At 40.1% G+C, this 122,500-nt stretch overlaps 3 protein-coding genes, 1 long non-coding RNA gene and 1 other non-coding gene across 6 annotated transcripts in view; 3 read left to right on the top strand and 2 right to left on the bottom strand.

Annotated features, from left to right (window-relative positions):
* LOC123766248 (uncharacterized) overlaps nt 1-30,286 on the bottom strand; it is a 123,203-nt gene extending 92,917 nt beyond the window's left edge. The window contains exons 1-2 of the mRNA XM_045755289.2: nt 30,138-30,286; nt 24,925-24,983 (exon numbers count right to left, since the gene is read on the bottom strand). The gene's annotated coding sequence lies outside the window, so the exon portion shown is untranslated. The remainder of the gene's footprint in view (nt 1-24,924; nt 24,984-30,137) is intronic.
* A 12,859-nt stretch (nt 30,287-43,145) lies between these two features.
* Nucleotides 43,146-81,933, top strand: LOC123766247 (transducin beta-like protein 3). Its single transcript, XM_045755286.2, is given in 16 exon segments — nt 43,146-43,406; nt 45,094-45,145; nt 50,425-50,617; nt 50,817-50,991; nt 51,674-51,850; nt 54,132-54,304; nt 57,781-57,980; nt 60,457-60,653; nt 61,746-61,858; nt 62,796-63,001; nt 65,331-65,489; nt 71,449-71,723; nt 72,689-72,932; nt 75,266-75,295; nt 75,297-75,454; nt 81,036-81,933. Coding segments are annotated over 16 exon segments (3,114 nt in total). The 5' UTR covers nt 43,146-43,377; the 3' UTR covers nt 81,769-81,933.
* A 147-nt stretch (nt 81,934-82,080) lies between these two features.
* LOC123766341 (uncharacterized) lies at nt 82,081-93,832 on the bottom strand. Its single transcript, XR_011227873.1, has 3 exons — nt 93,735-93,832; nt 90,099-90,364; nt 82,081-84,961 (listed from the first exon to the last, which is right to left on the bottom strand). It is a non-coding gene; the product is annotated as an uncharacterized protein (transcript).
* Nucleotides 93,833-94,518: 686 nt separating this feature from the next.
* Nucleotides 94,519-109,490, top strand: LOC138362689 (uncharacterized). Of its 2 annotated transcripts, none has more exons than XR_011227874.1 (6): nt 94,519-94,621; nt 97,770-97,907; nt 98,356-98,551; nt 102,773-103,082; nt 105,741-105,837; nt 106,243-109,490. It is a non-coding gene; the product is annotated as an uncharacterized lncRNA (long non-coding RNA). The 2 variants fall into 2 exon arrangements; XR_011227875.1 differs by having other exon boundaries at nt 106,253-109,490.
* A 3,868-nt stretch (nt 109,491-113,358) lies between these two features.
* LOC123766240 (uncharacterized) overlaps nt 113,359-122,500 on the top strand; it is a 208,907-nt gene continuing 199,765 nt past the window's right edge. Inside the window, exon 1 of the mRNA XM_069321141.1 lies at nt 113,359-113,490. The gene's annotated coding sequence lies outside the window, so the exon portion shown is untranslated. The remainder of the gene's footprint in view (nt 113,491-122,500) is intronic.

The raw sequence follows: 122,500 nt of genomic DNA on the forward strand, positions 1-122,500 counted from the left end.
GAGAGAGAGAGAGAGAGAGAGAGAGAGAGAGAGAGAGAGAGAGAGAGAGAGAGAGAGAGAGAGAGAGAGAGAGAGAGAGAGAGAGAGAGAGAGAGAGATGGGGGGGGGGGGGGAATGTGCCGGTTGTCCAAACATGTTGTCTAATATATACCTCATTATTATGTACCGTGTATGGTGCTTCCTGGAGGGTGCTCCCTTTATTGTCTCTTACCTGGTCTCCACTGTATGGTGCCTCTTGTATGGTAGTACAATGTATAGTATGGTTAAATAAGGAAACATTAGTTGAAACTTATGAAAATTTGTCCTTCACAAGATGCGTGATAGATGCCTGGTTGATGGGGTTCTGGGAGTTCTTCGACTCCCCAAGCCCGGCCCGAGGTCAGGCTTGACTTGTAAGAGCTTGGTCCACCAGACTGTTGCTTGGAGCGGCCCGCAAGGCCCACATACCTACCACAGCCCGGTTGATCAGGCACTCCTTGAAGACAACGATCTTGTTTTCTCTTGAAGATGTTAACGGTTGTTCCGGCAATATTTCTTATGCTCGCTGGGAGGGTGTTGAACAACCGTGGACCTCTGATGTTTATACAGTGTTCTCTGGTCGTCTATGGCACCGCTGCTTTTCACTGGTTCTATTTTTTATTTTCTTCCATATCGTTATCTGCAGTATATTGTTATTTTACTGTGTAGATTTGATACCCGGCCCTCCAGTATTTTCCACGTGTATATTATTTGATATTTCTCTCGTCTCCTTTCTAGCGAGTACATTTGGAGAGCTTTGAGACTATCCCAATAATTTAGATGCTTTATCGCCTCTATATATGCTGTATATGTTCTCTGTACTCCCTCTATTTCAGCATTTGCTTTTGTCTCTATTTGAATTTATCTCTATTTGCTTTCCTACTATGGGCATATTTGATTATGTTTGTACCCTGTATTATGTTTAATTTTACCGTACCTGAGTACCTGGAATTTATCACTGTTAAAATCATGTTATTTTCTGCTGCCCAGTCGAAAACTTTATTAATATCGGCCTGTAGTTTTTCAATGTCTACAATGTTTTTCATGCTGATTCTTATGCCATCCACAAAGGATGATACGAAGCTGTGACTTGTATTTTTGTCTATATCTGATATGAGAATAAGGAAAAGCAGTGGTGCATGACCCTAAGGTATAGAGCTTTTAACTGTGCTTGGACTCGATTTTATGTGGTTGACTGTTACTCTTTGTATTCTGTTAGACAGAAAACTGAGAATCCACCGTCCTACTTTACCAGTTATTCCCATTGACCTAATTTTGTGTGCTATCACTCCATGGTCACATTTATCGAATGCCTTTTCGAAGTTCGTGTATACAACATTTGCATTCTGCTTTTCTTCTAATGCCTCAGTGACTTTGTCGTAGTGGTTAAATAGCTGTAAGAGGCAAGATCTTCCCACTCTAAATCCATGCTGGCCTGGGTTGTGAAGGCCATTGGTCGCTATGAAACTGGTGATCTGACTCCTGATCACTCTCTCAAATACCTTTATTATGTGGGACGTTAGTGCAACTGGTCTATGATACTTTGCCAATGCTTTGCTCCCTCCTTTGTTTAGAGGGGCTCTGTCTGTTGATACTCTTCTGGTATCTCGTACACTGGTATCGCGTATCTGGATGTTGCATTTAAATGTGTTGCAACAACACGGAGTTGCCTGTCTGCTTGTATTACTGAGGTGAGTTACGCACCAGCCTAGAGTCTAAGGCCTCACTATCACTTTACAATAGCAACACATTTCCATTTTTAGTCAACTAATTTGTGATTTTCGTCTTCTGATTAGAGATTCTTTGTTAATTTGAGATTTATGTCCACTAATGTGCGACGTTTGTTCACTAATTTGGGATTTTTTACTTGTAAATAATTAGAGATTTGTATCGATTATTTTAGGATTTTGTCACACTGAGTCCTGGTGAGTGTGAGTCATTACACTACACGCGCCCAACACTCCTGTCGGGTAGTGAGTGTATGTAGGTCTCAGTGAGACCCTCCAACACTGTTGACAGTCACTGGCTGAGTGGTTATAACACTGGACTGTCGGGGGCATGGACACACTGGCTGACCCGGTTCGAATCCTTCGAGTCAGTTTTTAGTGTGTGTGTGTGTATAATATATATATATATATATATATATATATATATATATATATATATATATATATATATATATATATATATATATATATATATATATATATATATATATATATATATATATATATATATATATATATATAGGGGGGGCACCACCACTGGTGCAATTATAGGGACCCACAGCCTCAGAGAAGGGAACACAGAGCATTCAGGGAAAAACTTTAAACTTTGCAAAAAATTAACATTAAGAGGACTATATATATATATATATATATATATATATATATATATATATATATATATATATATATATATATGTGTATCTTCATATGTAACTAAGACAGCCCATGTGTAGACAAAAAAGCCACAGCTTTGCTGGAGGCAGCAACAACCCCCAGTGATCGTGCACGCCTCACAGCTGTGCAGGATCCCCATGCAGGGGACTTCCTTTTGGCAATCTCTATGTTTGCGACAGGCACACGTCTTGATCCGCAGGAGCTCCGTATTGCAGTCGCTCTCCGTCTTGCTGCCCCTATCCACACTGTTCATAAGTGTATTTGCGGCGAGGCAGATGCAGACGAATATGGATTGTATGGCCTGCACTGTGGAAAATCTGGCGTTTGGCACTCAAGATACGACGAAGTCATTGATATCATTAAGAGGAGCCTAACTCTGTCGAGTGTCCAGCAGAGAGAGAGAGAGCCTCGCAGTGTACTGAACCGCAATGTATTGAATCGTATCTCTGTTAGCTTTGCTGGCCAACCAGATGGAATCATACTGCGCCCCTAGAAAAATGGCAAACAATTGGCATGGGACTATACTTGCGTATCCACCCTAGTTTCTGACAGCATTTTTTAATCATTTTAACCACTATTTGAACAATGCACAATTATTATCATTTTATACAATTATTTTGCATACACATAATATTTTGTATATAATTTTATAGAACTCCATATTACCAAAAGGGGCGAGTTGTGAATTTCAATAAAATTATGCGTTCACTAAAGGGTTTCCGTGATTTGAAATATTCTGTTGCGAGGTTTATTACGCCAAATAAAACATTTAAAAACTGATTTACCGTTTTTTGTTTTGCTAATTAATTATATAAAGCGTACAGAATAATTAGACAACTTGTATAACGTGTAATGACTACCCAACCACTTTGACAGGACGGTATAGCGACGGTCTCGCTTCATGCAGGTCGGCGTTCAATTCTCTACCGTCCAAGTGGTGGGGCACCATTCCTTTCCCCCGTCCCATCCCAAATCCTTATCCTGACCCATTCCAAGTGCTATAACGTCGTAATGGCTTGGCGCTTTCTCTTATAATTATAAAACATTATCCAAGAAAACCAGTAACTCAAATTCTTTAACTAAATATATACTAGCAAACTTGTTCTAGTGTTTAAATAGTTTAAAAAGTTATATTCTGGGAACCTTAAAGTATATTTAAGATTGTCAGTATAGATTAAGATTGTTACCTAACCTAACTGAACCTAAACTAACTGAACACAACCTAACTTAACTGAAGTAAACCTCTACCTAACTTAACTGCACTAAGCCTATGAACCAATTCTAATGAACAAATCCACAAGGGCCGTGATGAGGGTTCGAACCTGGTCTACCTCTTCGCCCTTACTTCAATACACATCCCTCATCATGGCACTTGTGGATCTGTTCATTTGATGTATCAGGCTATTGTCATTTTTGTGTGTATTGAAGCAAGGGCGAAAAGGGAGAACAGGTCGTTGACAGAGCCCGGGTGCATGGGGGAATTGTGTAAAACTGATTGGAATTGTATCTCGGAGAGGCTGTGGGATCCGTGTGAGGGCAGTAGCAATCCCGGTTGCAATTCTTTTGACCATGTCGTGACGCAATCGGCTAAGGCGCGTCTGGGATCATCCCAGACGTAGGTTCGAACCCTCATCACGGCCCTTGTGGATTTGTTCATTTGATGTATCACGCTATTGTGATTTCTGTGTGTAGTGAACCAGTTCTAATCTAAGAAGGCTGTGGATCTAGCCCGTCCTCTCGAGCGTTCACAACGTCTATATACTGATGTATACTAAATTGCCCAAATCTAACCTAGCCGAGGTAGAAAACGGGACATCACGTCAATTTTGCTAAACGATATGATTTTTAGTACATCAGATTTTGGCCTTAGGGGATTTATACGTCAAAATGCGATGTACTATTCGAGAGAACGGGTATCTACCCGTTCTAGGGCGGTTATCAACCCGTCCTAGGGCGGGTACAGGGACAAAGAGCCACCCACAGAATGTGGCGGTGAGGGAAGTGCGGCTCTATGATAGCATACACTTTGATAAATTATTAGGTGAAATACCGGTAGGCTTTTTGGGTTAAGTTTTTGCTACATTCTAGCGGAAATTCCACCATGGTAGGCCCCAGGTGCCACCCTGGTGAATGTGCCTCTCTGGTTGATGTTCTTTCCTGACGGGTGGATCTTCCAGAGTTAATATTTATTCTAGGATGATCTTCCCATTTTTTTTCTTCAGGGATATTCCTGCGCAGGCCCTAAGCCCTGGCTGGTCCACTAAGTGTTGCTTGTTTCTGTTTTACTTGGGCGGAGTATGAGTATTTATGACTCGTATAGTCGCTTCAGTAAGATTTTGCCCTATGTGTTTAACAACTTCTTTTGGTCTGTTGAATCTAAGTCGAAATATTATTTGGTTTGTAACTGTGCACTGCGTTAGATAATGTTCCAGTGGTTTGTCAGGCATTTCTCTCCTTGGTAAATGTTATTTCCTGACTGTTCTTTCTTGGTGGATGTTCTTTTGTGGATACTCTTTCCTGGTGGATGTTCTTTTGTGGATACTCTTTCCTGGTGGCTGTTCTTTTGTGGATACTCTTTCCTGGTGGATGTTCTTTTGTGGATACTCTTTCCTGGTGGATGTTCTTTTGTGGATACTCTTTCTTGGTGGCTGTTCTTTTGTGGATACTCTTTCTTGGTGGCTGTTCTTTTGTGGATACTCTTTCTTGCTGGATGTTCTTTTGTGGATACTCTTTCTTGGTGGATGTTTTCAATGGTGTATGGTCTTGTCTGGTGAATGTTCTTCTTTGGTGGATGTTCCTCCGTGGTGGATATTTTATTTTGTGTATGTTCTTATTTCTGGATGTTCTTCCCTGGTGGAAGCTTTCTCCCCTGGTGGATGTTCATCCATAGTGAATGTTCTTCCTGGTATATATTCTTCCCTGTCTTGACATGTGTTCTTCCTTGTGATGTGTTCCTCCTTGTGATGTGTTCCTCCTTGTGATGTGTTCCTCCTTGTGATGTGTTCCTCCTTGTGATGTGTTCCTCCTTGTGATGTGTTCCTCCACCAAGGTTGACCCTTGGTGGAGGGTGACCCTTGGTGGAGGGTGACCCTTGGTGGAGGGTGACCCTTGGTGGAGGGTGACCCTTGGTGGAGGGTGACCCTTGGTGAAGGGTGACCCTTGGTGGAGGGTGACCCTTGGTGGAGGGTGATCCTTGGTGGAGGATGACCCTTGGTGGAGGATGACCCTTGGTGGAGGGTGACCCTTGGTGGAGGGTGACCCTTGGTGGAGGGTGATCCTTGGTGGAGGGTGACCCTTGGTGGAGGGTGACCCTTGGTGGAGGGTGATCCTTGGTGGAGGGTGACCCTTGGTGGAGGGTGATCCTTGGTGGAGGGTGACCCTTGGTGGAGGGTGATCCTTGGTGGAGGATGACCCTTGGTGGAGGGTGACCCTTGGTGGAGGGTGACCCTTGGTGGAGGGTGATCCTTGGTGGAGGGTGACCCTTGGTGGAGGGTGATCCTTGGTGGAGGATGACCCTTGGTGGAGGGTGATCCTTGGTGGAGGATGACCCTTGGTGGAGGGTGACCCTTGGTGGAGGGTGACCCTTGGTGGAGGGTGATCCTTGGTGGAGGGTGACCCTTGGTGGAGGATGACCCTTGGTGGAGGGTGACCCCAGGTAAATCGTGACCTCAGCGCTGCCGCTAACAAGGATGACCCCCAAACCTCATCAGTACCCCCCGACGGAGAGTGACCCCATGCGAAGAACGACCCCAGACGGAGGATGACCCCCAAGCGCAGAGAGATGCCAGTGCGGACCCCTGGCGTAGGGTGACCCCAGGCAAAAGGCGACCGTAGGCGGAGGCCGAGGGGTCGCCGGCGTAGCGGTCACGTCCCATTGTGCTGTCCACCCACACCTTATGGGGACCAGCTGCTGGGAATTATTCCATTAGGTCCAACTCTCCGGCATTGTCTCGGGGCCTCCTCTCGCCATCGCTCTAATTTATTATGCCAATTTCCTTAGTTTTTGCAATTATATCTATTTTTTCTCGAGTGATTTTCATATTTATTACTGCAATTTAATGCGTTTTTCGAATTATATATATATGTATTGCGCTCTCTAGTTGTGTTGATTATACACTATTAAGATTCCTGAGGCTTACCTCTACCCGAGTGTTTAAGTCATGCGGGCTTAACGAGCTGGTGTGTTGGCCTCTGTCTGCCTTGCAAATAAAGGATTAGTTTGTTTTATGTCTGTGGTATGCAACAAGCTACAGTTTTACTCGGAAGCAGAAGCATTCTTTCTAATATGTCTCTCTCTCTCTCTCTCTCTCTCTCTCTCTCTCTCTCTCTCTCTCTCTCTCTCTCTCTCTCTCTCTCTCTCTCTCTCTCTCTCTCTCTCTCTCTCACACACACACACACTACACACAGGCTGCAGAAGCAAGGAGACGCAAAAAAAGGGGTTGGGGATGTGGGAGCCACAGGACTCGGCTCAGTATCTCCAGTAACCTCCGAAGGGAGTGGGAATCCCCCCACCAGCAGGCCAGTACCCGCAAGGAGAAATGTAACAGAAGCCTTCCACCATCCAACCCCACAGCCATCCCCCACCAATCACCTGCACCTCCCCAGACAGTAAAGTCCCTATTCAGACCATGCCCCCCCCCCCCCATGCTCCCCGGCCCTAGCCCCCCCCCCCCATGTTCTCCCAATGCCCTTCTTCTTCCCCAAATCCTTCCCCCACCCCAGGCCCTCCCTGTTCCTGCACCCCATACCCTCTCTTGTTTCTCCAGTCCATACCCTTTGGGGACACCCCTTTGGACATACACCCCTTTGGGGAGCCGGTCGGCCGAGCGGACAGCACGCTGGACTTGTGATCCTGTGGTCCCGGGTTCGATTCTGGACGCCGGCGAGAAACAATGGGCAGAGTTTCTTTCACCCTATGCCCCTGTTACCTAGCAGTAAAATAGGTACCTGGGTGTTAGTCAGCTGTCACGGGCTGCTTCCTGGGGGTGGAGGCCTGGTCGAGGACCGGGTCGCGGGGACACTAAAAGCCCCGAAATCATCTCAAGATAACATCAAGATAACCCTTCCAAGTTCCCCTACCCCAAGATCTCCTTCCTACCCCACCCACTCCCCAGGCTCCCCTTCCCTCCCGAACCCCTGACTTCCCTGCCAACCCACCCCAGACTCCCCCAGCATTCCCCAACCCGTGATCTCTCTCCCCACCAAATGCACCCCCCCTGTGCTCCCCCATCCCATGCCCTAATTAACCCCCAACCCAGACCCTCTCAGCCACACCACCTAAGTCTCTCCTAACAACCTGTACCAGATCATCCCAGCCCCCCTTACACCCCAGATCCCCCTTCCTAAACCGCCACCTTCCACCCCTGACACCCCTATGGCCCCCAACTCCAGTGGAATCAACAGACACTGAGGATGGACAGAAGAGAGTCAGCTTCAAAGTAATGCACTCAAATACAAAAGGGATTACAAGCATGGCAAGTGAACTTAGGGAAAGAGCACAAGTGAACCTGGATGTAATTGGACTCATGGAAACAAAACTCATAGGAATCATAATGAATGTGGTGTTTCCCCAGAGACTACACTGTAATAAGGAAAGAGAGGGAAGGAAGGGGAGGAGGCGGAGTGGCTCTACTGATGAGAAAGGAATGGAGTTTCGAGGAGATGGTTATTCCAGGCTGCGAAGGGTTCAGAGATTTCATAACAGGCACTATGACGATGGGAGGACCAAGAATAGTATTAGCAGTGATATATAACCCACCAACAAATGACAGAAGACCCAGCGAAGAGTATGACAGAAACAACATGGCACCTAACACTATAATTGAGAGAGGAGCCGCTGCTGCCTGTAGAAATTGATCCCATCTGCTCATTATGGGGGACTTTAATCACGGAAGGATAGACTGAGAAAAGAAGTATCAAATCCAAACAACTGATTAACTTAACAAATAATAAGAAAACACGACTGGCCGTGTTTGTGAGAATTTACGTTTGTGAGAATATCATTGTAACACTGATTAGTTAAAGCACTGCAAGCATTTTGACGCTGCGATCTATGAATTGTATATATATATATATATATATATATATATATATATATATATATATATATATATATATATATATATATATATATATATATATATATATATATATGTATATATATATATATACATATATATATATATATATATATATATATATATATATATATATACATATATATATATATATATATATATATATATACATATATATATATATATATATATATATATATATATATATATATATATACATATATATATATATATATATATATATATATATATATATATATATATATATATATATATATATATATATATATATACACAACGTCTAGCGTTATTCACTGAACACACGGAAACATCAAAATAGTGATATAATGAGTGACTCTTGGCCACAACAAAAATTCATGAAGCACAGCATTAAAAAGTGTCACTCACTGGATTTACACTACAAAATATGATATCTAAACCATACATGGCGTTGTTGCATGTGATAGTGGTTGTGTGTGGTAGAGTGTGTGGTCCTGGGACGTGAGGTAGGTAGAGAGCGTGTGGTAGTGGTTTTGGGAGGAGGGGATCAGGAGAGTTAATTGTATTTTGATGTGTGCATAACATGCGCTCGCTCGCGTGTGTGTGTGTGCTCACCTAGTTGTGCTTGCGGGGGTTGAGCTTTGGCTCTTTGGTCCCGCCTCTCAACTGTCAATCAACTGGTGTACAGATTCCCGAGCCTACTAGGCTCTATAATATCTACATTTGAAACTGTGTATGGAGTCAGCCTCCACCACATCACTGCCTAATGCATTCCATCTGTTAACTACTCTGACACTGAAAAAGTTCTTTCTAACGTCCCTATGGCTAATTTTGGTATTAAGTTTCTACCTGTGTCCCCTTGTTCGTGTACCACCAGTGTTAAACAGTTTATCTTTATCTACCCTGTCAATTCCTCTGAGAATTTTGTAGGTAGTGATCATGTCTCTCCTTACTCTTCTGTCTTCCAGTGTCTTGAGGTGCATTTCCCGCAGCTTTTCCTCGTAACTCATGCCTCTTAGTTCTGGGACTAGCCTTGTGGCATACCTCTGAACTTTTTCCAGATTCGTCTTGTGCCTGACAAGGTACGGGCTCCATGCTGGGGCCGCATACTCCAGGATTAGTCTTACATATGTGGTATACAAGGTTCTGACCTGTAGTTCAATGCCTCCTGTCTATACCCCTTCTTGTATATCGGGAGTACGTTAGCTGTTTTCCAAATTTCTGGCAGTTCTCCTGTTGCCAGTGATTTGTTATACACTATGGAGAGTGGCAGGCACAGTGCTTCTGCTCCTTCCGTTAGTATCCAAGGGAAGATTCCATCTGGGTCTATAGCCTTTGTCACATCCAACACTAGTAAAAGCTTCCTTACTTCCCCACTGGTAATCTCAAACTCTTCCAGTGGTTCCTGGTTAACTATTGTGTGTGTGTGTGTGTGTGTGTGTGTGTGTATGTGTGTGTGTGTGTGTGTGTGTGTGTGTGTGTGTGTGTGTGTGTGTGTGTGTGTGTGTGTGTGTGTGTGTGTGTGTGTGTGTGTGTGTACTCTCCTAATTGTATTCACCTAATTGTGATTGCGGGGGTTGAGCTTTGGCTCTTTGGTCCCGCCTCTCAACCGTCAATCAACAAGTGTACAGGTTCCTGAGCCTATTGGGCTCTATCATATCTGCACTTGAAACTGTGTATGGAGTCAGCCTCCACCACATCACTTCCTAATGCATTCCATTTGTCAACCACTTTGACACTAAAAAAGTTCTTTCTAATATCTCTGTGGCTCATTTGGGCACTCAGTTTCCACCTGTGTCTCCTAGTGCGTGTGCCCCTTGTGTTAAATAGCCTGTCTTTATCTACCCTATCAATTCCCTTGAGAATCTTGTATGTGGTGATCATGTCCCCCCTAACTCTTCTGTCTTCCAGCGAAGTGAGGTTTAATTCCCGTAGCCTCTCCTCCTAGCTCATACCTCTCAGCTCGGGTACTAGTCCGGTGGCAAACCTTTGAACCTTTTCCAGTTTGGTCTTATCCTTGACTAGATATGGACTCCATACTGGGGCTGCATACTCCAGGATTGGCTTGACATATGTGGTATACAAAGTTCTGAATGATTCCTTACACAAGTTTCTGAATGCCGTTCTTATTTTGGCCAACCTGGCATATGCCGCTGATGTTATTCTCTTGATATGAGCTGCAGGGGACAGGTCTGGCGTGATATCAACCCCCAAGTCTTTTTCTCTCTCTGACTCATTGTCAGAGAAAAAGTGTGTGTGTGTGTGTGTGTGTGTGTGTGTGTGTGTGTGTGTGTGTGTGTGTGTGTGTGTGTGTGTGTGTGTGTGTGTGTGTGTGTGTGTGTGTGTGTGTGTGTGTGTGTGTGTGTGTGTGTGTGTGTGTGTGTGTGTGTGTGTGTGTGTGTGTGTGTGTGTCCCACGGCAATCTGATCTGGAGCGAAAGACACCAAATTTAATGGAATATATAGCAATGTAATGTCGTTAAGCTGCAGCAGAATTCATCGCACCCAGGAAACAGTCAATAAGAAAAGCAGGATTACTGTGTGGTTGAGCAGGAAGTGCAGGGAGTCAGATGCAGCAAGTCTTACCATGCCACAGGCTCTCTGTAGTGCACCTGGGTTCCTTCTCGACATATAATCGGAAATCCTGAATTCGAATCCCGGCCGAGACAGAAATGGGTGCAAGCTTTGGGGTTAATCTTTGACACTCGTTTGTCTTGGTCGCACCACTTTAATAAGACTATCAAAATCCTCAGATTAGGCAAAATTATAATTAATTTTGTCAATAAAGATGTTAATAATAATAATTACCTCCGAGTTGAATGCTCCAAGATCCTTAACCTCCTTAAGGTGTTGTCCCCATACTTCTTGGGGAGCGGATAGGCGCACGCTCCTCTATTTGCACTCTTCTCTCGTCCTGTCTAAACTCGATTATGGTTGCCCTGCCTACTCTTCTGCTTCTCCTTCTACTCTTCGCCGTCTTGATGCTTTGCACCATACTGGGTTGCGCCTCAGTTCTGGTGCCTTTCGTTCAACTCCTGCCCTCAGCTTGTACGCTGACACTGGCTTTGTCTCTCCAGGATCGCCGTGATCGCTAGTCTTCGCTATCTTGCTCGGTCCTTACAGCATCCTCACTCTCGCCTGTGTCGTGCTTTGACTTTTACCCCTCCTGTAGTTCCTGTTCCCCTTCACCACCTTCCTCTTTCTGTCCGTTTGTCTCCCTTACAATATTCTCTTTCGGTTCGTATTACCAATGTTTCTCCTCGTATTGTTCAGTCCCTGCCCCCGTGGAGGGTTCCCTTCCCAAATTTTGTACTTCCCTGACCCGCATCACTAAACTTTTGCCCCTCCTACGGTTCTGAAACACCTTTTTCTTGAGCACTTTTCTTCACACTCCCGCTCCGTTCCCATCTTCACCGATGGGTCTAAGTCTGCTGACGGTGTGGGCTACTCTGTTGTTTTTCCTGACCACCCTTATATGTGTCGCCTTCCTCCGGAGGCTAGCATCTTCACAACAGAACTTTATGCTATTCTTTATAATCTTCGTCCCATGCTTTCTCGTTGTCAATCCTCCTTTGTGGTGGTAGTTGACTCTCGTAGTGCCCTCATGGCTTTGGGGTCCTTTAATCCAGTCCACCCGGTGGTCATCGAGATTCACCATTGGCTGTTTATTATCTCCAGCAAATTTAAGTCGGTAGAGTTTTGCTGGGTTCCCAGCCATGTTGGTGTCTCTTTAAATGAGCGTGGGATGCCGCCGCTAAGGAAGCTATCCGCACTTGTCCCATCTCCCGTAAAGGTATTCCTTATTCCGACTTTTACCCAGTTATTTATTCCTCCATCCTTGCCCGTTGGCAGGGTTCTTGGTCTTTTGTTACTGGTAACAAACTGCGTACTCTTAAGAGTCGTGTGTCCTGTGGCCTTTATCCTACCACCGTAACCGGCGGTGGGAAACGGCTCTGGCTAGGTTACGTATTGGCCATACACGTTTAACTCACGGTCACTTAATGGAGGGGCGCCCTGCTTCTTATTGTCCAAATTGCATTGTTCCTCTTACCGTCGTGCACATTCTTGTTGAATGTCCTGACTACCAGGACGAGCGTGTGTCTTGCTTTCCGACCGTCTCTCGCGGTCAATTGTCCCTCGATAGAATTCTTGGTGAATCGGATACTTTTGATATCGTTCGCCTTATGCGTTTCTGTTCTCGTATTGGCATCCTTGGTGATATTCAGCGCCCTCTGATTCCTCCGCACATTTGGTGTTACTACATAGCCTTCCGGTTTGGTGCCTTCTGTTGATAATTAGTTACTTCCTTTCCCCTTTTGCCTCTGTTCATCTAGCAGTAAATAGGGACCAGTGAGTTAGTCAAGTTCGACTTTTGGGGGTCCTCGATACCATCCAAACGTCTATACATACACAAGCTGCCTGTCCCCCAGACAAAATTAATTAATTATAACACCAATTATTCCTTATGAGGCTCATACACTCCCTACACTAACGAAAATGAATGCCAACAAATATATATTTTGTATTTGGTTAAAATAATTAATGTAATAGTGTGGCATGGGTTATATTATTTTGGCCTGGGTAAATATTGGTTAGGAAGTAAGGTTGTTTATGGAATATATTACCGGGTAACATGATAGAAGTGGCATCGCTCGACTGATCCCAGCGAAGGTTAGATATCCATATTAATCAGTTCAGCTGGGTATAAATAGAAGTTCTCCCGCACGGGTCAACAAGCCTTGTTTATCCTACAGGTATAAACGTAGCAGTCAATAGTCAAGAGTCGTAGGGGCAGACGACCCTTGACCACTCTCACCAGCCTTATGGACAGTCCCTTCCCTTACTTCATCTTACGCCTTCCCATACTAGTTTTACCCTGGAACACTACCGTCAATTAGTTTACAACCAGGTCCCCCAATTACTACTGGGTGAACAAGGCCGAACAGTCTCCCGCTCCAGGAACTGAACCGGGTCGCAAACGACAAGGTGGGCAATCTTGAGGTTATCTTGAGAGGATTTCGGGGCTTTTTAGTGTCCCCGCGGCCCGGTCCTCGACCAAACCTCCACCCCCAGGAAGCAGCCCGTGACAGCTGACTAACTCCCAGGTACCTATTTACTGCTAGGTAACAGGGGCATTCAGGGTGAAAGAAACTTTGCCCATTTGTTTCTGCCTCGTGCGGGAATCGAACCCGCGCCACAGAATTACGAGTCCTGCGCGCTATCCACCAGGCTACGAGGCCCCTAGCGCCCTAGCAAGCAAGGACAGCTTTTAACATTGAAAAGTGTATACGAGGGCCAATAACAAGAAGACTAGTATGTGAGGCATAAGGAGCTAACCCTCACTTCCCTGTAGCCACTGTTAGGTAAACACCACCTCCACCAGCTTACACACAACCGTTCTTCATCAGAATATTCCAATTCATCATCAACACCAAACACTTCCCCACCAGCACTGCTACCACCACAAAACCTCCTTCTAATACATTTCCTGCCTTCGAACACCACTACAACCACCTTGATCCATTCAATCACCAGAATATACCACCTCACCCAATACCATCCACTATCCACCGGACATCTACACTATTACTCCTACGTATATGTGTGTGTATATGTATATGTATGTGTATAAAGTATATATGGAAGCTAATCAGAATTACATTTCGCCTTTGTAAATGCACATTAATGAAACTATGTAAAAGACACATCGAACACTTTATGTAGGGCATACGTAAATCTGTGTATCTATGTATTTACGTATGTAGGTTAGCTTAGCATTTTAAAAGCACCGAATCACCTTCTGTGGTTGATTGTTCAATAAATTCCTGAACTATATGTTTAACACATCTCTAACCCTGTCCATGGAGGACAGAAGAAAATGTATATATGCTGGTTAGCATTGTAAATGTATGGCCACGTCTGTGGTAGAAAAAAAAACTCCTTCCCTCTAGTGGTGCCATCACCTCCTCCCTCCTTCTTCCCGTCCCCTCCAAGTATACCCCTCACCACTACCCCCAGCTTAACAACCCCCTCCCTCACCCCTACCACAACAACCAACACCTCCCTCACCCCTACCACAACAACAACCAACACCTCCCTCACCCCTACCACAACAACCAACACCTCCCCCTCACCCCCTACCACAACAACCAACACCTCCCTCACCCCTACCACAACACCATCCTCAATCCTCACCCCTACCATCACCCTCAATTACTGATACAACAACATTTGTTTTAAGAATACCTTGTATCTGTCCCTGGCGTTATTATTCTCAGTGTGGCTGCCTCATTACAGTTGCACTCATTGTTTCCCATGATCTATGGGCCAATTAGTTTGATTTCTATTGTGAAAAATGTTTGAATTGATGATCGTAAATGTCATTCGTATACATCATGAAAATCGTAGATTAATCACATATTCAGAGCATGGCTTCACTAAGACCCGCTCACGTATAACGAATGTACCCCCATTCTTACCCATCATATTCTAATGAGTTGATTGTGGAAGAGTTTACGATTAATTAAGAAGGTAGAGGAGCATGGAACTGAAGGGAATATCATCACCTGGTCACGGCATGGATATTTTGAAGGATGTTGACTTTCAACATTAAAGGAAATAAGTCCATGTGTGTAAACACATGGACTTGTTGACAGTCTCCGTGGTGTAGTGGTAAGACACTCGCCTGGCGTTCCGCGAGCGCTATGTCATGGGTTCGTATCCTGGCCGGGGAGGATTTACTGGGCGCAATTCCTTAACTGTAGCCTCTGTTTAACTCAACAGTAAAATGTGTACTTGGTTGTAACAACGATTCTTCGCGGCGGGGATCGTATTCCAGGGACCTGCCCGAAACGCTACGCGTACTAGTGGCTGTACAAGAATGTAACAACTCTTGTATATATCTCAAAAAAAAAAAAAAAAAAAACTAAGGTAAACCGAGTGCCCCAGGAAATGATCTGTGACCTTAGGGGTTTACTATATATATAAACGACACACATGAATGAACAGGAACGTTAAAATAGCCCGAGAAATCAATTCAGACGAAGATTCCAAATCGTTACAGGCTGACTTCGATGGTCTTTGCAAACGGACGAAAGATTGGCAAATGCTATTTAGTACTGACCAATGTTCTAGTCATAGAAAACGATACTAAATTTAATATACATCAGATAAACAAGTGAAACTGCCAAAACTGAAGACGAAAATGATATTCATTAGTAAGGATCTTAAGCAAAGAAATCAATGAATAACTACCAAAAAAGGTAGATTTTCACACCGGGATTCATATCAGGAAGCGTTAGTAATATAACAATTTTATACACCGGTTAGACATATATATGAATGAGTTGGAGTGAATATAAATAGCGGCTGCCTCGTATGGGACAATAGGCCTTCTGTAGTGCCCTTTATTCTGATGGTCTTATGATAGTCTCCAGCAGTCTCCAGATGGTCTTATGATAGTCTCCAGCAGTCTCCAGATGGTCTTATGATAGTCTCCAGCAGTCTCCAGATGGTCTTATGATAGTCTCCAGCAGTCTCCAGATGGTCTTATGATAGTCTCCAGCAGTCTCCAGATGGTCTTATGATAGTCTCCAGCAGTCTCCAGATGGTCTTATGATAGTCTCCAGCAGTCTCCAGATGGTCTTATGATAGTCTCCAGCCTCCCAGTAAGGGAGCCGGTCGGCCGAGCGGACAGCACGCTGGACTTGTGATCCTGTGGTCCCGGGTTCGATCCCGGGTGCCGGCGAGAAACAATGGGCAGAGTTTCTTTCATCCTATGCCCCTGTTACCTAGCAGTAAAATAGGTACCTGGGTGTTAGTCAGGTGTCACGGGCTGCTTCCTGGGGGTGGAGGCCTGGTCGAGGACCGGGCTGCGGGGACACTAAAGCCCCGAAATCATCTCAAGATAACCTCAAGATCTAAAGATAACCTTGTCTTGCTCACAATAGGCCATATTTAAAACATCTAGAACAGTTTCGGACACCGGACGTTAGAATAGGAATACATTGTCCAGAAAGTATGTAGTGAAGGATGAGAAAGTATAATAACCTGTAAAGTATAATAAATCAGATAATAACCTGCTTTAATACCACATATTAGGAAATCTTTAATTAAAACTCTCTAGTAAAGTGAAGATTAAGGAGCGACATGACTGAAGTAATCAAATGTATGAAGAGCATATAAAGAAGATCATAAAAAGATGCTAAAAATATATATATATACACAAAACAGAACAATAAACACCGTAAACATATTTTATGTTTATATTAAAACATCAATTAAGTTACTACTGGTTCTGTAGCGGTGTTGTAAGTTACAGGCACAAGTTAGCGAGCCACAACACCCCAGGGGAGGTGAATTTCAACATTAAAGGACACCCAGCCACTTTGACTGGACGGTACAGCGACAGTCTCGCTTCATGCAGGTCGGCGTTCAATCCCCGACCGTCCAAGTGGTTGGGCACCATTCCTTTCCCCGCGTCCCATCCTAAATCCTGACCACTTCCAAGTGCTATAAAGTCGTAAGGTTTTGGCGCTTTCCCCTGATAATTAAAAAAATTAAAGGACGCGAGGATAGTTGTTCCAATAGGGTTTCTTGTCCTCTTATTCATTATCTAAAACCTATTCTTATGGCATCAAGAAAATAATGACAAATTGATCTAAAACTGGTAGCGTAAGTTTTAGATATGTTTATTTACTGCCGGGTGAGTAACTTACCCGGGAGTAAGGCGACTGTTGTTGCTCCCAACCTGGGGATGGTCAGTGGTTGACACAGGCCTATGGTAACCTGTGAATTTTTTTCCTATTTGGCCTCCATGATAGCTCAGTGGAAGAACTTCCGCCCACATAGTGGGTCGGCGGTTCGATTCTCCTAGCTAGTGCCTAAGATATATATATATATATATATATATATATATATATATATATATATATATATATATATATATATATATATATGATGCCGTACACTGTACCCCTTGAGTGAGAGCTCGGAATGTGTGTGTGACAGAGAGAGAGAGAGAGAGAGAGAGAGAGAGAGAGAGAGAGAGAGAGAGAGAGAGAGAGAGAGAGAGAGAGAGAGAGAGAGACAGAGAGAGTGAGAGAGAGAGAAAGAGCGGAAGAGGAAAATAGAAAGGGTGGAGGAAGATGGGGAGGGGGCGGGGGGAGGAGGAAGATAGGGAGTGGGGGGGGGGTAGGTTGATCTGGGAGTCATGAATGGAGGTGGCCCTGGTCCGCTTAGTGAAAGGTGCAGTGTACTTTCTCTTGCTAAACCACCCGCCACCCAGCACACGCACTCACACACACACACACACACACACACACACACACACACACACACACACACACACACACATACAATTTAGTAGAGGTAATTAAGTGGAAAATCTTGGCAAGGCATTTGAGGAAATAATCAACAAGAGGGTAAATCTAAAACAGCATGTCTGGTTTTTTTAATTAGGTGGATATAGAGTACTTTGAATAAACATGTCCTAGAGTACAATTAACAATTGTTTGCTAGTTATCATTACTTGACGATGATGAAAACACTGTAAGATGGAAAAGAGACCCATACCACAGCCAGCATTACTTAAAAATTCAGAGGATTCCTCAAGAGAATACCATGAAAACTGGAATTCAGAGACACAACAGCGCAGGAATTATGGACCTTAAGCAAGGCAATGGACGGAAACAGAGCAGGACTTCATATTACCTTTAATAGACAAAAGTACAGCACCAGCCTATAGTTCAAAAGACAGTGCCTGGAGGCTAAAAAAATAAAGAGGACCAAGAGAGAACGGAAGAAATAGACTGAGAATAGAGCAGAGGGAAACCACAAAATCTATAAGAGAGAGAAAGGCGTGAGTATGTAGGAGCCAGATGAGAATCAGAAAAATTGTGTGAGAATGACTCAGCACACAACCAAAAACACCGACCCAAGGCTTGTACATGGCCACATAAGGTGGAAGACATATGTTAATGAATAAGTAATCAGACGAGTCTATCGAGAGGCAGCGTGCCCAGAAATCTACAAATAGGTCTGTGAAGCACTAAACGTCATAGTCGAGGTCTCTAGGAGGTCTTTATATTTGAAACAGAACTCTGTATGAACCAAGAAAGGCAGACACTGCTCAGGTAAATGCTGAGTGAATTAGAAGCGGCTCCACAGAGGGTAAGGAAACCAACAGAGGAGCTGAATGTGACAGAGATAATAGACCAGGACCAGATCTCACCGAACATATTGGCAATGACAGCTGGTACACTTAAGAAACATCTTTCTGCACTCTTTAACTATATCGTTGAAAAGAGTGAATTACCAAATGTGTGGAAAGCAGCTAATGTGATATTAATATACATGAAAGATTTGACAATATCCACTGAATTACAGGCCAGTATCACTAACAGTTATGCTGTGCAAGGTGATGCAGAGTACCCAAATAGGTCTGTGAAGCAGAACACGAAGACTCGTGAAATATTTAAAAAGAATGTACTTTCTTTTCTAAACACTAGAATGGGTTCAGTGATGGCAAATCATAACTGTGAAACCAAATATAATCTATTACAAGATGATGATAATAAAAAAGATAACAAAATATGTGCAGAGTGTTCCTAAATCTTCAAAATCTGTTTGATTCCATCTCACACAAGATGCTCTTATATCGAACTGGCACGAAATAGGATCAATCACATCCATACTTACAGATAACGCGAAGCTACTTCGGTTGGAGTTAGAAAGATAGATTAAGATATATGTGTGTGTGTGTGTGTGTGTGTGTGTGTGTGTGTGTGTGTGTGTGTGTGTGTGTGTGTGTGTGTGTGTGTGTGTGTGTGTGTGTGTGTGTAGTGCTTGTTGTAAGCAAGTGCAATGGAAGACTTTGTGGAAGTTGTATATACTCACAGCTTCCAGGACTGGTACGGCAGTGAACTAACACGGCAACAGATATGAATAAATACATCAGATAAAGTACTATAGACATGAAACTGGGTCCAAGAGCTAGACATGTCTCCCTGTAAACACAGTTATGTACACATTTAAATGAGAAAACCTTCGACCATGTGGCACATAGATTATATTGGAGAATTACAGAAATGTTGGAGTAAGATGGAGGCGCCGAGCAGGATGAGAGTGAGAGTTGACTTCACACCATCAAGAGTTCACCCCAAGCAACGGTGTCAGGCGCTCTTGAGTGTGTTGTACGTGAGCACGTGTAATAGTGCCCCAAGGCACGGTGTCAGGCGCACTTGAGTGTGTATTGTACGTGACCATATTGTTGATCATGCTACACAATTACACAAATCAACAATCAAGAAAATTGCAAAATTATAGCTAGAAAACCTAAACAAAATGCCGATGACGTAAAAAAAACGGCTAATAGATTTCAATGCAGAGAAGTGTCGTATAATGAAGGTGAGAGAGCGCAATAATAGACTTCATGGGGCATACTGGTTGGAGAACACCATAAAAATTAAGTTTCATTAATTCCATAACATCATTGACCAATTTTTGTTTGCATTTCACTTATATGAATGAAAAAACTGTAAAAAATTATTTGCAACGATCGATTAGAGTTTAAAAAAGCAGCGATGGTGTGCCGTCTTCTTTGAAAAAATACACCAAGTTAGCTGTCAGTAATATATAGATAAAAATAATGAGAGCTTATCGCTCACGCACGATGAAGAAAAACGGGACAAACACAAACTACTTTCAAGCGGGTAAAGGTGTATGAAACTACTCCAGCTGCAGGCAGAGTGGGAGGACACGTCCAGCATAACAAACTACCTTCATAAAAGGAAAGGAGAGATGCAAGGAAGTATTTCTTCTCAACTGGAGTTGTGGACGGGAGGGGGGGGGGGCGGACCGCTGAGCCTCTTGGTGTTGTTTGAGATTCAGTTATTGGGAATACAGAGTTCCAAGCAGCACGGGCTACGGTGAGCCCGTCGTACTCACCTGGCACACGAGATGTGCCTCACCCTGCTGCTCTGCAGAACGTATATGAATTTTGCAGCTAGATAAGACGGGACACTACGAGCTTAAACTCTCATGTTAACCACCTTGAGGTTACCTTGAGGTGCTTCCGGGGCTTAGTGTCCCCGCGGCCCGGTCGTCGACCAGGCCTCCTGGTTGCTGGACTGATCAACCAGGCTGTTAGACGCGGCTGCTCGCAGCCTGACGTATGAGTCACAGCCTGGTTGATCAGGTATCCTTTGGAGGTGCTTATCCAGTTCTCTCTTGAACTCTCTCATACCACAGATAGGTATGCGTGCGCAAGTACGCACGCGCGCGCGCGCACACGCACACACACACACACACACACACACACACACACACACACACACACACACACACACACACACACACACACACACAACTGGAATGCTTCACAATACATAAAAGCGTACATCTCCATATTTTAGCATTGCAATAGTTTCCTTCTATACCTCTTAACCCAAACTCCGCCAAAAAACGAACTTGTGGCAACAATCATTACTGTAAGAAAATGGTGTTCTCAGAGATGGTCAGAAGTATCGCAGACACACAAAAAATAAGAGCTGCCTCAGCAGGGTGCAAGCAGACTGAATGAGGAGAGAGTTGGAGGGGCGGAGGCGACCTCAGTCAAGACCATCTACGTAACACACACACATTCTCTCTCATATGCACTCCACTGCCCCTAGGTCCTCTACCCCACAAACTATTCCACTTCCCCCCCCCCCCCACACGCACACACACTCCACTCCCCCAACACATGCATGCACGCGCACACACTCCCAGGCAGGGCGAGACGTATGGGCAAGTCTCCTTACACTCATAGCCTCTGTTCACCTAGCAGTAATTAAGAACCTTGGGTGTTAGTCGACTGTTGTGGGTCGCATCCTGGGGATATGGTCACATGCTATATATATATCCGAGGTATACTCGTATTTCCCACAAACGCCGCAAGGCACAGCACGAGGAAATCAGAAATATTACAGGAACAACCGTGGACATCTTCAAGAGGAAACTAGATTGTTTCCTTCAATGAGTGCCGGACCAACCGGGCTGTGGTGGGTATGTGGGCCTGCGGGCCGCTCCGAGCAACAGCCTGGTGGACCAAACTCTCACAAGTCAAGTCTGGCCTCGGGCCGGACTTGGGAAGTAGAAGAACTCCCAGAACCCCATCAACCAGGTATCAACCAGGTATCAACCAGGAAATTAGCCGCAAGGCTGCACATGAAACTGCCGCAAGGCAAAGAAACTAGCGCCGCAAGGCCACTGCAACGGGCCGGAAGGTCCCAAAGTCCAAAAATGGGTTAACCTCCGAAGTCAAAGAGTGAGTTAACGCCCAAACAAAGTAACTACTCCCCTTTCCCCCCCACACACGTCCACACATCCACTCCACTCCCTCACACACGCACTCCACTTCACCACACATACACTCCACCCACCCCACAAACACACGCACTCACCCCGCCCCTGCCCCATACGTGCACTCCATTTAGCTCACATGCCACATGGTTTTCCCTTTAATTTCCCATAATTCATAATAACATCATTCAATATATCTCTGAAATTGTAAAGTTTTGACAAGTGTTTCACGGTGAGAGGTCAATTAGTCAGCGTTGTATGTCCCATGATGACCCAGGGTGACTCATGGAGACCCAGAGTGACCCAGGGGTGAAACATGGTGACTCGGTGTGACCCATCTTGAGGTTATCTTGAGATGATTTCGGGGCTTTAGTGTCCCCGCGGCCCGGTCCTCGACCAGGCCTCCACCCCCAGGAAGCAGCCCGTGACAGCTGACTAACACCCAGGTACCTATTTACTGCTAGGTAACAGGGGCATAGGGTGAAAGAAACTTGGCCCATTTGTTTCTGCCTCGTGCGGGAATCGAACCCGCGCCGCAGAATTACGAGTCCTGCGCGCTATCCACCAGGCTACGAGGCCCCATGGTGACACAGTGTGATCCAAGGTGACCATGGTTGCCTATGGGGACTCAGTGTGACCCATGGAGACCCATTATGACCCATGGTGACCCAGGGGGACCCCATGATGACCCAGGGTGACCCAGGGTGACTCATGGTGACCCAGGGTGACCCAGTGGGCCCATTGTGTCCAAATTGTGACCCACTGTGACCTCTGGTGACCCAGTGTGACCTCTGGTGACCCATGGTGACCAAGGGTAACCCAGGGTGACCCATTGTGACCAGGTAAGAACCATCTATGACCTTACTTAATGACTCAAGACACCTAAATATAGGTGGATGTTGCAGTGCTCTGCTCTTCATTTCTTGCTGCCGTTTGTGTATGATCTTTCATTCATCTTTGTACTAGGATTTATAATCATCACCCACCTGTGATCCCAGCATCACTCACCTGTGATCCCAGCATCACTCACCTGTGATCCCAGCATCACTCACCTGTGATCCCAGCATCACTCACCTGTGATCCCAGCATCACCCACCTGTGATCCCAGCATCACTCACCTGTGATCCCAGCATCACTCACCTGTGATCCCAGCATCACCCACCTGTGATCCCAGCATCACTCACCTGTGATCCCAGCATCACTCACCTGTGATCCCAGTATCACTCACCTGTGATCCCAGCATCACCCACCTGTGATCCCAGCATCACTCACCTGTGATCCCAGTATCACTCACCTGTGATCCCAGCATCACTCACCTGTGATCCCAGCATCACCCACCTGTGATCCCAGCATCACCCACCTGTGATCCCAGCATCACTCACCTGTGATCCCAGCATCACTCACCTGTGATCCCAGCATCACCCACCTGTGATCCCAGCATCACTCACCTGTGATCCCAGCATCACTCACCTGTGATCCCAGCATCACCCACCTGTGATCCCAGCATCACTCACCTGTGATCCCAGCATCACTCACCTGTGATCCCAGTATCACTCACCTGTGATCCCAGCATCACCCACCTGTGATCCCAGCATCACTCACCTGTGATCCCAGCATCACTCACCTGTGATCCCAGCATCACCCACCTGTGATCCCAGCATCACTCACCTGTGATCCCAGCATCACTCACCTGTGATCCCAGCATCACCCACCTGTGATCCCAGCATCACCCACCTGTGATCCCAGCATCACTCACCTGTGATCCCAGCATCACTCACCTGTGATCCCAGCATCACCCACCTGTGATCCCAGCATCACTCACCTGTGATCCCAGCATCACTCACCTGTGATCCCAGCATCACCCACCTGTGATCCCAGCATCACTCACCTGTGATCCCAGCATCACTCACCTGTGATCCCAGTATCACTCACCTGTGATCCCAGCATCACTCACCTGTGATCCCAGCATCACCCACCTGTGATCCCAGCATCACTCACCTGTGATCCCAGCATCACCCACCTGTGATCCCAGCATCACTCACCTGTGATCCCAGAATCACTCACCTGTGATCCCAGCATCACCCACCTGTGATCCCAGCATCACTCACCTGTGATCCCAGTATCACTCACCTGCGATCCCAGCATCACCCACCTGTGATCTGATTATCACACAAGAGTAATTCTTACAGTGGAATTCTCAGAGTGCATTTTTGGAGTGTAGTATATTTGTGTATGTATATATATATATATATATATATATATTATATATATATGTTGTACCTAGTAGCCAGAACGCAATTCTTGGCCTACTATGCAAGACCCGATTTGCCTAATAACCCAAGTTTTCCTGAATTTCAATATTTTTCTCATTTTTTCGTTATGAAATGATAAAGCTATTCGTTTCATTATGTATGAGCAATTTTTTTTTTAAATTTGAGTTAAAACTGACGTAGATATATGACCGAACCTAACCAACCCTACCTAACCTAACCTAACCTATTTTAACCACACCTAAACTAACATAATTAAATCAATAATAATTGTAATTTATACAATTATTAAATTACATATTATTGATTAAATCAATAATATGTAATTTATAGAAAATAACAAAAATCACTCGGCCTATTAGGCAAATCGGGCCTTGCATAGTAGGCCGAGAAGTGCGTTCTGGCTACTAGATACGACATATATATATATATATATATATATATATATATATATATATATATATATATATATATATATATATATATGGTGCAATGTACATGTGCACACCTAGAGTGTATAAGTCATGTAAACACATTTAATAGTGTATATTCTTACCTCTCGTGTGTGGTACTCTTGTACATAACAGTAATAGTAGTACTGCATAACAATAGTACCATACATCTATACACACATGGGGGTGCAACACACACCTGGGGTGCAACACACCTGTACACACCTGGGGTACAACACACGCCTGGGAAGCAACACACTCGTACACGCCTGGGAAGCAACACACCCGTACACACCTAGGGTGCAGCACACCTGTACACACCTAGGGTGCAGCACACCTGTACACACCTGGGGTGCAGTACTCACCTCTAGTGCCCTGGGCTTGCCAGACGTACGAGCACCTGCACATTAGCTCCCGCCCACATCTGTCAACACAAACACCTCATTTAGCTTTTGCCATGGTATATAGTGTTCTTTCTCAGTGGTGATCTCCACTCACAACTCATCACCCTAGTGTTGTGAGGTCACAAATTGTGTTGTGTGGTGTGGTCACAACATGAGGGGGTTACGTGATGAGCTCACAACATAACGGGGTTGTGCTGTGTGATCACAACACAAGGGGTTGAGATGTGTTGAGCTCACGACAAGGGGGATGGGGGGTATGTTGTGTGGTGTGGGTGGACGGAGTGTAAGAGGGCATGATGGGTAGGTGGTGAGTATGTGGATGTTATGTGGTTGTGTGTGAGTGATGTAGGTGGGTATGAGTGAGTTGGTGGAGTTGTGCGTGTGGGGGTGCTCAGGTGGAGGATAGGGAGACTAGGCTGTGTGGCTGGCTAGTTGGTGGTATAGCTAGGGTGGTTGTGGGTGGTTGGCGGAGTAGGGTATGGGGTAAAGGGGGTGGGATTGATGGCCAGTTAGATGTGATTGTGGGTGTTCGTAAGGTTCGTTAGGAATGGGATTTTGGAATGATGTGGTTGGCTATGTTTAAGTGGGAGTTATGGGTGTGAATAGGATTTTTTTTTACTGTTATTATTATTTTCTACCGCAGACGTGGCCACACATTTACAATGCTAACCAGCATATATACATTTTCTTGTGTGTGTGTGTGTGTGTGTGTGTGTGTGTGTGTGTGTGTGTGTGTGTGTGTGTGTGTGTTCCGAGTGGGTGCTTCTGGGAAGCATATATAATCTTTATCGATACAATTTATATATAATAATTTATTACGTAAAAATATACGGATAATCCAACCCATCCTCCTGAAATGATAGTACATAGAGTAACTTTTTGGTGGAAAATCCCAATGTGTATTTTACCGCTACTAGACCATGATTTGTAATTTTAATTTCATAGGTTCCGGAAAATATAACACTAAAATACGAACTTAAATACTCCCAAGCCCAGTATAGCCTAATATATGTACTATATTAGGCTATGAGAGGTGAGGTTAGGTTTTATATTTATGTTGCAGTTAAAACAAAAGTTTCCGCTTTGTCCAAATTTAACAATACAAAAGTCAAGTAACTCCCTGGCGGTCCATCACTGCACATTGGTACTTTCCGTCAAATAGTTACTGTAAGTACTTTTATTATAGGAGGATGGGCTGGGACAATAATAAATAAAATATAAATAAAATAATATATACAAAATGAATACATTAAAAAAATAATGGTTATTATGTAAATAATGATTAATAAAGCTATAGGTAATAATACTGTCTTTGTCACATCTATAATGCTAATGAAAATAATTACATCACAATATATAATTCTGATCGTATAAATTTATTGCGCATAATCCTTATACATCATTGTCATATATAATGTTTATTATGAAAAAATTAGAAGGAGTCATAAGGAGGATTCGAACCTATACTCGAAGTACTCCCATGCAAACGCCTTAGACCTCTACACCACGACATGGTAAAGACAATGTAACCTGGGATTCATCTGAATCCTCTACGTGTTGAGGCTTCCAACTTGAAACCTAATTTCAGGGTTAAAGGAGACAATCCGGGCATGAGAGAGAGTAACTCCTGGCATGACAGAAGGGTATTCTCGGCATGGCAGGTTACTCCAGGCATGGTAGATCCACTCTAGGCATGAAAGAGGGGCACACTGGGCATGAAAAGTGGCACTTCGAGCATAACAGAAGGGCACTCCAGGAATAACAGAGAGACACTCCTGGCATGACAGAGGGACACACTGTCATGCTCGGAGAATGAGAGAAGGGCACACCGGGGAAGAGGGTAGAATTGCCATGCCATGACCACACTAGAAATTACGGAAGGAAACACTGGGCATGTCAGAGAATAACACTGGGCATGTCACAGAATAACACCGGGCATGTCAGCGAATAACACCGGGCATGTCAGAGAATAACACCGGGCATGTCAGAGAATAACACTGGGCATGTCAGAGAATAACACTGGCCATGTCACAGAATAACACCGGGCATGTCAGCGAATAACACCGGGCATGTCAGAGAATAACACTGGGCATGTCAGAGAATAACACTGGGCATGTCAGAGAATAACACTGGGCATTTCACAGAATAACACTGGGCATGTCAGCGAATAACACCGTGCATGTCAGAGAATAACACTGGGCATGTCACAGAATAACACCGGGCATGTCAGAGAATAACACTGGGCATGTCAGAGAATAACACTGGCCATGTCACAGAATAACACCGGGCATGTCAGCGAATAACACCGGGCATGTCAGAGAATAACACTGGGCATGTCAGCGAATAACACCGGGCATGTCAGAGAATAACACTGGGCATGTCAGAGAATAACACTGGCCATGTCACAGAATAACACCGGGCATGTCAGCGAATAACACCGGGCATGACAGAGAATAACACTGGGCATGTCAGAGAATAACACTGGGCATTTCACAGAATAACACTGGGCATGTCAGAGAATAACATCGGGCATGTCAGAGAATAACACCGGGCATGTCAGAGAATAACACCGGGCATGTCAGAGAATAACACCGGGCATGTCAGAGAATAACACCGGGCATGTCAGGAAATAACACTGGGCATGTCAGCGAATAACACTGGCCATGTCAGAGAATAACACTGGGCATGTCAGAGAATAACATCGGGCATGTTAGAGAATAACACTGGGCATGTCAGTGAATAACACCGGGCATGTCAGTGAATAACAATGGGCATGTCAGTGAATAACAATGGGCATGTCAGTGAATAACACCGGGCATGTCAGAGAATAACACTGGGCATGTTAAAGAATAACACTGGGCATGTCAGCGAATAACACTGGGCATGTCAGCGAATAACACTGGGCATGTTAAAGAATAACACCGGGCATGTCAGAGAACAACATTGGGCATGTCAGGGAATAACACTGGGCATGTCAGAGAACAACATTGGGCATGTCAGGGAATAACACCGGGCATGTCAGTGAATAACACTGGGCATGTCAGAGAATAACACCGGGCATGTCAGAGAACAACATTGGGCATGTCAGAGAATAACACTGGGCATGTCAGAGAACAACATTGGGCATGTCAGGGAATAACACCGGGCATGTCAGTGAATAACACTGTGCATGTCAGAGAATAACACCGTGCATGTCAGGGAATAACACTGGGCATGTCGTGGAATAACACTGGGCATGTCAGGATATAACACCGGGCATGTTAGTGAATAACACTGGGCATGTCAAAGAATAACACCGGGCATGTCAGAGAATAACACCGGGCATGTCAAAGAATAACACCGTGCATGTCAGGGAATAACACTGGGCATGTCGTGGAATAACACTGAGCATGTCAGAGAATAACACCGGGCATGTCAGCGAATAACACTGGGCATGTCAGAGAATAACACCGGGCATGTCAGCGAATAACACTGGGCATGTCAGCGAATAACACCGGGCATGTCAGGGAATAACACTGGGCATGTCAGAGAGTAACACCAGGTATGTCATTAGGTAACCGGGTATGTAAGATAGGAATACTGGGCATGACTGTGGTGGAAAATGGGCATGACACAAAGGAACATTGAACATGACAATGAGGAATGCCTGGCATACCAAAAAGATACACTGGGCATGATGGCTGAACTCCTTGCATGACACATGGACACGACACAGGGGGCACACTCTACAGAACACTGTTGTTGACTGACCATAACTGAGGGATACACCGGACATGACAGAGCGGCACACTGGGACTAACAGAGGGCTTCAGAGGGCATGACAAGAGCATTTCGGTCAGTACAGAGGGACTGGCCAGGCATGTCAGGCGGGTGCTTTGCTTGACAGGTCATATCGAGCATGGCGGAGAGGAAGAACGGGCAGGCCTGACATGACAGGTCACACCAAGCTCGAAACGTCACAAAGGGCATGACAGGCTACGCTGAGCATACAGATGGGCAAGTCTTGCATGACGTCACACCGGGCATTACAGAGGAGGGCCTGGTATGACACGATACACCTAGCGGGACAGATTTGACCTGTCACACCGGGCATGACAGAGGAGCAGGCCGGGTGGGGCAGGCTGGGCAGGACAGCGGAGGGCACCAGCAGATGGGCACACGTGCCTGTGGGCGCTCCACATACCGGGACATAATACGAGAGGACGGGGCGGGCCAGCCTACTCTACGCCACTCCGCTCCACACACACACACACACACACACACACACACACACACACACACACACACACACACACACACACACACACACACACACGGAGGATAAACTGTTTAGCATGGGTGGTACGCGAACAAGGGGACACAGGTGGAAACTGAGTACCCAAATGAGCCACAGGGACGTTAGGAAGAACTTTTTCAGTGTCAAGAGTAGTTAACAGATGGAATGCATTAGGCAGTGATGTGGTGGAGGCTGATTCCATACACAGTTTCAAATGTAGATACAATAGAGCCCAGTAGGCTCAGGAATCTGTACACCAGTTGATTGACAGTTGAGAGGCGGGACCAAAGAGCCAGAGCTCAACCTCCCGTAAGCACAACTAGGTGAGTACACACACACACACACACACACACACACACACACACACACACACACACACACACACACACACACACACACACACACACACACACACACACACACACACACACCGCTCCACCTGGCGGCCTGCATCAGGATGGGCAGGCCTCTGGTAGGCTGTTGATGGGGGAGGTAGGAGGGTGTCGCCCTCGAGGCCTGCCGTCACCCGCCGCCGTAGACACCCGCTCAGGAGATTTCAACGTTTAAGTAAGTAGTGATGAAAGCCGTGAACCCAGCCTCCTGCTGCCTCCAGGATCCCAACTGCCTCCTGATGCTTCCTGCCAGCCTCCCTCATCCCACAAGCACGTACTGTTGCTATCCGCCCTATGCAACATCATATGAGCCTACGTCAGCAGCAGAAACAGAATGAGAGGCTGAGTGTGGTGGGCGGGTATGAGAGTCCCGCCACACAGCAGCAGAGCCTGGGCCGGGGTGGCTGGCTGCAGGGGCTGTTGGTGCTGTTCCTACAGCTGCCGACACCCCCACGGAGTGAGCGTGAGTGCCGGGGACCGCAGCTGTGGTTCTGGAGGCGACTCACCTGCCTAGCGAGGCTCTGACGATCACTCTTGAGCTTCTCGGGGCGCCGCTGCACCTCAGGTATACACATGTTACCCCAAAGGGGCACAGGTCGCGCGCTTCTCGCCACACTCACCACCTTCACTGGAGCGCCTCTCCGCGCTCCGCCGCCATTACCAAGGTACTAGCGGAGGGGCGGTGGTGGGGGTGGGGCACCAGACTGGCTTGGGGGATGGGGGAGGGGCGGGCATTGGGGATTGAGAGATCCCTGGGAGATGGTAGGAGAGGAGCTGTGAGATGGGATGGGGATAGGAGGGGGATTCTTGCTCCTTGGTAGGGGATTACTGGGGGATAGTGGGAGCTGGGATGAGGGCTAGGGTAGAGGAAAGGAGGGGGAGGGGGGAGCACCGCCGCAGGCCACCGCTTTGGACCCGTCCACTCCAACCAGCGGACCCGCATTCCTGCCCCCTCTCTCTCTCTCTCTCTCTCTCTCTCTCTCTCTCTCTCTCTCTCTCTCTCTCTCTCTCTCTCTCTCTCTCTCATTTTTTAAACTAAGACTAGGGTTCATAAGGGCTGTCAAATGAAGTACCTAGTGAAACTGCAAGCAAGAGATGTTATCCTTCCTCAGCTCATCTGAAGCCTGCTCCTAGAAACTCATTATTTCATGTGAATGTATTTTGAAACTATCACATAGGGAACTACCATAAAGGAACAATCATGTAAGGAACCTGATGAAACTCCAAGCAAGAGTTGTAATCCTACGTCAGCTAAGTTGAAACCTATTCCCTCTCTCCCCCCCCCCCCCTCTCTCTCTCTCTCTCTCTCTCTCTCTCTCTCTCTCTCTCTCTCTCTCTCTCTCTCTCTCTCTCTCCTCTGAATGAGAATTAATAATTAGAGTTCCACAAAGCATACAATGATATGAACCATAATGAGGTACTCAAAATACACACACTAACCACATTTCACATGGCCACGTCAGATCACTATAACCAAAAAACAGTTTCCCACTCATAATCAAACACATAAAAGCACTAATTAAAAATAAATATATACACAAGTCGTACATGTAGAGAAACGAATACAGAATAAACATGATTTGAGTAGATACATATGCAAATATACATGCATACATATACTTTCGTATATGCATACTAATGCCAGGAATGCACACATATACACTGGACGTGGTGCAGAGAATGGTATGCGCATGGCTGGGTGCGCATGGCTAGGTCTGGCCAGTAACTGGGTGGGAGACCGCGTGGACACATGCAGCCTCGCCCTTGGCTAGACAACAGTTGGGTTGGTCACCGCGCTCTCTCATTGACCAACATCCTCAATGGAGGCCTCCTCATTCCTCCTCTGGATTTGTATAGATACAAATTTATTGATGATTCATTCACGAGTTGTACATAAACATACACACAGTGACGCACATACATACACTACAATAACTATAAGGTGGAATGTGAATTTAAGTTAAAAAAGAGAGGGAAACTAAACATCATAAATACAGTTAACTAAAAATGCTACAGGAGAGAAAATAATAATATTGAGGAAATAGAGAAGCGAGTAGAGAGAGAGAGAGAGAGAGAGAGAGAGAGAGAGAGAGAGAGAGAGAGAGAGAGAGAGAGAGAGAGAGAGAGAGAGAGAGAGAGAGAGAGAGAGAGAGAGAGAGGAGAGAGAGAACGTTTCCTGCGATATAAATATGAACTATTATCACGCCTCGTGTACTGCTATTTAAAATAATTACCCTATGAGAAACCTCACGACTGTGTTTTACTACAACAATAAAAATACAAATGTTTATTCAAAGGAATGAGTGTACAAAGAACATAAAAGCAACGTACAAGTGTATTGTACATTAATGTACAATAAATGTACAACTAAACCTAACTGCAATAACATCAACCAAGTAATTTAGTTTATTTCATTTATTATGTACCCCATACCCATCCTGTGAGTGGGTTAAGTAGGCTGCAGCTAATTCAGTCTTACAGCATTTAACCTGCCACAACTACAGCTAACTTCATCAACTGCACCCAAGGTATAAATGTACAGTTTGTGGCCATCGTCGAGGATCGCGTGAGAACCACCTCATCTCTGGACGCAGGGCAAGACCTGATGACAGTTATGTGACGAGAATCATGACACGAGAATTCACTTGATGCATGACACTCCCTCCCTCGGCCCTCAACCCCCCTCCCCCTGCATGCCCCCGACCTCAAGAGTTCTCTTGATCCATGACATTTTTTCCTTCAGCGCTCAAGCCCTGCCCCTCTCCTCTCCTAACTATTGTAGTGTATGTATTTACTAACCCAGCTTCGGTGAGAGTATTATCAGACGATACATTGATAATGATAATAATAATACAAATCTGCAATGGTAATAATATTGTATTTATAAAAAAAATATAGCATAGAATTTGATTGCATTATTTACATTGTAGATATTTGTATTTAGTATAAAGCCACTAATCATATGTAGTTTTTCGGACAAACCTTAAGATTAATATGTGTGCTTAGTTATTTACATTCTATGGCAATACCTTATTCTAAGATATGAAAGTTTACATATATAGCAAACTGACAGAGGGAGTATGCTACAAGGCTGACACAGCAGCAGTAGAGGAAGTTACTGACCTGCATAATGTGATCAATGCTGCGTCACAAACCCAAACTCTAGTAATGGGCGACTTTAACCACGAGACAATAGACTGGGTAAATCTAACACCGCAAACAGGAGATAAATTTCTAGACCAGGTGCAGGACTTATTTCTCACACAACATGTGACAGAGCCCACTCGAGGTAACATCATTCTGGACCTTGTGCTTACATCAGAAGAGGGGTATGATCGATCGTTGATCAAGTCAAATCAAATCAAATGTTTATTCAGGTAAAAGTACATACATAGAGGATTAGTTACAAAACATAATATTGGATTTATAGATAGAGCTAGTACATACAATACCTAAAGCCACTAGTACGCATAGCGTTTCGGGCAAAGTAGGGGAAATAAAGTTCGGGCAAATAAAGTAGGGGAAAAGCCCGCCCCATCGTGTGATCACAATATTCTAAGATGGAATACTATTACAGAAACTCACGCGAATGTCCAGGATGATGGATGATATCTTTCTAGATTACCATCGAGGAGACTATCAAGGAATGAGAGAGACCAGTAAAACCTTACCAGTAAAATCCCAGAGACCCAAACACACGTTGCTACATATCACACCGGCAGCTATCCTAACTCTCTACTCCTTTCACCAGTCAGCCCGACAGACATTATATCAATAATTCAATCTCTTAAAACCAAAGTTGGAAACATTAATGAAATACCATCTATGGTATATAAGAGTGCTGCCCCTGCTCTTGCACTACCCATAGCTCTGCTATTCAACAAATCTCTAGTGTCATGCTTTTCCTCATATTCTTAAGAAAGTAAGAGTAACGCCAGTTCATAAAGGAGGCGAGACAGCTGACATAAACAATTACAGACCAATATCAAATCTACATATACAGTACTTTCAAGAATATTTGAAATAATTATTTACAAAGAGCTCTATTCCTACCTTGTAAAACTCGACATATTAAGTCCCTGCCAGTTTGGCTCCCGTTCCCGAAAGAGTACCAATGATGCCATTATTAATCTGCTTAATATAATCTAGCAATTGGCCTCTTCATTGACCTGAGAAAGGCCTTTGATACTGTAAACCATAACTACCTCTTACTTAAACTTTGCTACTATAGTATCCGAGGCCTTGTTCTGAACTATATTCGTTCCTATCTCAGTGACAGACACCAGTATGTAGCCATCAATAACATAACCTCATCCACTCAACCATTAACAGTAGGAGTGCTACAGGGTAGCGCTCTTAGGACCTCTCCTATTTCTTATATACATCAATGATTTGCCAAATGTTTCTAACATTCTGAAACCTATACTATTTGCTGACGATGCTACCTTCATCTATTCTGACCCCAACCCCCACGCACTAAATAATAATGTAAATAATGAATTAAAAGAAGTCCACTCAGGGATGTCAACCAACGAACTCGCACTAAACATAGAATAAGACCTACTACATTTTATTTGGTAGTAAATTATCAAATCAAATCCAACTTCAGATAAACAATGTTAACATTAGCAATAAAACTGAGAGAAAGTTCCTTGGCCTATACATAGAAAAAGAGACTCAGCTTTAGCACCCACATGCAACACAGCCAAAAAAGTCTAAAAAACGATCGGTATACTCTAAAATCGGATATTATGTTCTTCACTGCTCTCCTCTCATTATACTACACATTAATCTAACTCTATCCTACATACGGTATCAGTGCACGGGGTTCAACCACTGCATATTACCTCAAGCCCATCATCACTCAGAAAAATCTGCTATCAGAACAATAACACACTCTGTCTTCAGACAACAAACAGCCACTCTATTTAAGTCCCTTAACATGCTAAACATACAGTCACTCCACACATTCTCATGTGCTATTTACATGTACAAAACCTTGTTCATACATGCTAATCTTGATCTGAAACCTTTCCTTGATAGGTGTAATAGAACCCGTGAGCACCATACCAGAAATAAATATCTTTGATACCCTCAGTCAAGCTAAATCTGTGCAAACACTCCATGCAAATAAAAGAACCCAGTCTATGGAACTCACTCCTTAGTGAATTCAAAAATTTTCCAACCTCAGCCTTATTCAAAAGTAAAACCAAAAAGTACCTAATTTCATCCTCATAGTTCCCTACCTTGTGCTTCAAACTCACACTGTATCTTGTACACTTCCCCAATATTAGTACTCAAGACATATGTCGTCAACAGTGTAATCACCTCTGTCAATTTATATTGTAGTTATATGTTGATAGAACTCTTTGTCACAATGTAACTTTTTATCTTACTTGATATGTTAGATTTAGGACTTGCCCGAAACGCTATGCCTGTTAGTAGTTTTTCAAGAATGTCAAAATACTAATCTTATGTAATCTCACAAACCCATTGTACCTTCTTGTAAATAAAATTTATTATTATGATTATTATTAGTATTAAATGAAATAAGTTAGTCCTAAAGGGAGGGCAAGGCGTACGTGGCGGGTTTGGCATACCTTGTTACCCTGTGGTTACTTTGTGATGGTTTCAGGGCTTAGCGTCCCCACGGCCTGGTCCTCGAATAGGCTTCCTGGTTGCTGGACTGGTCAACCAGGCTGTTGGACTCGGCTGCTCGCAGCCTGACGTATGAATCACAGCCTGGCTGATCAGGTATACTTAGGAGATTATCAATTTTTCTCTTGAACACTGTGAGGGGTCTGCCAGTTATGCCCCTTATGTGTAGCGGAAGCGTGTTGAACAGTATTGGGCCTCTGATGTTGATAAAGTTCTCTCTCAGAGGACCTGTTGCACCTCTGCTTTTCAGTGGGATATTCTGCACATCCTGCAGAAATGGGACCTTCACATGAAACCCTCTGGTCTCATGTGGTGTTATTTATATGCCAAACTCTCTGTTTATGAGTGAACAACGATTTACACACGACTCACAACTGTTGACGTTTGAACACTTCTCGGACAATTGCTTCGCTGACGACTTATGTTCGAAAAACAATGTTGACAATGCTTCACGCATGTACTACAAATACAAATAATCGCCAACAGAACCTAATCACCTAACCTAACCAATGCCTAAATATGCACAATATGCTAATATATAATATTATTAATTTATATTTGAGAAAATTCCTATTTTGAATGAACAGCATGTTAAAATTGATGAATGTGTCTTTTGGGTCGACCGCTGGATAGAATGGACTTGGTCTGAGGACGGGTTGCAGACAAAGTTCATTCCATCCAGCGGTCGACCCCAAAGACCCATTCGTCAATTTTAACATGCTGTTCATTCAAAAATGATTTTTTTCAAATGTAAACTAATATTGTTATTTTTTAGCATCTTGAGCATATTTAGGCACTGGTTAGTTTAGGTTAGGTGTTTAGGTTCTGTTAGCGATTATTTGTATTTGTTGTATGTGGGTGAAGCATTTACAGCGTTGTGGTTCGAACAAAAGTCGTCAGCGAAGCACTTGTTCCGGAAGTGTTCAGACGTCATCAGTTGTGAGTCGTGTGTAAACCGTTTTTCATTCATAAATAGGAGGTTTGGCCTGTGCATGGAAAGGACTTTGGGTCTTTATTTGGAGGACGGGCTGGATTAAAGAGAGCGGGCTGCGGATTGGTAGTTCGACCTTGGGGAAACCGCGATACAAAGTATATGTATATACAATTATTTTCCTATTCCCGAGAAAACGAATACTTATACCCGGATATTTCTTACTGTTAAGAATTACCCCTGAAGCAAGTTACATCCTCAGCGATCAGTGATCGCCGAATCAAGGAGTCTCTCTTACTTTTAATGTCTTCATTCAACCCGTCCTTACACTAGGCTGGTTAAAGCAGCGGCCGTCCTCCGCATTTATCAATTTTAACATACTGTGTATTAAAAATCGTTTTGTTCTCATATATAAATTAATATTATTATACATTAAAATTCTATTCATAGTTAGGCGTTGCTAATTTAGGTTATTAGGTTCCGTTGGCGATTATTTGTACTTGTAGTACGTGGGTGAAACATTTATAGAATTGTGGTTCGAACATAGGAAGTCACCGAAGCACTGTTCATGAAATGTTCGAATGTCATGAGTTGTGAGTCGTGTGTAAATCGCTTTTCATTCATGAACAGGGTTTGGCGGCAGGATTAACGAGCTTGGGCCGTTGTGTATGAGGACGGGCTGCTTCACTACTCTAACTTCTCCTTTTTGCCTGGCCCTTAACATTTTAGAATTGATTTATATTGTCAAAATGAGACCCGAGTTGAACAACTCAAGAGTCCTCGACCCCTTTGTCCATCAGCCCGTCCTTATAAACAAAGGCGCAAGCTTGTTAATCCTGCCTCCAAACACCTTGATTACAACCCGCCCTCAGACCTTGTCCATTCCATCCAGCGATCGACCCCAAAGACGCATTCATAAATTTTAACATGCTGTTCATTCAAAATGATAATTTTCTCAGATATAAATTAATATTATAATATATTAGCATATTGTGCATATATAGGCAAGGATAAGTTAGGTGCATATATAGGCATTCGTCCAACCCGTCCTCGACTCAAGTCCATTACATCCAGCGGTCGACCCCACAGACGCATTCATAAATTTTAACATGCTGTTCATTCAAAACGGGAATTTTCTCAAGTATAAATTAATATTATAATATATTAGCATATTGTGCATATATAGGCATAGGTTAGGTTAGGTTAGGTGTTTAGGTTCTGTTGGCGATTATTTGCATTTGTAGTACGTAGGTGAAGCATTTATAGCGTTGTGGTTCGAACAAAATTCGTCAGTGAAGCACTTGTTCCGGATATATTCGAACGTCAGCAGTTGTGAGTTGTGTGTAAACTGCTTTTCATTCATAAACAGGGGGTTTGGCGGGTGCATGGAATCACTTTTGGATCTTTGTTTGGAGGACGGGCTGTGCACTCACAACTGATGACGTTCGAACACTTCCGGAACAAGTGCTTCACTGACGAATTTTGTTCGAACCACAACGCTGTAAATGCTTCATCCACGTAATACAAATACAAATAATTGCCAACAGAACCTAAACACCTAACCTAACCTAACCAGTGCCTAAATATGTACAATATGGTAATATAAAATAATATTAATTTATATCTGATAAAATTCCTGTTTTGAATTAACTGAATGTTAAAATTGAGGAATGCGTCTTTGGGGTCGACCGCCGGATGGAATAGACTTGGTCTGAGGACGGGTTGTTCCCTGACGTCCTCTGTTCGAACTACAATTCTATGAATGCTTCACCGCACATACTTAAAATACAATTAATCGCCAACAGAACCTTAACACCTAATTTACCCTTATCTATACATAGAATTTTAATGTATAATAATATTAATTTATATATGAGAACAAAGCAATTTTGAGAACATAATTTTAATGTATTAAAGCAATTTTAATGTATAATAATATAATAAGCAATTTTGAGAACACAGCATGTTAAAATTGATGAATGCGTCTGGGGAGGATGGCCGCTGCTTTAACCAGCCTAGTGTGAGGACGGGTTGGTGTCCATACATTAATTCATTTTCTACAAGTATAGAATGTTAGGTCTTATATTGTATATTGTGTTATCTTTATTTCTTAATCGTGTAATAATATTGCATTAATATTATTGACTGTATTAATAGATGGCAGTATATCTTTAAACTTTTTTAAGAATGTTAGTCATTTTTTCTTAGTAATTGGTTTTTTAAGCATAGATGATGGAAAATTGCTTCAAAACATGTGAAAAATTTATTAAATTAAAATTATCTATGTACATCTTTTTTCTCATATTGCTGACAGGTATGATAAGCTGCAAAACTTGCAGCTAAGAGAAGAAATGTTGACATTTACATACTACAGAGTCTATCACAGATTAAGAAAGTAATTAGAAACAGAGCAATGCAAAAGATGTACAGTGACCACAACACAGCAGTTGCAACATCAGGATCTGCGAGTTGGTACAAGAATTCAACCAACTACGAACCACTTAGTTTGATGAAAGGGAGCAGTAGAACAACAGAAGTACACTTACATCGCATCAGGCTTGGATACCCATGTGCATGGGAAATAGGCTTACAGGTTCCGGAAGATGAGAGGAAATGTCATCACTGTGGAGAAATGCCCGACAGACCATTGGTACATTATCTAACCCAGTGCAGAATTACAAACTCATTAAGATTTCAACTTAGATTCAATAGAGCAGAAGTTGTTAAACACATGGTACAAAATCTTTCTGAAACGACCATACGAGTCATAAATACTCATTCTTCGCCCAAGTAAAACAGAAGAAACAACACTTAGTGGGCCAGCCAGAGGCTTAGGGCCCGCGCAGGAATATCCCTGCAAAAAAAAAGTATGGTATAATTTTTATTCTGTCGTTATACTTGTTACTATACTTGAGATAATCTCTTAACCTTGAAAATTTCATTCTGTAACAACGAGAGTGTCTTTCTACTGTACTTAATTTCTAAATTTCCATCGCTTTATCCCTGCTAATCTAGGCCTCCTGATGGTGGAAAGCAGTTTGATCGAGAGCACTCGACCACCTCTGGTAAGACAGTACCATCCCCCCCCCCAGCATCCAGTATTACTGTGCTAGGCTTCCTGCGGTTTTATAGATATGGTCAGCATATCAACCCTCGCTAGTTATAATGACAGCAGGAGGCCTGATAAAGCTACACCTCGTTATTTCGACCGTCTTTCATATCAAAATATGAATTCCTAATTAGAAATCGTTCCAAGCAATAAGGTTGTTTGTGTGTTATAACGTTCCCTTATGAAGAGGTTAATTTTCGTAGTTCCTTTGAGTATTTGGCTGTAGTTGAGTTATCGATGGCTTGCTATAAGGACATTGACCACAGCACACTGAGTAGATGAAATTCTCAACTTGCATCGGCTCGGGATGGCTGTATATCAAAAGATAATTTATTTATGGCTACATTAATACAAAAAATTAATGGCTTGAATTCTATTGCCAAAATAGCAAATGTAATGACATAGAGAATTGGGCGGGGCTTTCTGAAGACTTGTTCCTAAATATCATAAGGCTATCCCAACAAGCCGGCAAGTACATAAGAAAATGATTGGGAATTATGGTTCTTATCGTCTCTTGAAGCTCTATCACAAATCATTGTAGCCTAACAACAGCATCTTGTCTTGCAATTCCCAGAGGCACAGTTGTTGGACGTTTGTCTTTCTCTCCCCTCACTCTTACACAAACTATATATATATATATATATATATATATATATATATATATATATATATATATATATATATAATGAAGGTGAAAACATGGGGGGGATACATAAGGGATAAACATAGGGGCTGCAGAAGGCTTATTGGCCCATACGAGGCATCTCCTATCTAAACACAAAGATTAATCCAGTGTAATTGGCCTGTTATGTTGGACATTGTCTTCTGTGTTGGCATCGATATGTTCTTGTCTTGTCCTTACTCTCATGGTTATTTACTCTACCCACCATGAGAGTAAGGACAAGACAAGAACATATCGATGCCAACACAGAAGACAATGTCCAACATAACAGGCCAATTACACTGGATTAATCTTTGTGTTTAGATAGGAGATGCCTCGTATGGGCCAATAAGCCTTCTGCAGCCCCTATGTTTATCCCTTATGTATCCCCTCATGTTTTCACCTTCATTGTATTATCACCTGACCTAATGCGGGTATAAAATCAACTAATATATATATATATATATATATATATATATATATATATATATATATATATATATAGTCGTGTACCGTGTTGCTGATGATCGTGTACTGTGTTGCAGATGATCGTGTACTGTGTTGCAGATGATCGTGTACTGTGTTGCAGATGATCGTGTACTGTGTTGCAGATGATCGTGTACTGTGTTGCAGATGATCGTGTACTGTGTTGCAGATGATCGTGTACTGTGTTGCTGACAGTCGTGTACTGTTTCTGATGGTCCTTCCTGGAGAGCTAAACCTGAAGAAATGTTTGGAGGGCTGAACAAATACTAAACTAAACCGTGAGGATCATCCTTGGATGCCCGATACAATTCAGCTACTCAACATGAAGAAGGAACTCCATCTTGATCTGAAACTTTACTTTAATAGGTGTAATAGAATCCATGAACACCACACCAGAAATAAATATATCTCTGATATCCCCAGAGTCAGAATAAATCTGTGCAAACACTCCATGCAAATAAAAGAACCCAGTTTATGGAACTCACTCCCTAATGAATTAAAAAATTGTCCAACCTCAGCCTTATTCAAAAGGAAAACCAAAAAGTTTTACCTACCTAATTTCATCCTCATAGTTTCCTACCTTGTGCTTCAAACACATTGTATCTTGTAAGACCCACTTCCACAATATTAGTAGATAAGACATATATCTTCACCAGTGTAATCACTTCTGTCAATTTATATCGTAGTTATATGTTGATATAAATTTTCCTGCAATGTACCTTTTCATCTTGTTATATTAGATTAAGGCTAGATTAAATCTTTTGTAATCTCACATTCCCATTGTACCTTCGTGTAAATAAATATTATTATTATTATTATTATTATTATTATTATTATTATTATTGTTATTATTATTATTATATTCTATGCGTCAGTGATCATATCACTTTAATTAATGGTTTATTTGATATTAAGATGCATTAGGCACCTTAAACCCTGCACAGTTGCCGTCAAGCCTTCTTTATTGAATGTAAACAATTCATTCTCTCAAAAGGAAAGATTAAAATTGCAACTGAATTCAGAATGTATCAAATTCATATTATTCACCAAGAGAGATTACAGAGGCACTTTCCTTCACCGTGGGAGAACACCCATTGTGAAACTACTATCCCTTCCATCCCACCCGAAAAGATAATTAAAGAGTAGTTCAATCTTCGACTGGAAACAAAGTGCTATGCCTCAGGCCACGTAATTGATGCTTTGCTCACAGAGCCCTCTCTATCTCAAACCATTTATGGTTACCTACACCACTCCACCAATACTGGCTGAAGTGCAGTTGTTTTAGATTCAGCAACTCGTAACAAAAAGTTCCAAGTAGCACGGGCTGTGGTGAGCCCGTAGTGAACTTCAAATCAAATCAAATCAAATATTTATTCAGGTCAGGGTACATACATACAAGATGAGTTACAAACATAATGTTGGATTTCTAGATAAAGCTAGTACATACAATGCCAAAAGGCACTAATACGCACAGCGTTTTGGGTAAGGTGTGGGAAAAACACACACTAAAATTTAATACTAATTGAGATTAAAGCGTAAATTGAGTTAAAAAACAGAAAGGAGGGGGGGGGGGAGGTAAACATGGCAGAAATCAGTAGTTATAAAAGTTAGTCAACAAACAGTATTGTTTGACTTACCTGGCACGGGATAGGGGCTGTGGATGGAAGTGAAGTTGTCATGACAACGAGAAATGGCTCTTAGTGGTGTCCGTATAAATAACTGTATGGACTTTCACACCTCACCGAATTTCTTGCCATACTAACTCCTTGCATTTAAACGTTTACATATGTATCCAGAATTGACGCATTAGTTATATAATCGACTTTCTATTATATATGATGGCATTCAACTTCTCAAGACATAACTGGACCATACTTGTGTTTGAAACAAGGCACAGATATAATCATATAATTAACGATGGTTAGTCTCATTCTTATGGATTCCATCTCACATTGACCTCTGTATATGTGATGGAACTGATGAGTTAGCCAAAGTATATACTCTTAAATAGGACCTTGGATTGCCTATGAGCAGTAATACCGAGTACGGTAACATAATGTAATAGATCAGTTTAACCTACACTATCTATTCCTACTGCAGGAAGATTCACATTTGCAGTACATAATGTTTAGTTTCCTCATTTAACGCGCTCATAACTTTTCTCATCTTTCACTTTTAGCTCTTATAACTATTCAAAGTTAATTTAGACTGCTTGATAATTACGCAGATCGTGCTTCCAAAAATGTATTGTTGTGTTGATTTAGGGGCGACGACAAAAATATATTGATATAAGAATGAAAATAAAATAAAAGTAGGCTTGTAGTGTAACCCTTAGAGTTGTTTTTATTTTTATTGTCTATCACAGACATGCCCACACATTTACAATGCTAAACAGCATATATACATTTTCTTCTGTCCTCCACGGACAGGGTTAGAGATCTGTTAAACATATGGTTCAGTGATTTATTGATCAACCACAGAAGGTAATTGTAGTACTTTATATCTTTCGACTGCTGCTTCGGATACACATTATATTCTGTAGACTGTTTTACTTTTCGTTGTTGTATGAGAAAATTATACAAATTATTTGATTTAAATATATTTTCATTTTACATTTATTTAAATAAAGCTTCTTAGTCAATTAAAGAATTTCATAAACACTGATAATTGTGGGGGAGGTGGAGGTCGGAGGAGCCAGGGTGTAAACAACGTGTTGAGCCACATGCGGGGACCCATGGTCTCTCTCTCTCTCTCTTCAAGCTTCACTTTTCATAAAGGTGACCAGTCATTCTCTTCTGCTTGTATGTGGCGAAGCCGTCAACATCGTAGCTTTCTACTTGAGAACTCTTTAATAAGGGTGTTGGCAGGCCTGGAGAGGCCTTTACCAGGAAGGAGCTTGTGATGACATCGAAAGCACTGATCAAGACGGGGTTAGTATATGTTTTATTCTTCAGAGTTGTGGGTATATTTTCCTGCACTATTATTTAATGATACTGGAGGCGGCTGGAAATGGCAAATGGCATCTTGTCAGATCGTACCAAAAACCATAATGAAGTATGATTTGAAGGTTAATACTCAAAGCCTGCTAACTTAAGTAAGGTCTTACTTAAGTTTATATGTTACTTAGATATTTAAAATGTTTGAATAGTATTAATGTCATTATGCCATGTTACATTCTCCAGATAACTGAGCTAGTACTCTGTAGAGCTTTACACTACCATTTTGTTTACATATAATAATAATAAAATCTGTACGAGCCATGATGACGATTCGAACCTATGTGGTGGGTGTTTGCCCTCGTCAGCTCAGTTTTTTTGTATTTATATATACGGGAGTTTTTACATTCTTGTACAGCCACTAGCATGTGTAGTGTTTCGAGCAAGTCCTTAATCCTATGTTCCCTAGAATACAACTCGGCCAAATTGTTTAACAACCAGGTACTCATTTTACTGTTGAGTTAAACAGTTAAGGATTTGCACGCAGTAAATCCTCCCAGGCGAGGATACAAACCAGGACCCTCGGGAAACTCTTGTGAGCTCAATAGAACTCCAGGTTGCAATCCCGTTACCATGTCATGGCCTAGTTAGCTAAGGTGTGTGTGTGGGAACACCCACACCATAGGTTAAAACCCTCGTCATGGCTCCTACGAATTTTCTCAATGACACATCATGTTAGTGTAATTACTCTCTCTGTAGTAATAATAATATGAAAAATATATGCTGGTTATATTACATTGTATAATTACATGATATAGTATTGCTATTTTTTTATTAAGGCTGCTTATACTGTATATGACAGGACAATCAACTCTGTTCATATAAAGCATTGTTTTCATTGTACGCTGATAATTTGCTTGAGTATTAGATTTTCAGTCTCTTGCAGCTTGGGCAATTCCCTAATATGATTGCTGGTTACCAAAGGTTAAACTTGCATAACCTTTCAGACCAGACAAAGACGCAATGACTGGTCAATGACTGGTCAAAGAGGACAAAGACGCACACACATTAGCAATTGATGATGCAACCTGTCCTCAAGGAGATCCCCTCAAGGGAATGGATTGGGAACAACTACACAATTTCTGCTATTATCCACTCTATCCATTGTTAGGTTTCTTTACGATTGGTTACGTTAATACGATGTATTACTCACGATAATGTAAAATATGGAATTTGAACTGTTTTAGTGTGCCTGCGAATGCTGTTTACAGAAACAAAGTACTTCAAAGAAAATGTTTTCAGCATACACTTAATACTTTAAACCAACACTTTCTATTACATTAAAGTTATAACTTGAGAATAATCTCTGTTTACGACAAAGATTCATTTGCTAGTTTGCATGTAGACTATTACTGGAACCATAATATACTTTCAAACTATCACAAATATCTAGATACCTATCCAAGTGGTTTGAAGAGGGTGTGGTTTCTCATGGTAATGGATCTGCTCTGAGGACAGGCTGGATGACAATACAAGTATGGTTACAAAATGTTATAGTTTTAAACCTGTGCAGCTTATAGTTTTGGTTAATCAAAGTGTGGCTTAAAGATGCTTCAGTGTACGGTACAATGCTAATTTCTTGCTTGTAAACTTGAAGACTGATTGATTTTGTTTTTTATAGGTTTGCTGTTGAAGCCAAATACAATGCCTACTTCACAGGTCAACGTGTACAGGTGAGGATTTAACACTTATGTTCCAGTATCTGCTCGCGCACTACGCTGTGGGGTGAAGAATGCATGAGTGGGGCAGTTGAGGCATGACATATGAATGTTTTTAATTTTTTCAAATTTACACTTTTCAATGCTGTTTGCCATACATTATTTTTGTTTACATATAAATGTTCACAGATTATTTCCTTATAAAAAAGGATTTCATGATAAATGAGGCTAAGCTATGTGTCAATTTCTTTTTGGAACAGTTTTCAGCTACTTCTTTATTTAAAAACCAATATATCTGTGGAGAGCCCCTCTGGCGCCCTGGAGCTATACCAGGCTGATATGTATATATTAGACGGTAGCATCCGTCAGTTCGATTGGAGTTCTAGCCTATCGGGGACCATGAGTCAGAACCTGGCCCCCTCAGAGAGGCATGAGGAGCAATGGCCTATAGGAACCCCCATGTGGTTGGAAGCATTCTGTGTCTGCCATCTACCTGGTTAGGCGCCCAGAAAGGTAGGTGTCCCAAAACAGACACCACCTGGTTAAAATTGCTACTGAAAATCGAACTATCAAGCAGAACTCCACAATCTGAAAATGAGCAAACAAGTATGACATCACAAATGCTGCCGCGCCGCTCTCTGCACAGCTGCCCCCTCCTCAGGAGAGGGAAGGGGGTGCCCCAGACCCCTCGCGCTATCCAATCGCAGTTTTGAGGTTGATGTGTTGCGTGGCGGTCGTTCGACTTTGGCTCCTATCTTTGAGCAATGCTGTGCCTTTACAGTGTTCTGCTGTGTGGTGGTGTGTGAGCCAGGAGTAATTCATGGTGTACTGGGGCTGCATGCTCCTAGGGCCATCTTCCCTAGGTGTTCTGTAAGTACTGCCCTTGCGGCTTGGGTTTCTCTTCCACAAGTTGTTTGGGAACTACCTCCGTAGGGATATTTTGCTGCTCAGTGATTGCCCGCCCCTGGGGTTAGCTATGGTTTTCATTGCCGCTGTTTGACCTTGGGTAGGAGGTAGTTTCGTCGCTAGTAGTATGTCCACAGATTCCACAGCAAGGTACTGTACAGCTTGTCATCTATTACACAGCTGCCAGTTCTGTTCCTCCTGGGGACGCGGGGGTTTTCTTTTTCAATTTTTTTTTTATTCCCTGGTGGGGGGTCTGCCCCTTGGTTATTGTCCACCCTCTGTTATTCTGGTGGTCCACCCACTAGGTCCCAATGATTGTACACATCGCAGGGGGTTTAGCTTTAATTGATCTCTTGGTAGTGTGGGCCAACTGGTTAGCAGTACCTTGCCTGGGCTTCCCTTAGCAGTCAGCCTAAGGGCCCTGGAAAACCCCATTGAGGCTCATTGGTCCAATGGATGTATCCTCTGGGTCCCATCTCGCTTTGTGCGAGTTTGAAGGTTGCACTGTCCCCTTATCCTCCGGGCCTTGCGTTGGTACCTGTGTTGCCGGCTTCGTCTTCAGGGTTCATTGCCTTGGCGAACCCTCGCTTGATGTTTTCACAGACGCATCATCTCTTGGCCGAGATTTTGTGACCAGTGCTCACCAGGCTGGCCATGGGCAATTGGGTCCATCCTTTCGTCGGGCTCACAGCACGGTGCGGGAGTTCGCTGCAGTTTGGTTTTCGCTTTGGAGGGTTCGGGTCGCTCGGGGTTTGACCATTCGGCTCCATTCAGACTGTTCCCCGGCGGTTCATTGCCTGAACTGTGTGGATTCTCTTCGGTCCATGCCTCTTTGGGGCTGGTTGCTTCGAGTGGCTCGTCTGCTGGTTTCTCGGGGTTTGCCTCTCCGTGCGGTTCATATCCAGGGAGTGTCCCACGTCTTGGCGGATGGCCTATTTTGGCTCATTCCTTTGTCCACAGAATGGACAATCAACGCCGACTCCTTCCGTTGGCTATGCAGGACGTATGGACTCCTGGACGTGGACCTCTTCGCGTTGGCATGGTCTCGGCATCTCCCGATCAATGTGGCACCCTTTCCCAATTGCAAGGCTGTTGCGGTGGATGCCTTTCGGCAGAACTGGTCAAGATGGGGTTACCTGTACCTCTTTCCCCCTGTCCAGCTGTTGCTTCAGGTTCTGGCTTGGTTGGAGTCCTACCAAGGGAGAGTAGTCCTCGTGGCCTCTTGGTGGCCGGCCCAGCCTTGGTTCCAGGCGCTGGAACGACTTGCTTGGTGTGTGAACCCAGAGCGTTTTCCGCGGCTCCACTTCTTCCATCAGGTTGGTTTGGTCAGGTACACGGCTGGTTCGTTCTTTTCTCGTTCTCTTCGTGTCTGGTCGCTTTGACATGGGTTTGTGTGGTGATCAGGTGGCTTCTTTGATGGTGTCCCACCTGAGAGCTTCCTCTCGCCAACAGTATAAAGTTTTCTGGCATTTTTTCTGCCATTTTCTCTCTGTTTGTAGGTTGTCTTTTATTTCAGATCGGGTTGTCTTGTCCTTTCTGTCTTGGCTTTTTCAGAACCATCATTTGATGCCTAATACTGTCGCCTCATATTGTACGGTGCTGGCGGAGCCGCTTCAGCTTGCGTTTGGGGTGCATATCTATTCTGCCCTGTTCCGTAAGCTTTCTCATGCTTTGTTTCACCTCGGGCCTGTTCATGCGCCGCCTGAGCCGTCCTGGTCCTAGGACAGGGTGCTCTCCCATCTTTCCTCTCCTCGGTTTGTGTTGGCCTCTTCGGTTCAAAATTGTTTTTCCAAGGCTCTCTTTCTGTTGGCATTGGCGTCTGGGGGTCGGGGAGCTGCATGCTCTCCTCCGGCGCAGGGGTTTTTGCTCTTATGGTCCTGGTGGTAGGTTTGTTTGATTGCAGTCTTCTCCTTCTTTTCTGGGGAAGAATGAGATGGCTGCTTTCCGGAGGGGTCCTTGGGTCATTGATGCTTGGTTGGAAAGGCCGGGGGTTCATCATGTGTTGTGTCCGGTTGTGACTACCTTTATCTACGCGGTTCGGCTTTGGTGGCTGGGGATGCGCTTTGGGTTGATCCGATTTCTCGCATTCCCTGTTCCAGGGCTCGGGTTTCCCAGGTCGTCCACAGGGTTATTAACCCTTCCACTGCTCAGGGGTCCTGAGGACATTTACACCCCTGTGCACAAGAAAAAAAAAATTCTAAAAAATTATTTCATCTTAAAATGTTAATTTGTGTTCCCTGAGCACGGGGAAAAAAAATCGTAGGTGACATATTTTGGGCGCAATTGACCGAGGAAGTCTGGCAAAAAGTGGGCGTTGACAGAGCGGTCGTCAGAGCCGGTCAGCGTCACCCGCGCTGACAGGTGGGAGTTGCCACAAAGATATTATCACTTAATTATTTCTATGTCTCTGATTTTTTCTTAGTTTTTTTGCAGTAATATTATTCAATAGTGTGTATTGTAATATATTTATATAATAAAAGTGGTGAATAATCGCTATACAGTACTGAAAAGTATGGTGTGCATATTAGTAATTCAATTATTATGTTCATAAAACAATAAACAAATAATTTTGCTGCTATTACTCTATACACAGGTTTTATATATAAGTATCTGCATGTTTTGTTCACCATAATGAACCACTAAGTTGGTATTGAGAGTCGAAAAGCAACAAGGAGTTACCACCACACACCAGCCAGCCACTCATTGCCACTCCCTCAACAATGCCTCACTCGCCCACTTTTTCCTCCCACCGTCCTGTTTTATATTTTATTCACAATATACAGACGTTATATATAAGAATCTACATGTTTTGTTCACAACTGTACAACTAAGCTGATATAGTTAGTTCAAGCACTAAGAGTCGTCGCTATACACACAGTTAGCTGGCGGCTCCCTCACTCATTCAAGGTCACACGCACTAAACTTTCTCCCCCCAACAATACCGTTTGTGGTGTTATTAGACTATATACAGACGTTATATATAAGTATGTATATGTTTTGTTCACCACAACTGTACAGATAAGCTGATATAGTTAGTTCAGGCACTAAGAGTCGTCGCTATACACACAGCTGGTGGCTCCCTCACTCATTCAAGGTCACACGCACTAAACTTTTTCCCCCAACAATACTGTTTGCAGTGTTATTACACTATATACATATATTATATATAAGTATCTACATGTTGTATGCACCATAACTGTACACCTAAGCTTGTAGAGTGCCCAAAGAGCATAGTGGCCACCCTCTGCACATCTAGACAAATCATGCAGACGACGTCACCTCTGTCACCCAAATGGCTCCTCCCAGCATAATCCTTTTGCTGTTATTACACTAATACACACATTATATATAAGTATTTACATTTGTGTTCACCATAGAGAACCACTAAGCTGGTATGGTGAATGCAGACAATAACAGGTGACCACACAGTCAGTAAACGATGCAATCTCCCTTCGTCCCTCAGCATCACTCCTCCCACAGCGCTAATTATTACAACAATCCTGCTATTATCACAACCCTGGTTATTTATATCACAGTCAGGGGTCATCTGTAATATTGTCATCGCTAAATAATAGCAATTATATATTTTGACATTTTTCGGTGATGCTGTGGTCACAAGCTGAACAGCAATGCTGTTCGCTCATGCTGCGTGCGCCAGCCTTGGTTGCTCCAACAGTACTGTGGCTCTCACACCTGAGAATATTGCCCACGATTTAAAAAAAAAAGCCAGTTTACAAGAGCCCTGAGGAAGTTAATGTGAACCCCGTGTAGCCGCGGGCCATTTGAATAGTGCCGAACATCCTATGGCGTATATGTTCGCCATGCGCACTGTGGGACATGTTACTCATGGCATATATATACACCATGCGCAGTTTAAGGGTTAAGTCTAGCAAGCCTGCAGTCTATCCTTGTGCCCATTACGTTAGGAAGTTTGCTGCATTGGCTGCCGTGTTTGGCAACATGTCTTGGGCTGATATTCGGGTGCAAAGATTTTGAAGGTCGAACAGGATCCTGGCCGCCTGTTATTTGGTTAACATTCCTGCTCCTGGGCATTTCTGTGTTGCTTTGGGTCACAGGTTGCAGCCAGTTGTCTCGACTTCGCGTTAAGGAGTTTGTGACAGCCGCCTCCTGAGTAAGTCCCTCTTTTTCCTTATCTTTAATTATGTAGCCCCAGGGAGCCGTAGGGGCTACCCACAGAAAACCAGTGTTGAACGTAGTGAAATGCCATTTTATCTCCAGGAAGCCTTATGGGCTCAGCCAGAAAATGGCTTTTCATTACTGTATATTCAATGCTGGTGTTTTTATATCTCCTTCATTCATTTTTGTCACAACAGTAGTACAGTATATTAGTATAATATATATTAATAATGGCTTCCTTGTTTTGCTAGGTAACAAATGATGGAGAAGCATTGTTGTGTGAGTGTGGGGACAGTGTGGGGGTGGTGTCACTCACCACAGGTCAGATCATGGGCCGCATTCGTTGTGAGGAAGATCAAGTTACGTCCATAGCCCTGGCTCCAAATAACTCGTCTGTTGTTGTAGCTCTTAAGTCTACATCTGTCCAGCAGTATCAATGGCCAAGTAAGTTTTCATTTAAGTTTAAGCTAGCAGCTTTGAATTAGTAACTGAAAATAAATAATTATAATTTCTTAGAATAAAATTATATTTTCCTTTTGAATATGCTAAAATAATTTAATAACAGTACTGTACTGTACTATATTAAATTTTGTACTTCATATATTTTTTTTATTGTTGTTTTAACACATCTTGGTATTTTTAGGCATGGAATTACAGCGAAGTTTTAAATCCTTTCACCGTGGACCTGTTACTGTAATGAACTGGGACACGACATCCACATTACTTATCACTGGGGCAGCAGACTCCTCTGCTCGAATATGGGACCTTCATAAGAAATACTGCACTCATAGTCTCAAAGGTGCCTCTGGGGTATTTGGGTAAGTGAATACTGTATGCATTCAGTGTTTTTATTCAGCTTTACTTTCTATGGCATGGGACTGAGCTTTTGAAATGGAATACATGTAAATGTTTTCACTTCTAAATACATTTGTTAAAATACCATTGAGAGGTAGTCAACTTCTCTAATCATTTGTCAGACACTTTTCTGCTGTTCACTTTTAAGTACAGTATAGGTATGCAGTGTTAAATTTATCTTTGCACAGCATAAAATGTAAATTTTGTTTTCCAAAGTACTGTACTGTTGGTTGTTTCACAACTACACCTTACATGAATTTGTTTAATATTATTATTTCTGTGCACAGCTAAATAATTTTTGTTAGGTATCAGGACCCGGATTCATAAAGAATTTACGCAAGCACTTACGAACCTGTACGTCTATTCTCAATATTTGGTGACTTTATTTACAATTATTAAACAGTTAATGAGCCCCAAAGCACCAGGAGGCTGTTTATAACAATAACAACAGTTGATGGGGATGTTTTCATGCTTGTAAACTGTTTAATAAATGTAACAAAAGCCGTCAGATATTGAGGAAAGAAGTTCACGTTCGTATGTACAGTACTTGCATAACTGCTGCATGAATCCAGGTCTCAGGCCCTTGGATACAGAAGTTGGTGTGAATGGAAAAATAACATTCAAATAATTAATTTTGTTTTTCAGTGCAGCAATATTTGAGCGTGATCTGAGCAAAACACCAAGGGTATATGGTGCAGCTGCTAATAATATTCATGTGTGGACCCTAGAGGCTGGTTCTTCAAAGCACGATGCCCGTCTGGAAGGTCACCACTCTGCTGTCACTTCACTGGAAATTACACAAGATAATGCACACCTTGTCAGGTATGTTTTCTACATATTTTAGATTAAAGATAATCATACAGGCAGCCCTTGATTTGCATGTTATTAGAGAATATAGATTCAGTGGTATGTGGGTAAATACTTTTATACAAAGTTTTGAAGTGTGCAGTTAAATTTTGATGGTACAGTATGCAGGTTTATATTGGATAATTCAATGATCAACTAGTCCCACTGATTTGCATTCTTGACAATGTGGTGAGCTGTCCCTTATAATTTTTATTGTTTTTATTAACTTTATTACTCAATTTTTTGTCGAACAGAACAGAGTAACAGTCAACCATATAAAATGAGTTCAAGTGCAGTTAAAAGCTCTGTACCTCAGGGTACAGTCCTTGCACCACTGCTTTTCCTTGTTCTCATATCAGATGTAGACAAAAATACAAGTCACAGCTTCGTGTCATCCTTTGCAAATGAGACAAAAATCAGCATGAAAATTACCTCTGCTGAAGACACTGAAAAACTACAAGCAGATATTAATCAATTTTTTGACTGGGCAGCAGAAAATAACATGATGTTTAACAGTGATAAATTCCAGGTACAGTACTGTGCTCAGGTGCAGTAAAAATGAGATCCTTATCCATTGCACTGCACCAAACGACAATTGCTGTTTTGAGAGTTGTCCATTTTTTTTAGTTGGGCTATATTTTAATGTTTTTTAATGTTTTCATCACTTTGTGTTTTAAAATGAAAATAGTTGAGTTTGGAAACATTTTGACATTAATTTTACCTGAACATTTATAAAAACAACAAAAATGTCTCCTTAACAATTGCACTATGAAGTTTTTGCCAAAAACAGGTGCGCAGTGCAGGGGTTAAACATAATACAGAGTACAAAACAATCAAATCTGCCCATAGTAGGAAAGCAGCATGTAAATGATTTGGGAATAATGATGTCTGACAACCAAACATTTAGGGAGCATAACCAAGCAAATATTGCATCAGCCAGAAAAGTGATAGGATGGATTATGAGAACTTTCAAATCCAAGGATTCCATGACAATGGTTGTAATATTCAAATCACTTGTGCCATCCCATCTTGAGTACTGCTCAGTACTCACTTTTCCCTTCAGAGCAGGAAAGATTGCTGAAATAGAGGGAATACAGACAACATATACGGCATACATAGACGCGATAAAGCACCTAAATTATTGGAATCGTCTCAAAGCTCTCCAAATGTACTCACTAGAAAGGAGATGAGAGATATCAAATAATATACGTGTGGAAAATACTGGAGGGCCAGGTCTCAAATGTACACTGTAAAATAACAACATACTGGAGTGAACAGTATGGAAGAAAATGCAGAATAGAACAAGTAAAAAGCAGGGGTCCTTGGTTGTTCAACATACTCCCAGCAAGTATACGAAATATTGCCGGAACAACCGTGAACATCTTCAAGAGGAAACCAGAAAGTTTTCTTCAATAAGTGCCAGACAAACCGGGCTGTGGTGGATATGTGGGCCTGCGGGCCGCTCCAAGTAACAACCTGGTGGACCAAACTCTCACAAGTCAAGCCTGGCCTCGGGCCGGGCTTGGGGAGTAGAACAACCCCCAGAACCTCATCAAGCAGGTATTACATTTGCACATTATTTGCATTTTTGTATCCCTAATATTCCAGTATACAGTACTATACTTTTTAACTTTATACAATAGTTGTACTGGCTTAGTGCTTCCTTGTGATAAAAGGTAATTTAATTTTCTGAACAAGACTATGCACAGTTATGGCAAGCCTCACCTTTTCTGACCCAAGGACTCAAATCACTCACCAAGCTTTGACCCCCACCATGCTGTTCATCTTTGCAAATGGTTTTGTCATGGAAATTAGGGAAGGGACATAATGGCAAGTTAAATGTAAGCCACCACTGAAGTTGGTATTGCTTGAGTTATGAAAGTCAGCACCTAGAGTTTCATTTCAGTATTTTACAATGAATTGGTGTTAAAAATAATTTTTTTTTTTGTAGGGTGTTTCACCCTATTTTATAGTTTTTAAGTTTCTTATATTGGTCTGTTTGAAATATGCTCATCATTTGATGGTTAACAATATACTTTTCCAAATTATTTTACCCTCAAAATAAGGTATGTGCATGTTCTATCATTTACACTAATATAAACAGTCTTTTATGTATAAAATTTTGATAAATAGTATAGATTGAATGCAGCAGAAGTTCTTTTGTAATGGATAAAGGTCCAGAGCAAATCCTTCTATTTAATCCAGACTCCACTATATTTGCTTGAATTGATAACTTTATTTAAATGTGCCATTTCAGTTGTGGGTTGGATCGTGTTATCATCTTATGGGACCTAGCTACCCTGACCAGCAAAAAAGTTGTCCCGGTATTTGAATCTATCTCTGGTTTTGTGCTACAGCCTCCGGGTTGTGTGTTTCCTGGAGCTCAGGCAGGCAACGATCACATATATGCTCTTGTTCTTGGGGATAAAGGTTAGTACAGATTTACTTTATATTTTAATTCCTTTACAATTCTAATATTGTTATTGTTATAGAACATTTATAATTCCCTAGCAAAATGGCAAATATAAATAATTTAAGTGTGATAATGAAAGAAGAAACAAAATTAATTTACAAAATAACCTTGATTATTTTTTATAAAATTTAAGTAGGAACAGATGACTTAAATTATGGGGTTGAAATATGTATGGGAAAATGCAGGCAACCCATCCACCACTATGAGGTGCTAAGAGCCTCATTTTCCATGTTGGTAAAAAAGTGCAAAATTCTTTATTTTTATTGTGTGATTATAAATCATAAGTTACCATGCTACTACTATAGTATGACTTCTGATATAGAGGGGTGGGGGAGATTGGCCTAAAGACCCATCTTCTCAAATTACTCCCAGTGAAAGGCAAACTCAACAATGGATCTAAGGCCTACACTTGTCCAGTCTCTAGAAAACGCATGGGCTCATATGGACGTGTGTTGTTAAGGGAGTTGAATCAGGATCGGTGAAACTGGAAGAGGCAAATGGTGGATGTGCTAGGTTTATAAAGACATAAAATTCCAACAAAGTGAGAATTAATATTGAAATGGCGTAAGAATTATAAGAGAAGGAGTTATATGAAATAAGAAAAAATGGAAGGATTATGCCTGTTAATGAATGAATGGTGGTATTAGGAAATAAATAACATCTCGTGGAGTAGTTCAAAGTGCTATCATCTGAAATTTTACTTTGAAAATTTATTGTGGGTTTTGTGATTGCATATGCTGTGTGTAATGAAAAGAAGTAACATTTTGGGGTTAATTTAATATGATATGGCATGATATCAATTACACTGAGTGATTTGAATTGCAAAGTAGCAATGGAACTTGAGAATGGTGTTAGCGGTGTACTTGCTGTCCTGTGAACAAATGACAGGCTGTAGAATAGATACATGCAGTGAAATACAAATTTTGTATGAATAATCCATATTGTGATCTATACCTCTCAGCCACCTCTTTAGTCAAGAACCTACTAGTCCCATGGAGAGGATTATGCTTAGTCATGACAAGGCTTGACATTTGCACAGGCTCATGATGCTATTCCTTGGGCCAATTGGATCCTGTCTTGTATATACTGTACAGTATATCCAAGACCTGATTTTCTGAGCAAGGCCCCACTCGGTAGCTCCTATAACCTTGGCACTGGACCACTCTGGTCACCGTTAATATGACAGGCCCCGAGTGACTGAGCCTCTAATCTCATTCACCACAGATATACTACCTGCCGTAACACCCAAAAACATCTCGAGCCACTTGACACCCCCCTCCAAATAATCCTTAGCTTTTTTAAAACATTCAAGAAATATTCCGAACTAGTGAAACATTTGTTACCCAACTACACTGGCTACCACTAGGTGGCAATGTTTGTAGACTACAAGGATTTAGTGTCTGAGCTGGAGCTTTGACGCTGGAGTTCATAATTATTATTTTCCCCCTTATGATTTGTTTGTGTTGTCACGAGTTGGTGACCGAGTGTTGAACTTCACTGCCAACTTTTTTTGTTAGTAAAGTGTAAAAGTAACGTGCCTTTTGCTTTTCTACAGTTCCTTGTTGTTTGGGCATGAGGTTTGATAAGTACACACTGAGGGCTCATCTCTCACAGTTGTCTACCTTGAGGGTTACCTAGCGTTGTTTGTTTTGAGTTTTCCTGTGTCAGGGAGGTATTTACCTTGTATCTTTGACATAATTTTTGCTTGACTGTGTTAGTGGCTCGGTATGCAATTTATCACCAACCAGTAGAAAGCAAGGTGGTTAATTAAGCCTATCTAAACTCTCTCCTTAAATGAAGTGAGATTGGAGAAATAAAATGCTTATTATAATAAAATCATAAATAACATTTATATATACATTTTTTATATACAATATTAAGTTGTATATCCATTAGAGGTGAGAGAAAGGAATGTTGTTTTGATTTCTGATGGTGTTTACTACTAATCTGCCAATCACTGCCAACTGTCCAACATAAAATATTTACAATTTTGTATACAATTTAACGACCAGTTTGTTTTATGATTAATTGTTGGAGGCAGGTAGTGGTTTTGGATAGCATGAGCTGCCTCTTTCATCTACTTTTACTTAGATATTTACACATAATAATGTGAAATATGAGAAAAATAGAATTTGAGAATATATATAAAAAATGGGTAAATTACAGGTCTATCAGTGTTCATGTTGGGTGATGTCAGAAACTCCCTCCTCTCCAGCCTTTCAAAAACTAGCCTCAGTAAACTGGTTTTTAAGTTTTCCGATCAACTTGAATCCTCTATCAGGTCCCAATCAGCAGGTTGATTCTATCTTCAGCATGTAATGCTTACTTTATGGGAACCCAAATTCAAAAGGGTCAGAAATAGAGCTTTGAGTAAATATGACAAACAACTTTCTCATAAACGACATTGGGTTGTCTCCCCTCAGCCTCCCCCTTTCTTATGCTCACAGCATGTTATGTCTCTCGGGAAGAATTTGATGAGTTGTGAGTTTGGGAATCATATTGTGGCGATGGCATTACCATTGGAATTTTTTGTGGGAGCCCTGTCGGCTCCCTGAAGCTATCATACACTGATCAGTGCCATATTACTAGATGCCAGCAGTTTCAGAGTTCTGTTGGCCTTCTGGGGATCACGAGCCAGCACATGGGGTCCCCTCAGAGAGGTTCAGGGAATGAAAATCCTGAAAGTGGCCTATGAAAACTTTACATTTATAGCTTAATCATACTTGCCACCACTAGGGAAGCATCCAGAAAGATAGACGAATTAAAACAAACTACTGCATGGTTTAAAAACGAAACCGCAGCCTCAAAATTGCTATCCCCAAAATTGCAAAATTGCTAAGGTCTACCCCCCAAATCATGAAAACAAACCATCAAAATTTTGTGAAACTAGTGCCACCTAGTTTTCCCCCCTCATTTGGGGGTCAGGAGGAGGGCATACTGGGTCAGCCAGCTCGTCCCACCCTCAGTACATATTATATGATGCATGCCCTGGTTTCCATGCCACTTTGGCTCTAGTCTCCCATTTTTTTGAGTGGTGCTTTTTGCCTTTAAGGCTGGTTTTTACATGAGAGTTTTCCATGAGCCAAGAGTTTAGTGTACTTAGAGCTGCATGTGCCCAGGTTTTCCTTCCCTGTGCACTCTTTGTACTGCCATTGCAAAGTCAGGGTTGCCTTCCATGAGTAGTTCGGGGTATGTTTCCTTTAGGGGGCCTCCTTGGTAAGGATAGTCTTGAATATTGCTTAGGTGTCTTGATAAACATTTTTGCTATCAGATTTTATGAAAATAATACTACAGTATCCTAATTTCCTTTCATATGGAAACATCTGGTGATTTATTTATATTCTGCTGTATATAAATTAATTACACTAGTGCATAATTTCAATGTTGTTAATGAGTCTTACCTACTGTAGTTACCCCCTATTATGTCTTTCAGGAGTTCCTGCAGTGTGGCAGGTAGATGCTGGGCGAGAGGTGTGGAAGGCTACAGAGCCAGTGCTAACACCACCTGATAAAGATGGAGTTACATTAATTAATCAAGTGACTTATTCCCCATCTCTTGATTCCATTATTATGACTACTTATGACCATTCAATAATCTTCGCAAAGACTTCTTCTATGGATATATGGAAACAGGTACCTTTACATTCTCCTTCCATTTTTAAATCGGATAAGCAATTAAATATTCCCACAGGTATTCCTTATAGCTTAAAATTAATTTTAAATTGGCTATGGCTGGGCAATATCTGGAGAATGCCTTTGTGCATTGGCTTAAATCTTTGAAGATTTGTGTATGGCAGTGCAAGGTAACTCCATAGTTATTGACCTATGTAGACTTTAAAAGACATCTAAAATATTAATAAGTACTCTCTTAATTGTGCTTGCGAGGGTTGGTCTTTGACTCTTGGATCCTGCTTCTCAACTGTCAACTGGTGTACTAGATGAAGCTGTTATGAAATTTTTACACAGATGCCGTAACCCTTAAATGACACAGCTGTTAATAAAAACACTTTGCTGTTCGGTGCGTGACCGCCGCAGACTTCCACGTCATGCTCCCGGCGTTTTGGGCGAGCGTGCGGCATCACTGAAATGTGTATACTCGTTTCCATTTTCTCATCTTAATTCATGTGTTACGTCGTTCGTTTTTGTATCATTATGTTCGCAGTAGAATTCCCTACGGGAGTATATGCATATAAGGTCCAAAATCCCGGCGTGACTCCCCCACAGAAAACCTAAAGCCGGCCAACTGTTACCCGTGAACGAGCACCAATTGACAGTGTGTGTTTACTTGTTCAGTTTGATAACATCAATTTTCGTGTTACATCTTTCATTTTGGTATCAAATTATTCACAATCTACAGGTGCGCATTTTAAACTATTCTCATAATAATAGAACAATAAATGGAATTTTTACACATATTTTAAATTTTGGGCGCTCATCACCAAAAAAATTTATATATCTTTCCAGTGTTCTGACATCAATTTTCGTGTTACGTCTGTCATTTTGGTATCAAAGTGTTCGCAATCTAAAGCTGCACATTTTAAAACTAGCCCCATAATAATAGAACAAGAAATGGAATTTTAACAAATATTTTAAATTTTGAACCACAAAAGTATATACTGTATAATCTTTCCAGTGTTCTGACCTCAATTATCAGGCTACATCGTCATTATTGTATTATATTGTGCACAATATAAAGGCGCTGATTTTGAAACCACTCCAAAGTTGATCGGATAAAATTTAAATTTTTTACACATATTTTAATAATGGACGCAAGCACGAGTCCACCACTCGGACTCAAAAAGAAAAATACTGGACGCATATCACACCCATAGTGCACGGTAGTATTAAAAGTCCTAAACCCTTAAATGGCGCAGTTGTTTAAAAGTCCTACGTTGAGGTGAACATGGTTAAAAATAGTTAACAAATCAATTTGGAAAAAATTGCATATGGCTATTGTGGTACAGGAGGTAATCAGAGATAACAATTTAAGCAGTGTATGGGTAAATGCCAAGGATAGTTTTAGTAACCTCAGTTGCGAACAATATTCTAGGAAGGTTTGAATTGATAGATGCAGTTACATATATTTCTGGCCACCCCATCAGTAACATACCTCTGCTTATGCACTTGCCAAAAGAAAACAGACTTGTTCACTCATTGAAAGACTACCCACTGACAATTGCAAAACCACCTTGTCCCTTCTTTGGGGATCAGATATCAATCCGATAATAAGGCAAACTGCTCACAATAGCAATGAGAGAATTACAAAATGCTCAACCTCCCTTCAAAGTGTTTTAAAGAGTGCCGAACTATGAAAACAAAATTGAGAACAAGCTAATTAGTACAATGAATGATGACTCCCCACCACTGCCAGGTGGTGGCCACTACAAGCTGAAGTGAAGAGCCACCTACACACTCTAGCCTCGCATGAAAAAAAATTCATAAGTGTTTATATATTGTTCACATTGCTTCTCTGTCACTCCAACCAGAGTAATGTTCTCTGATGGGTTCCATTCCTCCTTTCAAAAGACCCCTTTCGAATCAACTCTGTCCAGGATAGTGCTTTGGAATTTGGTTCCCAAGTGAGACTTGTTGAGAAGAAGGCTGAAAGCTTGCATGTATGTGTGTTTGGTGCTGGTTTGCACTGAGAGTTAAAATAATATTACACATATGAGCATTTACCTGTATTAGTAGGTTTTCTATACACATTGAACTTATAAGATGTTACAACTTTATTAATCTTTGTATCCAAAAATGGTATCAACTCCTCCTGATCAATTTCATCAATAAACTTAATAAATGGGACAATTTTATGTTTTAGTTAGGAAATCATTGAGTTTCTATGTCTAATTTCTGAAAAATAATTCAGAAATTTGTCACAGACACAAAATATCAACACATCTGTACTATTTTCAAATTTCTTGGTGAAATATTATTAAATATCATAGTTTCAAAGAACTTTATCCTACAAATTACTCACTTTTTAAGTATTGTATGTACATGTGCTATATGCATACCTTCACCTGTATATGCTGTACTTATTTATTTCACTATTTAAATAGTGTGTAATTATGATCAGCAGAATTATAACCATATTGAATTAATATTTCAGCTTGCTGGGTATAATGATCAAATTCTAGATGCCATTTTTGTGGGTGCTGGAGATACTCATCTTGTGGTGGCTACAAACAACATTCAGTTGCGTATTTACAACTGTCAAAACTTGAGCTGTCGCCTGGTACAGGGGCACACTGCCCTTGTATTATCACTGTCTAGGCATCCATCGCAGCCACAGATCTTTGCCTCCAGGTAAGTTTTACTTCAAGTATATACAGTAATGTCAGTCTCTTTTCTTATGGTGAATGTGTATTCCATTTTTGTCTTCATTAGGATAAGGAGATGTGCTATGTTTTACCACCACATTTCATGAGGAAGAGTGCCACACTGTAAGACCATTTTATTGTGAGATCACTTCACTGTAAGAACAATTTACTGAAGTAACACTTGATTACTTGGATTCCTTCCGGTAATGATGCTAACATAACTCGCCAAAGTCTATCAATATTCTTAATGCCTTCTAGTACAATTGTCAATCATTGGTTACATAATATACTGCACAGTATTTTCATAAAAACAATCTAGTCCCTAAGGCTAATTTTTTATTTAACGAAGTTGGCAGTAGTCAAAGGAATAGGACATAATTCCTGCCAGAATGATTATGAAAATGGGATTGTAGCTAATCAATTAGATGCCTGCACTCACGCATCACAGATTTATCATGTGATAGATAATAACCTACTCTTGCCAACCTGTCACATGCACTGATTGCTGATCAAATGCATGGATCACTGGGTGATTGTGAGGGTTCAAAACTTTGAGACGTGTGGATGGCCACACTTCTCTGAGTAGTGAGACGCCACACTTGCCCACTGATCCGTACACTTCCCAGCAATCAGTGCATGTGACAATTTGGCAAGAGTGGTTATCACAGGATTAATATGTGATGTGTGAGTGCAGGCTAGCTGGCTTGTCTTTCACCTAAGAAACCTTTAGTTAGTCTCAACATCCAGACTCTTGTTCATGTCTGTGCCATTTTTATAATCGCATAGTGTGTTGCTTATTATATATAAATTTATATACCTTGCAATTGCATAGTTCTTTATTCATTTTATTCTTCAAATTTAATCTTCACATAATAAATACATCTAATTTTATTGATTTCTTGACTTAGATTATGCATAATACATTTTATAGATAAATAATATACAGTACCACTCATTTTAGCATATATACATAAATTTTGTCATTATTTCTCATTAGTACTTCAATAATCACACTGTATAAGAATACTCATAATATTTTATATAGTAGGTAATTTCAGTTGTCATTTTATTTCTACAGTTCCCATGACAATAGTGCTCGTGTGTGGTGGCTGAGAGAAGATGGAACTGCTGTGTGTGTAGCTACAGCTGTTGGTCACACACTTAGTGTAGGCTGTGTTGTACTTGCTCAAGGTAAGTTCTCTTCCAAGAAACTTGCATCACAATGTTCAGCAGATTTTGATTTGTGCAACATTTCATTATTATCATTATTATTACTCCATATCTTACTATGAGGGCTGTCATATATAAATACTTTCACTCCCTATACAGACTGTTGCCAACTAGTCCTTTGCTGCCACATCTTGTACAATATTCGTACTTAATCTTTGCTCCTCACATGCCATGACTGCTCATTATTTTGGGGTTTCTTTTTCTTCTCTTACCTCTTGAATACTTTCTTTTCAATAGTGCATTATCTTTCATTAGTTCAACATGACCAAACTAACATTAGGATTAGATACAGCCAATTTATACATACACACCCTGCATCATACTGCATATAAGGATCATGCTATGTAGTTATGTAGTATTATTAGTCTTTAGTTAATAATGGTAAAGGTGCATGATTTTATAGTGTTAAGATTGTCAGTTTTACCCAGATATTTAGATTAGCTATTTAGGCACCATTATTTATTTATGCAGTACTTGATCACTTTTTCTCTATTTAAACATGGAGCTCGTGTATTGGAGCAGGTCTAGTATACAACTATCCCTACCATATATAAGGAACTTATTTTTACATTTTCCTTATTTTCTTTCTATATTTGGTAAAAATATAACCAGTTTAGACCTAAATGTTCATAATTAATTTTGACCATTTAATACTGATTTGGAGTCACTCGCATTTCAGATTTTTTTGGGGAGGGGGGGGGGGGATGCTGACCACCATCTTAAATTAGTTTGCCTGTACAGTATGTCAAAATGTTTTCCTGCTGTAGCATCTTTCCAGTGAATACACTTTCTAGTTATTTCCCTCTCAAATTAAAGTCACAAGTATTTACAATAAATGACTACAATAATAATTTTTTAATAAGTGTATCTAAATATTACTTAATTTTGATTTCTCCAGGTTTTGTAGTGACTGGTAGTCAAGATATGTGCATTAAAAAATGGGCTCTTGACAAGGAAATAGAAGCGAGAGATAATTCTATCAACGGTGTTGCTACCTTATCATCCACACATACTGAAAAAGCCCATGATAAAGATATTAATAGTATTTGCGTGTCAGTCAACTTCAAACTTATTGCTACAGGCTCACAAGATAAAACTGCGAAGGTGAGAAATATTTCATACTGTATTTACTGTATTTTTACATATACTGTACTGTATTTTTTCCCCCACACAGAAGATAGAATATATATGCCATACTATGTCTTGGTGGGTAAGCCCTGTTCAACCACAGTGTACTAAGCACCTTTACCTATCAGTGCTTACCTCTCAATAACTACAGATGTGTGAGATCAAGCTCTTTATGCCCTGTCTCCATCTTGTCATGCTAAATACATCTCTTGATATTCAAGTTTTATGTCATATTTGATTTTTTAAAGTTATGGATGGTAGGGGCCTCAACAATGATGACCACTTGAACCGGGTATGAGAATTTTCTAATATCACTCCAACTTGATTGCATAGCTAGCTTCCTCCAGTGCTTTGTTATACCCAGTTTAAATATTTTGTCCTTGTCCTTGTCTATTCCTGTCAGTATCATGTATGTAGTAATAATTTCTCTTTCCTCTTTCTTTTGAGGTCAGATTCCCTTAACTGTCCTCATAATTGAGGCCTCTCAATTCTGGCAATAGTCTAGCTATAATCCCAGTACTTTTGTCAATACGAGGTCAAGTAGCAGATTCCATTCTGATGCTGCATACTGAAGTAATGCTCTCACTTCCTATATGTCACTGATATGTTCCTGTTCACTTGAGCTTCTGGTTTTAGCGTTGGATTATATTTATATCCACTCCCAGGTCCTTTGCACCATAGGACTATGGAGCCTTTCTGGTCAAAACTCGCTACTAAATCTCACTGTGATGCATAGGATCACAATCTTCTTTATCTAAGCTTATCAGGGCGTGCCATTTGCCCAGGCATTGTCTCATTTGCTATTTGCCTCTCATGGCTGTCGCTGTAGACCAGTCTGCTTACCTGCCTAGCTGGATACTTTTTAATTCTATATAATATAAATTTCTTAGAGGTTATTGTTTTGATTAAAGTGTTGTTTGCATACAACCCATCCTCCTGTTTTGATAGTAATTTTTGTAACTGTGCACCATAGTACAAACATTGACATACTAAGCAATTAGATAGTAGACTTTGGTACTATTCACTTCATAGTCCCCCAAAAAATTTAACTTAACAAGCTTAAATATTTCCTAGGCCTAGTATAGCGCACACATATGTACTATATTAGGCCTTAGATAGCATGTATTAAGCCTAGGAAGGTTAGGTTAGTTTGTCTTTGCAACATAAATAGAAAATATTTTTCAGTTTTTCCAAATTCAACAGTACCAATTTATACTTTCTAATTGTGTTGTACATCGTAATATGTACTATGGTCCTCATCGTTACTATAAGTACTACCAAGACAGGAAGGTGGGCTGTAGCATAACGCCTCAGATTTTAGTAGTTTCACTTGTTAGTCACTATACTGCCTGTGTAACCAGTGTCCTTGTAATATTTCTCTTGATTAAGCCAGCATAATTAAAATGAGAATTAGAGAATTTAGAGAATTTACATTTAGAGAATTTTAAGCTTTTGATGATTCTGATGATTTACAAACTTAATTGGTCATGCAGAGCTACCAGTAGACATGCCTTTCTTAGGTATCACTATTACTAAAAGGCTATTAATTCATCATTTTATGATGACAAAATTCACTTATAAAAATTCTCAGCTTAGCACAGAATTCAATGAAACCTATAGGGAGCTTTTTCACCCTCCAAATCACCCATATTCATGAACTATAGATATTTCCAGCTTAACACACAAAATAAACCTATTGGATGGTCATTCATTGCTACCTGCCATTATTTACTCTCACTGGAGGATGATTGTGTCAAAATATGGCATTTACTCACTAAAACAGTTGTCATGAAGTAAATTATTTAAACCATCAAAGTTTTCCTTTAAGCTCCTGCTCCCTCCCTTTGTGGCTTTACTTTGTGTGCAGAGTTTGTTCTTTACATCAGGAAGTACATGAAGTATACCTAGGTCTGGAAACCCAGAGGTGTCTTATGGTGATGCTGCCTGGTGGTATTTGGGTCAGGTGGCCAGGTAGTGGAATCCTTCCTTGGTGGTCACCCGTGATGTCAATGAAGGTTAAGAATTAAATTGTTTATGATTAGACTTTTGTTAGTCCTTCAGGGTTGGATTTCATGTTCTCTAGTAACTGTAGTACCTATTATGATATAGATACAGTACTTCAAAAATTTTCTTGTGGCATCAGTGTCATTGCTGGTAAGTCACTGGCTGTCTGTATATGACCCTGTCCTACAGACACAGTGGATCTTATTATGGGAAGCAGTCATATGATCTGCTCAGAAAGGTGCTACAGTATTCATATTAACTCAGTCTTATTTTTTCACATGTTATTAATTTTCTTTAACAGATCTGGGACAGCAAGAATTTGTCACTATTGGGAATCCTTCGGGGTCATCGGCGAGGAGTGTGGTGTGTTCAGTTCTCTCCTGTAGATGAGGTCTTGGCCACGGCTTCTGCTGATGCCACTATCAAAATCTGGACAGTGTCAGACTTTACTAATGCTGCAGTAAGTCTGTTTATTACATGAAAATTGCTAAATTTCTTTATACTTTAGTACTTTTCATATTGTGTGTGAAAATTATAAGTCTGCAATAATAATTTTTTGTAAGTGTATCTTGATATATTTTCATTGACAATTGCTGTCAACCAACTTAAAATACTTATGAGACAAGGTTTAAATACCATAATTAACCCTTGGGCTGCACCCCATGTTTAACCCTTAAACTGTGCATGGCGTATATATACACCATGAGTAACATGTCCCACAGTGCACATGGCGTATATATACGTCATAGGGTGCCAGGCACGATTCAAATGGCCCGCGGCTACACAGGGTTCACATTAGCTTCCTCAGGGCTCTTGTAAACAGACGTCATGTTTAAAAAAAATCGTGGGCAATATTCTCCAGTGTGAGAGCCACAGTACTGTGGGAGCAACCAAGGCTGGTGCACGCAGCATGAGCTAACAGCATTGCTATTCAACTTGTGACCACAGCATCGCCTAAAAATGTCAAAATAAATATGTAACTGCTATTATTTAGAGATGACAGTATTACAGATGACCCCTGACTGTGATAAAAATGACCAGGATTGTGATAATTAGCGCTGTGGGAGGAGTAATGCTGAGGGACGGAGGGAGATAGCATCGTTTACTGACTGTGTGGCCACCTGTTATTGTCTGCATTCACCATACCAGCTCAATGGTTTTCTATGGTGAACACAAATGTAGATACTTACATATAATGTGTGTATTAGTGTAATAACAACAAAAGGATTATGATGGGAGGAGCCATTTGGGTGACAGAGGTGGCATCATCTGCATGACTTGTCTAGCTGTGTAGAGGGTGGCCACTATGTTCTTTGGGCACCCTACAAGCTTAGGTGTACAGTTACGATGCATACAACATGTAGATAGTTATATATAATGTGTGTATATAGTGTAATAACACTGCAAACAATATTGTTGGGGAGAAATTTTAGTGCGTGTGACCTTGAATGAGTGAGGGAGGCAGCCGCCAGCTGACTGTGTGTAGCGACGACTCTTAGTGCCTGAACTAACTATATCAGCTTAGTTGTACAGTTGTGGTGAACAAAACATATAAATATTTATATATAACGTCTGCATATAGTGAATTAAATAAAAAAACAGGATGGTGGGAGGAGAAAGTGGGCGTGTAAGGCGTTGCTGAGGGAGTGGCAACGAGTGGCTGGCTGTTGTATGGCAGTCACTCCTCGTTGCTTTTTCGACTCATAATGCCAACTTAGTAGTTCGTTATGGTGAACAAAACATGCAGATACTTATATATAACCTGTGTATAGAGTGTAATAACAGCAAAACTATTTATTTATTGTTTTATGAACATAATTGAATCACTAATATGCACACCATACTTTTGAGTATAGCGATGATTCACCCCTTTGATTATATAAATCTATCACACTATACACTATTGAATAATATTACTGCAAAAAAATTAAGAAAAAATGAGACATTGAAATAATTAGTTAATAATATCCTTGTGGCAACTCCCACTTGTCAGCTCGGGTGACGCTGACCGCCGCTGACGACCGCTCTGTCAACACCCACATTTTGCCAGACTTCCTCGGCCTATTGCGGCCAAAATATGTCGCTTACTATTTTTTTTTTATTTTTCCCGTGTTCGGGGAACACAAATTAACATTTTTAGAAGACAAAATGACTTTTTAGAATTTTTTCTTGCGTAGGGGTATAAATCTCCTCAGGACCCCTTAGCAGCTTAAGGGTTAAAGCAGACAGTATCCTGGTGCACGGAAAAAAAAAAAAAAATTGTGTTAAGTGTTTGGAAGGAAAGTCCTCTTCCATTATAACATCAGGTAGTGATGGAATTTCTGCGGTACACTCTTCCCTACGCTTTGTAGGCATACCATTAGGACCTAGTTGTGGCTCACTGGATGTTTGTCTCGCTAAGAATCTGTCTAAAGACACTTATTTTTGCCTACCTTTTAGTGTAGGGGCCTGACAACTGAGTGGACAGCGCTTGGGATTTGTTCCGGGTTCGATCCCCGGCGAAGGCGGAAGCAAAATGTCTCCCCATTAATAAGTACGTTGCTAACTCTAACCACAACACTGCTATTGTTATTTGAATCCTAGTCACTAAATCCTGAATACGAGTCCCGTTTCATGAGGCTTAGATCCACCAAACCATGGCTGTGTGGTGTGGATGTCTACTTTGAGCTGTGAACATCATGACCATCAGTGAATTCATTGATATCTGAACCTTTTACATAGTTTTTTATCACAGTCAGAACTTCATGACACTATCATCATTTAATAATTGCAGTTACTAATTTATTTCATCATTATTAAGTATTTCTGTGGGCATGAGTTGCATGGTAGTGCTGTGACCTGCTGCTACATGCACTACTGTATGGGTCTCTTAAAAATAATGATACGACCACCAGGTCGTTTCGAAACAAAATGAACAAAATGACCACCAGGGCCAAAGGAACAAAACCCCAGGTGCTGAAGAAGAGCATGAAGCTCCCCAACCCGACTCCCAGAGATTAAGGCCAACAAAAACAATGCCTTCCAAAAACAATTACGAACCGAACGGGCTTCTTGAGGTTATCTTGAGATGATTTCGGGGCTTTAGTGTCCCCGCGGCCCGGTCCTCGACCAGACCTCCACCCCCAGGAAGCAGCCCGTGACAGCTGACTAACACCCAGGTACCTATTTTACTGCTAGGTAACGGGCATAGGGTGAAAGAAACTCTGCCCATTGTTTCTCGCCAGTGCCTGGGATCGAACCCAGGACCACAGGATCACAAGTCCAGCGTGCTGTCCGCTCGGCCGACCGGCTACCACAAACTTAGGAGAAGAAAGAAAAGAAAGAACCTGGTCCAGTGACAAAGAAGGCTCAGGCGGCGCATGAGCAGGCCGGAGGTGAAAGAATGCACAAGAAAGCTTGCAAAACGTAGCAGAAGTGACATCCACCCTGAACTCATGTTGCAGCAGCTCTCCAACTCTGCACGATAAGAAGCAGCAGTATTTGGCATGAGATGCCGAACCAGAAAAAGTCACGAGAGAAAGAACAAAACAACCTCACCAACACCAAGGAAACCTAACAAAGAGAAAGAAAATGGTGGAAAGACTGCCAAGAAACTTTATATGTACTGTCGCTGAGACGAAGACCATAGGTGGGACACCATCAAATAAGCCACCTGATCACCATACAATTGGCAGTACACATGCATCAGAAATGCCAGATGTGCATCGCGGAGGAGTAAGTCGAACAAGCAAGGTACCTGCCTGGGTTTGGATACTGAGCAAGTAGCGCCTGAAACCAAGGCTGGTCCAGCTACCATGGGGCCAGGAGAAGAACTCTCCCACGATAGGATTCCAGCTGAGCCAGAACCTGGAGCAGAAGATGGATCGGGAAAAAAGAGGTACAAGAACCCCCACCTACACCAGTCCTGCCGAAAATCATCCACAGGGAGAGCCTCGCAGTCAGGGAACTGCGCCACATACAATGAGACACACGCCGACGCGAAGAGGTCCAGCTCCAGGCGCCCATGTTCCCAGATGCGCCTTAGTCAACTGTACCAGTCGACTAAGGGAATTGTGTGAAACACCGATTGTGCTTCGGAGAAGCTTCGGGATCTTCGTGAGGGCAATAGCACTCCATGTTGCAATTCTTTGACCATGTTGTGGTACAGTTGATTAAGGTGCATCTGGGAACATCCTGTGTGTAGGTTCGAACCCTCATCATGGCCCTTGTGGATTTGTTCATCTCACTACTGCTGGCCTGCACACACTGACACCTGCCCGACCACTGCCGTCTGCCTGTCCACCCACTTTGTCACCTGCCCTGCTACACTCACTATCACCTGCCCACCCACTCGCCCTCCACGTGTTCTTCCTTATATGATTCTAGGGCTGGTGTTTCTGAAAGATTTTCTTAACCACTGTGCTGCGCCAGCTGAGAAAACTCAGTCGGTGGGAAACTGCGCTAACCGAGAAACCCCCTTTTGAATATTTTATATCCATTCAAAACGCGTGCGCGGTAGGTTGTGTACGAAATGACCTTTTGGGACCTCCAGTGAGAGGCAGCCATCTTGGAAAAAATAACCAGAATGTCCTAGGGCTACTGGCTGGGCTAGTACTGAGTGAGCAATCATGGGTGGCACACGTACGCCACCCATGGTGCACTATGGTTGTGTCGGACAAACACCTGTCCGACGTGGTGTTGAAAGATTGCTCTCTGTCCGTGAAATTCAGACCCGTATTGTTTGAAGAACATAAGGGTCATGATATTGATGAAGCTAGGCGCAATAAGGACCTAACACAAAGGTCGGATGCAAGTGATACAGCACCGATGAGGACAATATAGTGAGCATATCTAGTTGTAGCTCTGAGCACCACCCTTGCCCACCCATGCCATTTCCAATTTGTATGGATGATACATAGATGAATTGTTATCTGGGTTCAGTGATGATGCATCTGATACAAGTAGCATAGATGAACAGTGTTAGCGGCTTCCATGGTTGTATTTTCCATAGATATTTTCAAGAATAGCTGAATCTCTTCCAGAATGGCTGAATCTTTTCCTGATTGACTGAATCTCTTCCAGAGTGACTGAATCTCTCCCACTGAGGGACCTTACAAAGCGATCTTTTCAAGACTACCTTACAAATTGATCTTTTCCTATAATCTTTTTAAAACTACCTTATGCTTTACAAGCTTAGCTACATACCACCTACAGGTACTAAAGCCAAGAGTGTACGTGAGTGCGTTATTTGCAAGCACACAGAACGAAGAAAGAGGAAGCGAAAATCTATCTGTACCTGGTGCAACGAGAACGAAGTCGCGCTGTGTACCATGGACTGCTTCATTTATTATCACTCGCTTCCAAAGTACTGTACTAAGTGTGTTACTGTGTAAATAGTGTGTGAAACAGTACATATTGTAATTTTAGTGAATTTTTAACAAGTAATATTGTGACAATAAACATTTATTGTGGACACATTGCTGACACTTGTATCACAGTTCCATGGAACATTATGAATGTTCTACTGTATACATATTGTAAAGGACACAAATATGCATCATATATGATAAAAAACAAAACAAATTAAACCACATTGGAAATACATAGAACAAATAATTGAAAATGTATTTGTGGCAATTCGCGGTGCTTGAATGGCCTGCACGACTGCCTCTGGGAGCTTCATGCACGGGCGACCAGCCCATGATGCCTCCCTTCTCCACGTCCCCACAGCCAAAGGAAGTGAAAGTTTTTAGTTTTTTACATGTACGTGTTCAGGGAAGGAAATTTATCATTTTACAAAGATAAAAACAAAATTTGCGAACTCTTGATTTTATGCACACAGGGGAATGTCACAATAAACTCGGCACATCACAGTGGTTAAACCCTCCCATCCCCACCAGCCTCTTCGTCCCTTTCACCTGCCATCCATTTGGTCCCCCCACCATCCATCCATTCAGTTAAACCACCATCCATCCATTCAGTTCCCTCACTATCCATCCATCCGGTCCCCTCACCATCCATCCATCCAGTCCCTTCACCATCCATCCATCCAGTCCCCTCGCCATCCACCCAGTTATCTCACCTCATTTTGGTAGTAAACTAGTTGCCATGGAACATCGTGGCAATCACTGTGTTCCCAAGTTGTGCCAGTTTTATATTAAACACTTTTCTGTCGTCATTCTGTCCTAGATTGAGCATTCTCTAGTCTCCAGCACCAGTAAGAACTAACAGATTGAAAGGTTTCCCATTAAGATAGTGAGGAATGTCAACATACCCTGACTGTTGTTGATACCTTACAGATGCAAGTAGGTTCTTGCCTTGGGAACAACAACTTAAAAAAAGCACTTTTCATAAATTTATAGCTAGATGTTTGGCTTTTATGTATATTTTTAGTTAAGGCTTGTATCATATTACAGTATTATTAACCCACCCTATAACAGACCCTTGAAGGCCACAGTGTGAGTGTTTTACGGCTATCCTGGTTGTCTGAAGGACAACAGATACTTTCTACTGGCTCAGATGGACTTCTTAAATTATGGACAGTCAAGACCCGTCAGTGTGTGCAGACATTTGATGAACACGAGGAAAAGACCTGGGCTTTGGTGGTATCTGAGGATGAGATGAAAGTTGTAACTGGTGGGGAGGATGCCACACTGGTGCTTTGGAAGGATATTACACAAGAGGAAAAGGATAAAGCTTTAGAAGAGGCTGTAAGGTATGATAAGCAATGTTCATACTTTATTAATACAAAACTCTGGTTAATGCAGGGAAATCTTCCAAGGTTTTTTAAATGTTTAGAATAACCGCACAACACCCCTTATATGTCCCTTTCATTAATTTATTATAATATTCATTTTAATGGAAATTTTATTACTGTATTATAACACAAGGCTTCTTGCACAATGAAGTCATAATAAGATGTTGAATCTTTAGAAAATATTATAGTAATGGATGGGGTGGAACCTGCATCTCTGAACTTCCTAGAAATATGTTATTGTGATTTCAGTATATTGGCAGTGGCATAAGGTGGGGAACTAAGTAATGTACACCAGAATGTGGGCAGATATGTTGTACAGATTTGAATGTGGGGGTACCATCTGTTGTCTTCCAAATTCCAAGTAAGTCTAGTAGGACTACTGCTTGAGATGCTTTTAGCATATGGTACACTGGGTAGTGCATGTTTCTGGGGAGTCTGAGAGATGAGTTTAATTCCACAAATTGCCATTTTTCTCATGAGAGTACTATTTTCTTCCCATTCTCAATACCATATATAAATTATGCTTTATCATGTTATAAAAAAGTACAGTATAATAGTCCCATTTTGGATCAGTTACCATCGGAAACTATGGTGGGATAAACATATGTGATAGTGGTGGTCTTCCTCGTCTCCATTTCTGTGACTGCTGTTTTCATTTGTTGGTGTCTTTCCCTTTTGACTGGCCCACATACACATTCATACTGAGGTAAACTTTAGTTTTGCTACATACTGTACTGTATTGTAAAGTATTCACTTCTCAGTACATGGAAGTCATAACTTCTTTGATAACTTATTAGCCAAGATCAACATGTTAAATATTTCATCAATTGTTTCATGAAAAATTGATCACCTTTGTGGTTATATTTAATATTTTTTGTAAACATGGTTTATCATGTGCATAAAATTGGATAAATTCTTTACAGACTTGCTGCAGAAGAACAGACACTCTCCAATCTCATTAAAGATAAGAAGTGGGCCAAAGCGTTTGGTATTGCACTACGTCTTGATCAACCTTTTCGTGCCCTGAAAGTCATGAAAGCACTGCTAGACGAATCTCCAAATCAGCTGGAAGATGTCCTTGGTAAACTACGCCAGGACCAAATAGCCTCACTTTTAGGATATGCTGCTATGTGGAACACAAAGACAAAAAATTCTCGTGAAGCCCAGGTATAGATATATTGTACTATGAAATGCAGACCCTGTTATGTTTTCCCTAGTTGGAATTGTATCCATATGTCTAGAAGCACTGGATAGAATAGGTATCCCTAAATAAATGTAAAAAAAAAAAAAAAGGTAATTAACACTTTGGCGTGCCCCGCGCGCCACCCCTCAACTGTGCGATTTGGGTCCCAGCGTTTCACGGGAGCGCGCGTTAATTCTGAAAAGTGTATACTCTCTTCAACTTTGTCACCTTAATTCTCATCCTACGAGATTAAATTTGGTATCATTGTGTTCGCAATAGAATTCTCTACAGCACTAAATGCATATAAACTCCAAAAGCCCGGCTAATTACCCGCAGCAAACAGAGAAAGTGCGAATGAGTTACCCAGGAGCGCGCAAAAGTGATAAAATGTGTTCACTCTTTTCACTCTGGTAACCTCAATTTTCGTCCTAGGTCTTTCATTTTGGTATCAATGGGTTTGCAATAAAATTCTCCAGAGGAACATTAGCATATAAAATAAAAAACCTGGTCATGCTTCACCCGCCGACGAGTTGAAGACGGACCACGCGTTAACCGCGAGTGAGCGCCCAGACGCCTTCCAGCTACACTCCCAATTCCAGCCCACAAATGTTCAGTATTTAGTATTTTAGTATATGTAGTATTATAGTTTAGTATTTTTTGTGTAGTAGTTGTACATCACATAAGCATTGTAGATAGCCATTTGCACAAAATAGATGGCCATTTTTTTCGTCCATTTGTGAGTTTTCCTTATGAAGTGATAATATTTGATCATTTGGTCAAAGTGATCAACACCTTTCATGTTTGTATTGTAGTCACAGATTGCATTCGGCTTGTTGACAGTTACCAAACAGTCCCAAAAAATCGGATATAAACCTGATTTTTGGCAATTATTTTAGTGGATGACGCAATGCTGCGTCATCCCCGAGATTACCAACAGTAAACGGATGACGCAATGCTGCGTCATGCCCGGGCGAAAGTGTCAAGTATGTGCTACTGTGCATTAGTCAAATAATAGTACAGGTAATTATTTATCAATTCATTATCATTATTTCATTTCCTGCTTATTAGGGTGAGAAGGCACCAATCCGGAGAAAAATTGGGAATAGCAGGGCAGAGCTGGTATAGATTGCCTACACTTTACATTTCAGTGTTTGTCTTTCAGTAGACACTGAAAATCTGATAGGTATAAATGCACAAGGTACAATAGCTATAAAGCGGGGCTCAAGAGCTGATTCTTGCTTCCTGTAGAATACAACAAGGAAAGCATAAGTACAAACCATGCAGTACATGTATGAACCATTCAAGTAGAGCTGCTAGAAACCAGCCAAAAATATGCAACCTTTCTAACATACTGAGCAGTGGGAAAGCGAAGCATGAATTGAACTCTACCAAAAATAGTAGATAAGAGTCTACCTACTATTAGCTGTGTTTAAGCTTTGCTTTTTTCCTAAGTGCCGCAACATGAAGAAGCAAGCAAGCAAGAAAACTCTGGATGAGGATAAAGCGAAGCCAATAATGTTGAGAAATATTCCAGCAGCAAGACAGTCTCAGCTGTCAGTGCGCCTGACAGCTGAGTGGACAGCTCTTCGGGTTCGTAGTGCTGAGGTTCCTGATTCAATCCCCGGTGGAGGCGGAGACAAATGGGCAAAATGTTTCTTTCACCCTGATGCCCCTGTTACCTAGCAGTAAATAGGTACCCTGAGTTAGACAGCTGCTACGGGCTGTTTCCTAGGGGAGGTGGGTAACAAAAAGGGGGCCTGGGCAAGGACCGGGCCGCGGGAACGCTAAGCCCCGAAATCATATCAAGATAACCTACCAGTTGTAGACCTCCAAATGGGAACATTACTTCTACCATGAGTGGTAGTCCATGAGGCACTGCTAAAAGATATAGACAGCATGTTCAAAGTGAAAGTAAGTAGGACAAGCAAGCATAGGTGGAAGTTAGAAATGCAAATGTGTACAAGTGTTTACTCGTGTAACTTCAAACAATAGCCGAGTTTGAATACCTCAGAATTTCTTTTGCAGATGCAGGATTCGAGAATGAATCATTCCATTATAGTAAGACTCCAATGTACAGTAGGGAAGGAGAATTTTTACTTTAAAGAATATTATATTCTTTCTATTTTAAGATATGTCTGCTAGGGACCTGGGATTTTGCCATCAGTTGGCTGCGATTTAAACATATATAATTGTAGTTTCAAATACTGTATCACTAATTTTAATAAAATATTTATTAGTACAGTATACCATTCAGTTTCTTTCTATACATATAGTAATCCATTTTTTGAGTTCATAGTGACATTTTCTTATTTGACAGTGCATCATTAATGTGTTACTAAAGACACAGCCTACCAGAGGAGCTTGAAGAACTGGGAGGATGGAAGCAGACACTAGAAGGGCTTGTTCCCTACACTGAACGTCATTTTCGTCGCCTGTCAGCCCTTCATCAGTCTTCTACAGTTCTTAGCTACATGTCATCTTCCATTTCTCTGGGAATGGATCCTAAGTAAGATCCAGGATATATTTAAAACTTTAAAAATGTGTTTTTGTCTCGAGAGTTTGGGATAAAAATATTTTTCTTTGATTAATTGGTTGAATAAAACAAAGTGTGCAGTAATTTTGAAGCATTCAGAATATTAAAAGTTTTTGTTGATTCTTTAAGTTAACCATTAACTTAATGGAGAGATTAGTGAGTATAGGTAGCGTGTACAGTGATTGAGGTAGGTATAGAAAGACAGAAAGGAGGAGGGAAATTAAAGCACGAAAGAGAGTGAGTGAGTGAGTCTCTAATTATTGAGACACTATGCTTTCCTACTTTGTTTGATGTTCCACATGATCAAGGGAGCCGGTCGGCCGAGCGGACAGCACGCTGAACTTGTGATCCTGTGGTCCTGGGTTCGATCCCAGGCGCCAGCGAGAAACAATGGGCAGAGTTTCTTTCACCCTATGCCCCTGTTACCTAGCAGTAAAATAGGTACCTGGGTGTTAGTCAGCTGTCACGGGCTGCTTCCTGGGGGGTGGAGGCCTGGTCGAGGACCGGGCCGCGGGGACACTAAAAAAGCCCCGAAATCATCTCCAGATAACCTCCAGATATCACACTAGTAGTTGTTCATCATATACTTCTGATTCATTCTCAGCGAGTTTTTCTGGGTATCCAGGATATTAATTGGCATTCTCTAATCCATTTGGAGTTCAGAGGCTTTCTGGGAACCATAATAAATGTCCAGAGGTTTTCTACAAAACTGGTGCCAAGAATAAGGAAGCTGGGCCATGAAAACAAGATAACTAAATATAAAGACATCAAAATAGAAAAAGAACAAAGGCGATATGACCAATACACTGTACATATACAGTACCTATCTTGCGGTTACCTTTCGATGATTTTGGGGCTCAGCGTCCCCGCTGCCCAGTCCTCGACTAGACCTGGTTGCTGTACTGGTCAACCAGGCTGTTGGACGTGGCTGCCCGCAGCCTAACGTATGAATCACAACCTGATTGATCAGGTATCCTTTGGAGGTGTTTATCAAGTTCTCTCTTGAACACTGCGAGGGTTTGGCCAGTTATGCCCCCGTATGTGTAGTGGAAGCGTGTTGAACAGTCTCAGGCCTCTGATGTTGATAAAGTTCTCTCTCTGGGTACCTATTGCACCTCTGCTTTTCAATGGGGTATTCTGTACATCCTGTCATGCCTTCTGATCTCATGTGGTGTTATTTCTGTGTGTAGGTTTGGTACCAGCCCCTCTAATATTTTCCACGTTTAAATTACTATATATCTCTCCCGCCTGCATTCAAGTTAATACAGATTTAGGCATTTTAGTCGGTCCCAATAGTTTAGATGTTTTACTGAGAAAGGGTTTCTGCACACACTCCAGGTCAGCAATGTCTCCAGCTTTGAAAGGGGCTGTCACTGTGCAGCAGTATTCCACTGTCATTTTTCTTGTAGTTGTGATGGCTACTTTATTGTGTTCTTTAACGGTAAGGTCTTCCGACATGAGTACACCCAAATTCTTTACATTGTTTTTCCTTCTATGTTATGATTTGACTGCATTTTGTACGTGGTTCATGTTTTTATATTTTCATTTTTTCCATAGCGCAGGAACTGGAACTTATCTTCATTAAATACCATGCTATTTTATGTGGCCCATTGAAAGACCTGATTTACATCTGATTAGAGGTTTGCTGTGTCCTCTTATGTTGTCTACTCTCATAAAAATCCTAGTGTCATCTGCAAAGAATGATACGGTACAATAGTTTGTGTCCTTGTCTATGTCCGATATGATGATGAGAAAAAGCACTGGAGCAAACACAGTACCCTGGATGACTGAGCTCTTCATGGTTGATGGTCTGGATTTTATTTTGTTGACTATTACACATTGAGTTCAGAAAATTGTAGATTTATCTGCCTATTTTTCCAGTAATTCCTTTTGAAGGCATTTTGTATGCGATAACACCATGGTCACATTTGTCGAAGGCTTTTGCAAAATCTGTGTAAATTACATCAGCATTTTGCTTGCCTTCCATGTCATAGTGGTCCAGCAACTGTGATAGGCAAGAGTGCCATGTTCTGAAACATGTTGTCCAGGGTTGTGAAGATGCTGTGATTCCATGTAGTTTGTGATCTTACTTCTTAGCACTCTTTCAAAGATTTTTATGATATATGATGTTAGTGCTATTTGTCCATAATCTTTTGTCTTTGCCTTATTTCCTCCTTTATGATATATGATGTTAGTGCTATTTGTCCTATGATATATGATGTTAGTGCTATTTGTCCATAATCTTTTGTCTTTGCCTTATTTCCTCCTTTATGGAGTGGTGCTATTTCTGCTGCTTTTAGTATGTCAGAGATAATACCAGTATCTATACTCTGTCACTAAAGAATGTGAAGGGCCTGCAAATAAGAGTTCTAAGAATCAGGGCCTGGTGCAGAGTGCAGACATACTGTATATGGCTTCTTCAAAATCCAGTGGGGATAGAGTGACATCTGATACTATATGATTTGATATTGGTATCACATCCATGAAAAACTTATTTGGGTTATCAATCCAATATGCATCTCTATCTCCTCTTTTTTTTCTTAGTGGTATGCAGTGTGACCATATTTTTAGTGCTACTGCACTTATTTTTTTCAGGCACTGGTTCAGGTTTGCATTTTCTAGTTGTTCTTCCCAGCTTATTTCTGTGAGGTCTTTGTTTATTTGCTCCCAATTTATCTGTGTATTATTGAAATTGAATTTGCTGAATTCTCCTCCCCTGGGTTTCAGGACTGGTTGTGCAGGTCTATTCCCCATGTTTGTCAAAACGTTAATTAAGTTGTGATCTGAGTAACAGGTATTTGTAATCATTATGTTCCTGATCAATTCATCATTATTAATGAAAATGAAGTCCAGCGTGTTCTCTTTTTTAGTTGGTTCTGCTATTTACAGGTTTAAGGCAAATCTGTCACACATCCATAGTAGGTCATTTGCATGTGACTGTTCATTTAGGCTACTTCCCGGTATTCTCTCGGTTATAACTATTAGCCAGGGTCTTCCACTTCAGGTGCCGTAGGTTGAAGTCTCCAATGCAGGATGATGATTGGGGCTGGATTTGTGAGGTTTTCTAATCAGTTCTACTTTCATTAGTTGGTCTTTAAACTGCTGAGAATTTGCCTCTGGTGACTTATATACAAGGACAATAACTACATTTAGGATCTCTTATTTTGATTATCAGCACTTACACCATATCATTTGTGGTGTTTAGCAGCTCAGTGTAGGTGAGTGTATCTTTGATGTACAGACTGACCCCACCCTATAGCCTGTGTTTCCTGTCACATCATTGTACTATGAAATTCGTATTTCACCATCATGGTAGTCCTTTGTGGGGGTTTCCGTTAGGGCTGCAAATACTGCATTTGCCTCATGTAGAAGGCCAGCTATAAAGTGAACTTTGTTAGATTTGCGTGTTTTTATACCCTGGATATTGACAAATAAAAATGTTATCGTGTTTGTGGAAGTGTTGATGCTTTATTTGGTGTATTTTAATATCTCAGGCTCTGGTAGGGAGGCCACTGTGTTTGTGTCCTCTCTAGCATTTGACCGAGTTGGTGGTAGAGCCTGGACATTTTTAGCTATTCTTCTCCTCTTTCTCTTGCTAAAAAATTATCCTGGTAAATATAGTTGTGGGTGTTTTCATTGTGGTAGTCTGTTGGTTTTATTCACCTGGTACCTCTTATATGAAAAGCTAGACATTCTGTGTTGAAATATTTTCTTATTAAAGAGTTCTTGCAAAGTTCTGGGTGAAAAAATCACAGCTTTTGGTACATTTACCCATACTAAGAAGGTTTCTGCACTTTCTGGGATGATCATATTTACATATTCCATTTGTTCTTCCCGATATCCCATGGTTTACAGATACCTCATTTATAATATCGACAGGTTTTGGGTCCTGTTTTCCTTGTTTCTCTTTGCCTGACCTTGGTGCCGCTACTGTGCCCGACCCTGGCACCAAGATCGCGCTCAGCTGGCTTTGGGTCTGAGACTGCACTTGGCTCTTAAGTAATATTGTATACAGTAAGATATTGAGGGAAATAGACACGGACAGGAACAGTTTTTTCAGATGAGGGAAATATAGCAATTGGGTACAGGTGGATGTTAGAAACACAAATTTTTGAGAGAAATGCAATAAATTACTCTTATGACATGTCAGTGGTATGTGGAATGATCTGGGAGCAGAGATACTGGAAGACACCTTCAATTTACAGTTTTGAGAGCAAAAATAACAAAAGTTCAGTACTGTACTAGAATGCTGAAAGGTTTGTACACACACAGTAGATACGAATAGCTATGAGGCAGAGCCCAAGAGCTATATATCACTCCCTGTAGGCAACAGTAGAAACACAACATCCACAGTCACTGTATCAATAACAACCATATTAAACAAACAACAACCATCCAATATCCATTACATTAAATGCGCACTAAATACCAGCTTGCACTTTCTACGTGGACCTGCACTCACTACACGAGCCTGCATTTGCTACATGGACCTGCACCTGCTACACTGACCTACACTCATTAAACTGGCCTGCACTCACTACACCAGCAACCACTCATTAAACTAGTCATCATTCATTCACTTCACCAGCCACCACTCAACTTTACTGGCCACTACTCACTACATCAGCCGTCACTCGCTACACAGGCCTGCACTCACTATACAACCCGTTCTCGCAAATTCGTAAAGTCAATATTGACTTATTAACTACGTGCATAGGTGATATACTAAACATAATAGATACCCTTAAAAAGATTCATAGAAAACACCGACCTTACCTAACCTTGTTAGTATCTTAAGATAAGCATCTTATTGCTTCGTAATTACAATTATTACTTAACCTATACCTATTATAGGTTAGGTAATAATTGTAATTACGAAGCAATAAGATGCTTAACATACTAAGTAGGTTAGGTAAGGTCGGTGTTTTCTATGAATCTTTTTAAGGGTATCTATTATGTTAAGTATGTCACCTATGCACATATTTAATAAGTCAATATTGACTTATTAAATTTGCGAGAACGGGTTGCACTATACCAGCCTGTATTCACTAGAGCAGCCTGCACTCACTGCACCTCTTGTACTGATATTCATTACATTTTCCTGTAGTCATTGGCTGTGCAGTATTCATTTAACCACATTGTTTCATGAGGTATGCCAACCCTGTAATACCTTTCTTGTTTATCTTCACATGATCAAATCACATCTTTTCTTAATTAAATCACACCCAACAATAATTTTTTTTTTTTACCTGGATAGGGTTCTGGGAGTTCAACTCCCCAAGGCCAGGCTTGATTTGTGAGAGCTTTGTCCATTAGGCTGTTATTTGGATGTGAAGTTTAATATGACCCATTCATGTTGTGCAGTATTGCAATTTGTATTTAAGATTTGGAGTACTTGGCATTGTTGATGTTTAATAAACAATGTTTTACTTGAAAATTTACATAATATATTGTGTAATGGGAATTTTTGTCAGTAGTAAGTTTGAAATAAATGACTTTGTATGATAATATTGATGTCTTTACTACATACTCTTTTTCTTTTCTCACTTCACAGAGGATTTACCCTACCTCCTATATTAGGCGATTTGGATCTCTTGCGAAATATACATTCTTCCCCATTGAAAAAAGAGGAAGCAGTGATAAAGGATCAAGGTGAGATGGATGATGATGATGAGGTGGATGATGAAGATGACGAAAATAAGGATCTTAGAGCTGAAGTTAAAGATTCTATTATGGAGGTGGATGATGATAGTGAGAGTGGTGAGGAAAGCGATGAAGAAAATAGTAAAAGGGATGTTGACTCAAATGAAGGTTTTGAAGAAAAGATTAAAAGAATTAAAAGTGAAGAATATGAAGACAACGAGTTAACCACTAAGATACTGCCAGCTTCTCTGGATGACTTGGATGCCAACTTTGTCTTTGAGAAGGTTGTTGTTGAAAGTTCAGGAGATGAAGATGAACAAATGATACCTGATGAAGACGAAAATGAAAATCCAAAGAAAAGGGACTTTTCCATTGAGCAGCTTCAGTTCGAGTCAAAAAGGGGAAGAGATGGCAGAGGAAGAGGAATCTTTAAAGACAGGGGAAGAAGAGGTGGAAGAGAAGGTGGAATTAATAACAGAAGAGAAGGTAACCCGAATAGAGATAATTTTGGGAAAAGAGGTAGTAAAGAATGGAACCCTAATTACAAGCGAGGAAGAGGAGGAAACAGAGGTCAAAGAGAACCTAGAGGTCGAGGGTTCAGGGGAAGGGGAAGAAGTAAAGTAGGTTTCAAGAGTAAATACTGATAAGTAACATTTGTAAACAAAAGTACAGTATATGAACTAGATTATTCAGAGAATATTTGTTTATTTTGGGTAATTTGTAGTTGTGAATATTATAAATACAAGTGTTTGTGAGCAAGTGTTTGAAAATCTGTAAAATAGTGTAATAAAAAGTTAACAATTTTAAAAGCTAGTTTTCTTACACATTTTCAATATTATATTGCAAACGAAAGATACAATAGTCAATTATAAAATGGACTACATAATGACAATAAGGGTACCTGTTCGAGGTACTGTATATTAATGATGAACATAATGCCGAGGAGGAAAGAAAATAAGATAGCTATGAGCCTCGCATAAACAATCAAAACAGGCTTATTTCTGTTGGGACACGACATTATGTACTTGCATTACACGTATTAACAACAGGTATAAAGAAACATCAAAATTCTTTTTAATGGACAAATCTCTTAATATTTCCATGAGGTTACATGCAAAACTTACAGTCCAATATACAGTATATATATATATAAATGAAGGATTTTTTTTTTTACAGGAAAAACGCATATTAACCTAAGCATAAATATTTATTTACATAAAGAAGCATTTGTAAAATTCACTAATGAACCTGCTTGAAAAGCGGATAAATGTCTATATAAAGGAAATACGCCCGCCGCCCTCATTGCGTTGGCTGCGCGCGCATAGGCTTGAGGTACTTTTAAGCAAGGTCCTGGCACCGCTCGCCTTACGGGCTATTCATGCCCGTGCCACCTCTTGGGTGGATTAATCTTCAATCAATCACCGCTCTCCCTTATTCTCTGAGGTTGTGCGACGCGCAGAGCTTTCATGTGAAAAATACTAATATAAACGAAAACATTTTCTCTATAGAAATAATAATTTGTAAGAAAATAATTACAAACTTTGCGGTACAACACATTAATGTGTTGTAGCGCAAAGCTATTTGCATTACAACACATTATTGCAATATTTTACATGTAATTAATATAACAAAAAACTTAAAACTCTTTCCAATATTTTCTGATTTACCTGAGGGCCACTAACCCACTAGGGTTCGTGGCCCTCAGATTCAAAGATTTCACTAACATCGAAGTCATTAACCCTAGTGGTCTCGACGAGGACAGGAAGCCGGCGGTCCTGCCTTGCCTTGATCTTTTCTAGGTATATTTTAAAACTTATAAAGATGGGTATGGGGTGCATAATAAATGAACTAAACCAATATGATACATGCATCATATTATGTGTGCGTGAACTCTGCTACCAAAATGCTTTTAGTAATTACAGAACTCAAATTCATGCACTTATTTATAAAGTGCAGTTAATATTTTATTTCGCGTAGCAAAATATTTGTCTTTCAAAGTTTCTGTCTGAATAAGAATCATAATTCCTGTTGCTATTATAGTTCTCAAATATCCCTGTGTTGAGGCTACTAATTATTTCCTCCATAATCTGAGATCCGTTGCTTTAGTGGTAGTCAACAAGCGTAATCCAGAATATACGTGTTTCACAGACCTTATGCGTCGAATTATTTTCACTCTGAACCCCAGCAAACTAAGATATCTAAGCGTGAAAAGCGGAGGCGAAGGACGTAGGTTATTTGATCTGCAAAATGCTGCATATACTGATAAAAGAACTTCTTTGACAACAATATCATTTGTATTGCCAGTAAGTTTTACCATTTGGGTAAAAAACATTTCAAGGGAAAATTTCTCTGGGCTATCCACCGAATCAACATGAGTACTACGGTGTCTTTCCACCTTATCATATGGATCTGCAGACCTCTGAAGCCGAGTGCCGACTACTTGAGATTTTATTGAAAGATACTGTCCTAGTTGGAATGCTGTATGCTGTGAAGTGCTATTCATTCTTTTAGAAGCTTTTGCTCGATCTAAGGTTTTGTTTGTATTACAATTTCCTTTCTGAAACTTCAATCCATGAAACACATAATGCACACACCTACATCCAATTCGCTCTTTTACTACAATCCCACAGATACCAAGGTGCCAGACTACAAATGGCAACCATGCAGCTTGTATATTACGGTCCTTACAAAATGCTAGGTAAAATGATATCAAGTCTTTCTGAAAGACAATGTCTCTTGTCTTATTTGTCATTAACAATCGCGACATGCAGAACAATTCAAAGGACTGTTGACCAGGATACTGAAATACTTGGGCCATGCCATTGGGTTCATTTTTGAGGAAGGTGCTGGTGCTGAGACTGGACGACACTTGGTCAGAACTAGTCTTCACCGACTCGTTTTCAATCGCAGGTCGCCTTGCATATGTGAATTTAACTGGAAATTTTACAGATAACTCAGGATTTTGTGTAGTACCGGTGGGTGGGGAATCAAGTATCACAATTTCTGAGCTCGGATCTTCCCGATTGGGAGTTACCTGCTGCAATGGGACATGCACTGGTTGAGGCTTGGGTAGTTGTAGGTGATAATTATGTTTAGGAGCAGTGGGCGGACAATCAAGGATTACAATATCTGGGGATGATTCTCGAGATTCATCAGTAGTATAGGATTAATCCTGCAAATCCATTACTACTTTCACACTCGTCAGTTAAAACTCCTAAAAACCAAAGGTGAAACACAATGGACGCCGCCTGTGCAAATTGGTAGTTATGAACACAGCAAAACGTTGTATATGCTGAAAGAAGATCATTTCGGGTCATATTGTCAGCAAGGTTATGGGTGATAATTAAATGCTTTTGTAAAAAGGCTTCAAATGACTCTCTGCCTGGATACTGCCATGGGAAACGCTCAGTTCCATATTCCAGATTATATTCATCTGTTACCCCAACAGTCTGAAAATCTCCTGGCGTTTCCCGAAACATCTGCAAGCCGATTGGTTGACGTGAACAAATAGTTGGAACGTATACACCTTCATCGGTACAAAAACATAATTCTGCATTAACTGTCTTGTGGAAAAACACACCCGGAAGCAAAGTGGATTTGTTATCCGTGGATTGGCTGAGTAGTCCTAGATACGAAAGATGCAAATTAATAGCTTTCGTATCAGCAATCTGAACTCCTTCCTTGTTGCAATATGTCACGTATTGTTCACTGACGTATTCATAAATGATTGAGTCCCTTTTATTTCCAGTTACATTAATATGTTGGATGAAAAACGTTTCAAAGAACTTTCGCCCCTGGTATTTCATTGAGAAGGACTGCATAAATTTCTGGTACAATCTGGAAACAATAAATCAGAAAAATATTAAATTATTTTATGTACATGCTAAAATATATGTACATGTGTATGTAATATTAACAATTGTGTAACTAGCTTGGCTAAACGAACCATGGGGTTTAGTTCTTAAACCGATTATGTGACTGTAACCCTTTCCGCCCACGCCCACGGGATGGGTATGGGGTGTATAATATGGAAATGAAATGGTAAAGTTACTGAAAGTTACTGTAAGACACTGTTGGAATTGTAAACTATTGTTACACATTGAGAACCAGGTAAATGTTGTTGTTATAATATTTTAATAAGTTCAGAGAATCAGGGGCAGGGGGTATGTGGATGCACATCTAGTTAAAAAGTTGCATATAAATGTCAGCCACTCTGGAATATCTGAATTATGTTTGAGTGTCGTAAGAAAGGGGGTGTACAGTTCTCATAATTTAAAACACTGTTGGTCAATTTATAGAATGCTGGCCAATTTAGAGACTGTTGGTCAATGTACTGGCTCTTAGCCGATTTACATTGTTGGTCAATTAATGCTGAAAGTGTACTATGCTAAAATGCCAAACGTGCTGTAGTTGTATAGAAGATATGACGGTCATATCAGGGAGAATAATGAATACATTAACGCAGAATGTTTCACAGAAGTATGGCAGCCTATTAACGTGATTATGCCAGTTTCAGTACATTTCATACATCTGGTTATTATTTTTATTATAATATTATTGTTTAGAGTTGAGAGGGATTATATTCCTCATACCAAGACAAGATTTGCTTGTTCTAATAAGATACACTTAATATACATAAATGAGGGAATATAAACAACAGTTTCCTTAAGTAATACCTATCTCAGTTGTTTCTGGACTGTCATACTAAGCAGGGAGCCCTTGGATTCTATTTACTCTTTGCCCGTGAAATTGTACCTTCTGTGAGGAGAAAATACTAAAGTCCAGAGTTGAACAGTTAACTAAGATGTGTTCCCGAAAAAATTATTAATACATTCAAACAGGATAACTTCCAAATTGTGAAGAAGTTAAAATGCGAAAATTTGGATTTTAAGTGTAGCTCCATACTCCACCTCCCCTGTGGCCGGATTTAACCAGCCCATCATTGTGAAAGGATGTGATGATCGAGTCTTGATAAATTGTTGTTAAGTTTGACTTAATATTATTTGTTGTCTTAGCCTGTTGACAAGATCTTGATATATGCGAGTTTTGCGTGACTTATCTAAAAATAAATTACCAACACCAGGAAGGTGTTGGTAATTAAGAACCTCTTAATCAACCTCTTTAAGAACACGAATCTTGTTGAAATTTAATTATAAGAAATTGAGCCTAGTCCAATACTGGTAATTTAAACAAAAATTATCATAAATTAATCCACAGCTGTAACAAAATGATCTATCTATGCATTTTACTTCATTATACTTTATACATTTTTGCAGTATTTTGAGTAGATAGAGTTTTACGAAATAGACATCTTTGTCCTCTAACTTTTAGGACCTATTCAATTCATAAACACTTGAAATATATCCTGATTTGAACCAAGGCAGCATCTGAGGACCGCTCCTATTGCTTGTATACAACAATGATTTGCCAATTGTTTCTAACATTCCTAAACCTATAATATATGTTGAGGCTACTACCTTCATATATTGTGACCCCAACCCCCACACACTAAATAATATTGTAAATAATGAATTTAAAAAGTCCACTCATGGATGTCAACCAACGAACTCACACTGAACATAGAAAAGACCTACTACATTTTACTTGGTAGTAAATCATCAAATCAAATTCAACTTCAGATAAACAATGTTAACATTAACAATAAAAATGAGGGAAAGTTCCTTGGCCTATACATAGACAAGAGACTTAACTTTAGCACCCCCCATTCAACACATCAACAAAAAAGTCTCAAAAACGGTCGGTATCTCTAAAAGAAGATTACTGTATTATGTTCCCCACTCTGCTCTCCTGTCATTATACTACGCGATAATCTAACAATATCTTACATACGGTATCTGTGCATGGGGTTCAACCACTGCAAATTACCTCAAGCCTATCATCACTCTCCAAAAATCTGCTATCAGAACAATAACAAACTCTGTTTTCAGACAACAAACAGCCACTCTATTTAAGTCCCTTAATATGCTAAACATAGTCACTTCACACATTCTCATGTGCTATTTACAAATATAAAACCTTGTTCCCAAATACTAATCTTGATCTGAAACTTTTCCTAGATAGAGGTAATAGAACCCGTGAGGACCACACCAGAAATAAATATATCTTTGATATCCTCAAACTAAATCTGTGCAAACACTCCATGCAAATAAAAGGACCCAGTCTATGAAACTTACTCCTTAACGAATTAAACAATTGTCCAACCTATGCCTTATTCAAAAGTAAAATAAAAAAGTACCTATAATTTCATCCTCATAATTTCCTACCTTGTGCCTCAAACTCACACTGTATCTTGTATTACCCACTTCCCCAATATTCAGCCCATCCTCATGTTTTGTAGTACTTAGAGTAATGATGAGGACCATGGTATATATACCGACTTACAACGAAATTAGAAAAGTAGATATCTGAATTATTGAGTTGGACAAACCGGAAAACTAATTTTTACTTGTTTCTTTGACAAACTAAACTAAACTAACCTAACCTAATCTTCCTAGGCCTAATACACAATATATGAGGCCTTATATAGTACATATGTGTGTTATACTAGGTCTAGAAATATTTAAGTTTGTTTTTTAGCTTCATTTATTTTGAAAGAATTCCTCATTAGTCAGTACACTACTTTCTATATAAAAGCTAAGTTCGTACGAATTCGTGACTATTGACGACCGTCACAATAGGTACTATCTAAACAGGAGGATGGATGGGTTGCAATATTAGTACTTAACACATATATCTTCACCTGTGTAATCACCACTGTCAATTTTTTTGTAGTTTATATGTAGATATAAAACTTTGCTAAAATGTGCCTTTTTATCTTACCTGATATGTTAGATTAAGGACCTGCTTGAAACGCTATGCGTGTTTGTGACTTTGCAAGAACGTAAAAATTCCAATCTTATGTAATCTCACTAACCTATGCTGCATAAATACCTTCTTGTGAATAAAGATTAAGATTATTATTATTATTAGTTATTATTATTATTGTTATTATTATTATTATTATTATTATTATTATTATTATTATTATTATATCCAATATTTTATATCTAATCACACTTGTCAGAAAGACACCTTTTATATTTTCATAATAAACACAGACTATCCTAGGGCAGAAAATAATAAGCTAAAATTCAAAGCCGCTTGAATTTGGGGTAGTCAACAAATTGATAGTAAACAAGATATAGACAACATTTCAACCAGAAAACAACATAATAAATGAATCTAACACCGCAAATGGAAGGAGAGTAATTTGTCGACGTTATACATAATTTCATTCTCATATATCACGTCACAGGTCCCGCCCTATATATATAACATCCTATATAAAGTACTGACAACAGAGAGTATAGACAATCCAGTAGGAGAAAATTAAAGCCCACATGCAAGGAAATATAGTGCTATAAAACACAAGAGGGGTTCAGAAAGATCCCCGAGATTGAACAAATCTACAAGGGCCGTGGCGAGGATTCGAACCTACGTCCGAGATCATCCCAGACGCTGCCTTAATCGACTAAGCTACGACATGGTAAAAGAGTTGAGACCGAAGTTCTACTGAAGTTACTGGATCTTGCAGCATCTCCGAGGCACAAACCAGGGTTTTACACAACTCCCCCATGCACTCGAGTTATGTCAATAGGCCGTTCTACCTCTTCGCCCTTCCTTCATTACACTCAGAAATCACAATAGCGTGATGCATCAATGAACTTGATGCATCAAATCCACAAATCCTTGTAGATTTGTTCATTGATGCATCACGCTATTGTGATTTCTGTATGTAATCACCGAGATTATCCATGCATGAGGCAGGAACAACAAAATATCATGTTGTGATGTTAATGTTAGATAAAGACGTTGAAGCATCATGAGAAAGCTAACAAACGGCATCTTCAAGCTTGTACTAAAATATGTTCTACGAAAGAAAATGAGACAGATTAATACACTAATGATTAATACATTAATACACTAATTGGGTTAAAAAAATAAAAAAAGAGGTTCAACATTGGAAGAAATATCGAACTGCCAATTATCACATAAACTAAAGAAAAATAAAAGGACATTGAATGAAGCCAGTCAAAAGATCAGTTCGGTCAAATGAAAATTTGAGATAAAGCAAGTACATGGCACCAAGACAGATTTCTATTCCTGCTACGCATACACAAGAAGTAAAATGCACAAAAGACGAGTAACTAAAGGATAAAACCTCATCACATCTTAAATAATAAAGAATATCGACAAGTTTAAATATCTTTATTCATGCTAATATAACTATTTCTATCCACTGTATAAAGTGTACTATACTGTATGTACAATTTTGTTTAAATCCAGTGTATTTTTTAATAAAAAAATATATCCTTATTAATCAACCAGTGATAAAATACCCCTAGAGACTGGAAACAAGATGAAGTAGTAATGATGAGAAAACCCTAATAAACCTGTATTACTGTATAGAAACTGGAAATATGCATCATTCCTCTCTTTAAAAGAAAGGCAGACGAAGTGAATCAGAAAAATATAGATCAATGATCTTAACTTCTCACATTTGCAGACTCTTCGTACGAATTTTGATAAAAGCATTTGCTAATCTCATTTTGTACAATTATATAAAGACATCGAAAGACAAGTTTGTAAAAAAAAAATCGCATATTAATCCTGATCATTTTCTAGAAATAATAATCTTCTACTGTACACTGGCCAAGCATATCCAGCCTGCGTGGCGTATATGGACTTGGCTAAATTTTACCGCACAGAAGACTGACCTGAGGAATACACGCACAAAAAATTAGAAGCTACTAGAATTAATTAATCTACATTACTATTAGAAGATGACATTTACAAGCGATGTACAGTGAAAAAGACGAAGGAGGAACACAAATTACTAACAAAGAACATAACCAGTTTACAACTGAGGAAAACATACCACACCATCACCAATACAAAGGTCAGGACCACTCACCTCTTCATTTTCAGTGCACTCTCCTTTTTACTTATGGCTAATGGTTCTGCTCTTTCTTCCTTACTCATGGCTATCCTTTTATTTTATTTTATTTCCTGAAGTTTTTCCTCAGTGGATAATTCACCCTTGCATGCTTTGCTGCTACTAGAATTCACCTGCATGGATGCATTATGCAATTTAATGAAGGCCTCAAGCACGATTGAGATGTTAGCAATTGACAGTTAACCAATGGTGCTTTCCAGTATACAAGTACTGTGCTCACACGACTGGTAAGAAAAAAAAATCCGCTTACAACTTGTAAATGTTTCAATTCATTTCACACACAAAAAAATAATGTTTAAATAATCTGGAAATAACCTGCCATTTGCAATGACTCCAAATATTTTTCCATATAATAAAAATCAATTTATACACAGTAATGTGCTACTACCCTATTCTGTATGAAACATTACACAGTGTAGACAAAAACCAGCTATAAATTCATCTAATAAACCCATCTCAAAGGATAGTTAGTCATACATGGAATCAGGAGAGAAAATACCTGCCTCAACACAAAAAATAAATTTAATTTGGCTAAATAATAACTTTATGATTTTCATGAGATTTTCATAACCTGCCTCAAAAACAAATAAATTAAATTTGACTAAATAATAACTGATTTTCATAAGGACTGAGCATTGAATCATGGACATATTATATTATAATCATTTTTACCAGTTTCCACAAGATTCCTCTCAAATAATGTTTTCTTTTTTTAACAAATTTAGGTATACACAGCAATAATATGCTGCTACCCTATTCTGAATGAAACATTACACAGTGTAGATAAAAAAACTGTTACAAGATGGCTCCCAGCTTGACTAAGTAAGCAGATTCAAATACATTGGCCTTAAGGTGCCACTGTATGGTCCTGTTGTATTCAGACTCTGTCGTCAGTAAAAAGAGAGGCCTAGAGCTCTCAAGGCTGTTGCAGGTCAATGGTGCCAATGTCAGAATTGTCAAAAGATGTACCTTGCATACATCAGATCTTCAGTGAATTATGCTGCACCTCTGCTTGCTTTGATGCCTGAAAGAAAGCTTAGAGGGTTTAAAAAATTGCACGGCGAAGCCTTGAGGATAATCCTTGGGTGCCGTCGTACCACAAAGATACTTAACATGAGAAAGGAACTTAATATTCCGAGCGTCGTTGATCGTGTTACAGAAATTAACTGTCAAATTGGTTTGAAAATGCTTAGGCTAGCTCATCCTAACCCTTGCACAGAAGCCCTTCAGAATTTCTTTATTGAATGTCAACATTGTTCCAAATGAATAACTAAAACTGGAACAGAACTCAGAATATATCAGATTTCTAATTTGTACCAGGAGACAACAACGGCCCTTTCCTGCACCGTGGGAGATTACACCCTTTCCAATTTTAATCCCTCTCTTTCCACCCAAGAAGCAAATTAGAGATCAGCCCAAGCTTCGTCTCGAGACAAAGCTTAACGCTTTAAGCCATATTGATGCTCTGTCCACAGAGCATTCTCTCTCAAATCATATACACTGATGGTTCCCTACACCGCCCTACGGGTGCAGCTGGAAGTGCAGTTGTCCTGACAATGGGCGATGCTTATATTTTGAGTGGGGAATCAGTATAAACAACTGGGTCTCTACCCTTCAGACGGAATTATTTGCCTTGCTTCATGCACTGAAATGTGTACAAGTCTCCAAACTTGATACATTAATTGTAAGCGACTCTTTGTCATCCTTAATTGCTCTCAAATCTTTAAGACATAACTGTAACATGATCGTGTCTGAAGCTAGACACAAATACAACAAAATTATTAATTATGGTAAGAGAGTCCATTTCATGTGGACTCCATCTCATGTTGGCCTCCGAATGCATGATAAGAGCTGATGAGTTAGCCAGAGAATCTGCCTTTAAGGGATAAATTGTGTATAGCCTTGGATTGTCAATAAGCAATCTGAGAGCAATAGTACACCAAGAACTTCGACAAAATCTTATAGATCTAAGGCAAAGTGAAATCGACACCAGTAATTCCATCCATCATACTATCATGCAAGAGGAGCCACACATCTATGAATCATTTAATAAAATCAGCAGATTTCTAGATGTTACTACTGCTCGGTTTAAGACTCGGTTACATCTCTTGGAATTCTCATTATCTGCTGATGTAGACCTAACCAAATGTAAACTGTGTCAACAAAATTATTCGCACACCCTCCGTCATTATGCTAAGGAGTGCGAAAAGATACTTGAATTCAGAGACAATTCTATAACAAATGTTCCAAAGATGTGTAAATATTTCATTCAAAATGATCTGCTACCAGAAATCTTAGCCAAATATCCCCAGTTTGCTAACTGTAGGTAATAAGTGATTGTAACCTATCCACCGCTGCCCACTGGATGGGGGGCGGTGTGCAGCACAAAGATATCAATTATGACACTAGCTCTCCACATATGTCAAGTTGCTTAACTTAGAAACTGTACTTGTGGTCGATCTCGAGCCCATTGTTGACGTGACGATGTGCATTGAATTTTGTAACTAGCTCATCAAGATTGTAACTTGCTTAGCTAAATGAATTGTGGAATTCCGTCCCTGAGCCCATTATGTGCCTCTGTAACCCTTTCCACTACCGCCCACAAGATGGGTATGGGGTGCATAATAAATGAACTAAAATAACTAAGCTCATCTAACTGGCCTTCTTTGTGGTAAGTGCAGTTTGCGTGAAGGGTGTCTCTTTCAACCTTCACGGAGTACTTGTGATCTTGTGGTCACAAGTGATGTTGGGGACTAGTCTTTAAACGTGGCGTGAGAAAACAAAAAAATTATTCCTCTGCTTGTATTTGTTTTCTTATCGACCAACCACAACCATGTATGATCCAACATCCTCATCTACATGCCAGGCAGTACTGTGCCTCATCTACAAGCCAGGCAGTACTGTGCCTCATCTACAAGCCAGGCAGTACTGTGCCTCATCTACAAGCCATGCAGTACTGTGCCTCATCTACAAGCCAGGCAGTACTGTGCCTCATCTACAAGCCAGGCAGTACTGTGCCTCATCTACAAGCCAGGCAGTACTGTGCCTCATCTACAAGCTAGGCAGTACTGTGCCTCATCTACAAGCTAGGCAGTACTGTGCCTCATCTACAAGCCAGGCAGTACTGTGCCTCATCTACAAGCCAGGCAGTACTGTGCCTCATCTACAAGCCAGGCAGTACTGTGCCTCATCTACAAGCCAGGCAGTACTGTGCCTCATCTACAAGCCAGGCAGTACTGTGCCTCATCTACAAGCCAGGCAGTACTGTGCCTCATCTACAAGCCAGGCAGTACTGTGCCTCATCTACAAGCCAGGCAGTACTGTGCCTCATCTACAAGCCAGGCAGTATTGTGGATGGCTTAGATAACTGCACCAACTGTATAAGATTCGGTCATAGCCCCAGTACAATCAAATCATCCCACGTTTATGGACGCTGACTGGTTTCCACAAATATTCACTGGCGCCTGTATATATATATATATATATATATATATATATATATATATATATATATATATATATATATATATATATATATATATATATATATACTACCTACAAGCCTCGTCGAAACGACTAGTTACTATTACTTACAGAGTAGATCACTGAAGAAAAATTAACCCAATATACGGATGAAAGTTAATAAATCACCTGAGACCGACTCAACGCAGCACGTCTCCTGAAGGCTCCGGTGGTCGCTTATAGTCCGGTACCTGAGACCCATAAGGTAATTATCAGGAGAGAGCGCTAAGCCAGTACGACTATGTAGCACCTTGGAAAGGAAATTAGGATAAGTATTTACGATAGGACGGAGGAAAGGAATGGTCCCTAACTACTTGGTTTGGGTACCTAATTGCTGCTCGAAAACGCAAATCTTGTTAATGTTTTATTTTTATATGATCTTCAAAACTTTCATATTATGCACACTGACTATTATTTAACATATGCATTAGGATTATACGTTTCTTTAACAAATAAAGTTTCAATCTTTGAAAAGTTTTCTCAAATTGTATATGTGCTTGCCTGGCCACCCTTCGTTTGGATTCATTTAAGTCTCTTGACTTGGCCTTCGGCAGAGAAGTTAGGCTTCGGTAAACCTCTAGTGGTGCATATGCAGTGCACCCTCTCATATCCAGACTGGCTTATAATGGGTCCCTCTTTAACAACCTGACTAAATCTGCCCAGATTCGCCTCAGAAATTCTGATTGACAAAAATAGGATGGCAGATAGTGATGCATTATCGTAGTTTCATGACAAAGTAATTTCAATAACAAAATCAGTTGTATTATTTTTGCTAGTTTTGTTTTATAGTTGTAAATATTATTCAAAGAAATACATTTATATTTTATAAATGTTTTGCTATACACATACTACCATATAAATCGTACTTTGTTTGTGTGACATTTTTTCTGAGAGAAACAGACCTAGTGACACAGCGAGCGTGCTTCCTTGCCTGTGGGGTCTCGCCTCTCGGTACTCAGGTATTTTCTCTGGCTTTCTTTTAATATATCATTATTTGCGAGTTGAAGCCATGGCGTGCGGGCAAAGCATTATGCGTACATCAAATTAGGGTAAGAGAACTTTACTTACCAAGGATTATAATCAAGAGTTATTAGGAAAACGTGAACGTGGTTTGTGCGGAAAGTGGTATAGCATACCATGATAATGGTAGTTTCTGATGTAATAAGAACAGCATAAGTAATCATATAGTTTGTGAACAAAATGGAAAGCAGTGGGGGAAAGAGCAATCACCTTAGGCGTCGAAACCTTTTAAGAAAGGGCTATGAAAGTTGCTTGTTTTGTTGTGCTCTGGGACTAATTATTTGGTCGGGTGGGGATGGAGAGAGGTGTTTGTTTTATTAGGTGCGGCATGATACGGTAATACGGTCGTACCGTGCACATGGAAGGGTTCACACACGTAACATTAAAAACAAGAAACCGCATGCGCCTTTGAAGTGTGAGAATTGAGCAGGAGTGAAAGGAATACTCAGAGAAAAAAATATAATAAATTACTCTAATCAAGATAAACCAATAACAACTGATGTACACACAAGCCCCAGATTTGAAACACTTGGCTAACACAAAAGCAAGATTAACATGACAAAACTTACGTTAACACATATACTGTTGTCTGAGAATAACTACACGAAACGCTACAAACTGTTCACGAAGCGGTATCTGATGGAGCAGGCAAGCAGAAATGTAGTAATACCTGAGCACATGAAGAGAGACTGTAACGTGATGGCTGGGGTCAGGGGTACTTATACCCCCAACGTTGACATCAAATCCTCTATCACCGTTGACTGTCGAACTAGTCGCCGGCGAGTTAACTATCAATTTGTTGGTCATACTCATCCACCGGTTGGTGCACCTGGTATGGTGTATGGGATGTACCCTGGGAGTATTGGCTAGACTGTGTCCGGACTTGCGTGAGCTTCATTACCATGGACATATTAATGATGAACTTAGGTCCTGGTGGAGTGTAGAAGTGTCGTGAAAAATTTATCAACGAAGATGGTGAGTGCAGAACCAGTTTTTACAAAGGATATAAAATATTTTATGAATTCATTTTGTCTGGGAGCTACTGTATTTTAACATTTACAAAAAGATAATTGGCCTTTTCATACAGCCTGAGTTTAGATTTCTCTGTAAATGATTAAAGTTTTTCAGTGTAAGATGTAATACTGCAGTGTGTGTGTCCCTGTCTTTGTCCACACACTTTACACTTTACTTTATATAGATCCCTATACAATCCCAACTGCCAGAGATACTTGTAGCAAAGTCGTATTCGAGCTGACAACGTATGTCAGTCTACTGATTGTTATTAGCCGCATATAGATGATATGTTTGACCCATTTCTTTGTGATGAACAATGGATTTTAGTTCCTGTTTTACTATTATACTTTCTTCAAATTCATTTAAGAGTTCTCTTCTAATAATACTTTTAAGGGATCCATTTGATAGTTTAAGACTACTGTTAACATTGTCATGATTTGCTGCAAGCTTAGCAAGGGCATCACATTTATCATATTTTTATAATGCTAAAAAGACTCCACAACATTTTGACTTTGATCCCCTTATTAGTATGCATACATATATATCTGTCCTAACCTGCCTACATTGTGGAAAATTCCACTCACCATATCCATATTATTATCTAAGGAATTAAATATTTCCATATTTATTTATTTATATACAAGAAGATACATTGGGGGATAACAGAGAACATAGAAATTAAGTTGATTTTACATTCTTGTAAAGCCACTAGCACGCATAGCGTTTCGGGCTATGTTATCTATATTTACATCAGAATCATATCTCTACTGATGATTTAACAATCATCAGTATCTATATTAGCAGCCTACATGACCATTTGATAAAGTACACCATTGGACTCAATGCCTATATAAGGCTGAACATTGTGCATGTTATCACAAGAATCTAAAAGCTTCCAGGAGGAACTGATAATCAAAAAATCAAAAAATATTGTTGGAGCAAAGTTATAGCTTCCAGTGATGTATTTTCAAAATCCTTAATAAAGGACAAATTGTACTTTTAAGTACTGTCAATAATCTTTAAATCTACTAAGTGTTTATCTTGTGATATAACTTTATCACAATAATCAGTCTAAGTAATGAAAATAATCATTTTATAATCATTGCCGGCACCTTCACTGGAGGAGGGGGCCGACGCCGGTGGGGCAGGAGCGCCCAACGGGGACAGTACCTGATCACCCTTTGTTGACATCAAAATATTTCACGTGTGCAGTGTTTGAGGACAGTTTCAGTGGACACCACCGCACAAAATACTTAGCTAATCACCAGTAATCACTCCCTAGATATTCGGAGAGTCCCTGATCTATAATCTAAGCTAGAATTCGTCTATAAGAACTCATATTAATAGTGAGAGTGAACTCATGTACCCAGAGACTTGCCACGCTTCCACCATCATTTAATCCTTAACACTGCTACACGTATCCATCCTACAGCAAACGCTACCAGGAACTCAATCAACATCAAGGTGCTCATCATCAAAAATACAGAGCCTATCTCCTGAGAGATGATACAGTCTGACAACTTGCCAGACTAGGCTCCTGTTCTCAGTTTCAGGATGTTATTAATTGTTTTAGAGCGTAGATTGGTCAATATTATTCTTTATGACATTAATACAACCATATATAAATTGAGAGTTGTTATGAAGCGAGACAAGGCCTCGCTAATTAGTGAGTAGATTTACCTTCAGTAACTGAACTTCTTTTATTGCTGAATATTCATATAAATTTGAATCTCTATATCTTGTATATATAATTCTTTAGTATAATCCATACATTTAATTGCCATATCCATTAATCTTAATTTGAATTTGAACTAATCAAATTAGTTTATTTTATTGCATATACTATTTTCTATGCATAGTGTTCATGCATTATCCTTGTATTATACAACTACTTTGTTGAGAATATCAGAACAATTGATAATTGGCTGTTACAATATTTCTAGAGCTAGGTTAAACTATGTAATTATTTCAGATCTTTGTTCACGAACCGTACCAGTGTTTACAGTTATAGACTGTCTTTTATCAATTTATCATTGTAAAAATCACAAGCTAAATGTGTTTGAATACCCGCAGGTATATTGTGGCTCTGCAATCAATGAGTCAGCTCAGCTTTAAGGACCGTACCTACTACAGCCCATTACTAGTATCAAGGATACATAGAATTTGGACTTACATCCCAAACATAGGACCCTTGCCTTTAAATAAGAATATGTATGTTTTATTTTTGCATTTGAATGAATTATATTCAATACTTAATTTTCTAGTCCTGTGTAATTCTCTTCATCAACATAATCCCGGTATTTCTCCTACATACATGACTGACTATCCTACCAGAAGGGAATTTTTAGTGTTACGTAGCTCTTTACACGATTTATGTAACCCTTCATGACGTTTTGACCTGCAAAGTTTCAACAAGACTTAATCAAGAATATACAATATATTGCTAGATCATTAGCCTATCATTTTATAAACTTGATTATACACTTCCTTATCATACTAAGCAAATATAATATAAAACTTCAATAAAATGTTAATTCCCTGACTTAAATTGATATTCATTGTCATATAAACATTACTGTATATCTCACGACAGTTATACCTTCATACAGTGTATACCCCAATACAGTATAAACCTTCATATATCATATATTTTCTCCAGAGTACTGCAGTTGGCAGGCAGTATGGGTGGAACAAGCCAAGTGTCAGGAGAACCTATTGAGTGTGAGAGCACGCTGGGCAGAGCGAGGAGCGTGCCAGATGCCCATAACCCACTGGAGGACAAGAGAGCGGTGCTGGAACCAGGCAGACACTACTACACACCACCTACCTTCAGGAAACAACTTGCTCGCTTGCTGGTAAGTCAGTGTCGGGATCTGTCTGGTGACTAAGTTGCCACACGCCCGTAAGTGATTTCTCAGCTAGACATTTTGAATATATTTGGTTTCACATTATCGGAGAAGCCTATTAGGCTAATCGTGGTCCTCCAAGACAAATAACTGACCTCCAGGATGCAGGTTACCTTGTGTTTACCTTTCGTTGGTTTCGGGAATCAACGTCCTCGCGGCCCGGTCTCTGACCAGGCCTCCTGGTTGATGGTCTGGTCAAGCAGGCTGTTGGCCGCAGCTACTCGCAGCCTGACGTATGAATCACAGCCTGGTTGCAACCTACATTAGTTGACTAATAATTCCCAAGTACCTATTTAGTGCTAGATGAACAGAGGCATCGGGTAGAAGGAAACTACCCAAAACGTCTTGTCCTACTCGAAAATCAAGCCTGGAACTTATAAACGCTGAATTCATTTGATCTTTTGGGTAAAAAAGTCATTGTCGCTGTACCCTACAGGGATAGTATACCCACCAAAGACATGGGTAGTTTGTACCCTGGACCAACGGGACTGTAGGTGATGGATCAAACTTAGTCTGTCTACTATTCTTTGGGTATGAAAGGGCTTCATAAGCCACACCACTGCCCTCCAGGTAAGTCCCAATCATCCTCAACACCCAAAAGTAGCTTTATAAGAAAAGTTATCCATGGTTACCCCTATATTTAATATGGTTAGGAAATATGCATGTAATATTTAGCAACACACGCTGAGGATATCCATATTATTATTATTACTATTTATTTATTTATTTATTTATATACAAGAAGTTGTATTGGGGGTTAACAGAATATAGAAAATAAGTTGAATTAACATTCTTGTAAAGTCACTAGCATGCATAGCGTTTCTGGCTAGTCCTTAAACTAACAATTTTTTTTTTATAAATTAACAGTAAAATTGATAAAAAATGTTAGCAGATATTTTAACGCTTATCTTTACAGGTACAGAAGTACCTGTACCTATAAAGATAGTTTAGGTACTAATTATTATTATTATTATTTTCCTGGGCCTGGTGATGACATCATCCGTCCGCATGTCACTCATTAATTCACCATCTAATCCATCCCAGTTAATATTCTGAAAATTCGGCCACCTGGGTAACTCAGTTGAAATCATGCAAACTAATTGGTCATTTGAATGGATCCAACAATTAAGTTTTGGATTACCTGCTACACTTCCTACACACTTCCTCAAACTTTACCTCAACTTTGTTTAATAGGTGTAATAAAACCAATTAATAGTATATTTGTTTATTTGTAAAACAATTTTAAGCTGAGGATACCCCTATTATTATTATTATTATTATTATTATTATTATTATTATTATTATTATTATTATTATTATTATTATTATTATTATTATTATTATTATTAATTATTATCATTAATTATTATTATTTTCCTAGGTCTGGTGATGACGATATAATCCGTCAGCATGTCACTCACTAATTCACCATTTAATCCATCCTAATGACTATTCTGAAGATTCGGCCGCCTGGGTAACTCAGTTGAAATCATACAAAATAATTGGTCATGGGGAGAATCAGTTCCTCCCCACTTTGCTTGGGCGCCGATTTAGTATTTTTGTTTTCTCTGAAAAGAGGACTAGTATACCCAATGGTATCAGCGTAGCAGCGCATTGATAAATTCATTAAACAAAATTAGGCTGAGCACACCTCCCTGTTGGGTGCCTAGTACAAAGTTTCTTGTTAAACTTCTAAGCCCTTGAAACAGTGAAGATAAGTTACTTCCCGTTAGATAAGTAATGTATGATTCAGCAAAGATTTGAAATCTAGGAAGGTAATATATGACTTTTCAGTGTGTACATTCCTTCCATGTATGAAACCACGTTTTTGGGGGGACAGTAACATTCATTGCAATTGTGCGAGCAGAGGGAAGGGACAATATCCAGTAGTCTTACTCTGCCCAGGAGGGACAACAGCTACAAAACAACAGTTGCACCCAGTCTCGTTGAACCAGAAACTGAAAATTACCAAGCAGTTCCTAACTAAAGCACCACTCATGGGTAAAGTTACACTGCTTCCTTCACTAAGAATACTTTTTTAGTGGCTGCGTCTTTTGATGCGAATAAGTAATCTATCATTCGTATTTATTCCTTTCCAGCCTGCCGTTCCTCTGATGCCTATCATGCCTTCTATGTCTCTTATTCCTATTTTGTCTACCCGTTATGCCTAGCGTGTCTGCTATGCTTGCTGTGTCAATGTCTGTCATATCTGCCCTGTCGTACATTTCTGTAGTACTTGTCATGACCGTCAAGCGGTTCATATTTGACATGTTTTTCATGTCAGACATCTGTGACATTCCAGGCCCACGCAGCTTTTCCTTGGGAAAAGTTATGGCCAACGGAAGGATGCTTCCGAAAGTGGTAAGGACAGCGAACATTAACAGTGAACAGAGATAGTTCAAAGAGTAGGCCGCTAATGAAGGATCGACGTAGCTGTTTAAAGTGAGACCCGAACCCAATAAACGTGCCAGGAACAGACACACACCGCTCACTCCTAACTTAGTCGAGTTTGGTAAGACGTTGCTAATGTCTCGGTGGTGAAGTGGAAGGATGGCAGATGACTCTGAGTTTGTGACAATTGTAGCTTGGTCATCTTTGGTCTGGGTGTATGATTCAGCCTGTGGAGGTGATGAATTGGAAGAAGTTGAGGAAGAGTCCCTCGAGATGTTGCTGCTCTTCTTGGCGTTGGAGATAACGCCTAAAGGTTTCTTCTCTTCGAACATTTCATTTTCTTCTATGAACGAGAGAAGTGGGTGAGGAGGATTGCCAAGTCCCAGCATGGATCCACTGCTATATCCACTCTGTAATATCCAAAATTCAAAACATTAAGTAATGGAAAAATTAGATTCATTTATAATTCGTCAGCCAGTTCATAGATATCTAGTCCAACCACTTGGGCTGGACGGTAGAGCGACGGTCTCGCTTCATGCAGGTCGGCGTTCAATCCCCGACCGTCCAAGTGGTTGGACACTTCCGTTCCCACATCCCTGTCCCATTCCAAAATCCTTATCCTGACCTCCTTTCAAGTGCTATATAGTCGTAATGACTTGGCGCTTTCCCCCCGATACAACCTATAATAGATATCTAAAATAATCTGAATTTGTACCCAGCATAACTCTAGGTTTACATTTATTATAAATAAGATAAAGGCACTATTGGATTTCTGCCACGAAACGTGTGTGTGGGTAAAGGATTTGATAATAAGTAAAGCACTTAAGAGTCTCTGAGAATAACAGATACTAATATTTAATTAATATATGGTTCTTAAAAAATCAAATTATATTAAATCAACTAAGTGTTGCTTTTTTTTCTTATCTTTTCAATAACTTGATCACATTTTTTTGCTGTTATTTCATCTACTTCAGGTACCGTTGTTGTCTTTGTCACTAGGCGCCAGGCCTGGTGTCTGTCACTGGGCGCCAGGCCTGGTGTCTGTCACTGGGCGCCAGGCCTGGTGTCTGTCACTGGGCGCCAGGCCTGGTGTCTGTCACTGGGCGCCAGGCCTGGTGTCTGTCACTGGGCGCCAGGCCTGGTGTCTGTCACTGGGCGCCAGGCCTGGTGTCTGTCACTGGGCGCCAGGCCTGGTGTCTGTCACTGGGCGCCAGGCCTGGTGTCTGTCACTGGGCGCCAGGCCTGGTGTCTGTCACTGGGCGCCAGGCCTGGTGTCTGTCACTGGGCGCCAGGCCTGGTGTCTGTCACTGGGCGCCAGGCCTGGTGTCTGTCACTGGGCGCCAGGCCTGGTGTCTGTCACTGGGCGCCAGGCCTGGTGTCTGTCACTGGGCGCCAGGCCTGGTGTCTGTCACTGGGCGCCAGGCCTGGTGTCTGTCACTGGGCGCCAGGCCTGGTGTCTGTCACTGGGCGCCAGGCCTGGTGTCTGTCACTGGGCGCCAGGCCTGGTGTCTTTTAAATGTTATCCTCTTATTCAGTACGTCTCTACGAGGACAAAAGAACACTATTTTTTGTCATTAGTGCTACAGAATACTTCATCGTTCTAGTGTATAATCAAGAGGTAAATCACTTCCAATACAAAGTGTAATTTTTTTTCATGGTAAATGTTATTTACTAATTGCTTATGTCTCCAAAGTACTGTATATAAAATAGCTATTATTTCCCACAAACTTTGCTTTTGTGATCAGAAGAGTGATATATTGAAATTTACCTATTTTCCAGAACATCCAGATGGATCCAGTGCTGAGTGAGCATGGAGTGCCTCCATAATGGGGCAAGTTTCCCATTATAAGTCTCTTTCCCTGGCTCACTCGAGCAACTCAGAGGATTACAACACCAAGACCTTGCTGGACGCCTTCAAGTATGATGAGTACGGCCGGGAGGTCAACGGAGACTTCACAACAGTGGCATTCCAGACACGTGTCTCCAAGGCGGTTATACCAAGTTTCCCTGCTATCTTTGCTTCTGGGACAGCTGGGACACTGACAAAAACGAAAAGACGCAAATTCGCCCGTTCTCTCTTTGGAAATAGGTCAGTTTCAAAATATGACTGTCACAAAAGCTAAGTTGGAGAGGAAATAATAAACATTTTCTATATTTTGTATACATCAGCATTTAGGATATAATACTAGCCAGAAAAAAAATTGACATATTTTTACGATAATTACTTTAACTGGTCTACTTAGTAACTTTTAAGTAAACAAAAATTCCAGGTAAATTAAATCTTGGTGGGTTTGACTTGCCATCCTCTATCAACATCACTTTTATCGCTCTCCTTGCACTCATGCTGACTAGTCCTTGACTCCGTGACATGGTATTACTCTCGTTACATTAGAGATAGTTTCTTATTTAATGTAGCCATATATTGATAGGATCTCTCGGGCAGGTAACAAAATATCACAACTAGAAATTACATTTTATTTTATATTACTTGTTTATTGTTTAGGTATGATTTTCCTCTTGTATGATACTTAATGTCTCAGTTATCAAGCAGCTTAATACACCCCCCTCGGGTTGTGTAGAAACACAACCCGAATATCAGGCCACTTACTGTCTTATACACCCAACCCATAAGTTTATAAATATAAGAAGTAACTGATAATGATGGTCTAGAACAGTCCGAAACGTCGTCATTTCATAATGGTCCAGGAGGAATTGAAACGTCATCAACCCTTGATTTTCAGATTTGCGTGTTGGGTGTCTTAATTTTCAGCCACGTTATTGTAACTTAATCTCTACTGCTGTCTTTGGATACAGTAATCCAAATGGGGGTGCATCAGAGATTTATACAGTTGAACCATTACCTTTTTTCCTTATCAAAAGTATGCTTGATTATCCCAAGAGTTTGGTTGGCTTTTCTGACTGCTGCACCAACCTGTTGTGCAACTTTTAATGAGTGGTGAATTTTTACTTCAAGGTCCTTTTCTTCATCAATCTAATGTAATGCTGTTAATTTGGTAGTCGTGGCGTGGGTTGTTATGCCCTACATGCAAGGTCTTGCATTTGTCGACATTAATTTGAAAAGCACTTGCCAGTCTTCTGACCATATGTTGAGTTCATGTAGAGCTATTTGTAAGGCCTCAATATTATTATCATTTCCCACTTTATCATAAATCTTTATGTCATCTGCAAATTTGATGATGAGGTTTGTAATACAGTATTCTCATCTTTGTCATTGATGTATATGACAAAAAGGGTAGGTCCCAAAATGGACCCTTGTGGCACTGTACTTATCACATTTCTCCATTCAGATTAGTTTCCATTTAGCACGACCATTTGTTTTCTTTCCTTCAACCATTGTTGTTATCTATTCTAAATTTTACCATTTCCTTGGCAGTCTTTCATTGTGGTACCTTATCAAAAGCTTTAGCAAAATCCACGAATTTATCTACATCCACCTTTGTCTGAGTAGCTGGTTACCGTTTCCAAAAATGTGAGCAAGTTTGTAAGGCAGGACTTGTTTTTAACAAATCCATGTTGTGTCGATTGTACAAGGTTGTTCACTGAAAGATGGTGAATGATTCCCTCCCTGAGGATTATCTCCGTGAGGTTGCAGATGTGTGATGTAAAGCTGATCGGCCAATAGTGTTCTGCTGAGGTCTTTCTGCGTTTTTTGAAAATTGAAGTGACATTTGCATATTTTCATTCTAAAGGGACTACGCATTGGTTTAGAGAGTTTGTGAAAAGTAATTTCAACGGTAGGCATAGTTCTTCTGCCAGTTCATTAAAGACTGGATTATAAAGGAAATGGATGAAGGAATTTTTTTAACTTTCAGTTTGCTTCTTAGTACCCCTGTCGTTTTTTGTTGCTCTATAGTGAGGTCTGGAGATATGTATACTTGGTTATACCTCTAGATATTAATGAGTATCAGTACCCATCAGGGATGCTAGGCTTCCTAGGGCCTGAGTGCGCTTTGATGTTCCGTATTTATATGTGTGAGCATATTTTTCAGGTTATGCATTAAGTGAGCAAAATATTGGCTTGCTCCCATATGTAAGCATTCGTTATTGACTACTTCTAAATTGTATTTTATGGTTTGCTATATTTTCAAAAACAATGAACATTTCTAGTGCTATGAGTGAGTATTCTTAAGCTTATTATTTAAAGGTTGTAGTGTCTAGCAAACACAAAATTATAACTATCAGATTTCAATCACTTATAAATCCCTAATGCTGAAATAGTTTTATCCGTGCAGTATTCAAGTACTTTACCTAACTTAACCCAATTTCTATGTTAGACACAAGTGAGTCCAGTTAGATATAAATAGGAGCTGCCTGTCATGGACCAATGGGCGTTTTGCACTTTCCTCTGTTACATTAAATTAGTTTTACAAAATGATCCCGCTTCTAGCAGAACCTGCACATGAATCTGTATTTTGGAAATTATATATAATTTTTTTTTTAATATTGCTTTATCCTTGTTTTAATCAAACTTGAACATAACACATTTAATTCATGGAAGATAGCAACTTGGGAAACGTACTGATGCCCTCAAAAGTAAGTGAAACCTACCTGTAATATATTAGCAAATCTAGTTCATTTTTGTTGGGTAAAGTTCGGATAGGCTCCTTAAGAGATTTAGGACTTTAAAAAATAATTCGTGTAGATTTTACCAACAATCTCACAAGATGATTACCATATTCGCCTCATCTCCTCTTGTTTGTATATAGCTCATGTAATTTTTCTTTAGTTTCCAGAGATTTTGTCACAAGGGCGGGGGACTCGTGCAGCATCGAGACCACTTATCACGTTACCTGACATTCCATCATATAAATCTAGTACATATGGTAAATATATTGATGTTCTATTATGTAAGTAGGTTGTAAATCATGTATATTATTTGAGGTCAGGAAATCAACCGTCAAAGGTTAGAATTTTCCATTAGCGGTAATTTGAAACAGGTAAGCAGATATCATAAAAAAATTTGACATCAAAATTAACCAATCAGTTTACATTGACATCACCAATTAAATAAAATTAACCAGGACTTAATTTGAGCATACCAATGAGTGTTACAGAGTTGAGCTCAGTCAATAGTAGCTTACCATGCAAGCCGTGACACTGCTTTGGGAGATTCAAGTGACGTTCTGATTGAATTAGGAGGATGGGTGTGATGTAATGATTGTGTTATAAAACATTTTGTCTGATTTGGCGCTCAGTTGGGACTCTGTTGTATTACTAATTGTTTCAAGAGTCTTGCAGGACACTGGAAGACTGCATCTTCAAGAAATGTAATGAGGTATCAGATATCTGCCACAGGAGAATTCAAGAGAGAGAAACAGCAAGATGTGGTTCATGTGTTAACGCGTATTGAGGCATTGCTGTTGTTGCGGTGGAGAATTTTCCCAATTTAAGGAAGACATAGCAGCATGGGCAAAATGTAACGTCATCTGACAAGGAGACATTAATGGCAAAACAAAAGATCTTTGCTTGTAGGCGCTCAGGTTTAAGGGTCTACAGTGTTAGTGTTGTGACTCATCAAGGGAAATCCATGGCAATTGCAGGAGACTGTCCTTGAGGTGCCCTTCACTGACTGTCTTTTATTAATATTATTTTTTATTGAGCACGTAGTTATTCAGTGGTGCATGACGAACGGACTGCAGTAGTAAATGATTGCTGTGCGAATGCGAATTTCATTTTATGTGCCAAGAAAAAAGATTTAACGTATGCGTTAAATCCAAGCGGGATAACATGCTCAAGTTCCGTTAAATCAGCATTTTAAATGTTGATTTATTGTTACATTGTCATTTATCCAGATTTGTCCCTGGTAGGAGGAGGGTGAAATACAAATATGAATTAGAGGAGTGATGTGCTTTCATCTAAATTATACTCTCGTGTTCATGGCAATCAGAAGGTGATTTTTATTTTTGTAATCCTAGTATGTGCTGATTAACAGATAATAGATATTATAGTGTAGGGTATTACTCCAGAATTATTTTAGTACGTGTATTATGAGTGGTATTTCTTTATGAATAGAGCCAATTTTGATTATAAATGTCAAAGGAATAGTAATTGATGATGCAAAAAATGGTACCGAGCTTTGTTGCTGCAATATTCAGTATTCCTAAAAGTCCCCATCTCATAGGATGGTTAGTCATGCAGGGCCATATGTTCAGTAGCCTGCACTGGCAAATTTTGGGTGCAATATGAGGATATCTTCAAGAACATGAGTGAATAAAGTAATTGCAAAGCTCCAGGTACCTCATGCCAACGAGTCTGAATAGTCTAATAACTGGGCATTCTGTGATGTAGTGTGGGAGATCATGCCCCAGTTTCTGTTCACAGAGTTTGCACCTGGAAAGCTCAGGCTTGGAAGATCCGTCACCTGTGGCCACCTACCACAATGTGGTAGGTGGTAACGGTAACCCAACCTGATCCTGGCAACCACTGTGTCGCACAGTCTGATGGACGTTTTCTGCTGCCCATAAATATAGCTTTCATATCTGAACAAATCATAACTTTTTATACTGGTGCTTTTAGGTCGTTAGGAATCAGTAATTTCTTTCCTATCAGACCAGAGTGTTTGGAACAATATAGTTTTTACCGCAGAGATGGGAATTCTTAGATCTAATTCAACTTTATTTTTGTTACACGCTAATTTGGCTGCAATGTCTGTCTCATTATGATGGGTTATATTTATGTGTGATGGTATCCATACAAAGAAGATTCGAAATCCTTTACTCTGTACAGCGATTAGGTCATTTAGAATTTGTACTATGAGGTTCTTGCTGTCGATCTTCCAGAAGTTTTCGATTGCTTGAAGAGCAGACTTTGAATCACAAAATATTATTCCTCCTCAAATGTTTTTTAATGTGCTGGTAGCTAGTTGTAGTGTTGCTAGTTCTGCTTGTGTGGAGGTCAACTCGTTGTTTAACCTAACACTGACAGTCTGTGTGCAAATATTATTTCTATAAAACCTACATGCCGCTGCAGTCCGTCCAGTAGAAGATTGGACTGAGCCGTCGGTGTAGACATAGTGCACAGTGATCTTAAATTTTCGATGGAGGCAATTGTTTCAAGTGTGACAGTTTTGGGAAGAGCAAGATTCTCATTACCTTTCTTGGTGACGGGTGTGTATGATACTTGTATGGTGGCGTACAGATAAAGAGAAATATCAGAGACAGGTAGATTGCACTTAAAAGGAATGTTGAGTTTGATGAGATTGTAGGCATTTTTGCTCAGCTATTTATCATAAAAGGAGCGAGTTGGTATGTTGGCCTCAGTCAATAGGGTGTTAACAGCACTAAATAATTTGTTTCTGAGCAATGCAGGAGATGTAGGGTCTCATGACTTTAAGGCAAAAGGTCGTGTTGACTTGCATGATTCTCTCTAGTATGGTTGGAAGCTTCAGTTCTTCCCTCATGATGATGACATGTGATAATTAAATACTGATCATCTGACAACAAATACTGAACTTACCTTGGGGGTCTGGTACGAAATTGATCATTTATGATAATTGCCACGTTACCACCCAGATAGACAAAGTAAAAGCTAATAATTGATGCTGCTACAAGAACTCAATTATATGAATAGCTATATATACAGATGTCAACGATGCAGGTGTGTACAGGGTTAAAACGAGTAAAGATTTAGTGTGGCACTAATTTAGATTAGTGTGTCCACTCTAAATTGATTTAGAGTGGACACACATTGTGATAATTGAATGGGTGGTGTATGATTGTAATAATTCTGAATTTATAAAGTATATAAAATCGACAAATGCTGGATAAAAAAAACTTATACTACATTGTCAATATGTACAATGTCTGTATTGCAATATGTACAATGTCTGTATTGCAATATGTACAATGTCTGTATTGCAATATGTACAATGTCTGTATTGCAATATGTACAATGTCTGTATTGCAATATGTACAATATCTGTATTGCAATATGTGCAGTAAAATGCATGCACAAATATGCTTAATGTATATGTTATTAAAGCTCAACTCCAAAAGTGGAAAGACCCTGGAGATTGTCTACAGGTAAACCAAAGCCATGCAACACATTTATACACATCTTCTGTAACATAATCTATCTCACCTTAGCTAAAGTATTAAAAGCCTTGACCTGTTTAACATAACTTCATTTTATGTACAGGTGACCAATGAAGTATAGAGAACTGTAGTCAAATTTGTTCCATATTATGTACTATGCCGGTATATCCTTTACCGTATTAGTCTGTAGAGAGTTTAGTTTTGAAACATGTGCATATGATATAAAGTATAATTTCTAGTATATCTCAGGGTTAGATCAATGCAGGTCGGACATTCAGCACTACGGTATTTCTTCTATGCTTTATTATTAAAATAATCTAAATACATAACAAACAATAAATAGAACAATAAATAAATATATATAATATTCAACATAAGTACTGAAATAACAATGCCGAAGGTGCCACAGTCTTGTGCTATGGCGTCATTCAGCCTCGACCATGGATGCAAGTTAGCCTTTGCTAAAGATGCCAGATAACCTCGGCAGAGACGCATCTTAGCTCTCACTCACTTGTCTTACAAGTAAAACTCAAATCCGAATTTCATTAGATTTCGACCGAGGTAGCGAGTAAAAATAAATAGGAAATTATTGTTAACTGCTGTTTGATGCTAGCAAGAATGGTTACAGGGGAAAGCATTTGGAAGCAGTTGTGAGGCAATTGCCTACATGTTAAGTCCCTTAAGTGAAGAACTAAGAGTGATGAATACTGACGTTTCTCAAGATTAACTTTTTGCTTTTTTATTCAAAGCCAGGAGGGCAAGATTACAGATGCATTCATATACGAATAATTAATGCTGCTAGTGTAGTTTTAGTTGTTGAAGTAAATGTTCCATGTGACAAAAACAAAGTTCATTACCTAGATATATGAACATTTGATATCATGCATCGAACGTTATGACAGGAGTAATGTGATCAAGTTCTCTGAGAACTGGGTATTGTATTATTATTGTCCTTCGTTCACTCAACGTCAGATAAGCCGGATAATATTTAACATATGAGGAAGCTACGGAACATGGATGCTTCCAGTCTATGAAACAACATTTGCTGCCAATCACTTACCAGTTGTGAATGTCACTAAATAATATCTGGTGTACAGTATCTCGTGAACCAGCTGGTACTGGTTCCCTTACATCAACCCCGGCTTGGTTGATGTACCCAGGTTCTCTCTGCCCTGTGGTGAGTTCTATGATGCCCACCATATTCACAGTGTCTGTTATGTCATTCATGCCTGGCATACGCATCATTCCACTCATGGTCGATGTCTCCATTATTTCTTTGTATGGTATGTATTTGAGGAGTGGGATGATCGCTGACAAGAAACTGACGAAGGCGAACACTAGCAGGATACCCATGTATTCCCATGCATGAGCTGCCGTGATAGAGGAGATATAAGTGTTGGTGGTAAATCTTCGGTCCAATGGTGATCCATGACGAGCCACTTGAATGTTAGCCTCTTCAGACCCTATCAATGGGGATTTTTCACCACTAAGACTGACATCTTGAAGGTCAGCTAGCAGGTCAGTGTGTGCAGCAGCTGAAGCTTGTTTATAATGAGCCTGGACGTGTGAGGCAGCCTGTTGATGCGAAGGTGAACTAAAGGAGGCTGAAGAAGTCTCTCTCACAATGCTGCTACTCTTGACGACGTTGGAGACGAAGCCCGAGAACGTCTTGTCTTTCTCATGCGACCCATTTTCTTTGAGGGACGTGAGGTGTGAGTGAGGAACCTCGTTTTGTCCTGCGCTAGATCCTCTATCATTCCTATTCTGCTTCGTTCCAAGGTTACAATACAAGTTGGCAATATCTTAGTAAGTTCATCACACTTGATAAAGAAGATACTATTCTGTATCACTTACCAGTAATACATGGTGTAGCATTACTGGTTTACACCTCATTATTACAAATGACTATTGTTTGTGAGAAGCTAGCACAAATATACTTAATACTTATAATTACACTGACAACTGTGACTCATTATTCTTAAACATTATAACAATAATTTTTTGTAAAATTAAGGAGAGAGCAGTGTTCCTTATAATGTAAATACATATAAAGGTAAAATAACTGACAATATATGGCAACTAACAACAATGGACTTCTCTCTGTTTTTCTTAATGAAGATAAGTCTTCGCGGATTTATTCTTGAGACCAATATCTTAAATACGCCTCATAAATTTAACTCCTTTTGTAACATCCAACAATGCTGAAGATTATTTAGAACGTTAGTTTAAGCCATTAACAAGGAATGAACGAGACCTCACTGGTCATCTGAGATAAGGGCTTCTCATTCACCATGATTGAGAGTCATGGTGTTAGACAGGTAAGGTGAAACTTTGAAGGAAGGTGGTATGTATTTGCAGGCTGGTTGCAAACAGCATAGAGCAGTGCTATTAAGGGTGATGCAGGAACAGCAAGACGCCACGTTCCATTAACTTCCAGGCGAGGCTCAAAGATGTGCAAGAAAGGTCAAGGTGTTTATTTCTGGTGCTGTTGCAGTGATATAATGAATACAAAGCGTGAGTATGAATGGTGCTGATGTGAATATATGGATCTGACATCGTTAGAGAATGTGTGCATTTAGTGATGAAGCAAGTGGTAAGTACGCTAGTATGGCAAACATGTGCGGTTGGATGCTGTAGATGAATCGAGGCAGAGAAAGTTGAAGGAAGAGAACGTGGAGAGCATTACGGTGTTCAGGCGAGGATAGACTCAACATAGTTGACAGCGCGGCTGAGGACGCGCCTCACCAACACGGCCGCCCGGTCTTGTGCCTGTTGGGAGAGAGAACGTTGAGGCAGGGCAGGGCGAGAAGAGGTGAAGCACCTTCACACCACATTATATCAGCAAAAGGTTGGCCACGCTTCGTTACTTCAATGATAGTGAACTCTTCACAAGAACACAGCTGTGAACGACTCATAATTTGTATGATAATGTTGGTGATGGTAGAGCAGTGTCTGAGTGAGAAGCTGTATAGTGAGGGACGACTGTGGTCACTAACACGGCGTCAGCTGTTTCATCAACCTGTCCTAATAGAACGTCGCATTTTGACGTATACTCTAAGGACAAAAATTGTCGTATTAGAAAATGGAAGCGGCTCGCAAAATTGACACTCCCGTTTTCTGTTTTAGGTCCTCTGATATGATAGGATAAGGGCACTTTAGTACGACAGTTTCTTGACGTTGGGAAGTCTTAGGAGAACGGGCTGGTTTCATCACACGACTTGGCATGGTCACGCTAATTACTGCTCGTGATCAGTGAATGACAGACCATGTCAACACTTAATTCAATTATGTTATCATTGCTGGTCTCTTTGCGAGATAAATTTTGTTAGTTTCCATATTATACACTACTTTGAAATTTATATAGGCCAATAATGTTATCTGTTTATGGTGGTTGGAAGCACAGTTGAAAATAATTTTTGCTGGTCAAGCGTTAGTCTCGAAGGCAACCTGCGTAGGGACGCCAACACTTGCCGCCTGCGCCCCATTACCGATTACCCATTAATTTTAAGACGAATTATTGAATATATACGTCTATTCAACGTCACTGATCTCGATGTTAAGGGACATGTAATGAGTCCTAGTCAATTTCATGTTTAGAATATTTTACATTGGCTTTAACAGTACAAAAGCCTTAACAATACTCGCTTATTATACTTTTTTAAATTGCTCAATATTACATACTTGTTTGCCGTGAGGCGAACTTCACAATAATATATATACTGTTACTTAGCAATTATAGTGCATACTCTTTTTGACAAAATAGCAATTACTAATGTAATTATTATATTTTGTGGTAGCCTAAGCTATTATAAAATAGCTATAAATAATTATCATAACTAAAAAATTATTTACAGATTTTTTTATAAAGATTTAAGACATCTAACAAAAAATATAGTTAATTTTTGAAATTCTCAGAAATATTTATATTACGTAAAATACACACAGAATACGTACTACATACAGTGCACTTTCCAAAATCTGGACCTCCCTATAAGGGATCCCCCCCTCCTAAGCAATAGCTAAAATACTCCTACCAAATCGCTCCTCCGAAATTAGGAATTTTCGGAAACAAATATCAATTCTGGATGGGTTGCAGGGGAGTCTAGATTGGTCGTAGGTTCGTAATTTTCAGTAATTTTCACCATCGTATTTTATTCCTTTTTGATTAACTTGTTGTTTTCATTATAAATATTATTACAATTAATGAACCGATATTTAATTTATCTAAACTTGAAATTAACTATAAATTGTTCAAAAGTGTTTTATGTGGAGCTTATTCCGAAGCATCGAAGCTTGTGAAGACGCGCGTACCGAGCATGTGTTTATCTGGGAGTGCTGCGTGACCTCTCGGTAATTATCGGTTTTCACTGCTTAAAACGTGGCTCTGGATATATCATTACTTGCAAGCTGAAGCCATGTCATCCAGCAAGATACGTACATCAGGTAAGTGTAGAACGAACTTCCATACTAAGGATAAGAAAGTTGAGTTATTAGAGAAACGTGGTTTGGGCGGGGGCTGGGAGAGGCGGCAAGCAGCTGGCTGGGGAGTATTGGTGCTAGTATTAGTTCTGTGTCCCTCGTAGAGAAAGCAAGTGAACTAGATTATGGCGTTTGAGTAAAAGGGAGAACAGTGGTGGTACGAACAGTGACAGGAAAACGTTGAAACCTTCTAAATGTGAGAATTTGGGACGATACCGTGTACCAGTTAAATGTTTATTTACATCACTGAAGCTGAGGCGGCGCAGTCATGGCTGGTAATTCAAATAATAGCATGAACCACGTGTGTTGAGGATGGCTGCAGAGTTTAACGGACAACATGATAGCACAAGGAACCACATTTTCTTGGCACGATGACCAATACAAAGCTCTTGTAAAAAATGGTATGTGAAAACATTGTTTTTCTTGCCTGTTATTTAAGTGCATTCAAAGTTTATATATTACTAGTATGTATAAATATGCAAAAATATTTATATACTGTACTATGGTGTGGTTAGGCAAACTCACTAGACAAGGATGTTTAGTATGCTGGAGTATTCGTGAAGATGGGATGTGCGATCCCATCCTCTTCGGTGGGATGTGCGATCCCATCCTCTTCGGTGGGATGTGCGAGACGGGTTAGCAACAATTATCACAGGTACTCTACAAACGCCACCATAAAGGAACGGAACTTTACAGTGTTAGTCTATAAATCCTGGCAAACTGAATATCCTTTTTAATGTTTTAAAATTATTTAAACCGTAAGTGAAAGCAATGCCAACGTATCCAAAGCTAAAGACCAACCGAAGATTTTTCAGTTACATCAGCTGCCTGGAAGTGTTCAAAGCTAGAATCAGAGCATCGTGGTTGAGGAGGTGAAGTAGCAACCTGAGGAGCTAGATCTTTCATGACAATCAAAGAAGGCTGCTGAAGAAGTAAAGAATCCTTAAAATGCTTAATTGAAAATAAAATTACTACAAAATAGATACAAGACAGCTGCCATACCTATATATATTATTTAAATATGATCTGGGATAGAAAAGGAGCTCTAGACTTATATCACTGACATGTATGCCTTAGAAGATCCTAGCTAGATTAATCAGGATTAATCCTCTAGTCTCTAGTTAAGCTAGAGGCTTGCTTAACACCTAGAAGAGACATATTTCATAAAAAAACATAAGGTTTGCAGTAGCAAGGCTGACAGCCCGCTTGCTTTCATAACTCACTGTATTTCCCATTTCTAAACTTTCCTTCACCTGTACCTCTCCATCCTCTTTACTCCCTTCCCCCCCAAAAAAATATATGTGTGGAACATGTTAAGTTATATAACAACAAGCTAACGATTAAAGAGGGCAGAGTAGGATAGGCTGACTGCATGTTCCGAATTGTCAAAAAAGCCTACTCTGTTATGCTGAACCAAAATTGTAAAGCAAGTGCGAATAACTGGAAGCAAATTAAATTTACGAGAAAAAGTAAGAATTGAATCACATAAGATGTAGAGAGTAATAGTGAAAAGAGATACCAGAATAGAGGGAAGTAACAAACTGGGCACCACAGGGAGCAGTACCATTGTCCACACTGTTCCTGACTAGCTGAAGAAGTATGGTTCTACATGTCAGTGTTTGTGAGCAGAGCCAAGACTAAGGCCAGAGGGTAAGGTAATTATCAGGAGAAAACACTAACTCATTACGACTGTATAACAGAAAGGAAGGGATATGAGGATAAGGATTTTGGAACTCAGAAGAACTGCAGAATGTTGCAGTAAGACCTAGACAAACTAGATATCTGTTTGAAAATGTCTGCTTGACTTTAGTCCAAGCAAAGATGATAAGATTGATGAGAGGGTGAGGAGGATGAGGGGAAGACAGCTGCTTGAACAAACTAAACACCAAGCGTTTCCTCACCAAGCCCTTGCGAGATTCACGATATTGCACACTGCTACCTTAAAAAATAGAGTATTTCTCCAGTGTGGCCTCCCCCACCTAAATAAGCATAAAGCAAAATGGAGAATGTCTAAAGGTACGCAACATGCCTGGTCCTTGAACATAAAGTACAGAACTACTTCGAAAGGCCAGATTAGACCTCGCTGTCGTAAATATTTAGAGACTGAACAGACAAGATTGTTGAAGGCACTGATAGAGTTGGCACAAACTAAATATTTAGTGTGAGTAGAGGTAGGACAAAACAGCATGGGGGTGGAAACTATAAACTCAGATGAGCCATATGAGGCACTTTTCAGTGTATGAGTTGTGTTCAAGTGGAATAAACTTGAATGGGAATTAATTGAGGCTGACTATACATTGTTTGAAAAGTAGATATGATACGAAGCAAATTGATTATGCATAGTATTAGGTGACTGGGAACTAATACAGTATACTCTTTACTCTCTCACATACACACACACACACAGGTGACGCCGTAGCAATTACTAAGGTTATTTTACTATTAGTAGGCTATGTGCGTATTCTCAGTGCATTTCAGTCTCTTAAGGTGCTCTTACCGTGGTATTTTAATTGAAAAATTAACTAACGACAACACAGCAATTACCTTTAAAATGGGGAACGTAATATAAAATTTAATGAAACACTTTCCAAAGGATTTAATGAAAAATACAAATTTAATACCTGTCACATTATCGCAAATAAAAACATAACATATAAGGGGATGATAAAGGATGTTTGACACAGTAAAGCAGGCATGTTATTTTTACCCTTTGCCATATACATCCGATCCATGAGGTAGTGCATGAATGCATTACCTCATATTAAGACTGAATCATAATAGGTTTATGAACACTGAATGCCAGTATTATTTAGTGAGCTGCTTAAATGTTAAATGATATCTAGCATGGGAACTCTACTGCCACGGGTCATGAAAGTGTGTTGGTCTGGTTAAAATCCATCTCAATCAAGCTACATTTCTACCCAGACCATTACCACATTTACACCGAGATCACAAAAGCATCTAAGCCCAACCCTCTAACACGCCACATTCCATGGTCAAAGCTAACCAGATCACTACTACTATAACAAACCACCACCAAACCTGTGGGATATAACCCACACTTCAAACCATCCAAACACTTTATATACCATCGACATCAAGTGCTAAAATTTGAAAAAAAACAATAAATTTAACTTGATATGTGATTAATTTTTTTATGTATTTATATATAGAAGAGTTCTTACAGTCTTGTACAGCCAGTAGCACGCATAGCGTTTATGGCAAGTCCTTACTCCTAATTTTCGCACACACACACATATCGCCAGGAAGTAGCCCGTAGCAGCTGGCTAACTCCCAGCTACCAATTTACTGCTAAGTGAACAGGTGCATCAGTGTAAAAGAAACTGCCCATTTGTTTCCGCCTCCGCCGGGGATCGAACCCGAACCCTTAGGACTACGAACCCCCGTAGCGCTGTCCACTCAGCCATCATGAATATATTTTCTCTCTAACAAAGATGCAGTAAACTTAATAGTTTTACATTACATATATATTTATATATATATATATATATATATATATATATATATATATATATATATATATATATATATATATATATATATATATATATATATATATATGTCGTACCTAGTAGCCAGAACGCACTTCTCAGCCTACTATTCAAGGCCCGATTTGCCTAATAAGCCAAGTTTTCCTGAATTAATATATTTACTATATTTTTTTTCTTATGAAATGATAAAGCAACCCTTTTCTCTATGTATGAGGTCAATTCTTTTTTATTGGAGTTAAAATTAACGTAGATATATGACCGAACCTAACCAACCCTACCTAACCTAACCTAACCTATATTTATAGGTAAGGTTAGGTTAGGTAGCCAAAAAAAGCTAGGTTAGGTTAGGTTAGGTAGGTTAGGTAGACGAAAAAACATTAATTCATGAAAACTTGGCTTATTAGGCAAATTGGGCCTTGAATAGTAGGCTGAGAAGTGCGTTCTGGCTATTAGGTACGACATATATATATATATATATATATATATATATATATATATATATATATATATATATATATATATATGTCGTACCTAATAGCCAGAACGCACTTCTCAGCCTACTATTCAAGGCCCGATTTGCCTAATAAGCCAAGTTTTCACGAATTATTGTTTTTTCGTCTACCTAACCTACCTAACCTAACCTAACCTAGCTTTTTTTGGCTACCTAACCTAACCTTACCTATAAATATAGGTTAGGTTAGGTTAGGTAGGGTTGGTTAGGTTCGGTCATATATCTACGTTAATTTTAACTCCAATAAAAAAAAATTGACCTCATACATAGAAAAAAGGGTTGCTTTATCATTTCATAAGAAAAAAAATTATAGTAAATATATTAATTCAGGAAAACTTGGCTTATTAGGCAAATCGGGCCTTGAATAGTAGGCTGAGAAGTGAGTTCTGGCTACTAGGTACGACATATATATATATATATATATATATGTTGTACCTAGTAGCCAGAACACAGTTTTTGGCCTACTATGCAAGGCCCAATTTGCCTTATAAGCAAGTTTTCCAGAATTTCAATATTTTTCTATTTTTTTTCCTATGAAATGATAAAGCTATTCATTTCATTATGTATGAGCTAATTTTTTTTAAATTTTAATTAAAACTAACGTAGATATATGACCGAACCTAACCAACCCTACCTAACCTAACCTATCTTAACCTTACCTAAACTAACATAACTAAATCAATAATTTATGTTCTTAATATAATATAAAAATAATATTTAAAACCAGTAGGAAACAATTTATTGAAAATAAAGAAAATCACTCGGCCTATTAGGCAAATAGGGCCTTGCATAATAGGCCGAGAAGTGTGTTCTGGTTACTAGGTCGACATATATATATAATTAACTAATATACTTATAACTACTACACCATGGGGACTTTTCTCTCCTTATTAAGTATATAGCCTCGTCCGTCCTCTCAACTCCCCAATCCCGGACTCACCGTATATCCAGCTTTGGGTTCCTTGGTGGCTGGAGAGATATAGTGCATGACGTTATCTACAAAGTTCCTGAGCATGTTCCTCCAGTCATAGTCCCGTAGGGGATACACGTAATTCGTCATAATCCTCTCCAAAAGGCCGGGCGTCTGTGGAGTAGCAGCAATGGTTAAATTGTGTGGACATGGAGAGGATGGGGGGTGGGATGTGTGCACACGCAGTAGAGCTCATGCACTGAAGCCAGGATTAAGGGCATAGGGAGATGCAAAAATAAAAAGGTAATGTGGAAAGCACTCATGGGCAAAATGCATGAAGAGAGTATGGGGTGATGTAGAAAAAAGTAATATGGAACACAGGCATTTAGTGTAGATATAGGAGAGCTTAGTGTAGATATAGAACTGGATAAAGCAGTGCTTAGGATGTGTGGCATGTTAGGTGTGAGGGGATTTATGGTGAAGAGGTATTGTGGGACTCAAGAGTAGGTTACTGAATTTTATTTTGGTGCGTTCGTGGGAGGGGATTTTATATAATATATATATAATATATATATATATTATATATATATATATATTATATATATATATATATAATATATATATATTATATTATATATATATATGTATATATATATATATATATATATATATATATATATATATATATATATATATATATATATATATTAAATATGACCGAAAAAGTAAGATTAATAATTCTAACACTGCTACCAATATATATATATATATTAAAAGGGGTACCACCTCTGGTGTAAATATAGGGACCCATACCCCTAGCCTTGGAGGAGAAAATAAAGAGTACTCAGAGAAGACCTTGTGGATCCTCACTGAACACTGATATTTTCTCCTACCACCACTATTCTTTTTGTATGTGTGTACATATATCTCACACACACACACACACACACATATATATCTATATATATATATATATATATATATATATATATATATATATATATATATATATATATATATAAGCTCAGTGTACTGGACTTATTTGAAATCTTGGAAGTACTAGTCAAATTATTGCACCATACTAATAACAGTGTTATAGTTGATGGAATAAAATAATATAGTTATCTAATGACCAGAATTTGGCATTAGTTATCATCTTGTAGTGCACATTCTTTAGTTATTTTTCCATGTGGAATAAGTTTGTCCTTACTAATTTTAATTATCTGCCGTACTCTAATGTTTTAATTCCTGTGTGAAAAACCTCAACTATTATTTTGCAAGAAATTGAATAATTAGTGGAAATATGGGCTATATGTCACCTGTTGAAGGGCGGACGAGGGTTTATGGTACTCTTGGGCTGAGGTGATAGTGAAGGCCGCCATCATCACACACACCACCACCATCACCATCACACCTCGGACCATCTTCCTGTGGAAGGCACCAACATTAAACACTACACATTGTATATGGTAGGATGAGGAACTAAATACCATAGGAAATGCAGCCTCGGCATCACATACTAAACATGGCAGGGAGAGAGAGCGGAATATTATAGGCGAGGTAGACTCATCAACACACTTCACTTGACATGGCGAATTTCATCTATATTATATAATAAAGTAGTTTCATCTCTGGCATTTATTTTATGTTGGGAAATTATATTATGCTATTGAGATACATAATTCAATCCGTCATTTAGTTTTCACTATGTATAACCAATCGATATAACCTAGAACAAATTAGTTGGGCTCACAGACTTGTAGAATGGGGCGGGGGGACGAGGGGTCTAAACATGGCTATGGAGCCACCTCATATGTGTGGAGAAAAAAACAGTTGATTGATTGACAGTTGAGAGGCAGACCCAAAGAGCCAAAGCTCTATCCCCGCAATCACAACTAGGTGAGTACCAGTTCATATTCACAATTGTGGTTGTGCGTGTGGATACAACCCCACTTTCTCCGGAAGGTTTCAGCGTTTCAAATGCAAATTTGTCAAGCAATTGAAAAAATAATAATATAGCGCAGAAACAGATGATTTCGAGATTTAGATAGTGATAATAATAATGAGTAGTCGGGGATTAACAAGTCCCCGACTGCACAGGTCGACAGTTACACCAAGGCGGCGCATGTGGCGCCGCCTTGGTGTAACTGTCGACCTCAAACTGTACATGATGTCTGGGTGTTGCCTACTAAGTAACCTCGTACAGCAAATGGAATGTTTCAAGCATAGGTTGGACAAATACATGAATGGGATAGGTTAGGTATAATGATGGAATGATTACATTTAAATGAGGGCTGCTTGCTAAGCTCAATAGGCTGTAGTATTCTTAAATATAATTTAAGTATTATACTAATTTTAGAATTAAGAATGAATAATAATACAGGATTAAATAATAATACTTAATTTAAGAATTAAGAATAATACAACAATTTAATACATCCGTGTGGTATTCCTAAACATTATTAAACGTATAAATCATTAATTGTTATTTGACTGCAAATACATGTCTGACAGTTAATTGTAGTTTACACAACCGGTAATCATATCCTGTTTTATTCACCAGTGTAGCCTAGCGATCTTAGCGTTACTGACAAATGGGAGTCTATATGCTAAATATTGGTGCTGGCAAGATAAGCCTACGCTACAGTGCTGTTGAACACAATGCATAAGGTCTACAAAATGTGGTATTGTATTATTAACTGTTGATGGGGTTTTATATTGGTGCCAAGAAAATAACCTCTAACTGCAACATTTATGTTGTAAATTGCAATATGATGGGAAATTCACCTCAAGTTGCTATACTAGTGTTCACTTATATACACTTAATTATCTACATTATCTATTTTTAATGTAACATAAACATGCTATATAGTTAATATTACCTAGTTGTATTTGATGGCTGCAATGCCAAAATATTTGAATTATTTTAAAAATTATATGACAAAAATCAAGATAATTTAATGACTCAGGCTATATTTTGCACAATAAATATATCACATTCTGCACACTCCAAAGTAAATGTTGAAGTTGCAAATAAAATATAGCACAAATTTTTATCCTACAGTTCACATTTGTGTAGCCCGTATTGTAGTAGGAGTGATAAATGTTACTTCTAATACATTTTATAATCTTTGCCCGTAATAACTGCCTCCAAATATTTATAATCAACTCTTCGTCAGTATAACTGTCGAAAGGAATGGATAACAGTGATCCCCACACAGCAAAACGAAGCACCACAGAGCTGTGTCTATCCTTATAACCCATTATCTCCCGAAGAAGTGCTCAAGAAGATGTGGTTGGCACGACGTATTTCAGCTACTGCTTGAAATTGGATCTATACTTCGTTTTACAAACATATCAATTCCCCTACTGGAAAAGCGCTGGTCATCTCTGATGCACTCCAAGAGCAACCATGTGAGCATTTATTTATTTATTTATTATTTATTTATTTATTTATTTATTTATTTATTTATTTATTTATTTATTTATATACAAAAAGGTACATTGGGATTGTGAGGATACATAGCATAGTAATTACATTCTTGTAAAGCCACGTACGCGCAGCGTTTCGGGCAGGTTCTTAATCTAAGAAAATTTTAAGTAGGTAAATACCAGCAAAATTTATAAAAATGATAACGATGATAATGATAAAAATGATAATGATAATGATAAAAATTATAAAACATTACAACAGAGACCACAAGACACACAAATCAGACAGGTATTGAACGTCTTATTGACGTGTCTATAGTGTAGTATGCATGTGTGTCCGTACACATACTCTGCACGTGTTGTCTCCGCACGTGTTTGCACGTGAGGTCTGACGTGGTCTAGCGGCGGCCTCGCCTGGTGTACCTTACGTGGTCTATCGTGTCTTCCTCGCTCTCAGTAGAGCGGCTCCCTTAATAAAGATTCCCTGTAGTTAATTGTAACTATTTACCTTTTCATGTACAGTTAGTAAAGCTTCCAAATCAAATCTTATTTCAAAACTTAATACTGTTATGTATAAATCTCTTAAAAAAAATTGTATTAATATGAGTG

This window comes from Procambarus clarkii, chromosome 9 (genome assembly GCF_040958095.1).
Source record: "Procambarus clarkii isolate CNS0578487 chromosome 9, FALCON_Pclarkii_2.0, whole genome shotgun sequence".
Lineage (NCBI taxonomy): Eukaryota > Metazoa > Arthropoda > Malacostraca > Decapoda > Cambaridae > Procambarus > Procambarus clarkii.